Consider the following 144179-nt stretch of genomic DNA (forward strand, 5'->3'; position numbering starts at 1 on the left):
TAACTTGATGAGTATAGCAAAGGGGGTTGGGTAAGGTGGCTGAGTACAAGCAAAGGTGGCAACATAACAGGATAAAAGCTACATGCAATGCAACACGTGGGTTCTAATATTGATAAAAAATTGCATGCCATTATTGTTGGTGACTTTGTTATTCAAATGGTTCTTTCTTCCTGTTTCACAATGAGACTAGCTAAATAATGCAGAGTTGAGTTGAGTTGGGTGTGTCTTACAATAATAATGATGATCCAAGCCCACTAGAGCAACTACAAATCATGTGATATGGGCAACTTCAAGATATGGAAAAAGATGCTAGGAGGAATATTGGTTACTGGCAATTGGATTTATAAAAATTATGTTTAATGGAAACATCAGTTTAGCACGCATCGACTATATTATCAAATAAATTTTATATTTAATTAATTTGGGGTGATCGAGTAGTCAGTTCACTCATTTGCTTAAGTAAATGTTAGGGGTTAGAATTTTATCTTGTGCATACAGCAAATTATTGGTTGTCTAGTGGCAAACCCTTAAATCCCTTAAATGGAGTTCAAATCTGCGAATTAGTTCTTAACCTGTTGAATAGGGAAATACCGTAGACAAAAAAAATAAAATTTATCTTTGACATATCATCCAATCAATTTTTTATTTGCATTAAGTAACGAGAATATTTGTTATTTTGTCGTTTATTAAATTATTTATTTATTTATTTATTTTAGGTGTTAAACAGCATATGTTTGAACTTTCTTTTCATTGAGGTCAAGAATTATATTAACCATAGAAAAAAATTCTGTTGTCACACTACTAGCTAGCGATCCATTATATTATCATATTAAAAAGTAATATAACAAGAAATATATGCGTTTGCTTCGGTACATTGAAAAAAAAATATCAGTATAATAAACATATATTTTATTACAAAATTGACACGTGAATTTATGTTAACAAATATTTTTATTTTTATTTTCTAAAAATAGATTATATGTTTTCTAATATTAATATATTCTATAAATTAATTATAAAGACTATAATCTTTTTATAATTAATTTTCAAAAGGATCAAAGACTTTTTTAATAATCTAAAGAAAACAGTATTTATTAGGATGAATATTAAAAAAAAAGCTAAAATGCCCGTTTATGTTTAAAGTTATTAATCAAATTATAATAAAATTTTGAATTTGATTTTAAAAAGGAAAAAATATCCATAGTGTTCATTTAAAAAAATTAAAATATTTTTAATATTAATTTTAAAAAGACTAAAATATCCTTCAAATAATAATTTTAAAAGTAAAACATTCTTATAGGATTAGTTGAGATTGTTTGATAGTATTAGTAATTTGCAATTTAACTTAATATCAAAAAGACCAAAATATTCTATAGCTAATTTTTAAAACATCAAAATAATTTTTTAAGATTAATCTCAAAAGACTAAAATAACCTTTTAGAATAAATGCTGATTAATTGTATTAAAAATGGCAAATTTAAACTTTTAAAACAACTAAAATTAAAATATTCTTATAATCAATTTTCAAAAGAACATAATAACATTTTAAGATTAATTTTAAAAAATCCTATTATAGAATTAATTCATATTGTTGTTTGATTGTATTAGAAATTAAAAATGTAAATTTGATTAAAAAAGGATAAAATACATTTTAGTTCGTTTTGAATGATTAAAATGCTCTTTTTATAGCTAATTTTTTTTCTATAATTAATTTAAAAAAAAAACTAAAATATCCTTTAAGTTTAAAATTTGATCATAAAACGAATAAAATTTTTGTAGAGTTCATTTTAAGAGACTAAATCACCTTTTAATATTAATTTTATAAGGATAAAAATATTCTTGTAGTTCATATTTTAAAGTATTAAAATACTCTTTAAGTATTAATTTTAAAAAGACTGACGATTTACCCTTATAAGATTAATTAAGTATTTGATTGTATTATAAATTTAAAGTTCTATTATTTAATATTAAAAAAATAAAATAATCTGATTTCTAATTTTTAAAAGATTAAAATAACCTTTTAAGATTGATCTAAAAATTAAAATATTTTTTTGAGTAAAATTATTTTATTATGACTAAAATACTCTTGTAATTAATTTTTATAAGAACAAAACTACTTTTAAAAATTTATTTAAAAAAACTAAAATATCATTATAAGACTAATTCATATAAAACTAAAATTAAAAATCTTATCATATATATTAAAAAAATACTTAAAAATCAGTCAAATTTATTATTTTTTATTAATATTTTTAATTATTAATTTAATTTTTTAATAAAATAATTTAATAATATATTTTTAACTCATATTTTTAAATATTAATAACTAACTATCAACGAAAAGTAATAAATTCTACCACCTTTTTATATCGACATCCTTCTATATTATTATCTCTTAACGGCAAAGGCGGAGGAAAGGGGGAACTTGTCCAAAACGTCAAAACTTCAATATATCTTAAAATAATATGTAAATAATGTTGGAGCAATGTTAGGAGTCAGTAATTTTTGTGATTGTTAGCCTTCAATTAGCTATCAATGATGATTTGATGATGTAAAATTGGTGTAAAATTTTATCTAATAGCTCACATTTCTCTACTGATTACATACTGACCAAAATTCAATAAAACTGCTGTTACCTAAACTTTTTCAACACTGTTGTATAAACAAATTAGTATAGTGGATTAGTGGTTTAGCAAATAGCTTTCAAAAACATTTAACAGGTAGCAATTGCATACCACAAACCTAGATTCAAATCCCACTATTGAGTTTGGAGTGATTATATGTGGGCCCAGAGTTCAGTATTATTTTAAAATTTATTTATTTTCGCAGGATATTAAAATTATTAAGTAAATTTATTAATATAAATATAGGTTACATATCTTAATCACTAATATATTTTAAATACATAAAAAATTATTAATTATATATATATGTATTATTTTGTGTGTATTTTTTATAATAATAAAAGATAAAAAAACAGTTTTATGCAAAAAAAACTCTAATATAAAATAACTTTTAATTAGCAATGCTTTTAAAATATAAAATTAATATTTTCTACTGGAATTTTTTATTTTTGATAAGATGATTGTTGATATTTTTTTGAAAAAAAAAACACTGATCATAATTACATAAATTATCAATAATCTATGATATAATATTTAATTATATAACTTTTTAGAAATTTAACTTAATAGTCTTTAAAACTAATTCTCCCCAAAAGTTAATTAATTATAAAAAAATATTTAAAAAATCAAAATTTATTATTTGTTATCAATACAATTTTAGTCATCAATTTAATTTTTTTATTTTAATAATCTAATAATATATTTTCAACTTTCACTTTAAATATTAACAGTTAACTATTGATAGTGTATATAAACTACGCTAGGGTCATCATAATTAGTAAGAGACTAAGAGATTAGACAGAGTTTTAGATTTAATTATACTACCACAAGGGAGGAAATAATAATTATCTTTTTAATATACTGCTTATTATTCTGCATCCGCAAACAGACACATTAAAAATCTATTAATATATAATAAGTATGTAGTGGGTAGTTGGTTGTTTGACACGTGTAGCTTCATATATTCGACAAGTGGTAGCTTCCGCTGCTTGACAGTTGGCTTTGTTCTAACTGAATTGGATTTGTTAATAAAGAAGGACTAGCCAACCGCGGTTAAATCTGCTTTCCTTGTGTTCAAAATTTTAAAGTTCCCTATATAAAGGTGCCATAGTCAGTACATGATAAACTGCTTGAACAAACAATTTTACACAGCATATACAAAAAAACTGCTTGAACAAATATTTCGTATAAGAATGGCAGAGGTATTTGATATGTTAATGGATGTGAATGCAAGAAAACTTGAATGGAACTTTCAAGTTTATGTTGTTCATCTTTGGGAAGTTCCAAATAGATTCAATGAAAAAGAGATCAATGGCATAGAGATAGTTCTTCAAGATGTTCAGGCAAGTTTGTTAAACTTTCATATATTTCTATTAGTTTGTAGAATTTTTTTTCTGAACTTTTTTGACATTATGCCTGTATGATCTTTAGGGTGGAAGGATCCAAGCCTCAATCCCTAAACCTCTACTCAAAAAATGGAGAGGTAAGATTGTTGAGTTCAAGATGTATATCATGACCCATTTCATTGTGGTCGACAAGAAGGAAAAAACCAAGACAACCAACAATAGATGGTCCTTAAGTTTTTCACATAGGACCACGGTTCAGCCAGTTTCTAAACCAAGCTATCCTCTTGAAGCATTTAGCTTTAAGCCCATTCCGGAGTTGCTTGATGCTGACAAGCTGGAAGATTCAGTTCTAATCGGTAAGAGTTTACCTTATCAGTTATATTCAAATAAATTGTAAAATAAAACCAAGTTGTGTTAGTATTTAGTTTCATATCAACTTCAAATGCGATGTAGATGTCATAGGGGAAGTGGTTGGCAAAGAGGATCCAAGAGAACTCATAACTAGCAAAGGAAGAGAGACTAAAAGATTGGCTGTCATTCTTGAGGACCTTGAGTAAGACAATGTGATTCCAGGTTCATATATTATTAAACATAAATTATTATATCACTAAGGAACCTTCTTATATTTGTGAATATTGTTCAGAAACAATAGTATTGGTTGTGTGTTGTTTGGAGACATGGTTGATCAGATACTTCCATATCTTGAAGAAGGGAGGGTTGAGCCATTGATAGTTATAGCACAGTTTTTTAAACCCAGCAGGTGGAACGGTATATTTCTATATCATTATGTGCTTTTTATGGTTTGAAATTATTTTCATCAAAATGATATGTTCATATGAATCACTGTAAACTGAATTTGTTGCAGGAAAAACGTCAGTGCAGAGTCATTTTGATGTCTCAAAGTTACGTATTAACCCTGATTTGGATGAGGTCAAAGATTTTCGTAACAGGTTAGTTTGATATGCAGTTCGTTTGTATGCAACAAAACCTTAAAGAATAAGATTATTAAGTCTGAATCTTGAGAATATGTAGGAGGCTTTCTGAAAAGCCGTCTAACTCGACCAGGATAAGTCAAGTTACATCGCATGGTCCACGATCTGGTGCAGACGAAATAAAAAATGGAGACGTCGTGGTCAAGACAATAGAAGAAGCCCTGAGCTCTTCACAGGTGAAGATAATATATAACAGAACCTATCTTATTAAAAAATAAATCTGGCTAATAAGTTATTTTTTGGTTAATTTGTTTTCAGGAAGGACCTATATGGATTGCTGGTACTATTGTTTCAATTAATGCTGGAAAGGATGATTGGTTCTATAAATCGTGTCGAAAGTGTCCGAAGAAAGTAGAAACTCCAATTGGCAACAGATATGAGTGTGGCAAGTGTGGCCACACTCATGCAAGTGCATCACTTAGGTGTGTTATTTAAACTAAGTACAGCAGGTGCATGTTTTGTTTTTTAGTATGGACTGAGTTTAAGTTAGCATCTGTTTCAGGTTTAAGGTTGAGGTATTAGTATATGATGGAACTGGGAGCATCATGTTGCTGATGTGGGATAGGGAGACGGCGCAGCTGTGTGGGAGGCAAGCTGAGCAGATCAAGGATGAGGAAGTAAGTCAAATATGCATTATAGTTCAGAGCTCTCTTACGTGTATTGCCATCTTAACTTATGTTGGATTTTCTTGGATCTGAATAGAGTAGTGATGGAGAAGGTTATCCTCCTACATTGGATAGCATGATGGATAGGCGGTTACTCTTCAAAATAAATGTCAAAGCATCGAACATGAAGCAATATGACCATGTTTACACAGTGATGAAAATATGTGATGATGAAGATATTGTGGAGATGAATCACCCCAAACCAGTACAAAACAATGCTTCTGCTAATCTAATTGTATGTATTTTGTTTAAGTTTTAATTTACAATCCGATTAGTTTGTATTCAGTGAAGTTCATGTATTATAATTTATAAGTAGCACCCCCCTATGCATCAATGTAGGAGACCGGGTGCAGTGACTCGATTGGTATATCAGCAGTGGTGGTTAATATGCATAATGATACTGAATCTATGGTTTCTTTGGTGAGTTATTATACTAACTTTTTATAAATTTGGTTCACCTATTTTTTAAGAAAGAATTGAGTTTAATAATTATCAGAGTTTGTGTTATCAGGATGGTGTCGAAGACAGTGTCACAAGCCTGAAGTCCAAAACACCTGCAAAAAGAGCTCCCATGGGGCTGAAGCAGTCCGTGCATGTTAATATTGACACTGAAGATGAGTTTGGTTTTTCAACAAACAAATTTAGCCGAAAAACAGGAAAGAGGCAGAGGATTCAAATAAATGAGAGTGATAACTGACCGTGACGATCTTAAAAGTATATGTTTGGATACCATTAGGTGTTTTGGTTTTGGAATGAGTATCCAGATTAGCATTAATGGACTCAGTTTGATCAATGCTTTGGAATGTTGTTTTCTTTTGTGTTTCCTTATTTTGTAGGACAGTTTCAGTAATAGAGCTAATATGAAATGCTCAGCTAATGATTATAGTAGGTTGATCTTATATATGGCCATATATAAGAAAACTAAATTTGCTTTGTAATGCATTATTTATTTCTATCTATGAGTTGTGTTTTATTTTACATATTTGCTGGCATTGAGTTTAACTTTCGTATTGAGTAGTGTTGGTATTCCATATAAAATCCTAAATTATTTTAGTTCTTTAACACATATTCTCAATCTAGGATATTAATCCATGTTTCAATAGAATGGTACATTTAAAAACAGTAGGGATATCACTATGTTAAATATAATAATAAGCTCGCTTCATTTATGTATAGGATAAATAGAAAAGATAAGTTAGCACATAGAAGAATTACCTCAAAGCAGGGGAAAATATATCACACATGCATATGAATAAAGTTGTATAGTCAATATATATACCTGGTGAAATTTCAAGATATATTAAACAATTAGGTATATAATAAGGTCATTAGAAGTGCACAAATATAAATTTACTCCTCATACACAAGCATCCAATTTGTATAAGGAAATTGAATTTTGGATCAGTAAATATAATGGTGTTCAATCAAGCTTGCTTTCCAGAATGTTATCAACCCATCATATAATTTAGAGAGAAACAATAGCCATAGAAAAATTGTGCAAAAAGCTAAAGAAGCCTAATCTTTGCTATGCAATGTGTTAGCACATAAACACAGTATCAGATTAAATAAAGAATAGTTAAGTAGCTTCGATTCTACACAGGATAAATAGGAGAGATTAGTTAGCACATAGATAAATTAATGGGGAATATAGGTAATTTTATCATATGGTGAAACTTCAATAATTTACATAAATTAGATATATAATAAGGTGAGTTGTTAAGCTTTTTAAGAAAAGACAGATATAAAGTAAACCTCTTGATATTAGTTTTTATTAAACCTTTTTATTTTAGTTTAACCTCATTTTTATTTACTTATGTTAATTTTTCTTAAACTTTTTTTTATACTTTAATGTTATTTTTATTTTATTCTCCAAAATTTGGTCTTTAATTTGGGATGAATTCTTACATCTCATGGCTAACTCATATTAAAAGGGCTTTTCTTTTACATAAAAGCTGAACTAATATATTTGTATCACAACATATCACCATTTTACATCACCCTGAACAAATCCCTTAATTTACGGAGCAATAGTGATACCAGCTAAAAATTAATAATAGAAATCACATGGAAAGAATACATGCAGCCATAGGGATAAGAGTGTGAGTACTGTTGCTATCCATCGGGATAAGTGTTTGAGTACCATTGATAGATTGACTTAGACTAAAAAGAGGTTCAAGCATTTTATGAATAAAGAAGGGTAACTTTTTATCTAATAGCTGTAGAGACAAATATGGATAACAAAGATGACAGGTAGTAGTATTAGATTTTAAACACAATCAAAAAAGAATATATATAGCAAGTCTACCCATATCTCAAAATGGTTAGGCGTGTTTACAAGCAAAGGCTAGATCCAAAGGAAATATGACCCAAAACTTCAATTATAATTGCATAAAAGCTTGATATTATTACAAAGATGAGGGAAAAACTGCACAGTTTGACCACTTGTACAGGGAAAAATGTGATTTCTCAAAGATTGAGGGAAGCCTTTTATATAAATATAATGTATTATCTAATTACTATCATAAAGTGGCATGATAGAGTTTATGTGTGTCCAAAGACCCAAGAAAGATGGTTGAAACTGTTTATTTTGAAAATATAATACAAGAGATTAACTTACTGAAGTGAAAAAATTGTCCATGCTTGTATATGATGTCTGATATGAGACTAATATAAACAAAAACTCACCTTTTACTATTATTTATTACTAAAGTGATGATCAGATTAATAGCCGTGGTCATAAACATGTATTAGATAAATAAAAGCTATTAGCAAATTATTATCATAATATTCAACAAGCAAAACATGTGGTCTATCTTGACTCATAGACACAAAAAGTTAAATCCCATACATGTCTAGGATTGCTTAAAAGGAGAGATTAACCAAATGGGTGTTTGTCAATATGGAGAAGCTTGATATGCGTTTACGTAATAAAGATAAGCTAAAGAAATGCCATAGGTTGCTAATTAGTCAAATAAGGCAACCATAACTCAGTTTTAGAATATTCCATCATATAATTTTTATGTTTTAGTAGACTGGTGATATGAAGTGATCTGAGGAAGTAGTTTATGTCCAAAGCCCCAAGTAAAATAGGTCTTTGTAGACTGGTGATATCAAGTGATTTGACCAAGTTGTTTATGTCCAAACCCCCAAGTTTAATAGTTCCTGACTCATATTTTTTTAATAAAAAACACGACCACCATAATCAGAAGCATGAAGATTATTTGCACACTTATACAAAATAGGTTTTTCTTTTTGAATGACTGATTGGAGTACAAAATCTAATGCTTAACAAGGTAGATCAAGTAAAGATTGCTTTGGCAGAAATATGACAAGGACATTTTCCTAATATGGTAAGACTTGCTGGTCTTACCAATCAGAATTTGAAATAAGTGCAACTTTTTAGAGACACATAGGATAATATCCTATGGTTATAGTATAATAACCTAAGTCTTATGTAACAGTTTTCTTGAAACTATATCTGTGTCATCATATTATACACTAAACCTGTGCAAACTATGAAAATATAAATACAATAGCCTTTTGGTTAAAAGCTAAAAGTCTTCATCAAAGTATATACTAATATAAAACAGTCTTTCAATGGTAATTGATATGAAATATCAGCCTTTGTGGTCCAAAAGTCAAAATATACATATACGATTATAATATTATGTAGATAAAATTATTTATAAAAAATTTGAATAAAATGATGGTAGATTTGTTTTAATTTCTTTGAATTACATTAAGAAAGAAGCAAGTGACATTTCACAGCTTTAAAATGGATGCAATGTTTTAAAGACATAGGATAATATCCTTTGGATAAATTCTAATAATTTTAAGGCTTATTTTATAGGTTTCTAAAAAGTAAAAATTATGGCTTTGTCATAATATAATAGACTAAACCGTACAAATTATTAAAAATGTAAATATTATAACCTTTTGGTCAAAAACTAAAAAATATTCATCAAAACTTATACTAATAGCAGCCTTTAAATGGTTATTGATATGAAATAGCAGGTCTCGTGGTCCAAGATGTAAAAAACTATATAAACATAGTTACCTTAATAAGTGTTATCACACAGCAAAGCAGATCACAATGAGACATACCCATATTACTATTCTTTTCACCGATGAATCGATTAATAGATTTGCTAATAATTTAGATTTCTTATTTCTTTAAAAAAATATAATTTTGAGAGGAAATTTAAAATAAGTTTAAAGCATTTGAAACTACCTTATTTTATAATTACTTTTTTACTTTGTGATATTAAATTCATACTAGAATATATAGAATAAGTGTGCTATAATAATATATAATTATAATATTTTTACATATAACTATACACAATAAAATTAAATAAAATGATGACAGTTGTTTTGATTTCTTTCAATTATATTAAGAAAATGTCAAATTATAATGAATAGGTAATATGTATATAGTTATTGGTGACTAGCTACCTATCAAAAAATACAAAAGGCATCGACCCTAAAAACACCGATAACACCGAAAGAAAGAAAAAGAAGTGCCATTTTGTTATAATGAGCTTCACAATTGGGGGAAAAGAAGAGTGTATACATAGTTACATACTTTATGTGGGAGCTAATTTTATTGGGGGAGAACAATAGATGTTACTATAATGTTACACATTAATTTGATCATCAAGGTTAGCAAAATTATGTGAGCGATGAGATCGAAGCGATTATATTTTAGATACTCATGCACACAATACTCTATGTGACAATGACTGGTATGTCATTAGTATGACCTAATAAATGGTTTTGGAGGAAACCAATAAATAGATTGCCCTATACATCCTTTAAGGAATCACATTGTATTGCTACTATATAATTTGAAGCACATCTATAGGAAGGTCTAAGAAAATCATCTTCACAATGGCTTATATAAACAATGCTAAGAAGAGATCGGTGAATACCAAACGAAAATATTTCTCTCTCTCTCTAACGACTATTTCTCAAAACTTCTGCTATTGCATATCAACAATGAGTGACTTTCTTCCCATGAAGACTCATCTTCCCCATCTTGGTGAGGATCTTTTATGGAGAATATTTGTGAGGGCAGACCCCAAGACAGTGGGTAAGTGCAGGAGTCTAAGCAAAGCTTGGAACTTTAGACTATGCACACCAAACTTTGTGAAGGAAAACTACAAAGAAAATAAAGAACGAAATAGGAGTGTTATCATAGGGATAGGATTCCCTCCCAGCGATCAAAACTCATTATGGTTCGTTAGAGCCTTTGTCAATGACGGAAGTCAGGTGCAATTCAACGTACCCACAGAGAACCAACAATTTGGATTTTATGCTGTCATCGGCTCTGACCATGGCAATATATGCTTGAGGATCTCAATGGGTGGCCTTAATTCCAGGTTACTCATATGGAATCCTCTCACGGGCAAGAAGCGATATGCATCCGATGAATCTATCAAGCACCTTGCGCATGCTGTTTCGATCTATGCATTTGGTTTTCTTGAAGACACGATCGAGTATAGGATTCTCTACGCCTGGAAGAAGAATTTCTCACAGAGAACGCTATCATGGTCTTTGTACACATCTTTTGAAAAGGATTGGACTCAATCCGGGACATTTGAAACAAACATGCAGAAAATTGGACCCAAGTATGTTGTCAATGATGGCATTTTTTATTGGATAGGGTGGGAAGGTGCTAACCTCACCGAGGCATCATCAATAATTACTTTCAATCTCCTCCAGAGGATGTTTCACGAGGCTATGATACCAATGAAAGTCAAATCTGATTACCACGCACTAACTCAGTTCAATGACGGAGTCGGTTTTGTTACATATCGCAATGTCGGCTTCACAAGACAGGTCATGGTTTGGCAGTTGAGGAGGAATTGGGACCATGATCTGGAGTGGGAGAAGATGTTGAAGGTGTCCGGATTTGGTCTTCCATACACTCCAACATTGTTCGTTGGCAAGGACATTATATCTGTCATGGAGGCTAGAAGTGGTCATAAGGGTTTTAATGACACCGAAGGTACGGATGTTTTAATTTCAAGACTCAAGTATATGGAAGGAAGAAGGGAGAATTTGGTGCACCGCACTTGGCAGGAGCATGTGAATGTGAAAACAATCACATTGCACTCTGAAGGACTCTTTATGGTTTAGTTTATAGCTAAAATTATCACTTAATCCCTAAAATAGAAATGTATGCTATAGGATTTCACAGTTGTTGATGGTTCTCAGATTTAGTTTATGTAGTTAGTATCTAAGTCTGTTAGGAGTTTATGTTTCTTTTGATACCATGAATGTTTTAAGGTAAGTCCCATGCTTTTCGAATGAAAGTAGTTCATGTTGTTAGCGTCTAACTATGTAAACAAGTTGTTTATCTTTATATTATGAAATATTGTAAGGTAAGCATCATCCTTGTGAAATAGAAGTAGTAGGTTAAACCCTATTAGGAATCGGATAAATTATGAATATCACATATATATAATGCAAATTTATTTGTTGTTCTCCATAATTATTATTTTTAAGGGAAAATTTGATAATTTCATTATATAGTCCTTTAAAAATATTTATATTAGAAAATACATAATTTAATGCAACAAGAATAGGGTTTAACCTGGCTTTAGTTAAAGAAATCATTAAAAGTAGATAACTGGCATAAAGTAATTTTAAAATTCTTACGAATGCACCCACTAGCAATATAATCTGGAACCCATAAATCTATTGTGTTAACCATATTGCATAAGCTATAACGGTCACAAAACCTGCAGTGTGTGATGGAACGAAGAAATTTACAGGTGAGAAGCACATACACATTATCTTATCAAGCATCACAACCATGTTCATATAATATTTCGAGTTGTTTTTGTATGCCAGGACATATATTTTTGTGATTCGAAGACTCTCCTGTTTGGCAAAAGTGTTGAGATAGTTGTAGTATGGATATTTTTAAAATATCAGTATTTAACAGGTTTTGTGCATATATAAATATTTTCAGTGATATCATGAATAGTATATATACGTATTTCATGCATAATGAAGTGCTACAGAATTTTTGACACATAGTGGAATAGAATCAATGAGCATGAAGCCGATACCCCTTTACCAGAGTAATATAATTGCAATTAGGATACATAACCAAGTAGGTGATACACAAACAGGATATGTGAACAAGAATTATTCTAACAAATCCTAGACAAGTCTAGGTATAAATGTCAACCACACTAAAAAGATAGGCATGAATAAACGAGGGACAAACCCTTATTCATTGTTTGCTGTTCTACAATTGTCACAAATCAATTACCAAAAAATAGAATAATCAACTTCAAACGTGAAGTAGAAAAGCTATTTACTAATGCATGCCAGGCTTTATATCTATTTCACGGCAGAAATGGTTAAATAAGCCTAAAATAAATCACAGCACTATTGAATCAATCAAAATTCTCATCTTTTCAGTCCTTTTAGAGTTGGCTCTTATAGGTAGTACACATAGTTGATACAAAGACAATCAATTACCACAATGAAAACATTAAATCCATAGTTGAGATTCCTGGAAAATAATTTAGGCTAACTAAAATTAAAAGAAGCATTGAACTGTTCTACCTAAGACTCTAATTGCTAAATTCAAAGGGATTGGTACAAAAATTAAGCTTGAAATAGTTACATCTTCAACTAAACACCATTTGAAAATATATGAAATTGGATAAAAGAAGGAAACGCGTTAGTTACCTACCAACGACCTAATCCAATTGGACCATTTGTTTGCACTGAATGCAAACATAGAAAGAGTTGGAATTTGAACCAAAATCCATCCATATAAATTAGGAAATTCCTATTCATATATGAGAATAAAAAACAACTGGCAGCTACAAAAGTTTAAATATTCCAGCCTGTTTATGTAAGAAACCAAGGGAATTTTACAGAAAACCCCGTAACATATGACTATTTTATAAAGCTCCAAAAAAAATTTAAAAAACAAGAATCCAGGTTTTACGGGATTGATGAAGCGTTTAGCACATGAAGCTGAAATTCAGCTAGACCAAAAGACCTTTGAATTTTGAGCTGAAATTCAGCTGCACCAAAATGCTCAACTTCTAAATTGAAACAGTCTCTTTTCTTCAAGAAAATTCAACCGAGTTGAACTCAGAAAAGAAGAAAGACAAAGAGGAACCCGCAACAAATATTGGATCTTGGCTACAAGACATAAGGAAAGTCATAAGCGAGGAGATCTCATGATAATTTCAGCCAAAATCTCCTCTGTTCTCACCTGCATTGCTTTTCCCTTAATCTCACCATCACCAGAATTATGAGCCATAGAAAGCTCTATTCAGGCATCGAAAGGTAACTTCATAGTTTGGAGAAACTTAAAATACAGCAGAAGATAATTTAGTTATAACTTTTCAATGTTGATAGGATGGATGGTGCAACAAAGCTGGACGAGAAGGAGAACCATGTCCTGTCCTCAAAAGAAAAGGCTCCAGTTTCGAACTCACTAAGGTCCCCACTTTCAGAGGTCCATTCCAATACAAGAAGTAATATTCCAGGTAAATTTACAAACAACTTATTGAAACCAGATAGCTTGCTATTCAGTTTTCACACTTATTTTGATTGCTCCCTAAGCGAGTCTTCTGTATATGTACTGGGTAATTACAATAAAAGGACAAAGATTTTATGGCTTTGGTTTACAATTGGAATGAAAAGGGATCTTCACGTTGTCAAAACGGTTTATACTATCCACTCTTAACTTCCACTTATTAATTACGCAGCTGATGAAAGGTGTTGTAGCTTCAACAATAAGAGGAAGGTGAATGAACTATGTAGCAATGAATGGTTAAGCTTCACGAACAGAACAGGTTGTAGTTTTTTAGCTAATGAAATAACTCAACAGAAAAAAGCAAGTGACATTCCAGGCTTAGGTAAGAACCTGTAAATTCATATAAGTGTAGAAATAATTCATATCAACCAAATAAATCTTTTCATCATAGAAGATTTCAACAACATTTTTTATATTAGCAAGTTGTTGGGGTTGATGGTTTTTGGCTAATATAGGTCTAATTATAGCCATTTATTACAAAAAATACAGGATCGGTACCAGCTATTCAAAGAATTGCTGAAGAGCAACCACGTAGAATTTTAGATAACAGCTTCAGCATTGGTTTTAGAACAACTAATGTTGCAGAAACTATAGACGTAAATGAAAAATCCAGCATTCAGACAACAGAGGACTCGCCGTTCTTGGGGTTTACTGTGCTGTCACAGGCGAATTTATCAAGAGGTAATTATCATAAACAAAGACTTTGAACCAGAAGAGTTATGTGATTATGTATGTTAGACTGTGAAGTGTTATTTTGATATTAGATGACTCAAAGCATGCTAGGATGGAAAGAGCAACCAAAATAGCTAAGAAAAGGAAGTGTGTGGACATCCATTCCCAACAAGGTAAACATACCATACTCTATAGTACAATATCCAAACAAATAGCCTTCTTTCCAAGTAGGAGCTTATTGATATATTGAATTGAATAGTAACATAACTTCGATTATAGGAGAGGTTAGTTAGCACATAGTAAAATTAGTGGAGAATACAAGTGATTATATCACATGGTGAAATTTTAAAAAATACAGAGAAATTAGGTATATAATGAGGTGAGTTGTTATGCTATTTAGAAAAGCACAAATATAAATTAAATACTCATACACTGGTAAACAATTGGTTTAAGAAAATGAAACTTCTGATCATTAAATATAATGGTATTTTTTCTAATCTTAGCTTGGAGCAATATTGTAATGTAAAGAAATAATGATAAAAATTTAGAAGGTGAAGCTAAGTTTTAAAAGAACAAAGACACAATGATGTGATAGATTGCATGCTGAATGATTGTTGATGCTATAAAAAATCAGTAAAATTGTATAGTCAATACATGATGAAATTTTATATATATATATATATATATATATATATATATATAAATACGGTATAGAATTTCAAAAACCAATTTTTAGAAACTAAGACATATTAGATTTACAAACTCATTAGTATCTTATGATTATATGAGTAATTAAATAAGGTGTTATCATATGATCTAATTAATAATCACTCAACTTATTCTTATAGTTGTGGACATGAACCATCATGTTTAAAATCAAAATTAAACATGAATTGATACACTCGAGTGATTATGAATCCACACAATATGATGAAAATATCAGCAAAAGAACCTAGGCATACATAAACCCAAGAGGTAGTTTTTGTTTCCCTTTAAAAAGTGCACATGTTTGGTTGTTGAAGCTAAGGTTAATACTTTAGGAGTTATATAAACAACTTTCAATGTAGAGGACAAGGAAAATCTAATGGAGTATGCAGTTGAAGGATGTAATAAAGATCAAGGTCAATGTGATGGAAGAATTGAAAACCTGATTAAGAAAAATGTTTCTATACCAAATTCATCAGTAAGCCAATGGCCACTAAGTCCACCATCAAAAGGTAAACAAGCAATAACAAAGCTAATGTAGATTGAGGTAAACAGCTAGACATATATATTGATATAAATACAAAATGATCTCTACAGGGGCAGCACAGCACGCGAGGATTGAGAGAGCATTCATATTAGCTAAAAGAAAGCAAACCATAGTCACACGCACCCAAGAAGGTAACAATCAACAATAATAAAACAACTACCACAAAGCCATGTTCATACAATACTTTAGATCATATTGTCTACTATACGGGTATAGTGAAACTGTCTAAATTTTTACATGGCCCTAATTTTTTGCCAGGAACTAAGTCTGCAAGCACATTCACCACACAAACCATGGAAGTGACTTCGATGAAAGGTATCACAATCTTTTTGAATTATTATATAATTATTTGAAAGATCTCAGTTATATGTTATATGCACAGTGATTGAAAAAAGTTGCATCATGATCCCTGTACTTAGGATTCACAATGAGACATATCCATATCAATAATTAATTCACAGGTGAAGCAATTAATGGAGTTGCTAATACTCTAGAATATTTAATTTTTTATTGAAAAAATATTTGATAGAAAATATATTATTAGTTTGCAGTAGTTTAAAATTATTTTAGTTTATATTAAACCTTTTTATTTTTACTTTCAAAATTCTTGCTTCACTAATTAGATAATTTTAGCTATAACCATTATATAATATTCAAAGTTATACATAATACACATATAAATATTAAAGCAAAATAAAATAATGTTATTTTCTTGCTTTCTTAGCATTACATTAGAAAAATGTCAAATTGTAATAGATAAAAACTATGTATACAGTGATTAGTGAGTAGTTATTTAGCAAAAAATTTAAAAATGCATCAACCTACCAACCATTATAACCCCAAACGGAAAGAAAAAAATATTAATTATATATAACGTGCTTCATAATTGGGGGAAATAGTGTATACATAGTTACCTACTTTAATTTTTTGGTGTATAAATTATTAAAATTTGTTTAATAGAGAATAAAAGTAAATCTTAGGGAAGTAATTTAAACTATTAATAAGAAAGTATAAAAAAACAAGTGTTGTTTTGTAGGATATATTAGTTAGTGATTTTGTGATAAAACGTAAACTCTTTTTCTCCTTCCCTCTCAATAATTTAACTATAAAATTACCTCATTAATTTTAATAGATAAAACTCAGTCAATGTAATTAGATCATCAAAAAAGTGAAATATGTCATATTCAATATTTTTTTTAAATAAGTAATAATATATCTTTTTTTAATTAAAAATAAAGAATTTCTTTTTATTTTATACCAATATTTTAAATTAAAAATAGGTTTAATTACTCTGTTGGTCTTATAACTTCGCAAAATTTTTAATTAGGTCCCTATATTTTTTTTCATTGGGTCCCTGCACCAATTTTTTTTTCAATTAGGTCCCTCTTAATAGTTATTAGTTTAACTATATAGGGACCCGATTAAAAAAAAAAAATTGGTGTAGAGACCCAAATAAACGGAAAAAAAAGTATAACGACTCAATTAAAAATAAAATTTAGTACAAAGACTCATAATTTGAGACTTATAGAAACTTATTACTTACTTTTTTTGGCTATTTAAGTACGTTTATTTATTTATTTCGTATCTCTTAATTATTGATGAAATAAATCTACAATTTTGATCTACTTCAAGCGATTAATGTAGTTGCTAATACTATGACAACAACCATATTCAACTTGATAATTGTATTATATTGCACTTGATGATTCTTCATAAAATCAAATGTAAAGATGGTTTCTTTTAATTTAAGTATGGTGTATGTGTACTTATCAATTACCTTTGGAATAGATCAAACAACATATGCTAGAAGGTATAGAAGGCAACTAATGGACGCAAAAAGGAGTCCTGTTATCTCCAAACACATGCAAGGTATGCTGAACTCTTTGTATGTAGTGCAGTATTTTTAGTTTAAGGCATCATTAAGAATTTATATTCACCCTCGCGTCCATTATATTAAGAATTTAAGATTATTCAGCTAAGATATCTGACAACTGAGTTAAGTTAGGAAGTAAAAAAATTATTTAAGAAAAGTTTGGCCTACTTTATTGTTTACCACTAATTGTACAATGGTTGGAAAAAAAATAAAGTGGTTGCCAAAGGTGGAGTAACATGGGCTACAAAAAAATTATAAGAGAGTTTCAATAATTTTTATTCTTAGGGATTACTACTTAAAGTGGGGTTCTTAATTACAGAATCAAATCAAAATATATGAATTTATTAAAAACTCACGTTGGGTACTTTGTATGTTAGGCTCGGTAAGGACTCCAAGACAAAGACCTATGGAAGCCGACAGAGACTATTGCAAGCAAAATAGTGGTATGTTATGAGTTGGTTGAGGGGAGCATTATTGGGAGTTGCGGTTTTATAACTCTAACAGATATGCTAAATAAACTGCATAATTTTTTATTTCTACTATTCGAACATTAGGTTCTTACCATTCAGTTTCTTAGTTTTAAGTCAATCAATTTACAAATAATTAGGTTACTTTTTGCACCGTTGATTATCAAGAGTTAACTTCACAATGCAGGCAATAAGGCGTCACACAGATCTAACACACACATTAAATCTACTGAACGGTCAAATAAGGGTATGAGCTTACTTAATTGAATTCAACATAGAGTCATATTAAATGAAAGTTTTAGGTAGAAAAAAATATCTCAATCCTATTTTTTATTTTGTTGATCAATATGCAGAGTATGTGAATATCGGATATGCAATGTATGAATGTGAACATTGCAATGCTCTTTATTGGTATGCTGAGAGGTCAAACAAAAGTTATAACACAACAGATCCGAAATTCACATTATGCTGTAAAGGAGGAAAGGTTCAACTTCCACAACTACAACAGGCCCCAAGAGTGTTGTATGATTTGTTGTTCAACAATACCCCTAAGAGCAAGCATTTTCGGGATAACATCAGAGCTTATAATAGCATGTTTCAGTTTACATCAATGGGTGCAAAGATAGACCGTGGCATAAGTCAAGCAAGAGGGCCACCAACATTTATCCTTTGTGGAGAGAATTATCATCTAATGGGTAGTCTGATCCCTCCAAAGGGGAACATTGCAAAATTTTCTCAACTGTATGTATTTGATACTCAGAATGAGATTGAAAATCGCATGGCAGCTATTCGGTAAGTTTCTAAGGTTATTTATGTATGTAATAGATTTAGGATTTGAAGTAACAGTTGGGAGTTTTTCAATAACAATGATCCCATTATAAACTGGTTATACAAATTCTTTTGTTGTAAATAGGGGTGAACATCACAAAGAGATACATGAAGATATTGTTAGAGAATTGAAACAGATGCTTGATGATAACAATGTACTGGTGAAGGCATTTCGCATGGTTAGAGACTCACTCGCAAGAGAGCCTAATAATACAATAAAGCTCAGGCTTTTGGGTAAAAGGGGGAAGGATGGTAGGCGATACAACCTGCCCAACACGGATGAGGTAGCTGCATTGATTGTGGGTGATTTTGACATAGATAAAACTGATAGGGACATTGTGGTAGAGACACAAAGTGGAAGGTTACAAAGGATTAATCAACTCAATCTTGCTTATTTGGGATTACAATATCCATTGTTATTTCCATTTGGAGAGGATGGTTACAAGGAAGACATACCTTTCAACAAGGGTAGTCAAAGTGGTAGCAAAGGGCGACAAGAGGTTTCATTAAGAGAATTCTTTGCATTCAGGATACAAGAAAGGTTAGCTGATGGATCTCCTTTGTTATATTCTAGACGACTATTCCAGCAATTCTTGGTTGATGGGTTCTCCATGATCGAATCATCTCGCTTAAATTATATACGACTTGATCAGGAAAAACTCAGATGTGAGATGTACAAGGGTATAAAGGAAGCAGTTTTGTCCGGGGAAACAACACCGTCATCGCGTGGCAAACGTATTATATTACCATCATCATTCACAGGTGGCCCAAGATATATGATTCAGAATTACCAGGATGCAATGGCAATATGTAAGGTTGTCGGTTATCCAGACCTATTCATTACATTCACATGCAACCCTAAGTGGCCCGAGGTAGAAGACTTTCTTAAGAATAGGGAATTAAATGCAGAAGATAGACCTGACATAATATGCAGGACATTCAAGGCAAAGCTGGATTTGATGATTAAAGATATTAGAGCAAACAAAATTTTTGGCAGGGTTTGTGCAGGTATGTCTAGAGATGAAATTAAAATACATTCGATTAATTATTATTTTAAATATTGTGTTTAAAAATCCAATGTCTATGCGTTTAAATATTATCTCGGATTCAGCTTATATATGTCTTTTTGTTGACACAGTTGTATACACAATCGAATTTCAAAAACGGGGACTACCACACGCACATATACTATTGTTCTTACATAAGGATGACAAGTTTCCGACAGCTGAAGACATTGACAAGATCATATCTGCTGAGATTCCAGATAAGGAACTAGACCCTGAATACTTTGAAGCAGTGGAAAAGCACATGATGCATGGTCCATGTGGTTTAGCGAGGAAAGATTCACCTTGTATGGATAATGGAAAATGTGTACGTCATTTTCCTAAGCGTTTTGTCGATTGCACAACTATTGATGATGATGGGTATCCAGTATATAGGCGTAGGGAAGATGGAAGAACTATCAACAAGTATGGGGTTGCCCTTGATAACCGTTATGTGGTTCCGCACAACAGACTACTACTTATGAGATATGGTGCACATATAAATGTGGAGTGGTGCAATCAATCAAGATCAATAAAGTATTTGTTCAAATATGTGAACAAAGGTCATGATCGTGTAACTGCTTCCTTCTATAGAAGTGTCACAGCGGATGCTGAGTTAGATGAATACGATGAGGTGAGTATGTATTACGATTGTAGATACATATCACCATGTGAAGCAGCATGGAGGATTTTTGGTTTTAACATCCATTACAGAGATCCATCTGTTGTGAGATTGGGTTTTCACTTACCCGATGAACAGAATGTTATATTCAAAGACCACGAAAATCTGGAGGATGTTGTTAGAAAAGCATCAGTAAAGGAATCTATGTTTTTAGGATGGTTTCAAGCAAACAAGGATTATGCAAAAGCAAGGGCACTGACATATGCTGAACTTCCAACTAAATTCGTATGGAAGCCACATGAGAGGGTTTGGTTGCCTAGAAAATCACACTCTGTTATCGGTAGGATTTTCTATGTACCTCCAGGATCTGGTGAAAGTTATTACATGCGGCTATTGCTCAATTTTGTAAGAGGCCCAACTTCTTATGAGGACATTCGTACTATAGATGGTGTTTTATATTCTACTTTTAAAGATGCATGTTACGCACGTGGCCTCTTAGATGATGACAAGGAATATATAGATGCAATAGTGGAAGCAAGCCACTGGGGATCGGGTACATACTTGAGGAAGCTGTTTGCCACGCTGTTGTTTTCAAATTCAATGGATACACCAGAACAGGTATGGCAGAAGACATGGCATCTATTATCTGATGACATACTTCATAGGCAGAGGAGGCTTCTTGATAATCCAGGTAATTTATTGTCGCAGTATAAGGTTTTGTATTTTTCAACTAAATGGAAGGTCAATATTAGTAATATATTGATATTTATGTTAAATCGAAATTCATCGTTAACAGTGCCATATGTGTTTGTAGGATTTTTCGAGAAATTTTGTTAGTCTATGTAAGAATATTGTGTATAATAAAAAATTTAAAAAACGAGAAATTTTTAGTAGCAATGCTAATCATAATTGAACTTAGGTGTATTATAGGATATAATTAGCAGTTCAATGAATAGAACCAAGATTCCATAATGGACATGCAATCTTATCTTATAAGAGGGATATTTATTAGTGTATTCAATAAGTTGGCTTTATCTAAGCAAATAGGATAAAATTGAATATTATTTGTTCATATTTTTATTTTTGGTTACATAACTGAAGTTATTCTTCAAGATTCATTCATACAAATTTGGTCTTTCTATTGACAGATTTATTCCTTTCCGATGATGAACTGAAGGAGTTGACGTTGATAGAAATTGAGAAAACACTTAACTCATATAATAAGAGTCTGCAGGATTTCTCTTCGATGCCAGTCCCAGATATAAGCCAACTGAATAGTCAACTATATGCTAATGGAATGAACAGGTTAAAATACATAACTACAAAATTCTATTTAAATAATATTTAATTAATTTTATCTTTTTCTGAAAATATCATTCTACAAATGAAGATACAAAAGTAGTTACTTATTTGAATTATATAATAAATATAAATTGCAAATCTCTAATATTATTTTTTTCTAATGAAGAACTTATTATCATGGTTTTCAAAACTAATTATATAAAATACATATACATTAACTTCATAAGTAAATTTGTCAATATAACTTCTATTATAACAAAATTACAATTTTCGATGAATTTTTACACGGTCATCTCATAATTTATGAACAATCCATTAAAGATAATAACATTACCTTTCAAATAGTTAGTTTAGTCTAAATATTTTTTCCTCTTCATTTGCAATAGTTAGAAAATAGAGTATAATTTCTGATAGCAGATTTTTGCAAAACACATATTCGAATTGAAATGTTTTATATAGTCAAATACATGCTGATGGAATGACAGGTTAATTTCCGATGAGCTCCGCTATGATAAAAGACAGCTAGCTCTAGACCATACCACCTATTTGCAACAACTAACCGACGAGCAATATTTTGTTTATAAGACAGTCATGGATGCTGCCCAAAATGGGAAGGGTGGAGTCTTCTTTTTGTATGGGTATGGTGGGACTAGCAAAACATTTGTTTGGAAGACTTTAGCAGCTGCATTGAGATCTAAATCACAAGTTGTTCTTACTGTTGCATCAAGTGGTATTGCATCTCTTTTATTACCTGGGGGTAGGACAGCACATTCACGTTTTTCAATCCCACTCAATCTAGATGAATTCTCAACATGCAATATAAGACAAGGAAGTGCATTGGCCGAGTTGTTGATAAAGACAAAGCTTATCATTTGGGATGAGGCTCCTATGGTAAATAGATTCTGTATTGAAGCTCTTGATAGGACAATGCGTGACATCTTAAGATTCAAGAATCCAAACAGTCTTCACCAGCCATTCGGTGGGAAGACAGTTGTTTTTGGAGGTGATTTTCGACAGATATTGCCGGTGATCCCTAAAGGGACTCGGCAAGAGATTGTTAATGCCACTATAAACTCATCTTACATCTGGAATGATTGCAAGCTCTTGAAATTGACAAAGAATATGAGATTGAGATCAGGTGATTCCAACACAAGGTCGTCTGAGTTAAAAGAATTTGCCGATTGGATTCTTGGTATTGGTGATGGTAGTCACGGAACTCCAACAGAACAATGTCAGAAGATTCTAATCCCAGATGACATACTGGTTAAAGATTGGGATGATCCAATTGAGGCAATTTGCAAGGTTACTTATCCAAAACTGTTTGATGGCACCATTGCTGATGAACACATTGAAGACCGAGCAATACTTGCACCAACATTGCAAATAGTTGATGAGATAAACCAATTCATGATGAGCTTAAACCCTACTGAAGCACAGACATACTATAGCTCAGACAAGGCATGCCCAACCGAGTCTAACAACGACTTATTGGCGTCCATTCACACACCTGAATTCCTGAATACAATTAGATGCTCAGGAGTGCCCAATCATGAGCTGACATTAAAGGTTGGAACTCCTATCATGCTTTTAAGGAACATTGACCACTCAGCAGGATTGTGCAATGGAACACGTTTGGTTGTCACCAAGCTTGGAAAACACATTATAGAAGCACGTGGTAGTGCCGGAAAGAACAAAGGTCAGAAAGTCTTTATTCCAACGAAGACAATTTCCTATAATGGTATCATACGCGATGACTATAAACAAGAGCCAAGGGCAATCATTATCAAATGTTGGATTAATTCTGAAAAAACCTGTTTTCACCCACGGTCAGCTTTATGTTGCAGCATCTAGGGTGACACACAGGGGAGGTCTTAAGATACTTTTATGTCATGATGAAAATAACTGTGCAGAGACCGATAATGTTGTTTTTAAAGAAGTTTTTAGAAATGTGGCTTAAACAGGTGTACTTCAGCCTAATAGAAGTCTAACATGCAGCATATATAGGAGACCTTGGATGCAAAAAGATTAGCTTCATTCAGGTATGGCTATTGGCATAAATTTGACAATTTCATTATATAGTCCTTTATGCATATTTAAATTTGAAAATACACAATTTAATGCAACAAGAATTGGTCATTCAAGCACCTTTAGTGATAAGAAAAGCAGTCAAAGCAGTTAATTGGCAAAAAGTAATATATAAATTCTTACCAATGCACCCACTAGCAATATAATCTGGAACCCATAAATCTACTGCCATAACCATATTGCGTAAGCTATGATGGTGACGAAACCTGCAGTGCGTGATGGAACAAAGAAATTATAAGGTGAGAAGCACATACATGTTATCTTTTCAAGCATCACAACCATGTTCATATAATATTTCGAGTTGTTAGTGTATGCCAGGAAATATATTTTTCCGATTAGAAGACTGTCCTGTTTGACAAAAGTGTTGAGAGTTGTAGTGTAGATTTTTTTAAAACATCTGTATTTAATAGGATGCATACATATATAAATTTATTTAGTGATATCATTAATAGTATATATACATATTTTATGCATAATGAAGTGATACAAAATTTTTGAGACATAGTGGATCAGTATCCATGAGCGTGAACCCGATATCCCTTTACCAGAGTAATATAATTAAAAAATAGGATAGATAACTAAGTAGGTGATACACACAGAGGATATGTGAACATGAATCATTCTAATAATACCAGCCAAGTCTTGGTTTATAAAAATCTTTACAAACGAAAAAGGTAGGCATGAATATGCGAGGGACAAACCCTTATTCATTGTTTGTTGTACTACAATTGTCACAAATCGATTACCAAAAAAACCAAATTAAAATTACTATTTACTAATTCATACCAGGCTCCATATACTTCACAGAAGAAATGGTTAACTAATCCTAATATAAATCACAGCACTGTTGAATCAATCAAAATTCTCATTTTTTCAGTCCTTTTGAGAATTGTTTATCTGGTTCTTTGACAGTAAAGTGTACAAGTGAAATTTGAAAAGTTTGTTAGAGTTGGCTCTTATAGGTAGTACACATAGTTGATACCAAGATCATCAGTTACCACAATAAAAACATCAACAAATCCATAGTTGAGATGCCTGGAAAACAATTGAGGCTTACTAGAATACACACAAGCGTTGAACTGTTCTACCTAAGACTCTAATTGCTAAAATCAAAAGGAATGGTACAAAAAATAAGCTATAAATAGTTACATCTACAATTAAACACCACTTGAAAATAGATGAAATTAGATAAAAGAAAAAAAACCCATTACTAACCTACCAACGACCTAATCCAATAGAACCTTTCATTTGCTCTGATTCAAAAATAAAAAGAGTTGGAAATTGAACCAAAAACCATCCATATAAATTAGAAAATTCCTCTTCATATGAGAATAAAAAACAACTGGCAGCTTCCAAAGTTTAAATATTCCAGCCTGTATATGTAAGAAACCAAGGGAATTGTACAGGAAATCCCGTTACATATGAATAGATTAAGCTCCCAAAAAGAATTAAAAAAAACAATAATCCAGGTTTTGCGAGATTGATGAAGTGTTTTGCACATTAAGCTGAAATTCAGCTACACCAAAAGACTTTTGAATTCTGAGTTGAATTCAGGAAGATAATACGCTAATTAAACCCAAAAAGACTGGCATAACATTAACATGAGATATAAAATGCTCACCTTCTAAATTCAAACAGTCTCTTTTCTTTCAGACAATTCAACCAAGGTTAACTCGAAACTAAGAAAGCCAAAGAGGAACTCGCAACGAAAATTGATAATCTATGAAAACTTCATGAAATTATTCTAATGCATGTAACTGACCACTAGCAGCTCAGCATCCATAAGAAGAAATCTGAAAACTCACCTTGTGACGATTGAAGAACCAAAACAACCTGCATCATCCCATTGTTTAGAGGAAGCTGCAATGGAACAGGACAAAGCTTCCCATTCAAAGGACTCCAACTGCACACAATTTCATTATATAGTCCTTTATGCATATTCAGAATGACTAGGAGGAGGAGGTAGAGGAACATAATAAACATGAATCGCCAACACATTAATAACATCCCATAAGACCCAAACCTGAGTGGAAGTCCGATGCGGAGTATCATGTGTATCGGAGTTCCTCCATGGCGGCAAGGCACCCTTGGCCCCCAAGAAGTCAACAAATCAATAACACCATTAGTTGTGGTTTATAAAAGCTAACACCACATCTCAAATTCATATCAAAATCATAACCATTTTCCTTTTCTATAAACCAGCCCATGACATCTATATCAAGAGTGAAAAAGTAACACTTCAATGGTTTCGAAATAAACCTTTTTCCCAACTTTAAATAGAAAAGAAGGATCATCAAGCATTTGGTTTCTCAGAATAGAACTGTGCTTCATCATAAACGATAGTGGCCGACCGGGACCCTGCAACACAACACCAACATCGAACTTAGCAACTGAAACAACTATTTCATTTCCCTAACTAAAAATTCAAACTTTGAAAGAAACCTACCTGTAAATCCAAGCAACTTTGGAGGGGCATTTCTCGAACGCTGTTTTACTTTGCTGCATCTACCATATCCGGCGGGAGCTTCAAAACCATGACCTTGCGCTTCCTTCATAACCGATTCGAAATTCCACAAATCCATCACAACTCATATGCAAAGTCGGGCATAAGCAGATTAGTTGATTACCCGTTATTAGTTGTACGTAGAGAGGCACATTGCTGATTCTCATATAGCAGCTTCCATACCAAATAGATTCTTCTGCCCAGTCCCTTAAAGAGTACACATTGCAGGTTTTATCATGGAAAACTTAACTCCAAAGGTTGAACATGTCCCTATTGTCAGATCCAAGTCGATGCACATACTAACAAAATGAGATAATTAGATTATAACAAAAGGCAGAATATCAATAGATGAATTCATATATTTTGATTCACCTGTTTTGATTTGATCTTGCTTTGTGGATTTGTGACGGCGAATATAGCCTGTGCTTACTACCCAGGAAACTGTTTTTGCTATTGTGGGAGAAGAGTATACCAGAGAAAAACTTGTGTTTATGCTGAGTTTGTCTCCTAATGCCATTTTTTAAAGTTGAAGTTGGATTCACCTTATATGTTTGGGGATCTATTTGTGTAGCAGATGCAAGGCGTGCTGAGAAGCTAGATAGCCCAACAAATCTGTTGATTGTGAACTCAATCCGATTTAATGAAAAATATAGTAGTTGGTGATGTATTAATATGAAGTAGTAACTGCCCGGATGGAAATACCAATGATTCTTGCCTTCATTATTACAGTTGGTAATATATTAATGATACCAACGGTTCAAGGTTTGAAATTTGAATGAGACATCAAATCTAAAATAAAGAGCCAAACACAATTGGCACAATTTGAATAGACTGAAGGCTCAATTTTTTTTGTGGGACCCTTTATAACAGGATTAGTCAGATTGAGTTTGGAATATAAAATGATGGTTAGTAATTAGTTTTCGGTTTGGATTTATTTCTTTTGGGAAAAAATTATTATTAATTTAGAGTTAAATAATTTGGCTTTTGCTTAATATTAGGTAACGCAAGTTTGAGAATTTTAAGTGAGACTAAACAACCCGCATGAAATTTTATACTTTTTCCTGTTTAAATAAAAAATTGTTTAAACGAATTCATAAAAATTTTACATGTATTTATTATTATTTTTACCAAATCAGGAATTTATAACGGTGGTAAAATCCATTAGTAGCCAAATATTGATTTTTTTGTTATATGAAATTATATCTTCTTTTTGTACGTGCACAGTTTTTTTTTTTAATTACTTATATTTATATTTATTCAAATTCCAAAATATAGATAAACAAATTGTTTTCCAGTTACATGAATATTATATGTCAATATAATGGAACCGTTAGATTAATAAACTATAAAACTTATAAAAAATATATATATAACTACTATAATTTAAACAAATAGATACAATTAACAACTAAAAATAATCACCTTTTTTATAATAGATAGATACCAGGAAATTCTAACAATAAAAAAGATATTAATAATATACACTTTAATTACTTAATGTTACTATACATAAAACAGTCTGTCTTTTCAATTTATATCTAAATTTGTATAGTCATTTAAAAATATGATTTTTGGAATGAGCCAAGAATTTCTTTTTCTTTTGTTTTATTTTATTTATTATTATTATTTTTTTTTTGCTCTCTATTCTTTATAATCTATTTTTGCTTTTTATTATATTTCTTTGCTTATGTTTTGAGGTGATCACTTAATTTTTTTCAAACCAAATTGAACGTCAACATAACTAAATTGACTGATCACTTAATTCATTTCTATACAATATTAATGTTTTTTTAAACAAACTATATCTAAATATAATGAAGTGGTTTAAGTATAGGACTTGGACATAACGTGATTACAATGTAAACAACTTTTTTAGTAGTTTTCATTTTATTAATAATATAATTAAATACTATTTTTTTGCTATTCATACATTGTAAGATTACAATATAAACTATTTCTCTTACCATTTGAATATTGTTTTTGTTATCTGACAATAACAAAAAATAATACCATTTATTTAAATATATAAACATAATAACTGCTGCACTTAAATATAATCTACTAATATAAAAAAATACAATAAAATTATTTTAATTTCTAAAAACTAGAAAAACATAATAAGATTTTTTTTCCTTTAAAAGTATTTGATATTATAGTCTTATGGACAGTAAATATAAGTTTTATACACAAAAAATTTTTGAAAATAAAAATAATTTAATATTAATTGATAATCACCAACATCTTATTACAACGTAATAATATTTGTCCCGGGCAAAGCCCGGGTTTTACACTAGTTACATCAATACATGCAAAGCAACTGCCAATACGTAGAGGGGGCAGTGCCTAAGTACAGCTCAGATGTATGTCTAATACAACATTATTATACTAATTAATAACACATGAGAATAACTAAGAAATGCAATAAACAATAATCAAGCACTTATGACGAGATCTACGTTGACAGAAGATTCTTGTATTCTCGGTCCCCTTCATGACATTATTCTTTGTTTTTCCACACTTTGCGCGTATAGATCCTACAAACATTCGCATTACATTAATTGATTTGTAGTAGTCCCATATTTTATCTCTGAAAGTAAATCTAAAAAGATAGATTAAATGAAAACTTGATTTTACATTGATTACTTACAAAACAAAGTATTAATCCAAAAAAAAAAAAACATGTTTCATAATATATAACATGAATTTTGGTTTTAACTTTCTAATTAGGAATACGGAAATATTTTATAACTAAAAAAAATTCATCAAAAACAACTAAAAATTAATCTTATTTAATAATAATAATAATTAATAAAATCTAAATAAAATAATTTTTCATTATTTTTTTTGTCTTTCTAGTAATATCGTATTAATATAGATTTATTATTTGATGGTTAAGATGGACTATGAAAATTTAACTATATTTAAAAAATATAATTAAAATTAAGTTTATATTTTTAATATTTAAAAATATTTTTATTTTATATTTTTTTTAAATTAAAAAATATTACTAAATAATAAAAAATATGATAATAATTTTAACTACAGTTAATTTTAAGAGTGTGATAGTCATAACCATTATAGAATGCACTATATATATGAAAGATTGATTAGTTACCATGTGCAGGGTTGATGGATGCATGCAAAGTAGTAGTATATATTATCTAGTAATGATAAGGTGGAGGAGGTGATTTATAGTAGTAATGAACTGGAGGAGGAGGAGACGGGTACTTATAAGGCTTCTTGTGTGGTGGCGGAGGAACGTAGTGGTGGACTGGTGGTGGTGGAGAGTGGTACACCGGGTGATGAGGGTGGTGGTGTGGGTACTTGTGTACCGGTGGTGGCGGAGACGGGTACTTGTAGTGCTTCTTGTGTGGTGGTGGAGAGTGGTGGACTGGGTGGGGGTAAGGGTGGGGCTTGTGAACTGGTGGTGGAGGAGAGTGGTAGATTGGGTGAGGGTGAGGGTGTGGGTGTGGATGAGGATATTTGTGAACCGGTGGTGGTGGAGATGGGTACTTATATGGCTTTTTTGGCGGTGGAGGTGGAGAAGGATAGTGGTATGGTGCCTTTGGAGGAGGTGGTGAGTGGACTGGTGGCGGTGGAGATGGATACTTGTAGGGCTTCTTTGGTGGTGGTGGTGGTGGAGATGGATAGTGATAAGGGGGTGGCGGCGGCGAGTGAACTGGTGGTGGTGGAGAAGGGTAGTGGTAAGGCTTCTTGGGTGGTGGAGGGGAGGAGTATGAGTATTTGTTGGCTGAGATTTCAGTTGGCAAACTCAAAAGGATTATTGCCAATGAAATAGTGAGACAGGAGGCTCCTAGGGACCCCATTTTTCCTCCCTATGTTCTCTTCAAAATGGATCTTGGGTATGCTCATACACAGCTAATTTACTCCCTTTTTATAGCTTCTTTCCACCCCCAACAACCAACTTTGTTTATTACTTTTTTTCATAACACATCTAGCTAGCTAGCAAGCTTGTCATCACTTTCTTAGAACGTAACCATGTTATATATTCCATCTCATAATTAATATTCTTATTTTATATAGATAAAGTACGAGGAGTTAATGGATTATCTGTACAATACACACAATAGAGGTTTAGAGAGTATTAGAGATATAACTATTAGTGTTATCCCTTTCTATTAGCGTAAACCTATGAAATGAGTGGTATCATGACATGGTATTAAAATTCTAGATCTGAAAGGTTAAAAGTATAAAAATTATCTAATAAACCATATGGTTAATCATGTACTATATGTGTATAAAGGCCCAGGATTTATTCATAAAGTACCATAATAATACATTTTTAATTTTGTCACTCTAACACATTATATTCTAACTATTTTTAATTCAAGTGAAAGTTTTAAAAGTGAAGACTTATTTAGAAATAAATTAGTATTTATGTTAATATATTACAAACAGGACAATAATTATAAGGTAGGAATGTTAATTTGGCAGATTATTTTTGTACAAATATCTTATTTCCAAAAGTACATACTCTTATCGACATAAAAAAAATTTATTATTAAATCAGTTTCTATAAATTTGTTATATAAATATATATTATTTTATATATTCTCATACATGTATATTTTATACGAATAGTAAATTAATAATTAATTTTGGTATACATATAAAATAATTAATTTTAATATATAATCATTTAATTATATATTTATATCTAATTTAAATTAGGTATTTACTTTGGTACAATAATAAATTCATACGTACCGATACGATAAAAATATAGACAAATAATAAAATGACACATGGATTATATTATTCACATTAGTATTTAATTTTTTAAAAAAATTATTATATCAATATCTTTAATAAAATATTCTTATAATTTAATAAAAAATATATTTTTATTTAATTTTATAAAAAAAATCCAAAAATCATTTTTTTTAAATAACAGATAAAATTTATCCATTAAAATTAATCAAATTTTAAAATTTAACTAACTTTAATTTTATAATTTTAAATAATATAAAGAATAAAACAAAAATACATTTAGTTATTCATTTATCACATTTATATTGGATATTGGATTACATTATTGGTCATTGTTAATTTGTCATTAACCTTTTTGGACCACGCTGGACGCAAAGCTTTTTATGGAAGAAAAATGATGTTGATATATTTTTCATATAACTCTTTTTATATTTTTTTAACATATAAAAAATCAAGAGGTTGTAAGAACTGGTCAATGAAATGGTAGAGTGACTAGTTCAATAATTTAAAAATTCAATTGGAATTTAATTAAATATATGATAAAATTATAAAAAAATTTAATATACCATCTTAGATATTTAAATTTAATAATTTTTCAGCTGATAAATTTTAAAATTGTATAATTTTTAATAATTTATGATTAAAAATTCACAAATAATCAATAAAATATAAAAAAATAACATAAACATATAATACGTTAGAATCAAATCATAAATATCTCAAAATAAAAAAAAATTCAATAATCCAGCACAATTCAATGAAGCCAATAATGAATTTCACAGCGAACAAGAAGGAATTGAAGAGCAACAACAACAACACTAGCTCTCTGATACTATGTGAAGATGGTTCAGGCTAAAAAAAATTAACAGAAGCAGTGACAGAATATACTACAGAAGAGAAGAAAAATTGCAGCCTTATAAACAAAAAGGAAAAAAAAAAAACTAAAACTCTTTGATTTTAGAATCCTTTATTGCAAAGTATTGTACAATGTATATATTGTGATATCTCTTTTCATATATGACTAATGACTCTTATTTATGGACCCAAGAGATGATACTTATTTATAGGTCTAAAATATTTCACTTGTATCACTATTTTTCATAGATGTTAAATTAAATGACAAAAAAGTCATACTTTACAAAATAATTAAAAAAAATAAGAAGATCTATCCCGAAAAAAATTAATCTAAAAATGTTGATTTTCGAAAAAAAAAAAAAGACAACCATGGTATTATAAAAGTTAATATAACGAATATGGATAGGAATATTATTATATATGTAGTTCAATAAAAATTCTGCTATATATATATATTGGCATATCCTTTAAATAATATCAAATTTCTGAATCCTATGTTGTTTAGACAAGTGATGATTTATCATACCGTGAGTTTGTTAAATAGTTTTATATGATAATAGTTAACACTTGTTTGAATTAATACCTTCACTAGCTCAATTGATTTAAAGCCTTAGGAAAATAACATAAAATAATATCATAGAAATAATGCAGAAGTATTATTACCCCAGGATATCTCAAAGTCGCTTAGATTTAGGCTTAATTTAGATAATTAACTTAATTAAACTCTTTTTGATAAAATAATTTAAATAATAAATAACTCTATTAAAAATAATTTATAAATAAATTATTTTATATTTAAATTTTTAAATTTAAAAATACTTATTTTATAAAAATGTGATGAAAAATAAAAGTATTATGAAAAAATTATTTTTTTAATTTTTCTATATACTTTTAAATAATTTTTTAAAAAATTATAATTTAACTTTAAAAATTATACCAAATATTAATACTATTATTTTTTATAAATAAAAAATAAAAAAAATTAATTCTAAAGTTTTCAAACGGACCTTAGACGCTGCCAATAATAACATCTCAACTTTCTATATCTTTCTCTTACAATTAAATATATTTGATACTTCTGAGAAACTATCTTGTCACATGCATGTCTAAGTTGTTAAATCAAGAAATTGTTTATAAATTAAGGAAGCAATAATGCAGAAAAAAGAACTCTCAAATTGTAACATTCACATGTGGTTGACGTGATTATTTTGTAATTAAGAATAATATAACTTGAAAATGTTACAATAATTAAACATTTTTAATTTCTGTTAAAATGTTAATAAAATTGAATATTTAATTTATGTATTTGACAAAAAATATTATATAAAATATTATTTATTTTCCAAATAAAAGGAAAGAGTTGAAATAATAATATATATTTATAATTTTATATTATAGATAAGTAAAATAAATTCTAAAACATGTTAAATAGAAAATAAATATATACCTTTTTTTAGGGCTGTCAAACGGGCTAGCCCGGCCCATTTAGACCCAGCCCATTAAGCCCATGGGTTAAACGGGCTGGCCCATTTAAGCCCGTTTTATTCGCGGGCCAAAATTTTTTAGTCCGGACCGTTTATAGTCAGCCCGATGGGTTAAACGGGCCAGCCCGTTTATCATTTTATTTTATTTTTTGAAAAATATTTTGACAAAAAATACCACTTTTAGGTCAAAAACCATTTAAAAAAATTTTTTTTTAGTTGATGGGTCAGATTTTCGGGTCGGATCGGGAAAATATTAGCTAAAAGTGTTACTTTTTTTTAAAAAAATGAAAAAAAAATTAAACGGGCCACCCGTTTAGCCCGCGGGCTAGCCCGTTTAACCCGTCAATTTTTTCGGGTTAATCGGGCTCAGCCCGTTTAGCCCGAAATTTAAACGGGCTTAATTTTAGGGGCAAAGCCCGCCCATTTAAACGGGTAAACGGGCTGACCCGATTGGTTTAGCCCATTTTGACGGCCCTACCTTTTTTTTTATCGGAGACTCGAATCCGGAACCTCTTAATTGAGTATTAGGAGATTATGCCATTTGAGTTATAATTCATTGACAAAAATAAATATACACCTAAAGCTAGAATATTCTTTAAATATACATTAAATATATTATAAAAATGTATAATAAATATAAGTATTTCCCCCAGATATGAATTTTCTCCTGGTACGTACATGTTCCATCATGTCATAAACTCATAAAGTGTTAGGAACCCTGTCTTGCACTCTTCTTGCTGCTGCTTTACGAAAAGTGGAAAAATTAAAAATTAGTTTCATTAAAATGGGGAAAAAATTTAGAAAAGGGTATTTGCGACAATGAGCTAAAATGGAGATTTATAAAATGAAAAAAGTTAACTGGTTATCAAAATTTATTGATTTTGATTACTAGTTAGATATTAATATTTAATAAATTATAATGATCTTTTAATATTTTTTTTTTTAATTTTTACGAAAATTGAGACGTCGGCAGAGATATTAGCTCTATAAAGATTAACAAATTTTTTGCTAGGATGTTAAATTATTAAATATTCTTTCATGAATTAATACTCAATTTGGTCTATAAAATTTGAGGTTGGATTTAAATTTATCTCCAAAATTGTAATTGACTTAATTTGGACTCTAAAATTTACAATAATAATTTGCGTTAATCTTTAAATTAATTTTCAAGAACAACGTGTTGCTTTTGCACGTTAACTTTTTAAAATTTGAATTTTTCACCTAGATTTTATGTGATTGAGATCTATTAGACCTCCCATAAGTTTGACTCGCTCCCCAACATCTTCACGAACGACAATAACAAGTTCAATTTAAAAATTTTGGGGTTCTAGAAGTAGCAGTCAAGCTTTTAAAAAATTTAATAGGTCTCGATTACATGAAACTTGACCAAAAAACTTAAATTACAACAAATTAATGTACCAAATTAACATGTTGTTAAAAATTTTAGAGGTTGTGTAGAAGGAATTTCAAAATGGAGTGCTTCCTATACTTGGCATGTAAAACGCCAATAAAAGGAGCCCTAGACGTGTGTATTGTTGGCATATGGAGCACCAGCCTTGACGTACGAAACGCCAACTCTCAAATGCCCCCGAGAGGTCTTTTCCTCTAGCGCGTAGAGTGCCAGTCTTGGCGTGCGAAACGCCAAATCCAAATGTCCTTGGGAGGTTCTGACGTGTTGCACGTCAGGTATGGATGTGTGGAATACCCAAATTTGATGGCCCCTGGAGGTTCTAGTGTGTTGCACACCAGATATGACCATGTAGAATGTTTGGTTTTGCGTTATTTTTGGAGCTAAAAAATAAGGGTCGTTTGCGATCCAAATTGAACATCTATTATAAACTATTATATATCGTTGGAAAACTCTAGATGCTAACTTTCTAATGTTATTAGAACCATTCTATTTTGACTCCTATGACTTAAATTATTCTTGTTAGAGTATGAAAAAGTCAAGATCTCTAGACTTATTTTTTGCTTGACGTGTTGCATGTCCACTTGTGCTTTCTTAGACCTTGAGTGCTTATTCTTCCTTATTCTTTGTTCTTTTCTTTAGTTTTCGACCTTTTTCTTTAAGTTTTTAACACTTTTTTAAATAAATCGAAGTTTAAAGCAACTTCAATAAATTAATTAAAAGTAATATGAGAATCTTAATAAAAAGAAAAAAATTATTAATTTTATTCAAAAAAATAATTAAAAACAATTAAAAGTATTCATGCATTAATAAATTAACATGCTTTTATCATTAAAAATTATGAGCGCTTACAAAACTAATTATAACTTAATCTCCATAAAAAATAAAATTTATTTGATAGCACTTACAAAATATTAATTATATATATATATTTTTTAAATCATTAATGCTCCTTTTTTTTTCTTTTTCTTTTCTCTTTACTTTTTTTCTGGTGGTGATAGTAATAATAGATGAAGGTAGAAAAATTTACAGAAGAAAGAAAAAGATGAAATGGGAGAGACATTAATAATATGTTTTTAACAAAATTGACTTGTAATAATGTTTTGTTAGTTTTATCAAAAGAATTTTATCTTTTATTGATATTAAATTAATTTCAATGTTGTAGTTAGTTTTAATATAAATTAACCGTGTGTAAATTAAAAGTAATTTTTATTAACTATGATGAAAATTTATTTGAATATGAGTTTCTTAAGAGAATTTAAAGAATTGTACTATTTCATGTAAAAGAATTTAAAAAAATGTAAAATCCATAAATAATATAAAATTAATAAATTAAAATGAACTCAATTAATTAATTTAAAACATCTGTTTGATTATATTAAACTTTTATATTAAAATTTTAGTTATGTCGCGCAAACAGAACCATATGTATCAGTAAATGGCAATTGAATTAGGAATGAAATAGCTAAATTCACGATTTGTAAATTCAAAGACCAATTAAGTTATTTGTAAATGCCAAACTATATTTTGATGCTAAAAATTTTAAGGATTAAATGAAAAATTATTTTGTTTTAAAAATACCATTTAATTTTAGAAAGTGGCAAAGATGCGTCCCTTAAGATGCACAACACTGCACCTGCATGCTGATGGTGCATGGAATGCACGCCTCCATTAATTCAGAGTCTTTTTGTTTCGGTGTGATCGGAGCGCACCTCAATGTGGAGTTTCAGAGACATAGAATGATGGGTTCTTTTCTTGGTGGTGGATGAACAATAATAATGTGAGTAGGGGTATATCGGTAAAAAGTCAGCAAGTGCATGAAGGGAAGTGTGGCACCAAACGGTGCTCAAATTAAAGCTCGGTATGTAAAGTATTGTAGCAAAAAGCATATTGACTTCGGGAGCCAAAATTCCGTTATTCTCCCCCATTAAGAGATTAAGAGAATATCAAGTTTAATTTGAGGGTTTTTTATTTACTTATTTATTTATTTTCAAATGAAAAAGAAAGAGTTAATACTATTATCTAATCACATTCATTGCTCTATATTTTTTCAACGTTTGAGGTAAATTTTAAAAGTGTGTTTAATGTTTAAATCATTCTATTTAAATCTTAATATTTGAAAATTGATTTAATATTGTCCTGTCATTAGGGATTTGTTAATAGAACTGACGACAGAACAAAATTGTTGAGACGATTTTAAAATGTTAGAAACTTAAATAGGACAAAAACGTTGGAACAAAAACGATACATAGAAATAAATTTTAATTTTATCTTTTAATAATATCAATTTTTTACGGTACATAATTATTCAATTATTTTTTAATCACATCTAAGTAATTACACTTTATCACATTACTTTTATTCTAAATAAATTTATTTTTTTATAATTTTACATTTAAAGATTTTTATTCATCATAAAATGTTTGTAGAATGACTAGTACATAAATTTTTGAGGAAAAATAACACATATAAAATAAAGTAATGCGATTCTAGTCATTCTACAAATATTTCATGATGAATAAAAAGTTTTAAGAATAAAATTATAAAAAAATAAATTTATTTTGGATGAAAGTAATGTGATTAAATAGAATTTATTTAGTTATGATAGAAAAATAATTGAATAATTATGTACCGTAAAAGATTGATATTATTAAAGGATAAAATTAAAATTTATTTCTATGTATCATTTTTGTCTCTAACGTTTTTGTCCTATTTAAATTCATAACATTTTAAAATCATTTCAATTTTACTCCAATGTCAATTCTGTTAATAAATCTCTAACGGCAGGACAACATTGAGTCAATTTTAAAATATTAAGGACTTAAATAAAACAATTTAAAAATTATGGACAACTTTAAAACTTACCTTAAATCTTAAAAACAAAAATAATACTTTATTCTTAAATAAATAATACTATTTACAAAAAACTAATGAATAAGTGAGGTGAAGTCACTTAATGTATTAAACTCTTTCATAAGGAATGAATATATTATATCTTAGAAAAAAAGTGAGTTGAGCATTTTTAACTAAAAGTTATTAAAAAAATAATGTTAATTAGTTGCAATTATATATATAAATTTGTGCCTAAATTCTTATTATAATTATTGAGTTCATGCATCATTTAAAGAACAAGAAATATGATAATTATGAGATAATTCTTAAACTAGATATGAGTAAGATATGTGATAGAGTAGAGTAAAGTTTTGTCTAAACGATAATGAAGAGTATGAATTTTTATAAAAGGTGAATGGATTGGTTGAAAGAGAGTGTGACGACTGTTTTGTACTATATTATTGTAGAAGGTCAACTTCATAGTTTTTTCAAGTCAGGTAGAGAATTTCGATAAACAGACTTTTTTTTTCTATTTTTTTTATGCGCAGAAGAGTTATCTCATCTGTTCCACAAAGAAGAACAAAAACATGAAATTGAAAGTTTGAAATTTAACCAAAAATGTCCTAAGATTAATCATCTATTCTTTGCAGATGACTATATACTGTTTAGTAGAGTTTCGCGAGAGGACTGTCTGAACTTACTTAATACTCTTAATATTTATTGTCAAATTAGTAGATAAGTGGTCAATTTAGATAAATCATCTATGTTTTTTAACGATAATACTTCCGAAAGAATGAAAAATCAATTAGCAACTTTATTATTACAAATTTCACATGAGGACAATCAAGACAAATATTTAGGTCTCTCTTCTGTAGTTTATAAATATTAAAAAGTTACTTTTAATTATGTAATTAAAAGATAAGATGACTAAGAAATTACAGCAATAGAGAAAGGTCCTTATTATCGGTTAGTGGCAGAAAAATTCTTATTAAGACATCAGCATCAGCTATCCCTATCTCCACTCTTAGCTACTTTACATTATCAAAAACTTTACTTGATGTAATTTATAAAATGATTATGTAGTTTTGATAGGGACAATAAGAATCAGAAAGAAAATTACATTGAGCGAAATGGAGTATTGTTTGTCGACCTATAAATCAGGGAGGTTCAAGTTTAAAGATCTAAAAGTTTTTAACTTAGCAATATTGGGTAAATAGGAATGGAAATTATTGTCAAGGACAAATTCTCTAATGTTTAAGGTCTATAGAAGTAAATATTTCATATTCTTAAATTTGTTGAAGGCTGAGATGGATGCAAATTCGTCTTGGAAATGAAAATGCAAATTCTCTAAAGTTTTTTTTTTCTTTTTGGTTGTTTATAATTTGGTTACGATGGGATTTTTCATTCTTCCACTGTCTTAAGGTGATTTTGGGTCAATTTTATTCGATGAATAAAAAAAAAATTATCTATCTTTAACAAAATAAAAAAAATTTAATTACTGTTCGAATAGTTTCGCAAAATTTTTATTAGGTTTTTATATTTTTTTTAATTGAATTTTTGTACTAATTTTTTTTAAATTAGGTCCCTCCTGATAATAATTGACTTAATTGTATAGAGACTTAATTACTTTTAGTTCTCTTATTTTAAATTCAATAATGAGTAATATTTAAAATTATTGAGCAACTTATTAATTAAATAACTTACTGAATAATATTAAGTTAAAAATTAATTATTTCAAAATTTACTTCAAATACGATTATTGATCATTTTAATTTTATACAGTATTTTCGAATACATATTAAACTATTAAAATCTTAAAAGTATATTTTTAATTTTTAATTTATATAAAATTAAATTTAAATAATAACTTAAAAAATAACTCTTGAATTATATTTTGTTTTTACTTTTTATTCAATATATCTCTTCCTATGAAATTTCGCAACTGCTACCCAATATGCCTAAAAGAAAATTTGAAAACTTTATTCTGGGAACGAACGTACTTATATGCTGGTGCTCTCATTATAATTTTGGTGAACGAGCACAGGTCTGATAACACTGATTTAATTTAATTTAATTTAATAAATAATCAACTTGCAGTGTTGTATATATAGATATCGATATCGATAACTTTGGACTACTATATATAACTTTTTTAATCAACTTCGAGTTATGTGCTGTAATACTATTTGTCTACAACTTTTTTACATGCAGTCTAGGGTATTGAAACGCGTGATAACGATAATAATGTTATTATGTTAATAACATCGAGATTTTATCCATCACACTTGCGTTACTATAAAAAATTTTATGATTATTTAAATACGAAAACCTTACAGATGGAATACAATATAAGTGACGAAACTTATTCCCGCCACGAAAGAGGGAATAGTTATTAGAAACAGAAGTATTGAGGGGTGCAGTGCCTTACAACTGTCTAATACAAACAAGTAGATCACAATAAATTAAAATTTAAAACGCGCTTCTCAACAAAATATAATAGTCAAATAACACTTTAATTAACGAAATTATGAGACAATGCAAAAGTAATAGTTTCTCTCTTATTCTTCTCTATGCATTGGAAAAGTGCTCCGCCACCTACTTTCACCTCCTTCTTTCTTTCACACTCTTTCCGCATATTATTAGATCCTGCAAAAAAAAATATACAAAGATGTGGATTTTTGAGTGCATGTTCGATCATGATAGTAGTCATAGTACTATCTTTGGTTGTTAAAATAACATGTTTCTATATATATAGAGTTTATGGTGTTTAAAATTATAGTAACGATTATATTGACTATTTAATTTTAATAATATTAAAAAATATTATTAAAATTAAAATTATATTTTTTTATATTTTAACGATATTTTTATTTTTTTAAATTAAAAATATTCTTAAATAATAAAAAATATTATTTAATAATATCTTTCAAAAATTGCTAAAAATTAAATAGTTACCGTAACTACGTATGATGATATAGTCGTTGATGTACCGAGAAATTTTGTAGTCAATATAAGAAAACCAACTAATTAAGTATATTTTCTTTCTTTTGTCAAAAGAGAAAAATAAAAAAAATACGGTGACTCAAGTGAAATCGATTTTACGTCTAATTTTTAAGTATTAACTTTATGTGAAGTCAATTTTACTTAAATTTTCACAAAATATATATATATATATATATATATATATATATATATATATATATATATAGTTATTGATGACAGGTTGACTAAATGTTAATCATGAAAAATAAAAAACTTTATAATAAATTTAGGGTGAAAAGCAGGTGCAGTTAATTTTATGTGAAGTTGATATCTGAGAGCCATTAGATGATTTAACTGATTTGATTAAATTTTTATCTAACGACTCTTAGATATCAACTTCATGTAAGACTTCACCTGAGTTTTCATCTAAATTTAGGTGGTGCATGAAAAACTTTATTATTACCATTTAATGAGCACTGTATCTAGTAGTGGTGAGGTGGAGGGGGAGATTTGTAGTAGTAGGTAGGTGGAGGTGGAGAATGAACTGGAGGAGGAGGAGACGGGTACTTGTAAGGCTTCTTGTGTGGTGGCGGAGGAGAGTGGTAAACTGGGTGGGGAACGTAGTGGTGGACTGGTGGTGGTGGAGAGTGGTACACCGGGTGATGAGGGTGGTGGTGAGGGTACTTGTGCACCGGTGGTGGCGGAGACGGGTACTTGTAGTGCTTCTTGTGTGGTGGTGGAGAGTGGTGCACTGGGTAAGGGTGAGGGTAGGGCTTGTGAACTGGTGGTGGTGGAGGAGAGTGGTAAACTGGGTGGGGGTGAGGGTAGGGTTTGTGAACTGGTGGTGGTGGAGATGAGTAATGGTAAGGAGGCGGTGGTGAGTGTGGTGGTGGTGGAGATGGGTAGTGGTAAGGTGCATGTTTGGGTGGTGGTGGTGAGAGATATGGGTATTTATAAGCTGAGATTTCACATGGTAAAGTGAAAAGGATTATGGCTATTGCTAGAGTAAGAGAAGACACTACAAGAGAAGCCATTTTTTCTTTTCCTTCTGGGTTATGCTCTTACAATGCTACTCCCTCCCTCATTTTATAGCCTTCTTTCTCTACCATTTTCACTATAACTAATAATCTATGATAAATGACACTGACACACACCGGACACGATACGATATGGGACACGTTGATACGCAAATTTTAAAATCTTATATGATATAGGAACATGCATATATATAAAATAAAAAGTATTTTTTAAATAAATTGTAATGATATTTTAATATTTTATTGATATTAAAATATAAATTAAAATTTTAAATTATTTTTAATGTCTTATTTTAATTATATAAAATATTTAAAATATTTTTTATCTTAGCAATTAATAATATATTATATCTAAATTTATTTTTAAAATATATGGTAAGAATAAGACTGGACACACTGACACGTGATAGTATTTAAGTGTATTCAGGCGTGTTCAAAAAAAATTTATTTTTTATTAAAACAGAATTGAACACGATAGATACACGTATCAGACGAGTATCAATAAATGTCGTGTCCAAAATATATCCGATATGTAAATACAGCAACTCAACGAAATGTCCGTAGTTTATTGCTAATAATCAACTTGGTAATATTAACTTTTAATTGCTTTTACTTCTAGAACAATAATGCAATGCAACCCGTAAGTGTTTTCCAAGGTTAATTATTGATTTAGAATTCGGTAGCTATAGATAGCTAGCTAGAAATGCGTGCAAACACCACCTTTTATTTTTATTTATTCACTAAAGAAAGGACAATAATATGATTCATAATTGTTTTTATTAATTCCAATAATATTAAAATTAAACACTGCAGTCCGGAAATTGCTGGATATATTGTGCGTCATGAACAGGAGACTGCTGAGTCGATTTTTCTAGTCTCTCTGTCTCCTATCAAACTAGCAAATAACATACATAATTTCCTTATCAAGTGTCACCTCCCCACCCCGGGGATCTCCTCTACATAGAAATATATGTGTCGAAGGAGATAAATAAAATACAATATTATAGTTAATACAGAAGATGCATATATACATAAACAATCTCAAAAAAATACATTTAATCAATCTATATTATTGATATTTTCGTCTCTACTAATATCAGAATTCGTAAAAATTAATAGATCTCAAGCAAATAATATGTTGGTTTATGGTATGAATTAAGGATCTACCAATTAGTTCGAATCGATTGGTCACACCAGTCAAATCGAGAACAAATAAAAGGATAAATTGGTCAAAAATTATAACCGTTGAATTAAAAAATTGTAATTGAACTATCAAATCAATCAAAAATTAGTTAATCAAACCGAACTGATACTTAATTGGTTTTTAAATTTTGGCTCTAAATTGCGCTGTTTGTTCAAAGAATCTTAGCTATTTGTCTTTCTCTCTCACTTACTCACACTTTTCTTTCTCTTTCCTCTCACTTCTACCTCTCATCTCGAGCTCCTCCCTCACTTCCGTTAAGCTACTGTCTTATTACTGTCGCCGTCGCAACTGCTAGAAGCTACCTTTTGTACTACGGTCATTTTCGCTACCGTTTGAACTTCGAATCTATCGTCGCCATTGCAATAAGTTTCGCCTAATTCCTCCATCGCATAGCCACTATCCCGCCGCGACGGTTCTATTCTACCGCACTCAAGTCCTTTAGCTGCGTCAGCCCTTCCGTCTTACTCTTTGTCCCCTTCTGTGCTTTATCTGCTACTCTGCTCTCTCTCTAGAATTTTTTTTAATTATAATTAACTAATTATTGTTTTAATTGGTTAGTCAATCTGTGATTTTTCACTTTTTTTTTTCAATTATTGTTATCACTAGCTAGTTATTATTGTGGTTTAGAATTGTGGCTAATCTTAAATATTGATTCTAATGTGCTCTGGTTCTATTAGTTGATTGATTTGATTATGATATTTTTAATTCGAATTTTGTTGTTGTTAATATTGCTCTATCATTATATCTATGTTGACTGTATTATGAGATGATTGGTTGTTGTACGTCTATAATACTGTTATTGGCTTGTTCATGTTTGTTCTTAGTTAATTAATTATGTTATTGGTTTACTGCTTGATGATAATTTGATACTGACTTATGCTCATTTTTATTTGTTTTTGGTTGATTAATTCTGTTTCTTGATAAAGAATCAAGTTATTTGATTTTGAGTTTGTACTATTAATTTTGGTTTTCAAAATTTTGTTAATTTTAGCTAAAAAAAAAATTGTGCTAAAAGTATGAAATCTTGATGATCTTTGTTAATCTTTAAAAAAATTTGTTGCTGTTATATAATTTTTTTATTGTATTATTGTGATTTAATTGTTGGTGTTATTACTGTATAACTTTAATTTTAATTGTTCTTGGTGGTGTTGTTTATTTAATTGTTCATTGTGTTAATCCTTGTGGTACAAATTCTCCTCTAATTTAAAAAAGGCCTTTTTTTTTGTTTTGGATAAGCCATTTAGCTTAGATGAAATTTTTTATGGTACTGTTTTTAGATACGAAGAATATATAATACAGTGTGGTCATTCTTCTTTTTATTCTTGTCCTTTTAATTATTGGGTGTTTGTGTTTTTTTTAAATTGTTAACTAATTTTTGTTGTTGATAAATAATGGCCGCTTTAAATTTTGTTTGATTATTATTATTATTTATAATTTTTTTTAATTTTAGATGATAGTATTAATGAAGAAGTACTTAGAAGTAATAATGTATTTTTGTAGAGAATAATTTGACGAGTTACGTATCAAAATGGTCTCTGAGATTGGCATCGCATAAAAATCGTCTCTGAGATTTTAATTGCACCAATTATGTTTCTAAGATTGACAAAAATGCACCATGTTAGTCCCTAACTCATTTTTTATTAACGACATAATGACATGGCTTGATGACGTGGGTTGTTAGTGACACGTGTTACTCCATGATTTGGCCACATATAATGTTATGATGATGTGTTGAATAGTGACACGTGGCATGCTGATATAGATGGTTGTGCCACATGTCACAATGTTATTTGGCTACGTGTCTGTTTGTGCCACGTGTCGCAATAGTATTCTTCTATGTGTCATCCATTATGTCATCATTGTAGATGTACCAAATTAGTCATTCACTTTGCATTAATTAAATGACTCATTTTACTCATTGAAATTGAATGTCATGCACCAAACTAGTTCCTTCCTCAGTTTTTTCTCATTTTTTTAAAATTTTAAATTTTTCAATATCTTAGATGCACTGATTTCAATTCTACTTTTTCACGTATCGTTTAAATACAAGTGTTTTTATAAAATATTTTAAAATTTTAGTTTTAATTATATAATATTTTTCTATGATAATTTTACATTAGTAAATTTTGTAATATATAAATATGTTATTATAAAAAAATTATATGATTGAGTAAACACATTTTTCATCAAAAAACATGTATTTTTAACAAGAAATCAAAAATTAAAATACACATTTTTTTGGGTTCTTATAAAATACACGTTTCCGTTGTGTGTAAATAGACTAGACTGAAGGCACTTCAAGCACTCTCACTACTATCTCTGACCTCTTTAGTCTAGACGAAAGAGATCGAAGATGGTAGTGGGGTGCTTGAAACGTCTTCACGTCAACTCCAAGACGACGGTTAGGGATGCCCGCAAGAAAAAAATTATTTTATAAAAACACTTATATTTAAATAACATGTGAAAAAATAGAATTGAAATTAATGGATTCAAAGATATTGAAAATTTTGAATTTATAGAAAAAAAGGAGAAAAAACTGGTGAAGAGACTAGTTTGATGCACGACATTCAATTTCAGGGACTAAGATGAGTCACTTCATGCAAAGTGAGGGACTAATTTGGTGTATTTATAATGGGTGCTTGACACGTGGTACAAATAACATTGTGACATATGGCTGTTGATCGAAAAATATTTTCGATAAAGGTAAATTGGTTCGAAGTAATAAAGAGGTCAAAGACATAGGCAGTTTTCGAAAAGATACACATGCAAGCATGGGCTGGAGATAATCGACGCGGATTCAATTACATTTACTTTATTAAATCGAATAGGCCTAATCAAACAAGATATTCAAGACAGGTAATCGAATAAGATATTCGAATAAGTGGATCGAGCAGTTATGGTAGTGGAGAAGTTAAAGGCTTTCATCATGCGAGGAAATCATGGGTAACGTTTATAGTCAAAAGGCGGGAATGGTTACCAAGGAGTATGCATTCAAGACTGTGATTTTGTAATTAATTGTAATTAATTGTCAGTTACTAAAAGTAGATTATAAATACTATGAAGTTTTAGAGAATAAGGGTTGAAACTTTAACTCAGAAAACACTCAAGCACAATCACATTCCTAGAGAATTCCTGAGTCTACGATCGAGTTATTTTTCTGTATGGTTCCTTTCATGATTTTACTCTTTCAATTTATCTTCTTGTAAATTTTATTTTTCAAGCAAGTTTAAGTATTCTTTACTTTCAATATTTAATTTACATTTCTGTACTTTTAATATTTATGCCAAAGCCATTTTGACTCAATCGAAGGCAATTTATTGCTTTCTTTTAATTTCAACGCATCACTTTTCAATTTCAGCATATTTTCTTTCTTCAAAACTCTATTTCTTCGTTTCTTCTATCTATTTACAAATTTTAATTTATTTTTTATCCCAATATCCGTTTAATCAAAGACACTTTGATATACTTTTAGAAAATTGGTACCTGCAAAGAGGAGTAGCTTTCACTCTCAGACTACTAGATATCGAATCACCATCGATTTGCTAAAAATCGACAAAACAAATTGGCACGCCCGATGGGACAGTTTCTAAAAATTGAAGTGTGTCAAATTACTCTTTTCGTGTCGTTTGGTGTATGCGATTCCAAAGTGAAAAAATCATTCACATGGCTGATAAAATGTCAAATTAAACCAGTAATTGTGCAACAAGTGGACGTGACTTCACGTTCGAAAGGTGCAATTGCGAGTGAAAGCATAGCAGTTACAACTATTCAAACTGAAAATGTTGGACGTAATACTCGTCCACGTGGCACTTTGCTACCATTCCAGCCTCCATTAATCACCGGTTGGCCTCCTTATGGTCTTCCTCCTAGTTATACCCCACCAGTGAGTTGTTTTGTTCCTCCTATTCGATTTGAAAGTGTAAATGGAGAGAATAATTCTCAAAACACACAACAACATTCCGAATATTCTGGTGACTATATTGTGGGCTCTACTTCGAATGCTGCTAATTCAGTGAGAGTATATCGACAACAAGTAGAGGAAAGTCATCATGAATTAGTCAATTTATTGACTCAACAAATGACCACAATACTAAATCTGATGATGGTTGATCACTAATCAAAATTCGAACATTTTGGTAGACAAGTCGAACGTATTGCTCGAATTGTAGATTATGAGGAAGGTGAAAGACATAATGCCAAGAAAAATAATGAAGGATTGGAAAATATATTTCAAAACGAAAACAATGTTTTTAATAGAGAAAATTCTCATATAGTTCCCCATGGTCAAAAATGCTGATGAATTTCTAGCCAGATTATGTCCTAATCATGGTGGTGAACATTATCAAGTCACTAGAATTGTGGAAAAAGTTCTTAATCGAGTCGGTCTGAATGTTGGTTTTATGAATCGACCCCACTTTGTGTCTGCATTCTCCCAAGTTGTTAAAATGACTAAAGTGCCAAGAGGGATAAAAAATCCAAAGATAATCAAAAAATTTGCTGGAAAAGTTGGAGAATCGACTACTGAATATGTCGCTTGATACTTGGTTGAGATTTAAAACTTAGCCAATGATGAAAATTTGAAAATGAAGTTTTTTCCTTCTTCGTTAACGAAAAATGCATTTACTTGGTTTTCAAATCTTAGACCAAATTCGATGATGATATATGGAATCAGTTAGAAATTGTTTTCACGCTCAGTTTTATCGAAGAAAATCTTGCTTGCCGTGATGCATTTCAGTTATGGTCTTCATCGCTCCTCCTTTTGTCATATATCGTATAAATGCAAATATGTACACAATTTTATTTTTCATCTTTCGAGTCAGATAGATGTCATTGATTCGTCTTGTCCAATAGAATAAGTGAAATAATTCCTTCTTTAAAATATCATTCGACAGATTATTGACAAAAACAGAAAAAGAAACGTTTTCTACTCATTGGTACTCTTCTCAATTTTAAATCCTAGGATCTATTTTCTGAAAATTTCTAGTTCTACCCCATTTAGTGTCCCCCTCCCTCACCCCTCTCTCTCACACCATCTCTCTCACTTCCTCCAAAGATAGGAAATAAAAGGGAGAGTCCAGTGACAAATAAACACACGAAAAAACTCTTTACTATCTCATATATTATTGACTTTAGTATTGAAAAAAAAATTAAAGACTATTTTTTATTCCAAATTTTTAAAATTAAAATAGTACTTGTCCCTAAATATTATTATACACGTTGTGGATTCAAATTGCCATTGCATTATATAATGATCTACAAAAGATTTCTAATTTTTTTTAATAAGAATTATTGTTTAGTATTATAATTTAAATAAAAAATTAATATATTATCAATATAATATTATTTACACTCACATTTATATGATATATATCAAAATTTCTGTTAAATTAAATACTAAAAATTAAAAAATGTGTTATTACCTTTGGTAATAAAAAATTCTAATTTTATATTATAAAATTATTTATTCCAAACAATTAAATTGTTAGATAAACTACATCTAACACATTATTAAATTATTGTACCTATATCTAGATCTATTATAATAAGTGATTATACATCATTATTTATTTTGTTTTATGCCTTGATTTTGACCCAAAAATAATACTAACAACCATTTGAATGTTGACTGAAAACCCGGAGCAATACATCAACTTGGGCACGTTGTCGCCTCCATGATCCCTAATCTTTCTTTTCTCTACTTATGTGCAATTAACAATTTTTTAATAAATATATCTCCAATAATTTTTTTTTTTTATTACTTCATCAATCAATCTGCTTCATAATATTTGTCTGATTTACATTTTTTAACATTTAAAATATTTATCCTGTTTATAATATTTAATTGTAAATTCATTTTTTATTTAAATTTAATTTTTAAAAATGATGCATGTAATTTTAAAATAGAAAATATATAATATGTTAATTTTATATCACTTGAATTTTAACTTTTTATATAAAAATAATTCTATCTATCTATATAAATTTCTCTATTCTTACGGTTTTTTTTTCTTTTTTGATGATCTATACGTTTTTTGTTTATCGATCAATAATATTAGACATATATAGAAGCTATTTATATAAACAGCTCCTATATATATCTAATAAGTAATATTTTGAAACAAGAATTTCTATCCTTTTATCTAATATTAATTAAGAATAATGATTTTCGTTTCATAATATATAAGTATAATTTTATAATTTTACGTAAATAATTAATTAATATAAGTATAATTTTATAATTCAATATATATATATATATATATATATATATATATATATATATATATATATATATATATATATATATATATAGACGTACATAAATAATTGATTAATTATAAGTATAGTTTTTTATAATTCACCGTCACGATTTAAAGGCAATCATCACAAAAAAGTCTACAATTCGATCTACAGTGATGTCTTATATGTCTAAATGTAGATTCGATATATTTCACATTCAAATCTCACCTTCTTTCCTAAAATATCTCCCTAAGGCCTAAGCACATTCCTTATGTTGTATTTTGATTTTGCTACAATTTTTTTTTTTTTATTTTTTAATACACTGTTTTAAGCTGACATAGGATTATTTTTCATATTTACTGCCATTCTGGCAACATAAAAATATTTTATTTAGTTAATTAGTTAATACTTATAGTTATTTATATGATTTCTATTTCATGAGATGATGATTGTACTGAATCAATAAAAATAAGTTGAAAATTCAATTGCAGTCGATTTTACGTGAAGTTGATATATAGTTGAGAGTCGTTAGATGAAAATTTAGTCAAATTAGTCAAATCATTTGACAACTCTTAATTATCAACTTCACGTAAAATCAACTGTACCTGAGTTTTCACCTAAAAATAATGAATGGATGGTTGTATATTTTTTTACCAGATGTTTTGATATAAGTTAAAAAAGAAAAATAAAAGCAATTCCTTATTAGATTATCCTTATCATTTTTATGGAATTTTCGTTGAATATGAACGAACGGATCAGTTAAGTTCGTGTTAATTTCATATAAATATCATTGGTTCAATTGAAAAACGAAGAAATGTTATGGGAAATGAATATTGTCTGGTAATATTTTTTTTCACGAATTTAAACTGATAAATAAATACATATAAATATTTATATTTCTAATATATTTTTTTATACAAAATTTTTTTGTTTTTATTTATGTAAATTTTTTATATAAATTTTTTATTTATTTTATACTTTTTTTTTACAATAACAAATATCGAACTTTAAAATTTTTTATCATAAAAACTTTAATATTATATTATAAAATTACTTTTTTAATTTTAAACTAATAAAAGAAATATATAAACAGTTTGATTAATTTATAATCTTAAGTGGGAAAGCATCTCTTAGAATAATTAATTAATTAAAGGAGGGTTGAGCTTTCGGAGCCAGCTCAAAGGATGTGTCGTCAGTGTTGAAGTTGAACTGTAATATAATCACATTTTAGTTTATACTCTTATAGTAGTTTAAGTTTATAATATATAGGCTAAAATATATTTTTTTATCTTTAAAATTTATTGAAAATTTTTAAAAATATTTTAAATTTTATTTTGTTTTAATTTTATCTTAATCTTTTTATTTTGTCTCAAAAATTTTATAATTCGATAATAATACATAATAATTATGTTTTATTTACTTGTATTAAATTTTATAAATTATCGAATTATAAAATTTTTATAAAATTATTACTGAATTAATTTTAAAATTAAAAAAATTATCACTAAAAATATATTTAATGTAAATTATAAAATTTTAGTACGAAAATAAAATAAAATAAATTTAAAAAATATTTTTAAAATTTTTTAACAAATTTAAAGAATAAAAAATATACTTTCGTTAATATATAGGTGAATGCTATGATGTTCAAAAAGTAGTGTCTATTTACTAAAAAATGTTAAAAATTAATATTTAATTTAAAAGATATAAAAATAAATTATTTTTAAAAATTCAAAACTTACCACAAAAGATAAGTTAAACAAAAGTTAGGCAAAAATTGATAGTCACCGTAGAATTCTCCTAATATATAATATATTATAACAGACGCTTGTGCATGTAGAGAAATCTTTCACGTGGCACAGTCAATATTTTGCCTATAATATACTGGAGTAGGTGATGACTAATCTATGATTCACTCTCCCTCAATTTTTGTTTTTCAAAGAAAAATGTCTTTTAAGCAAGGATAACTATAAAGTTGAAAATTATTGTTTTTAATGACACCATTTTCGTCTTCGATCCTTAAGAAGAAAATGAAAAATAAAGGCGCATAGATAATTATATTGCAATATATATGCATGAACCTTGATTTAGTTGATTAGTCCGTTTGATCACAGGAATAAGAAGAGAAATGTGTTTACATTCCAAATTCAGCAAAAGCCGCGTATCATATTGAATATTGTGAACTATTCTTTTGCATTGTTCTAGATAATTTTTTTTCCAGAATGATATTTGTACAAATAGAACTCATCAACTAAGTGAATAACTAATAACCCTTGGGGAAAAAATGTTAAAAAAAATCCCAAACCCTCGACTTATGTCTTATTATTAGATGAGGGTGTTTTTAACTTTTTTCATAAATATTGTTGGTTGTTTGATGAGTTCTAGTTGTATAAATGAACGGTAATAAGAATAACTATTTGAAAAAGTATAGGGAGTCAATGGTCTAAACGTACAATGTGTACAATAGAGGTTTAAAAAGTATTAGAGATATGACCATTAGTGTGACATTGTCCTGTTAAATTATGTTTTTGGGATGAGTGGATTCATGATATTAGAGTTCTAGATTCAAAAGGTCAAAAGTTTAATTCTTGGTAAATCCTAAAATTAACTTAAACTTAACAGTACTCTAACTATTTATATATATGTCTCTTTTATTAATTAAGTTTTTAGATAAATAATTTTATAATATAATATTCAAATTTTTTATGACTAAAAGATTTATAATTTGATTCTTGTAATAATGTTACTATAAGACAAATAAAAAAAAATATTTTCATAAAATTCACGTAAAAAAAAACAAAAAATATATTAAATATAATAATTCATATGTTTTTATTTATATTTTAAATTTTTTAAATGCATATTTTTATAATAGATTAGATTTTTTTGAGCTTGTTTTATGTTATAATGTGTTTTTAATTTATTTTAAAAATAAATTAAACAAAAGTCAACGTTTAAGTTGTTATTAGGTAGGAGGAATATCGTACAGACTGCCGACAATAGAAGATGAAATTTTCAATGGTAAATTATATTATATTCCTGAAATTGGCTACTCTAAATATACATCAACTTGTGAAACGAAAAAAAAAATTATATGCAGCAACTTGTATTGAAATCTCGAGTATCAGTAAATTATAGATGAATTAGATCTACCAAAAGTCACCCAAAAAAAAAAAAAAAGAATTAGATCTACCATGTGAATTCAAGAATATTTTAAAATCACGATTGGCTTACTTTAATTTAGAAAGACCTCATTGATTCTCGCTTCGACGATTCTTTGTTCATATATTCGATCCGGTGCCGTGCAGACACAAGTCTTATTCAAACATACATTGCTAGCTAGAGATAACAATTAACTATATTGAGTTAATAATTATTGGGTCAATCAATTAATTTTTTATACATTGGGTATGGTTTACTTGGTTTAGCATGTGCATTTGCCCAATCATAATCCTTGTGTCTGCAACAAGGGTGTAGCTAGAGTATAAAATCATAATAATTATAAGGCCACACATTTACCATTTGTCTTTTACATCTAAAACCAAAGGAAAAAAACTTAAAAAATAAAAACTAGCATCAATTGATTGTTGTATATATAAGGTAAGAGTCGAATTTCCAACACTAATTTAGAAAGACTAGCAAGATAATTACTAGACAAACCCAACTTAGTTAAATTAGAGTATACATTGATATTGTTGCTTAAGAAAAGGACCAAGCCCAAATTGAATTAAGCCCATGATATAAGAGACATATAGGCCTATAGGCTGAAGCCCAAGAAAGGAAATTATAGTTTGGTCCTTTATCGACACAAAAAAAACAAAATATTGGATCCTTTGGGAAAAAAGGTCGGTACCCATAAAATGGTGATTTTTAATCTTTGGATTCACGACAAAAAAAAAAAAATATTTGGATTTATTTCTTATGTAAATCTAATGGCTAGCTGAAAAAGAAAAGGCTTATCTATTTTTTTCTTCTGCTTGGAGGAAATTGTCACTAAACATATATCATGTCCATCGTTAGTTTGTGTGGATCCTTATGAATTTTCACATTTTAAAGTAGGAAATGTCTTTAAAAAAAAGAATAAATTATTATTTTCATTTATAAATTTTAGAATATTGACAAATTTATTTATGAATTCACACCATTAATTTAGTATAGTTTTTATATAACAAAATTATCTAAATATAATTTGTCATCTTTTTAAATTATTAGAGATGACAATAGAATAAGATGTGACTGATATTTTAATATTTACACTTATCTTTAAATATTAACTATTTGTCTCATTATCTGCTCCATCATTCGCAAGTATTTATTTACCGTCCTATATCTATTCTTTCGGACATCTTACAGATAACAAATCTATATCCTTTTATAGTATAAAATATAATTTATAATTTATAACTTATCAAAATAAAATACAAAACGCTAAAAAGATTATATAAATTTTAAATATAATTAAAGGCATCACATTACAGATTCTAAAAATTTTAAAAAAAATAGAAATTTATCAAACTAATTTTATTAAATCTAATAATTTATCTCAAACCTTTATTTCTCTGAATGTTTGGAACGGGTATAAGATAAGTATTGGACACGTCAACCGATACCTATATTCGCTCTATACCTAAACAATTATCATTAGATATTATTCGTACACACACCCTAAACTCAAATTAGCGGTTGAAAAACCTACTATATTGTGGGTGAGACAGATGGGATTGGCTCAAATTGCCATTCCTAATCTTCATTGGAAATTGTGTTGCTGCCCTTCATTCTCTTAATTAGCTTTATTGACAGTCTTGATTAGTAATCAATGATTTATTGACCCAAAAAAGAGAGGAAGAAATTAGATTATAGGAAGAGGGGGCGGATTTATAATTGTGTGTGTACTAGATGAGTACATGATTGTTGAATCATGAAAATTAAAGGATGTTTGGTTTTTATTAGTAAAACAAAATTGGAGACTTAGACACACTATTATTTATCACTAATTTAAAATTATATAATGATAATAAGAGGATGTTTTTATTTGTAGTTTCTTGAAAATACATTTAATATAAAAGGTGAATCTATTATATACACTGACACACTGTATATGTTAAAATAATAAAAAAAACTAATTTGATGTAACTTCAAGTCAAGCAACAACTAACAATTATCTTTTAAGAAAAAAAAAATTAAATTGCTCTCATAGTTAAATTTTAAGAGATAACAATGAAGATAATTCTGATTAATTTTCCCCCCTGATAATAAATACATACATTATCTAATGTATCCATGTGATGATGTGAATAAGTTAGCTAACTGGAATGCATTTCTCATTTAATTAGGATGGAATGTACCTAAATGAGTATTTGCGGGATTTAGGGGAGATGAACATGATTACAAGATTGTTGAATTATGAGGTTAATGTATGATATGTATCTTAGGTTTCTATATAGATTCACCGCATAAGTGAAATTTTACGTATAATTGTTTTCATGTAAAATTAATATTTAAAATGGTAGAATTCAGTTGCAGTTAACTTTACGTGAAGTTAATAACCGAGAGTCGATAGATGAAAATTTAGTCAAATTATTTAACGACTCTCAAATATCAACTTCACGTAAAATTGACAGCACCTGAGTTTTTACCATTTAAAAATTATTAAATAATTTAATAAATTTGTCTAAATTTTCATTTAACAATTTTCAACTATCAACTTTACACTAAAATAATTGTAATATAAACTTTTTACCGCATCTAAATTAAATTGGATTTGTCACATATAAGGTAATTCATATCTCCTATTTCTGCACTCTCGCAAGTATATTCGTGGCTACATTTTCTGGCTATATATTATCTTTTTAGAAATTTTGCATTATTTTAATAATTGTGCTATTTTTTTCGCATGAGAACGAAAAAGCACGGCACATTCAGAAAACAAAAAGAAAAAAAAATAAAAATAAAAAATGGCTTCTTAATAATTACTTTGGCCCAACTTGTCATACAGGGTTCACTTTCCTTGGATGTTTACACTTAACATTAGTCCACCCAAAGTCTTATTTTGGAAGCTTGCACATCATAGATTTTAGTAAAAAAGTTTGTTTCTTTTGCTTCTCTCATTTCATTCACGGTCATTAAAATAAAATAACAATGAATATACATTTTTATTCATTTGTTTTACTAACTGAATAAATAGCCTTTTATTTAAAAAAAAGGTTAACATTATTATTTTTTTTCTTTTCAATAATTATAATAAAGGTGACGGTAACTTTTGTCGATCCTTTTTAATACTATATGATTTTACTATGTGCTTTTAACTTCGTTATTTACATAACTACTATGTGTGGAAATTTAAAGTTTTTATTCCTTTGGAAAAACAGTGACAACATCCAAAATAGAAAATCAAATTGAAGAGTTTGATGATCTGTATTAAATTAAATTTGACAACTTATTAACACCGCACAATAATATTTGAATGAAAACATTTACTTAAAAAAAAAAAAAGATAAGATGCACTCTGCATGCCTCTGGCTCATGTCATGTGGCATTACTAAACAAGTACAGAAAACTTTGTTGTTCAAGTTAGATTCTATCATTCATAAATGGTTATTAAGTTCACCAAAACGCGTAGTAAAAACTAAGTTTAATTATTCGTTAATCTTTATAGTTTTACCGAATTTTTAATTAAATTTTTACACTTTTTTTAATTAAATTTCTATACCATATTAGATTTTGTAATTAATTAAGTTTTTACTGTAATAAAAACGTTGAAATTAATCGAATATTTTGTGGCGATTTTTAGATTTGCAAGGGGAAAAATGAATACTCTCTCATGCATGTGAAAAATATTTTCTTTCCAACCTTTGTCGGATTGTTTTTTATTTTTAATTTAATTTCCAAAATGGACAAAATCGCAAACCCATGTAAATGTAGAGTGTTTGATCTTGTTAGTTCACGTGTGGAAAGAGGACTTATCCAAATCTTCACCATTTTCTTAACTAAATGAATGAATACGTAAATCAATTTAGGATGGCCGAGTGGTCAGCTCACTCATTTGTTTAAGCAAGTGTTGATGGTTCAAATTTTGCCTTGTACATGAAACAATCTATTGGATAACTCCAAAAGATTGAAACAAATAATAGACTAAAAGCTTTTAATTAGTTTTTTGGGTTAATAATCAAATTAATTTTAAAAGACGATTCATTTTTTAAATTTATTTTTAAAAATTTTTATTAATCAAATTGGACTTTTAAAAATTATGAATTAATTTTTTAGGGACTAATATAATTTAATTAATAATATTTTTTAGAAACAAATTTGGAGAATGATATAGCTAACCCTAATTTTTTAGTCCAGTTTTATTCTCAGATTTAGTATTAGTTTTATGACCTAGCTAGTCTTAGATTTTAATAGAGTCAAATTTTAAAAGAGAAATTAAAAAAAAAGAAAAAAATTGATATTATTTCACAATTCATGTGACTAGCTAGTATTAACATACTGACTCATTATTTAACATAAAAAAATTACGTGAATATATGATTTTATTAATGATTTCAGGCTGTGTTTCTCTTTACTGTTTTAGAACAATGAAAGCTCAGACACAAAAACATACATGCACACAAATGAATATATATATAATAAAAAGACATAAACACATTTGTCATTAAAAACTAATTTTATCTCTAATAGAAAAAAAAGTTGCTAGTGATTAAAGTGATAAGAGTAAAAAGTAAAATTTTAAAAATTTTAAACAAACAAAGTTATAATAAAAATCTATCTCCTGCCTAATATATATATATATATATATATATATATATATATATATATATATATATATATAATTTTCTAGCAAGATATTAAATTGTGTATAGTTGTGTATTAGTGTATTTTTTTAAAATTTGTATATTACTAATAAATAAACAATAAATATGTGTTATTGTTGTCAAAAAATCACACATTTAAAAAATTTAAATAAATAAAAAAAAATAATATAAATAATTATATCTCTAACAACAAATAAACCAAAGAACCTAGCTTGTTTTCCTAATTAAGAAGGGAGAAATTAAAATGGAAAAAGGAATAATAGAAATTGAAGTAGCTAAAGGCGAAAATGATATTTTGGTGGTGGATTTGAATTTTTCTTTTTCTCTTAGGTCACGGACTTTTGATTCCAATATGAATAGGAAGGTAAGTGACATGAATTGCGACAAAAGTGTCACAGAAAGTTTGCTAATAATTGCAATAACGAACATTGCAGAGTGCAGAGAGAGTGAGTTCTCTGACCACTCTATGTGTGGTCATCACTCATTAATATAATTATTAACTCCATATCCAAATTCAATTACACCCAAATTAAATCAAATCATAACTACGTCACACCCTAAACCCTAACCACCCACTATATCTATTAGTCTTGCATGTTATTATTTTGTTATCATGCAATGCTATCTATGTCTATATAGTCAACTCAACGTGCACATATACATATATATACACCATGCTTGAAGAATATTTGAAAAGTGAAAAACCACCTGAAATTCTGCATATTATTATTATTATTATTATTATTATTATTGGTCGTGGAGACGTGGAGTTAGTGACCAAAATTGTCAGAGGTTTTAGAATTTAATAATATAAGATTTGTGTGATGAGGATTGAGGGTTTAATACACATTTTATTAGCTTGTATATTTTGAATTGACCAATACTTTTTTTTCTTTAATTTTGGAATTATAAAGAACGGTAAAATTTATCACATGATATATAGGACTTTCATTTTTATCCTAAATTAGATATATATTCGTATTATATATCTTGTTAATCTACAAAATAATAATGAATACAAATAATACATGTATAGCTATTACATCATAAAATGGTATGAGTAATGTTAGAGAATTAATACTATGACAATCAATTTTAATTAACATTACAATAGATAATTAAGCAAACTCCATATAGAACCTATTAAAATTGAGCTTTTTTGTTAACTTTAAATTTTAATTTTTTTAAAATTTAGTTTCAAATGTTCAGTTTTTAAAAATTTTGAATATTCTTTTTTAGGTGAAAACTCAGGTGCAGTTAATGAAATGAAGTTGATAGTTAAAAGTTATTAGATGATAATTTAATCAAATTCGTCAAATTATTTAACGACTCTTAACTATTAATTTTATATGAAATTAACTGCAACTGAGCTATTTCTTTTTTTAATAGTAAATGTTAACTATATAATATTAACGTTATAATATTAACTCTCAAAATTTTCTCAAATACTATATGCATAATTGCATGCATCTCGTGGTACGTTGATGATATAATATATTACATTTTTTGTTTAATTATAATAAATTATTTTATACATACAATAATTATGAAAAAAAACTTCGTCGTGTCACTTTAATACTACTGTTTGAATAATGCTTTTCCTAAAAGCAAGGTAGTAGGTAGCGAGTACAAAAATTCTTAGCATTATTAATTTTTGAGGAGTTGTAAGGTTTGGTCAGTAATGGTATAATATATTTAATTGTGATGATTTACAATTAGAAATTATTAATGATGAAACTGAACGGAAATTTGGTTTCGTCTTATCCATTGGAATGTAGCAAACATGTGAAGATATTCTCAAAAACAAATTCAAAAAAAAAAAAACTAATTAAGCAGCCAGCTCCATCGATAACAATAACATATCACGTTCATTCTCTGTGTATGTGTGTGTGAGAGAGAGAAAGAAAGAGCATCCAACACAACCTGGCTTTACCAATTACAACATGCAATGCTTTTTTTTTTACTGTCTCTTTAAAATTTGTTTTATTTACTTATTGGTATTAGTTTTCTGTCACCGTCAAAGAGCTTTGAGGGTTCGAATCCCGCCTTGTGCATGCAACAACCCATTGGCCAGCGACAAACCTTTAAATAGAGCTCAGTACTGTTAGGATTAGTCATTGGCCTGTCGGGTTAGGAGATACTATCGAAACAAAAGAGAGTAGATAATAATAATAATAATAATAATAATAATAATAATAATAATAATAATAATAATAATAATAATATGTGAACGAGGTTTGTTCAAGAAAGATACTACTACAAGGATTGCGGTTTTTGGAATTGAAACCCTAATGTCATAATGTGCCAATTAGAGAAAGAGAAAAAAAAATAATAAAGAACAATTGTTTTTGAACAAGTTCATACGTAAAACAACTAACATTGTCTGTTTTTAATTTAATTTGATTATTTTCCTTGATCATTGCAGAGATGAAGAACTAACTTCAAAAACGGTGGCTTGGTGTGGCTGATTGTGCTGATTTCAGGTCCGAATCCAAAGAACTCAAGGTATTCATCATTCCTTGTTGTTGTTGCTCTCTATGTGTTTGTGAAAATGCATGTGTTGTTGCACCAGTGTTGATGTTTCTTACCATTCCTCCAACTCCAAGAAAATCCAATGTCAACTTATCAGACCCTCCAAAACTGACCCCAAGATGATTCTGAGGAAGCTTATTGGTATTACTAGAATCCTGTAGGCTCTGATGAAACTGATGATGATGATGATGATGATGATGATGATGACTGAGGTTGTTGTTGTTATCATCATTCCCTTGATGCACATTGTCAAATATGGAACTAGTAGTAGTGTTTCCTACATTACTGGCAATGGAGTTCATCAACCCATGAAGGTGTTGCTGGTGGTGATGATCATTTTCCATGCTTGATCTTCTTTGATCACTTCCAAATGCAACATGATCAGAGACAACAAGTTCCCTTTCGGATTTGTTTGAGGAACTACTACACATTCCCCTAAGGATAGAAGAACCATTATTATTGTTGGTGGTGGTAGTTGGACCCATTTGTGCAGCTTTCTGAAGCAATGCAGTGGCTGACATATGAGGGGACACGTTCTCATGTTGCAATGAAGATGAATTTCCAAAGAGTGAAGACAAACCTGAACCAACTTGGTCACCGTAGAGTGTTGATGTTGTTGTTCCTTGTTGGTTACTATTGAATTGGTCAGGGATGATGGTTCCACTGCTATTGTTGTTGTTTGGGAAGAAGCTAAGGTTGAAAAGATTGGAAGAATTATTAGAGTTGGTGTTGGTGGTGTTTCCTTGAAGATCAGGAAGTTGCATTAGACCATGTAATTGCTTGCTTGAGAATAATGAACCTTGTTGATGAGTTTGGTTGTTGTCTTCAAATGCTTGATTTGGGTCATTGATGAAGAAAGGTGAGGGATTAGTGAGTGATGATTGGGGTGAGTGTCCAAATGATGAAGACTGATGGCTTAAAGGCGGGATTAAGTGCTCGAATTTGGCTGCCCCGGCGCTTCCGAGACGGAGGATGCCGCCGCCGCCGCTGCCGTGAGTGGCGCCACTTTGGTGATTCTGGAATTGGGAGATTTGGGTGCCTAATTGGGAGAGGCCTAAGGTCATGTGGTTTGTGTTTGTGGCATACAAATGTGTCCCTCCCAAAGGGTTCATGGTGCCATTTGGGTGCCTTGCACTTTCTTGAGCTAGGGCATCACAGAAGGCCCTATGAGTGATGAAACTGTCACGTCTGAAATAATAATCAAATAATATTATTAGCAACGATAACATACACCTTAATCAACATGATACAACAAATTATTATTAGGTCACTACTAACTACTAAGTCATAGAACTTAACACTGGCGATTTTGCAAGAGAAGCTTCGGATAGAAGAAGAATTACTTAAGAGGAAATAAAGATAGATTCAAAAAGAAGGAGGAATTTAATTCACAATTTCATTATATTTATATTTATATTATTTTCACTCATGACTAAGGTTCATTTTACTAATTGAATGAACTAGACTCATTATACATGCTACACTGAATTTATCCGACTATCAATCAAGACCTAGCTAGGTTGTTGTAACTGTAAATGATGGAATGGTTAAATAAATAAGATTATATTGAATTTAGACTCGAGATAAAAAGTAAGGAAAAACTTATGGGAGTTTTACAAGATTACCATTTATCAATGTCTTCAAAAATTGTTATGAAAGGCACCTACTGTACCAAAATTCAAATCGATAAAAAATAATTACATCTTTAACATCCCATTCACAATAGGAATTTCTCTTTTACATGATTGTGCATAATTTTTTTTTTATAATAAGAATTTTAAATTTTAGATTTTTAATATAAAAATTTTGATAGAAAATATAAATAAATAATTTATTTTTGTAACACACAGATAACAGATCTCAAGTGATCATAATAATCAAAATCGTATTAATGGTTATTTATTAATCATTTCTAAAAGTCAACCACTTTGCAACCATATCAACACCAAATATTCTCAAATTAAAGAAGGACATTGCTTTATTTTTCTGATGAACATGATAACATGCTAATCATGCAACCAAATATATATAAACGATGAATTCCAAAGGAAAATTCTATGTTAAAAAAATGAAGTAAAAAAGGAAAGAAAGAAAAAGAGGTAGTAATGATGATAAAATTGGAATATACAGTATTTGGGTGAAATGATCTACAAAATTGAAATTAGTAGAAAACTGAAACAGAAGGAGAGGGCCGCGGGATTATGCCAAAACGTGATACAAACCAAGAACTCCAAATCGAACTACCACTTTGAGTTCTCTCTTTGATCAATGAAAGAGAGAATTATTTGCAACTTTGATGAAAGTCAATTAATCATGCATCCAATATGGGGCCAGCCTCAATAAATGCAAACTACCTCAAGACTTGTCTATTTTCTACTACAAGAATTCATTACAACACAAACGTACCATGAGAGAATTGCTAAATTCTCGGGAAAATCCTTTGAGAATATATCTATTATAGATCCAACAATTAATGCTTATAGAGAATCTTTGTTTTACTAAATCACTCTCTATTATTCTTTTTTCTAAAGGCAATAATAATTAATTCTTGCATATTTCTTAAACATATTTAACTGTGTTTAAAAAATACTTATTTTTCTATAAATATAATTAAGAATTTTAAAGTAGACATTAATTAAATAGGTTTGTACATCTTAGAAGTACAGAAACATTTTTTTTTTTTTTGATAAAGAGTTGGGCAGTGATGACAATTAATATAAGCACATTGGACCCATTGCAAGAAAGTACCTGGATATTATTAATTATTACATTGAACTACACAATATATTTGATATTTGAAGCATAGTACATGCAAGTAGCCAAGACGAAAGAGAACAAAACCCAGCATCTCCAACTCATGTGAGAACAAAATGAGTATCACTGTGTCCCTTACAATGTTTTTACTTAACTACACGTGAATGGGGGGAATAAGGATATGAGAGGTGGTGGCACTGTTCCCTAGTTAAGACTAGGACCATAGTTGAAGTAATTACCTATTAGCATTCTTTGTTTTTTTCTTCCAAAAAAACACATCTCTATTTTCTTGTACCCAATTTTTAACAGTGTATCTACTCACGTGTCAGCAGTCTCTCTGCCTGCCATACCACCTCCACTAACACCCACACTCACACAAAACTAACTGAGCCAGAAAGAGAGCAAAATCTCTTTCTTCACATCCAACTTTTCTTACATCTTTAAATTAACTTAATCTCTTATTCTAGGAATTTATTAGTAGTGCAAAATGGTAATAAATGATGTAGGAGTTGTAATTATATCATGCATGATGATGAATAGTGGTAGTTGACTGTAACTAAAAAAGAATAAATAGAATTTGTCAGAGAAATAATCATTCATGTATTTTTTTATCAGTTTAAATTAAAAAAAATCTCATGATATAGTATTAAAAAATTTACGATTAAAAATAAAGAAATTTTGACTTAATAAAAGGTAATAAAATACAACTGTTAGAATATAATTAGGATCAATTAGTTTTATTTAGTATATTTAAATATTTATTATAAGAGATTAGCATCTATAAATATTCTTTTATATTATATCATTTTAGACAACTTGAACACACTCAATAATATATAAATCATTTTTTCTGTTTAGTCTCTTATTTTTAACGATAACTATTTATGAACTTGTTTAAATTATTGAAAAAATTGATTTGTAGTTAATTATATAAGAATAATTTACGTTTAGATAGGATGGAATGATATAGATATGCAGAATACCTAGAGAAGAGAGTGCCACAATCGCATCTATACTCTCTGGTTCCGCAAGTTTTAGAATGAGCCTTCCAATCGGATTGAACAGCATATTTCTTAGAACACTTGTCACACTTCCACTTCTTCTCGCCATGCTTGCGAGAGTAATGCTTCTTGATCCCAGTGAGGTCTCCCAAGGCCCTGGAAGGGTCGTGGTGGACACACGTGGGTTCGGGGCACAGATAAACCTTTCTCTTTGGCTCTTTGTTCGTCTTCTGCTTCAGCTTCCATGGTAGGTTGTGTCCTCTTCTGTGTAGCTGTAGGTTTTGCTCCCTTTGGAACCCTTTGTTGCATACCTCGCATATGAACCTGTTTGTTGCCATTAGTGTCTTTGGCGATAGTGCTATCACTTCTGCATCTGGATCTGTATTAACAATTATTAGAAATTTCTATGCTTCTCGCTAATTACTAATCACTTTCTTTTTTTATTATTATTCTTGTTCTAGACAACTACGTACACGTATTTTAATATTATTAATAAAATAGAAATTATCGTCGTCAAAGAATATTATATATAAATTAATTAACCACAAGGTCTTAGCTTATTAAGAACTACCATCAATCAGAGAGAGAGAGAGAGAGAGATTGCCCTAAATAAGTTATTATAAATCGAGATTTAGGGTTTGGTGGTGCTGGTTTATGAGAAGAAAGAAACCAAAGAAGAAACTTCATTCTTTATAGTGTGTGAGAGTATTCATATATGTGTGTGTGTATATATATATGTTGACTTTAAGTGTGTGTATATATAAAATATATAATAATATAATAATTTAAATAATAGGAATTGGAATTAATATATAAGGGACTTGCTTGGTGTTCCAGGCTGATTCCTTCGTTTCTTCTGAGGAACAGCGGGAGGAGTAGAAGCTGAGGAGGCAGCTATGGAGGATTGATGTGCAATCTGGCTTTGACTTTCTTCTCTGACTCCCAAGAATGGTGTTGATGAAGCAGCAGCCATAGTAATAACTGCTTTAATGCAAATAAATCTGCAGCAATTAATTAATTAATTCAATTCATCATCAGCTGATGAAAGAGAGAGGAAAATTCAATTGCATGTATGCTGTTTCCTTCAGCTGTATGTCTCTTGATGGAAAACATGATTATTTTTATTAAAAAAGAAAGAAAAGAGAAGCAGCAGATAAGAAAAGGTGAAAGAGAAGAAGGACCTGATGATTTGATTTTGTTGGTGTATGATGGAAAAAAGGATTGAGAGATGAAAGAGTAAGAGAAGGAGTATCTCAAGAGACAGCAGCAAAGAGGAGACGAAGAGAAGAAAACAATTCAGCTCAGTATACCTACTTTATCTTCTCCCTATTGTTTTCTTATGCCATACAATTTTTTATTTATTATTATTTTGGATACTTTTCCCTCTTTTTTATTCCACAATCATTTGGCGTCACCAAGATAAATTATAATACCACTTGACATGCCTACTGTCCACCCATAGCTATATCTACGTATTAGCTACCTAATTAATTATTATTATCAATAATATGTTTTTTATACATAAAAAAAAACTTAATTTAATAAGAGAAGAGATATAAATCACTATATTTCTAATATTTTTTTTATACAAGAGCTTTGTATTTATTATTTTTATGCTAATTTTTCTTTTAATTAGATTAATAAGGATTGAATTCTAAATTTTTTAATCGTAAAATTTCTTATGTCATATTATAAAATTATTATTTTTAAAAATATTAAGTTGATAAAAAAAATACATAAATAAATATAAAAATATTTTTATGTAAAAATATATATTAGATATATAACTAGAGGAAATATAGAGAGTCAATATATGTTTTGTACAATGTATATAATGAGGTTAATTTTAAACTAAAATTAAAGTATCAGATGTTAATTTAAAATTGTTCATATATACTTATTTTAGAATAATAAAAGTGTATTTGTGCAAACAGTTTCAAATATCAGATGTTTATTATCCATGGTATTAGGATGATTATTTTGAATAATATAAATGTATTGTGTTTAATAAATTAATAGTATTTTATCCTGAATGTTTGAACCTATACGATAGTAGCAGATGGTTATTTCTTTTTATTGAACAAAAAAATCAGCCTATTATACATATTATATACTTATTCCATTGGCTCCCTAACGAAATTCAACTAACTATTTATATATCTTTCCTTTTGTAATTTAAATTTTTTGGTAAATAGGTTTTATGATAACATATTATCCTAAAATATTTTTTTTCATAAAACAATAAAAAATGGCATAAAATTTATTATTATGTATATGATTGATGATAAGCTTTGTTAGTTAATTAAATGAAAATGAAAAGTCTAGGGGCCAGCAGTTTTATTGAATTTTGGCCAGCATATAACCAGCAGAGGAAGGTGAGCCATTGGATGAAATCTCATACCAATCTCACACCATCAAATCATCATTGATGGCTAGTTGATGGCTAACAATCACAAAAATTACTGGACCCTAGCATTGCTCAAATGAAAATGGAGGGTAGAGGTAACTAATGTCACTATTATATGTGGGAGCATAGTTGCAGAGGGGGGACTAGTATGTTAGTGTATGTGTGTGTCGTTCTTAGCAGAATATGATGGGTTTGTTTGGGGCCACACCGACCCCCTTAGCCCCCTCACACTCACACTCTCCTTATCTCTCCTTCTCTTATTTCGTATCTTATTCCTCACAACAAGACAACCCCTCTTTCGTCATTTCCCTCCCCCACACCCCCCTTTTCTTTTCATTTCATTTCTTCTTACTACTCCAATTTCACCTCCTTAATTGCCTTACTTATTAATTAATTTTTATTCAGTTTCTATTCTGCCCCTGTCTCTAGTAGCCCTAGCTAGATACATATATAGCAAACAAAACAAACTATAGTTATAATCTTAAATAGTTTCACAACCACGCATACAAGGTTGCTAACATCTAGGAGCAAAACAAGACGCCATAAAATTTCAAAGGGAACCCCGGCCCTTTAATTTGCCATAACTAGCCCACCAATATGCACAGCCACAACCACGTTCTGCAAAAACCATCAATCTCTGCAACCACGCTGACATACACAAACAAATCACAAGTAAACAACACCCAAAACCATGCCATATGTATGCATACATATATATATATAAATATTCACATTCAAATAAAAAGGAATAATATTGATCCATCTCAATGTAGTCATGGCCCTAAGTCTTACATTATTATCAATTTTAGGGAATTAATTGGTCATATTATGGCCTACTAGAGTAGTAGGTAGTTATCCACCATGATGTGACAATTCTTTAAGATTATATTATAGGGCAGCGCGATGTTATTAGTTTATACAACTATTATTGGATAGGAATAACATACCTGAAAAAAATTATTTTATTAAGATCTTATTTGTATATATTTTGTTGGGTCCGAATTATTCAAATGCGGACAAAAATGCACCTAAATATTAGATAATTTTGTAAAAAAACTAAAATTAAATATATATTTCTGAAAAAATACATTAAAGATTGAATTTTGATATAATTTTTTGCAAACATGATTAGAAAAATGAGATATTATTATTTTTAAAATTTGGTAATTTTTTATAAGTATATATTGTTTTGTGAATTTTTAAAAGTATTATTGGTTGTTAACAAAAAAATTATAAAAATATATATACTTAACGAAAAATCACTAAATTTTAAGTATAAAAATATCTTATTTTTATAATCATGCTCGTAAAAAATTGCATCAAAATTCAATCTTTAAAATATTTTTTGAAAATATATATTTATTGTTGGGTATTTTTGTTGTGTTTTTAAATTATTTAAAAACATTTTTATCGACAACAAAATTTGAATGTATTTTTGTCGGCATTTAAATAATTCAATAGTATTTTTAGTGGTTAACCCTATTTTGTTATGCCAATTTATATATATAGCACCTTATAAATTATTGTTTTTACCCTTTTAAGAAATCCTCATCAAATTTTGTAGATTCTTCTTTTACTCGTTATTCGAATGTCCAAAAATTCTCGAGTCTCAATCTTTTTGAAAATTCAGATCCTATTTACTAATAACCATGTGTGAAGGGAAAAGTGTCACAACATAAACTTGCTTCCATTAGTGGATGACATTCCGAGCTGGGAAATCGACTATGAGAGTATATATAGAGCTAGCTAGAAGCAGAAACGGAAACTCGTGAAGGAAGTGAGGTTTTTTTAAAGTTGATAATTTTAAATGAGTGTATTTTTTAACAATACATAAAAAAAATAGTCACTCATTTATAATATATATGAAAATATAAAATACAACAACAACAAAATTTTGTCCCACTAGATAGAGTCGATTACATGAATCAAACGATGTCATTGTGCTCTATCATATATCATGTCTACAGAGAAATCGTTTACCTATAGATCTCGTTTGACCACCTCATGGATGGTTTTCTTAGGTCTTCCTCTGCTTTTTGTCATTTGTCAATCTTCCATCTCATCCACCCTTCTGACTGGGTATTCTATCGGTCTTCTCCTTATATGTCCAAACTACCTGAGACGTGATTCAACCATTTTTTTCACAATGGGTGCTACTCCAACTCTCTCCCTTATATCTTCGTTCCTTATTTTATCCAATCGCGTATGACCACTCATCCATCTCAACATCTTTATCTCTGTCACACTCAGCTTATATTCGTGCTCCCCTTTGGCCGTCCAACACTCCGTACCATAAAGCATTGCCGGTCTTATAGCGGTGCAATAGAATTTACTTTTAAGTTTTAAAGACACTTTTTTGTCGCATATAAAACCAGATGTATTCTGCCATTTTGACCAACCTGCTTGGATCCTATGATTTACATCCTGTTCAATCTCTCCATTATCCTATATGATACACCCAAGATACTTAAAACTTTTAACTTCTCGTAAGATGTTTTCTCCAATCTTCACCTCTATATTAGGGTTTTCCCTTCTCAGACTAAACTTACATTCCATATATTCCGTCTTGCTACGGCTTATGCGCAGACCATATCATTCTAGAGCTTCTCTCCATAAGTCCAACTTCTTATTTAGGTCTTTCCTTGACTCTCTCATAAGGACGATATCATCGGCAAAAAGCATGCATCATGACACAGCCTTTTGAATGTGCTCTGTGAGTACTTCCAAGACTAATGTGAAAAGGTATGGACTTAAATATATTTCCTGGTATAATCCTATACCAATAAAAAATTTCTCTATCATATCACCGTAAGTTTTCACACTAGTTGTGACCCCATCAAATTTTAAAGATATATATTAAAATATAAAATATATCTTCAAAATTTGTAAAATAATGTGATGGTTTCAGTGGCTAAGAGAAGGGGGGTTGAATCTTAGCCCCCTTTTTAAATGCAAACACTTGCTGACCTTCAGAGAAGACTTTTCTGTTTTTGCTCGTCACTGGATACGAGCAACTTTGTTTTGTCTCGTCCCTTGCCACGAGACTTTTCTTTTTGTCTCGTCACTTGGCACGAGACAATTTTAGTCTTTACTCCTTTACAGTAGAAACAGAAATGTAGAAGAGAAGAGTTGAAGATTACACCCAGATATATCCTGGTTCAGCTGCTAAGTGCAGTGCAGCCTACATCCAGTCTCCATCACAAACATGATGGAATTTCACTATAATCAATCTGATTACAACATGTAAAGTGCTAACCCAACTTACAAGGGGATTCCCACAGAATCATGAAACACAACATAGATGAACAAAGGAACTCTAAGACATCTATGGCTTTTTCTTTTAATTTTGCACTCTCTGCCTTTTTCCGCTCTATGGCTTTTTCACAACAAACTTCACTGTTTGCCTTTTTCCATGAGACTCAAGACATGACAAAATTAAACAAAAAAATACTAAACAGAAAACATTGAAGGAGAAGAAGAACTGCTAGCTTAGGTAGCTCTGAGAACTCTGTGCCTTGCACTCTCAAATCTTACTCCTTGCTCCAAACAGTGGCTGTTCTCCCTTTTTAAAGAAGAGAGAAGCCTCCACACTTGAAGCCAACACCCAAACCGACTTCTTCCTCCTTCAAGAAACAGAACCGGTTCGGCCACATAGAGAGAGAAGAGATAACCATGCAAAACCCAACATGCAATTACCTCAAGTCCTTTCTTGATCATCAACCTTCATCAATCCGAGCTCTCCATTCTTGGCTTCCTCTCCAAGATGGATTTCTGGCCCTTGATGCTTCATGATGATGATGACTTCATCTGCTTCAATCTCTGCCTTCAACCATCACTTCGCCACTCTAGCTACTCCCTGTGGTGGTTGAGCAGAATCAAAGACAAGCCATGCTTCAAGAATCTCACCTCTTTGCCGAATCTTCATCCTTCTTTTTGAGTATGAAGGATCCGAGATTACCTCACCAAATCTTACCAGATTAGGTGATAATCTCAGCCACATCATACTTTTCTTTTTCTTTTTCGTGCCATCAACTCGATGGTCTTTAGCCTTGCTTTTCTTTCCTTTTGGTAGCTCCAAGTAGCTTGCATGGCTTCCTGTGTAATAACCGAAGAAAGAAGAGGAAAGGGATGAGAGAGAAGAGAGAAAATATTCAATGGATTTGAACAATAATCAATGAACAAAGAGAGAGTATAAAAGTGAATTAAGTTTCCCACTTCCCTTTGTTGAGTAGCGTGTAGTGTCATAATAGTCATCAAATCAATCTTCTCTTTCTTTCTTATGTTTCCAATGCATTAATTAAATTTGAAATCCTTCACAATAATGAAGTGGAATCCGTTGGAAGCATTTAGGCATTTCATTTGCTTCATGGATTCGAATAAGGCATGGAAGCATTCATCAACATTGGGCTTGGTACCAATAAATTTCATTTTGGCCCAACTAGTAACAATTTCTTTCCTGATGGATTTTGAATCAAACATAGGAAGCTTTCTTTGGGCTTGGAGTAACAATATTAATCTAGCCCAATAAATCATTACAATAATTCAGCCATATATCATTGAATATTTTTGAATCAATGCTGAATTGGAAAGCAAATTCACACTTGGGCTGCAGCATTTTATTTTATTTTCGGCCCAAATTAAAACTGCATCACAAAATTATTAATTAACATATGTTAAAGGAAAATCAAATTAATAATTTTGTAATTAATATAATTAATAATGTTTAGTCATCACAAATATTAATTTAGAGTTTTCCAAACTCATCAATCTCCCCCTTGATGACAAACATTATTAAAATTTAAATGAAAAGAAATTTAGAGATTGAGTAAAGAATACTCTCTTTGAATTTGAATTTCTCCCCCTTTCTAAATGTCACATAGCTCCCCCTTGATGTATGCTTATTTAATCATGGGAAGCACTATCCTGTAACATTAAAATCAAGCTTCAAGAGACAATGTTATTTAGCATATTTTATAATACTAAATGCTTGATTTATGAGCAGTTTTAATTGATAATCAAAACTCATTTGATATCATAAACTGATTTACTGCTCAAACTATCAAAAAGAACTGTCCAAGTATTTTTCAAACATTTCCTGTTCGGATATCAGAGCAAAACAAAATGATGGAAAATTATTTGAAGTACATATTATCAAAACAAGGCAATTTTTATACTTTGCACAATTTTAAAGGAACTGCCAAAAATAAAGTCAAAACAGTAATCATTATATCAAGGTACAACAAATGCTTCATAATTACAACCAACAATCAACCAAGCATTTTACCAAGATAAACATTACACAATCAGCAGCAATAATGATAAAACAAGTGCATTATCAAGCAAGCATAAACAAGAGTGATCATGAACTCTTAAAAGAGTTTCATCCCCTATTTTCCATTTTCAATTTTCAGCTATTTTCTCCCCCTTTTGGCATCAAGGGGCACTGCAAAATAAATGAAAACAACATACCAAACAGCAGAATATTTGTTTTTCACCAAAACACAATGGTCCAGAGTATCCAAGTACAATACCTAAAACAAGACAACAAAAACTGTGTACAAACTCTAAATGATTCCTAAAAGATGAAGATTTCAAGGATTTGGATCCTTTAAGACTGAATCATATTTTCATAAGAAAATGTTTTTCAAACACCTTAATAAAATTCCATATCACACATGCATTTGAGCAAATAAATTTATCAATGATAATCAAAGCTCAAGTCAAAATTAATCCATAAAGTGCTCAAAACAGAGCCAGATCAGAGCATAAAACAGAGCGAAGCAGGTCTGCAAAATAGTGCAACAAATCAATGAAACATAACAGTTTCAATTCAGCCTTTTTTCTCTTCTCCTCCCCCTTTTGTCATCAAGGAGGGACCATGCAAAGCAATGCAATCCATAATAATTCAAGCATAAAACAAAACAGCATCGAGTTAAGTTTGGTACAGTCATGAAAATAGTTTCCTTGAGTCAAATACACATAGAGAAAATTAACAGAGCATTCAGCAGCAGCAACAGGTAACCAAAACTCAACATGTTCAAAAAATATTTCCTGCCAAACAATTCAATCAAGCAAAAATATCAAGCAACATAAAGTTCAACCAACATATCAGATCAAATAAAATTGGCAGGCAATAAACATCAAAAAATTCAGAGTATCATTAGATCAGTCACTCCCTATTTCTACTATCCTCCCCTCTTAAGATATGATGTGATAAGACCACAAAAAGATTTTGATTTTCAAAAAAATGATGAACTAACAAAACGGTCAGAGTGGGATCAAAGAGATTCAGTGGGGCCCATAGGAATTAAATTCTGCGTTGCCTCCCCCTTAATCATAGCTCTTCCAACATGCCATTATTTTTTTTATCTCGTCCAAACCTACGAGCAAAAACTGAACAGAGTCACATATTCACAAATTTTCAATGAAGCTTAAATCAAACATTCCCAAACTCTTTCTTAAGGTGCAGAATCTGTCTTCACAGAGAGGTTTTGTGAAAATATCAGCAATTTGGTCCTCAGATTTTACAAATTGAATATCAATAGTACCCTTTTGCACATGTTCCCTAATGAAATGATATTTTATCTCAATGTGCTTTGTTCTTGAGTGCAAAACAGGATTCTTTGAAATGTTTATGGCACTCATATTGTCACAAAATAAAGGGATACTATTGATTTTTAATTTGTAATCTTCCAACTGTGTTTTTAACCAAATTAATTGTGAGCAACATGCAGATGCGGAAACATATTCAGCTTCAGCTGTGGATAGAGCCACTGTGGCTTGTTTCTTGCTTGACCACATGTTGAGTGAGCTTCCAAGGAAGCAACACATGCCGGAGGTGCTCCTCCTATCCACTCTATCTCCCGTATAATCTGCATCACAAAACCCTACTGCACAAAAATTATCAGATTTAGAATACCATAATCCATAATTACAAGTTCCCTTAATGTATCTAATGATGCGCTTAACAGTCGTGAGGTGGGATTCTTTTGGATGAGATTGAAACCTTGAACATACACCCACACTTTGGACTATATCCGGTCTAGAGGAAGTAAGGTACATAAGTGAACCTATCATTCCTCTATACCTTGTTTCATCCACATCTTGGCCATCATCATCCTTTTCAAGTTTAGTATTGGGATGCATAGGAGTGCCCATTGATTTGGAATTTTCTAGGCCAAACTTTTTGATAAGTTCTTTTGCATACTTTTCTTGGTGAATAAAAGTTCCACTAGGAGTTTGTTTAATTTGGAGGCCAAGAAAGAAAGTAAGCTCTCCCATTAAACTCATCTCAAACTCACTAGTCATGAGTTTTCCAAACTCTTCACACAAGGAGACATTGGCCGAACCAAATACAATGTCATCAACATAAACTTGAACAAGAAGGATATCATCATTAGATGCTTTAATAAATAAAGTAGTGTCGGTGGTACCCCTTTGAAAATGATTTTTCAACAAGAAGGTACTAAGCCTTTCATACCAAGCTCTTGGAGCTTGTCTAAGACCATAAAGAGCCTTAGTTAATTTAAAAACATGATTTGGAAACTCTTTATGTTCAAAACCGGGGGGTTGAGCCACATACACTTCCCTATCAATAAAGCCATTAAGGAAAGCACATTTAACATCCATTTGAAACATTTTGAAACCTTTATGGGTGGCATAGGCAAGAAGCAATCTAATTGCTTCCATTCTTGCTACCAGAGCAAAAGACTCATCAAAATCAATACCCTCTTCTTGATCGTAACCTTGGGCCACTAATCTAGCCTTGTTACGAACAACTTGTCCATCCTCACCAAGTTTATTTTTAAAAACCCATTTAGTACCCGTTACTTTCTTACCATCCGGATGGGGTACTAGTGTCCAAACCTCATTCTTGTCAAATTGAGCAAGCTCCTCTTGCATTGCTTTAACCCATGATGGGTCTTCAAGAGCTTGTTTGACATTGTTGGGCTCCATTTGTGACAAGAGAGCAAGATTGCTAGGTTCGGTTTGCCTTTTGGTGGAGGATCTTGTGGTTACTCCTTGAGAGGGATCGCCAATGATGAAGTCATGAGGATAACCCCTCATGGACTTCCATTCTCTAGGCTTTCGAACAGGTGTTGAGCTTTGATGAACTTCTGGTGGTCTCACTGTTTCAGTTTCTCGTGTCTGCTCAGGAGATAAAATGGAAGTTTCTCCTTCAATCTGACGAGACAAAACCGGGCTGACAGATTCTTCATTTAGCACAGATTTGGGATTTTCTTTACTTGTTCCGGCCTCTTCACAATCTGAATCATTATCCTTCACAATACTGGGAATCAAGTTAGAATCACAAAAAGTAACGTGTATGGATTCCTCTATTGTCCTATGCTCCTTGAGATAAACTCTATATGCCTTGCTTGTGGTGGAATATCCAACAAACATTCCTTCATAGGATTTGGGATCAAACTTTCCAAGATTTTCTTTATTATTTAGCACAAAACATTTGCATCCAAAAACATGAAAATACTTAAGATTTGGAGGGGTCCCTTTCCATAGTTCATAAGGGGTTTTCTTTAACCCTTTTCTAATGATTGTTCGGTTCAAAATATAACATGCTGTGTTCACAGCTTCAGCCCACAAGAATTTAGGAATTTCATTCTCACATAGCATGGCCCTAGTCATTTCTTGAAGGCTTCTATTCCTTCTTTCAACCACCCCATTTTGTTGGGGAGTTCTAGGACATGAAAAGTTGTGAGAAATTCCCAAATCATCACAAAATTTTTCATTGATTTTCAAATTCTCTTCCATGATCACTTCTCAAATGAGCAATTTTCAAATACTTTTCATTTTGAATTTTCTTGCAAAGAGTTGAAAAAGCATGAAAGGCATCATTCTTATGAGCAAGGAAAAGTACCCAACCAAATCTAGAGTAATCATCTACCACCACAAGACCATAGTGTTTACCTCCTAAACTTTGAGTTCTAGTAGGACCAAAAAGATCAATATGCAACATTTCTAATGGCCTTTTGGTTGAGATTCCATCTTTTATTTTAAAAGAGGATTTTACTTGTTTACCCAATTGGCAAGCATCGCAAGTAAGATCCTTGTCAAACTTGATGTTTGGAATACCTCTAACCAAATTCTTTTTAACTAGCTTAGAAATTTGGTACATGCTAGCATGTCCCAACTTTCTATGCCAAAGCCATTTTTCAGATTCAAAAGATGTAAAACATGTTACATTTTGTTCCTTTAAATCCTCAAGAGTTAATCCATACACATTGTTGCATCTCTTGGCTTCAAATAAAATACCCCCAGTTTTTTCATCAACAACTAAACAAACAAATTTCTTAAAAATAACATCAAAACCTAAATCACACAATTGACTAACACTAAGCAAATTATGTTTCAAGCCATTTACAAGAAGAACATCATTTATACAAGATGAGAAATTTTTACCCACTTTTCCAACAGCAACTATTTTTCCTTTTGCATCATCACCGAAAGTGACAAGTCCTCCATCATATTTATCAAGCTTTATGAAGAAGGTTGTCTTTCCGGTCATATGCCTAGAGCATCCGCTGTCCATATACCACATATTCTCCTTCCTCTTGGATGCTAGGCACACCTACAAAACAAGCTCAAGTGACCTTAGGTATCCAAATCTTTTTGGATCCTTTTACGTTAAACCATCTTCTATGTCCTAGGCCATTATAATCAAAAACAATTTTATAAACCTTGTCACCAATCATTCTTTCACCAAAAAAGCATTGAATTGGAAAGTGTCCACTTCGGTTGCACCACCTACAAAATCTTGGAGTTGCTTGTTTTGTTAAAGTAGGTTGGGTCTTGATGCTTTGTATCATTTGAAGTTGAAGCAATATTTTCAAAATTATAATTTTCAGATTTATAAAAACCCAACCCAGCTTTATCATAAAGAGGTTTTTGGCAAGCCAAGATTTGATTCAGATTTTCAGAACTTTGGGTGAACTTGGCTAGATCTTCTTTAAGCCTTTTAACCTCTTTAAGCAACTCTTCATTTTGCTTAAAACAATCTACATATGCAAGCACCGAATGGTCACTTTTACAGCTCTTAATTTGGGCTCTTAATTGCTTATTTTCTTCAACAAGATCACAAGCAGTTTCGGCCTCTCTCACTTTCTCTTTAAGAAAACTGTTTTCAGCTTTAAGAATGGTGATTTGTTGTTCAAGATCTTGGTTATCAAGCAGAAAACATCTTATTTTTTCAGAAAGGTGGTCTATCATAAGATGAAGATCTTCAGTATTAGGGTTATGAAAGACTACCTGATCTATGTGATCTGCCATGAGACATGGTTGGGACTTGGTCTCGGTTTCCTCATCATCATCCTCTGAGTCATTTTCCAAATCTTCCCAAGAAGTCATCAGTCCCTTCTTCTTTCCTCTTTTCGGCTTCTCCTCCTCCTTCTTCAACTTGGGACAATCAGATTTGAAGTGCCCCATTTCCTTGCAATTGTAACAAGTTACTTTGCTAAGGTCTTTCTTCATCCTCCTTGAGCTGCTGCTTTTGCCTTTGAGGTTTGCCATTTTCCTGAATTTTTTTGCAAACAACACAAACTCATTTTCAGAAGAGTTATCACTGGATTCATCATCCAGAGGGTTAGTCAAGGATGAAAAAGCAATTCCTTTCTTTTTTGAGTCTTTTTTCAAATAGGTGTTTTCAAAAGCTAGAAGGTTTCCTCTCAAATCATCAAGTGTCATGGAATCTAAACTACTGCTCTCAGAAATAATTAAAGCTTTTGTTTCCCATTCTTTTGTGAGACATCTCAACACTCTGCTCACTAGCACAGATTCAGAATGTGTAATTCCCAGAGCATCTAAGCTAACAATGATGGAATTGAACTGTTCGAACAGCTCATCAATGGATTCTCCTTCCTTCATTGTAAACATTTCATATTCTCTGTTCAACATATCTGTCCGAGTCTTCTTTACAATAGTGGTTCCTTCATGAGTGATTTGTAGCTTGTCCCAGATTTTCTTTGCCGTTGTGCATCGTGATACCCGTCGGTACTCCTCAAAGCTGATAGCACAGTTGAGCAGGTTTACTGCCTTGGCATTTAATTCTACCTTCTTCCTATCTTCCTCGGTCCATCTTGCTTCTGGTTTAAGAGAGACTACCCCTTCAGCACTTGTGGTAGTTGGAAATTGAGGCCCTTCAAGAATAATCTTCCAAAGTCTGTAATCTACAGCTTGTACAAATATCTTCATCCTCTCCTTCCAATAGGTATAATTTTTCCATTGAAAAGAGGTGGTCTGTTGCTTGACTGCCCTTCTGTGAGATTATAGGACACCACATTTGCACCACTGTTTTCTGCCATAAGGATCTTTACTCCAAGCTGCAAAGCTTGATCTCTTTGAGACCAAGCTCTGATATCAATTGATGGTTTCAGTGGCTAAGAGAAGGGGGGGTTGAATCTTAGCCCCCTTTTTAAATGCAAACACTTGCTGACCTTCAGAGAAGACTTTTCTGTTTTTGCTCGTCACTGGACACGAGCAACTTTGTTTTGTCTCGTCCCTTGCCACGAGACTTTTCTTTTTGTCTCGTCACTTGGCACGAGACAATTTTAGTCTTTACTCCTTTACAGTAGAAACAAAAATGTAGAAGAGAAGAGTTGAAGATTACACCCAGATATATCCTGGTTCAGCTGCTAAGTGCAGTGCAGCCTACATCCAGTCTCCATCACAAACATGATGAAATTTTACTATAATCAATCTGATTACAACATGTAAAGTGCTAACCCAACTTACAAGGGGATTCCCACAGAATCATGAAACACAACATAGATGAACAAAGGAACTCTAAGACATCTATGGCTTTTTCTTTTAATTTTGCACTCTCTGCCTTTTTCCGCTCTATGGCTTTTTCATTACAAACCTCACTGTTTGCCTTTTTCCATGAGACTCAAGACATGACAAAATTAAACAGAAAAATACTAAACAAAAAACATTGAAGGAGAAGAAGAACTGCTAGCTTAGGTAGCTCTGAGAACTCTGTGCCTTGCACTCTCAAATCTTACTCCTTGCTCCAAACAGTGGCTGTTCTCCCTTTTTAAAGAAGAGAGAAGCCTCCACACTTGAAGCCAACACCCAAACCGACTTCTTCCTCCTTCAAGAAACAGAACCGGTTTGGCCACATAGAGAGAGAAGAGATAACCATGCAAAACCCAACATGCAATTACCTCAAGTCCTTTCTTGATCATCAACCTTCATCAATCCGAGCTCTCCATTCTTGGCTTCCTCTCCAAGATGGATTTTTGGCCCTTGATGCTTCATGATGATGATGACTTCATCTGCTTCAATCTCTGCCTTCAACCATCACTTCGCCACTCTAGCTACTCCCTGTGGTGGTTGAGCAGAATCAAAGACAAGCCATGCTTCAAGAATCTCACCTCTTTGCCGAATCTTCATCCTTCTTTTTGAGTATGAAGGATCCGAGATTACCTCACCAAATCTTACCAGATTAGGTGATAATCTCAGCCACATCATACTTTTCTTTTTCTTTTTCGTGCCATCAACTCGATGGTCTTTAGCCTTGCTTTTCTTTCCTTTTGGTAGCTCCAAGTAGCTTGCATGGCTTCCTGTGTAATAACCGAAGAAAGAAGAGGAAAGGGATGAGAGAGAAGAGAGAAAATATTCAATGGATTTGAACAATAATCAATGAACAAAGAGAGAGTATAAAAGTGAATTAAGTTTCCCACTTCCCTTTGTTGAGTAGCGTGTAGTGTCATAATAGTCATCAAATCAATCTTCTCTTTCTTTCTTATGTTTCCAATGCATTAATTAAATTTGAAATCCTTCACAATAATGAAGTGGAATCCGTTGGAAGCATTTAGGCATTTCATTTGCTTCATGGATTCGAATAAGGCATGGAAGCATTCATCAACATTGGGCTTGGTACCAATAAATTTCATTTTGGCCCAACTAGTAACAATTTCTTTCCTGATGGATTTTGAATCAAACATAGGAAGCTTTCTTTGGGCTTGGAGTAACAATATTAATCTAGCCCAATAAATCATTACAATAATTCAGCCATATATCATTGAATATTTTTGAATCAATGCTGAATTGGAAAGCAAATTCACACTTGGGCTGCAGCATTTTATTTTATTTTCGGCCCAAATTAAAACTGCATCACAAAATTATTAATTAACATATGTTAAAGGAAAATCAAATTAATAATTTTGTAATTAATATAATTAATAATGTTTAGTCATCACAAATATTAATTTAGAGTTTTCCAAACTCATCATAATGTACTAAATTTTAGTATTCTTAGAATCGAATCAAATCAATTAATTTAACCAAATTAACTAAAAATCATTCATAACACTTATTTGGATCAAGTAAAAAATCAGCTAATAACAAACCGGCCCAAGAATTGAATCTGTGTAGTTTTTTACCAATTAACTATGTTAAAATAATAAAACCAAAAAGATTATCCTTTTTATAATATATATTATACATAAATATATTATTTTATTGTATCTAATTCAATTCCACTCCAGTTAAACTTCAAATGAACCTTTAAATTTTCAAATTTATAACTATGTTGATTATTCAATAACCGATTCAATTTTTAAAAATAAATATGCACAAATACATTATTACTTATTTAGCGATTACAAGCATAATGCCGAAATACCATGTTAAAGGGTAGCACAAGAGGCTTGCCCATCCCAAACATTGCAAGACTCTCCTCATCAAGCTTATGGAATTAGACCGTTAGAAGAACTAACTTTCAAGGTGAAAAATAATGTTGAAGATGCCATGATGACGTGTTTACAACGCAAGGAAAGAAACTATATATTTATATGAGCACATAATTTTATAAAAGCGTGCTCTGATCACAACACTAGATAGAACGAAGAAGATGAAACATATAAATGGAGACTATGAGTTTATAAATGAATTCATATAATTATTAATAAGTGAATATTATATTACCCTACTATTGATGAATTCAAAACATATATATAAGAATCATATATACAGGAGATTAGAAACAGCACAATAAACCAACAAAAAATTCTTATAATAATAATAATAATAATAAGGGAGCTACTCAAATGAAGATGCAAAAAACATCTTTTTATGAAGATGCTTTGTATAAAAGTGTGATTTATTGATTTGGCCACACTTTAAATAAAAACAACACTTTTATAACATATCAAAATCTAACCCTACACTCCATCATCTAAGGGTCAAAAAGAAAAATCATCACATGAAGATAATTATAATATCTTCATGGGAGTACCCACCTAATAATAATAATAATAATAATAAGTCCGTTACATTTGGTTTGTCAGTGTCTTTGAGAAACATACACAAATACATAAAGATACATAAATTTTATAATGTGTTTAGTAATAATGTATAAGACACATATATAAATCAAATGTTAATTTTACTCTCCCTATCTTATGTATTGGTAATTTTAAAAAGAACTAAAGATAAAAATGTTAAATTTTAGGTCTTATGCATTATGTCTCTGTGTCTCAGCTTTAAAGAGAAATACTAAATATATGTATTTTGTATGTATTTATGTATCACTGAGTCCATCCAAATTTATGTCTCAACAAACAAATAGTAAACATATACCGGATCTAATAATTAGTGTTCATATCTCAACAAATAAATACAGTTCTAGAGAAATAACTAAGAATAAAGTCAATTCCAGCCAACTAATTAAAAAATAAGTGTTAAAAAAGAAAAATCCACTACCCTAATTTTTTGAATTTCAAAATCAAAAATAAAAAGAAATTTGTTTAGTTGGCTTATATTATAATTGGCTCTCTAAATTTTTTCTAAATCATAATAATATTGATTAAACAATGAAAATACATTTTGATTTGAAGGTGTATATATATAATTGAAGAAAATGAAGAGAAATAATTTAAGTACATGGCATATGTATGTCCAATAGGGATTGCAACGAAAAGAAGGAACATACACATGATGCAAACATGTGAATTGACATTGGAAGGACACATGAAGTTGGGGGGTCATCACCATATACAAGTGGACCCCTAGACATGTGTGGCCTCCTTTTGGATAGAAGCTTAAAATTGAGACACATTTTGGGAGGATAAGTACCCCAGAGGAAGAGAAATTACATATATATAAACAACAACAAAAACAATAATAATTAAAGCCTTCAGGGAATTTGGCATTGTCTCAATTTCTGATATTCAAATGGCGGGTATATATGTGTTTCTCCATTGCTTTAATTCTAAGGTATTCTTTTACATTATGTTGGAAATCAGATTTTATACGGACAGGTGGGCCGGGGCATACAAAAAAGTGGGACATTATTAATAAGTTTTCATGGAGAAATTAGGAATAATTACTCAATCTGAAGAAGAACTTGTTTCAGTTATGTTACTTCAAATTGAATATAAGTACCGGATATGGTAGAGCATACAACAAGAAAATGTATGTTGCCTTTGCTAACTCCAATATTTGTGACTTCCCCCAATAACTCCAATATTGGTTTGGAGGGAAATTTTGTTGGTCCCTTCAAGTAGTGCACCCAAAGCCAAATTCTCATCTTTTCATTGGCAATAAAAGTGTTGTATGTGGGGAGTGTGTAGTATGATATTGTAATGTTTAAAATCAGAAATTGTCCAACTCATCTTATCCAAAAAAAAAAAAATTGAATGAATAATTTTCTTTTTGTTTCCCACGGTATCCCCCAACTCGACAGGTCAAGGACTAATCCGTCACGGTACTGAGCTCCATTTAAGGGTTTGCCGCTGGCCAATTTGTTTGGTCATTGACAAAAGAACTAAACTGGTTTGTAAAGCCCACCGTTATGACTCCAATACCAATATCGGAATATGGACGATACTCACATGGGGTATTATGAGTTGGGTTGGGCTTCAGTAATAACCAATACTCTCGTCCCTTAATCCCTGGAATGTTCCTTTTATTAGCTTAGTTTTTCTGTCGTTTGGGCCTCTGGCCCATATGTTAACCAAAAATAATAGAATAAACAAAAAAGCTTTTCCCAAAAGAATGAAAGAAAAAGTTAATAAGCTCTCTTCCTTTTAAAGTTACTATTTATTTTTTTGAAAAAATATTAAAATGGTCCAAGTGTTCTTGGGACGTTTTTAAAATATTAATTTATTCATATTTTATAATTTATTTTTTCTATATACATTCATATTAATATCTATATATATACACATATCCTTTTTTTGATGCAAGAATTTTTATTAGTAGGGGTGTGCATGGTCCGATCCAACCTGAAGATCCAATCCGGTCCTAAATACTTTAGGGACTATTTTGGTGTGATTTTATCGAATTTAGGACCGGGTAAATATGGGTGTGCATGGACCGGGTGAAATCGAGTTTGATGTAACTCAGACCCGTCCCGAAATATATAGCGGGCCTATTTATTAGACCCGAATCCGACCCTAGACCTGATGAAACATATACACTTTCGGATCACGATTATACCGAGTAAAAATCGGGTGAAAATCGGGCCGTTAACATTACATTACCTTGATACCTTCTTATAAGGTAACATGTGAAAATATCCAAATTTCCAATACTCCAACCATTATTTGACATGGTAAAATTCACTTAGAAAAATATAACAAGAACCAACTCTTCTCTACAATTAAAGCATAACCATAATCAATACTAATATTGTCTAATAACACCAAATATTTAAATCAATACAAATAACACAATATTATGCATTAATTAGTCTAAAATCTTATGCATTTTAAACATAAAACATTAACTTATAGTCCTATAATAACTAATAACACAAAATATTAAAGTTTACAATACTTAAATTCCACATAAAAATAGCCATCATCCGTCACTAATAACACAAAATATTAATTGTGTATGATAATCAGGCCACCGGACCAATTTCGGGTGACCCGAGACATGGACTGAACCCGACCCGAAATAATGACCGGGTCTATTTTTGAGACCCTTACCCGACCCTATACCTGATAAAATCACACCAAATTAGTCCCTAAAGTATTTGGGGCCGGGTCGGGCCATGCACACCCCTATGGGTAAGGGTCTCAAAAATAGACCCAGTCATTATTTCGGATCAGGTTCGGACCATGGCTCGGGTCACCCGAACTCGGTCTGGTGGCTCGGTCATCATATATAATTAATATTTTGTGTTATTAGTGATGGATGATGGCTATTCTTATGTGGAATTTAAGTATTGTAAACCTTAATATTTTGTTATGAGTTATTATAAGACTATAAGTTAATGTTTTATGTTTAAAATGAATAAAATTTTAGACTAATACATAATATTATATTATTTGTATTGATTTAAATATTTGATGTTATTACACAATATTAATATTAATTATGGTATGTATAACTATAAGTCTATAAGCATGACTGCGACATCTTTTCTGAATTCTGATCCGCTACTTTTTTTTTTAACCGAAAAAGATTTTTTAAAATGAAAAATTTTAATTTATTACTATTAGATTAATAATTTTTATTATGTGTGCGGCTCATAATTTTAATTTAAGAGTGATTAGATTTCCATTTTTCTACTTTATTAACTTGTTTACTTTAAAATAATTTGATCCGATTTTAATTAATCTTAGCAATTTTTTTTAAAAAATAATTCGAATTTAATTTGTCGAATCCTCATTACGTCCCCATATACCTCTCTCCACCTCCCAATTGAAACAAGTTGAACATAATTTCTGGGAAGGAAATTAAAGATTTGTGTAAAATTACTTTTGGTCAACGCCATTAATATTAACATTAAGAGGTGGGGGATGTGTTCCAATTAACTTCCAAGTTCTCATTATATAAAGCATGACCGAATAGAGGTACCTCTTAGACTGAGTGCATCACCAACCATGGCTTTTGCCGATTTATGCTCAACTTGCATTGCTTCCGGTATTTATTGTAATTGTAATTAATATATATATATATATATATATATATATGTTTCTATGTGGAAAGTTTGATGTTCGACCTTCTACTAAGGTCTTTTTTTATTTTTTTGTGTTGACCAAATTCGGATTATCGAAAAAAAAAAAAATTTTGGTTTTTCTTTCGTATTGTTTAGGGTAGGAAGATTTTTTTCCATTTTTGATGAATCATTCCACGACTTTAAGAACTATTTCTTTAAAATCCGAGCTGTAGAGAGTGCTCGGCCTTTCTATTTAGATGAAAATGATGAACCTTCTTTTCCGTTGTACTAGAAGAAAAAACCGGTGATAGCTAAATACAACGTAGATGCATTAGATGAGATTGAAAAATATTTTGTGGACGTGTTAGAAAAGTGCTGGGTCCGGACTCCTCACTTAAACACAAAAAATTTTTTAGGGGACCCTAGTTAACTTCAGTCCGAGCTAGGTAATTTTTCGACCCTTAGCTTTTATGACTCCTTAGTTGTAATTCGTTTGACTAATGTTCCTTTTATTCTTGTTTTGCAAAGATCATGGCTCCCAAGACTACCGCGATTAAACAACTACGCCAAACTCAGAAGACTGTCATGGCTCGTGGACCTTTAGGATGAAGAGGCCGAGAGTGCTTCTTCCCGTCCTTCTCCGAAGAAGTCGGATTCAGACTCTTCAGCTCAAAAGAAAATCATTTCCACTTCAACAAGTCGGCTAATCTCTCTTGACCTTCCTCCAGAGAGTTCTATTATTTCTCTTTCTCCCTTATCTTCCGAGCCTCCCCCAAAGAGACAAAAATACTGTTGAAAAAGGGAGTATTTATTATAAGAATTTTGATGGGCTTGCCTAAAGTGAGATAAATATTCTTCTTTACAGTCGCATCAGTATGGATGATGTGGCTATCCAGAATCACCTTCGGCTTATGGCACAAAATGGTATTCGGGTTGCGCGAATATGCACATCCTTGACCAAGGAGTTGAGAAAGACTCTCCTTAGTGTCACTCAAAGCTCTCTTGATACTGTTCGAGCTGAGATGGAGAGGCTAAAGGAATTGAAAAAAGATTTGGAGGAGGAGAAGACCGGGTTGAGGTCCGACCTAAAAAAAGCTTGGGCCCAGGTAAATACGGCGGAGGCTACCGCAACTATGGCAAAGGGGGTGAAAATGAGGGCGGATGGGTTTATGGGAAAAAGCTTGACCTTCAGGAAGAGTTGGAAAAAGTTAAGGAGAGGTATGCCACCCTTGAAGAGTACATGGTCGAGGGGATGGATGAGATGTTCAACAACCTCAAATCTCAAGTTCAAGTCCTTGTCCTTAGGGTCGATCTCTCTCTATTTAGTCAGGACAATATTGTTATTGATAGGAAGATCGTACCGGCCCCTAAAGACGAGGAAGAGGAGCCGTTGCCCGACCCGAAGTCTTTGGGACCACAAGGTGGTCAAGCTTTTCAATTTCCCGAGGTCCAGCCTGAGGTCGTTAATGTGGATCTTCCTCCTTCGTCTCCTGGGGCTATTCCTGCTGCGCCGGTCTTGGTCCATCCTCCAACCCCTCATGTTTAGGGTAAAGACGCTGATATTGGAGAAGACCTTAACCCATTGCTTGGCACTACTTAATAGTTTTTTAGGGCTTTCTTTTGGCTATTCCTTGATGGCTCGACTTGTAGGTCTTTAAACCATTTATTTTTGTAATAGCTAGTAGCTTTTTTGAACACTTTATTTTATAATATTTATAGTTTTAAGATCTTTTTGAAGTTGTATTCAAATCACTTTGGAACTTTAAAGAGCCTTTGTGCTCCTTGAATAATGAAGCGAGGCCTTTTTTGGAAGCTAGGATTAGTTTTTGGGCAGTTTCTTGGTTTGGTAGTATACCTTAGCAACTTTTTCGATGCTGTTTCTTTGTTGAATTTAAGTAGTGAGTTCATTTGTATGGATTTCCTTTTCAAGTTTCAACTTCGTGTAATCAAACTTTGCTACTACACTTCATTTTTTATTCCACCTTATAATTGAGGTCGGTTTTCACTAATTGTTTACATAACTTCTTACATTAATTTGTACCTCGTTGCTTCATCTTGTTAACCATTTTAGGTTGGACAATGATTTTTGCGGTTTGTCGAGTTTCAATTAATGCGTTTTAATAGGGAACATTTGAATGAAAACAGGAATTTTATTGATAAATTAGCAATTCCTTTACATAAACCTACTTTACTTAGGGCTTGAGTACCCTTAGCACTTGCATTGGTGCCTAGTTAAAATTCTCTTTAGGAGAAATTATTTTTTTAGGGAAAAACTTTTAAGGTTGGAAAAAATAGTACATCAGGGAACAAGGCTTACTTCCTAACTGTAGTACTTCTTTAGGTTTCACGTGTTCCAAGACCTCAGGAGCTCCCGTCCTTGCAGGTCGGACACCTTGTAGTAACATTTTTCTAAGACTTCAACAATTTTGTAGGGTTCTTTTTAATTTGCTGCTAGCTTCCCTTCGCCTGCCTTCTGAACTTCGATGTTATTTCGAATCAACATGAAGTCGTTTGTGGTGAAACTTCTTTTGATTATATCTTAGGGCCATCCTTTGTTTTAGTGCTTCCTTTCTAATCTGAGCTCGTTCTCGAATTTTTGGGAGGAGGTCAAACTCCTCCTTTTGTGCTCGAGTATTGGCCTCTTCATTGTAGAATATGACTCGAGGTGATTATTCAGCAATTTCTATAGGGATCATGTCTTCCGTTTCGTAGACAAGTCGGAAAGAAAACTCCCCTGTTGTGGAATGAGGAGTTGTCCGATATGCCCATAAGACTTGGGGAAGGTCGTCTGCCCATTTTTCCTTTGCTTCTTGCAATCAGCGCTTTAACCCGACTAATATGACTTTGTTGGCCGCCTCAACTTGTCCATTGGCCTAAGGGTGTTCCACTAATATGAATTGGTACTTTATTTTTAAGTTGGCCACCAAATTTCTAAAGGTTGAGTCAGTAAACCGAGTTTGATTATCTATGGTGATGAAGTGAGGAACTCCAAACCTTATGATAATTTTTTTGTAAAGGAGAACTTTCGACTTCTTTGGACAGTGATAATTGCCAGCGGTTCCGCCTTGATCCATTTAATAAAGTAGTCAATCCCTACTATATATAAGGTACTTGCCTTGCCAGAGGGTTACCTGAAAGTTTATGTGGGCCTGGACGTGAGGTCCCGACTCCTTGTAAAGCAACGTCCGACTTACTCTTGTGCTGAATTACCGTCGTCCGAGTTCTTCGTGAGAAGGTGGGGGTGATACCTGTAAGAGATTCCAATACTTAAGTTAGCAAGGACTTTAGACAGGTTTTTAGTAGATTAGAACGTGAATATACCTTAAGAATGTCAGTATATTTATGGTTGAGTCGTTAACCACCTTTGTTGGAGTAGTTCCACATTTGTTGGTGGATAACTGTTCCTTTATCTTGGAAATTGTTGAGATTTATATCTTTCAGAAAAAATAAAAATAATTGGATAAATTCGCGGAGGCAGTTACTTGCTTGGGCAAGTTGAGCTGAGCTCGTTTTGTGGCGTCCGACCTCTTCAAAGAAGTCGGATATACGATGGAGATCACATTTTTTTATTGAACCTTTTATCTTTATTGGATCTGACTTTATTTATTGGGTTAGAGTATGAACAATAGTCATAAATTTTAATTCTTTAAAGTACCAAATTTGATTTTGTCTAGAATCATATTTAACTACTATTTTCATTATTTTCATGTTTTTATTATTAAAAAAAATAATGAAACTATTTGCAGTATTTATATACTTAATAAAAGATATATCAAAAGTATTGTAGCATAAAACCTATATATATATGAATTACATTAAGACAAAAAGTTATTTATATTAGAATATCACCATGGGTACATATGTTTTATTTAACAGAGCTTTGTAAAATGTTTCCCAAGAGCAAACCAAACAAAAGTACTATATTAACATTTATATTAGCCATGCATAATGACATTTCAATTTTCACCTATACAAACATCCTCTGTATGCTGGTGTCCAATAATCTGGTCCACTGTTCTCTCTGTAAATAAGAGGAGTACATGAAGTTGGAACTAAACAAAGTCCTCTAGTCCTAAGGTCTAATTTTGCATCCTCCTTGTGGTGATCTTTTCTATCCAAGCTTCCCCATGGATCCTATATTATTAAGTAACACCAAGAGAAAAATCAACAATAATGCCATTAATTTAACAATGAAGAGTGAAAATTTGATAGATGTGAAAGAATATTGTTCCTCCCATTTTCAAATAAGTTGTTTAATTTTAAAATTTTTATTTTTCAAAAAAATAAGTATCCCCTTAATAAATCAATGTCAAATTACTTTTTTTTTGTTCAGTCATTCTCTCGAAATAATAATAGAGAGAATAAATTAGTAAAAAAGCAAAATAATTAAAGACAATCATTATTGTTATTAAAGACAATTTTAAAACATATTTTTTATTTTTATAACTCTAATACATTTTAATCACTCTCTTAATTCAAATAAAAAATTAAAAGTGGACATTATTATTTGAGAAAAGAGAGAATACATAAGAGAAATTTCTTAATTACCTTGTGGGAATTAGACTTCAAGTAAGGGTTGCTTAGTAGCTGCAGCAAGCACATGCAAGAATAATTATTATTGTGAATGTAAACTATCCCAATATATATTAAGGGAATAATTAAAGCAACATAGCTCTTAATTATGATTATTTTTCATAGTACAAGATAATTGTTTGCGTTATATATATATTGGTTCACAAGAAGATTAATTAAGTATATCTTTCACTCTTATTCTTTACATAATGTGTTGTCATAAATAACTTTGTAATTTCTTACTCCCAAAAGAAAAAAAGTTCGTAATAATTCTTATTTTTTGGATAATTTATTGGTTGTGAGTTCACGTGACAGGTGTGGTGTGCTTGGTTATATGTCTATAATAAATTTTGGTCTATTCTAAGAATTATTAAGCAACACTTTGAGAGTTGAACAGGAGTTCCTATAAAAAAAGACGAACGTAACAGGTAGCTATTACTAAGTCGATTAGGAACTAAAAGAGTGAGTTGACTTTGTTCCGTCTAGTTGTTGATGACAATGTCAGAAATAACTACGATTTTTTTATTAGTATTTGTATTATAATTCTGAACTTTCTAAATGCTCCACTTTACTTTGTTAAACTTTTTATTTCAAAAAAAAAAATTAATTTCCGTGTTTATGGTACAAATAAAAGTGTACGTTGCTATAATTGTGCATGTTGTTCATGGGATAGAGGGAAAATGTGTTCTTCTTCAGTGTAACATTAAAAAAATGGGGAGAAAAAAGAAGAAGAAGAAAAAGAAAATTAAAAGAAAGCAACAATAATTGGTGTATTATTATATAATTATATTTAGTTGCATTAGCATAATGATTCAATGATAAAGGAAACTTTTTTCAAAGTGATACGTACCTGGACTTGTTCTTGAAGAAACTTTATGTACCCAATTGCTTCAAACAGCACCGAAGCTGTGTCTGTCTGAAATTCAAGAAAGAAAATTGGATCACTATGAAGTAGTAGGTAGTGAGAAAAGTAGAAAGCACTGTTAATTATTTATTTAAATATATACAAAGTTGAGAAGGAAAAAAAAAGTTAACAAATAAAGAAATAAAAAGGAAGAAATTAGTGCAATCCGTAGTAACAACCTTTCCAAATGGAGACACAATTTGTTGAAGGGCTGTGATCTTGTCCCCCAGCTTGACTTTGGGTGCTTGCACCTTTTAAACAAAATAAAAATGAATAGAAGCTTCTTATTAATTTTAAATAAACAAGTTTCTTTTTCTTCATTTTCTTTAATTTAATTAATATAACTCCCGTTATTAAAAACTAAAATCAACTATTATGTATTTTTGTACAAATATATATGCAGTTCAATTTATTTTTAATATGTATATTTTGATGTGTATTATCTATTAATAATTAATTTTAGAATAAATTATTATTTATATCTGTAAAAGATACAGATAATAATGTACCCATAGAAGAATAAAACGACAATTATAACCACAGAAGATGGTTTTCGTGTGCTAAGAGTACTCGGACGTTGGTTACACGATTGGTCCATTAAGATATTCTTAGCACACAAAAACTATTTTCCGTAAGTACAATTGTCGTTTTATTCTTATATAGATACATTTGTCTTGTATCTTTTATAGATATAAATGGTAATTTATTCGTTAATTTTAAGAGGTGATTTTAATATATACCTATGGTAGTTTTTCATTATATATATTGTTATGTATACCTTTGTAGAAGAAGCTGTGGATGTATCTTGCTTAGGCTTCTTCAAAATTGCTTCTGAAGATTCTTCAGATCTTTTCTTCTTTATTTCACGAGCTGTTGTCCCCTCTACTCTTCCATTATTACTTCTATTTATCTGCATATTTTACAAAACAAACTTAATTAGTAAACTTTTTCTTTTTTTATTTTTTTAATAAAGATAATGTAAGGAAATTAAATGAGAATGAGAATTGATATGAACACTTGACTTCAGATTTAAATAAGATGTAAGAGTCTTAATTAACTACTAAATTTTGAGTTTAACTGTAAAAAATTAACTAACCTATAGCAATTATTGTCAAGGTTACAAAATTGGTAAATAAAAAGATGATTTTTGTTTTTTACTTTAATATACCAATTTTGTTAATTCAACCATGCATTATTATTATTGGAAGGAAAGAGTATAATCTCACCGGGGATGTTGTTTGAAGACCTTGGTGCTTCTTTGATTCAGATAAATTATTGATGTATTTGATATTAGGCTTTTGTGCATGGATTCCAAGAACTGGCCTCCCAAGCCTACTATTAAAGGAAATAACATCTGAGATGTTTCTTGTGCATGAAGAAAGGTTTGGCAAACCATGGTAAAATTTATTACCACTATCATCTCCTCCTCCCATCACTGAAGAAAGACCATTAATTAATCCATTTTGAAATCCACTATTTGTTTGATGATGATGATGAAATTCTTCCTTCACCTTTGTGGGATGATCATAGCTACTGATTGGAGGGTATGATGTGGAATCTCCAATAAAAACTTGTTGCTTGAAATTACAATTAGGGTCATGATGATGATGATTATTAATATTTGTTGGTGGATGATCAAAGTGGCTACTACTAACTTCAGGGTCAGGTGGGGCAATAGACCAAGTGCTAACAAGATTAGATAACTTAGTCAACCTTTCATTATTCTCAATCAATGCATCATCACTGAACCCATTATTATTATTATTATTATTCAAGTGCTTCTCAAAACTGTTGTTGAATGATGAAGAAGTTGATCCACCACTATATTCCCAACTAGTAGTGGTGTCAAGTTTCTTCAAGTAGTCACATGCCGGTTCTTCAAACATAGAGCTTGTCATGTTCTTAGATGATAATGCATCCAGAAACTTCATTTCTCCCATTTCTTCATTGTTGTGTAACTCCCCGTTTGATCCAACAGCTCTAAAAAAAAAATTACCAAATTAACCTTAATATATTTAATCTATGTGGGTGCATATCAAATCCAATTTTGATTTTTTTGGATTCAAATATACAATAAAACAAAATAAATATTAAAGATATATTAAGGATTTTGTTGGTTTGAATGAAATCAGAAAAAATCTTAGTTTCATAGTATGAAAGCATTGACTAATTTGTGGATTGGATTAGCAAAATCTATAGAAGACAGAAAAAAAAATAGTACCTTAACCCTATTTAATAGGCTCCTATATAAATAAAACCTTATAGCACCCTATATTATTCCACCTAAATAAAAGTTATTATTCCCTTTTCTCTAATTCTCTCTCTATATATACATATATAAACACTTGAATAACAATAAAGAAAGTGGTTTAGAAACTATATCTGTATAAAAATCATAGAAATTTGAAGGTAGGTATAGTAGTACTCACGAAAGAACATGATTCCAAAGATGATTATCGTCAGCATGTTCGGGCAAGAAGTGGTTGTTGTTGGAGGAAGGATGAAGAAGCCTTCGGGAAGAATCAACAGTGAGGGTTGAATGGTTGGAGGCATTAGTGAAAGATGTTGAAACAGATATATCCTCCTCACAAGAACATGATGAAGAATTATTATTATTATTATTATATGCGTTAGTATTAGTAGCATGATTTGCATGGAGGTACCACCAATTGAATGAAGCAGGAGAAGTGGTTGCAACTGAGTTTCCACCACATCCTTCAGCCATAGATAGATAGGTAGCTAGCTAGGGTTATTGTGTGTATGAGTTTCTTTCTTTTTCTTTGTGTTGGGGTTTGTGGGAGTGGGAATTTATGGAGGGGAATGGTTCATAAGGAGTGACGTATAATAAGTTTGTAGAGCTAGGTTATGTGAATTATAGGGGAGACAATAAAATATGCAACGTGAGTTTTCTCCACTAACGTTCGTGGGTAATTATTATAATAGCCTCATGGGACCATACCATATATAAGTTTCGCCTTAAACTTCTCTACTATATGCTCTATAAGGCTGTTAACTATAGCTAGGGTTAGCCGATTTGGGTTGGTGGAGTAGTCAGTTTATTCGTCCGCTTAAATAAGTGTCGAAGGTTTGAATTCCGCTTTGTACATGTAGCAATTCATTGGCCAGCGGCAGACCCTTAAATAGAATTCAGATTCGTGACGAATTAGTCCTTAACCTGTGGGATTGAGGGATACAGTAGGTAACCAACTATGGCTAGGGTTTCTAGTTTTGTTTTGCTACCTACAATGTGCACTTTCTTCCAATTTCCTGTCCCTCATCAATAGTATTACCCTTCATTCAATTTCCATGTGTGTTAATTCAACACACGTTTTTATATAAAAATAATAATTAGTTATAAAATGTAAATGTTTATTATATTAAATTATGAAGAGGTAATTCAGTTAGTTTTTTTATTTTGAAAAAAATTGATAGAGTTTGACAAAAGGTTTAGTAATTTTAATTATATTAAGTGTATACTAAAATCCGTTATTAAAATTAATTATTAGAATAAAATATATATTAAAAATAAATTAAATTATATATATATTTATATAAATATATAATAACTAATTTTTGTGACTTATTTTAATGTGAAAATAAAATAGTAGTGAATTTATGTGAAACAAAAAGATAAAATTTATAATACACAGAAAACACGAAACGATAAAAAAGACGACAAGTTTTATTGGTAGCCTTAGTTCCAAAGCCTAAATTTATCACAGCAACCTCAATGGTTGAGACTCCTCTCTCATAGGTAGGTAAAACGTAAGTTATGGAAGCTGTTCTCTTTTTTTTTTTTTCAATTTCAAAAGATGAGTTAGATCATCCCTAATCTTAAACATTATAACATTATAATATTGGTTTATACTATACACTCACACACATAACACTAAAAGTTATTATTTACTACTGTCGTAAGCCAAATCTCGAAGATTATTACCACTAAACTTAGGACTTGTGTACTGAAAGCTCGTTAAATCGGATATAAATTGAATTATAAATGAGACTTAGAAAGAACAAAATTTGTTTTTTTTTTTTTTTAATTCGACCCAACTCAATCCACATTCCATACATAGGTTAAGCCCACGGGTGATGGGTTCGAATTTCATTACAAAAATAAATTTTTACTTGTTGAAAGTATGAAAAATATATTTAAATACACAAAAAATATTTGAAAATATTAAACGCTTTAAAAAGTAATAATTAATTTGAAAGAAAGATATATACCCTAAAAAAGCAAATATTGTGTTATCTAATTGAAATAATCTGTTGTATCACATATCATATATATGAATTGAAAATAGTTGTTAACTTTATTTATTTTTAATTTTCTTTTACAAAGATATATATTATTATTGAAAAAGATTTATTAGGTATTTTCATTGGAATAACCAATAATAAATAGTTGATAACGATATGAGTTGAATTGAATTGTATGTATAAAAGAGATATAATCATTTATATTGTTTTTTTTTATATATTAATTTAGGTCTTTAAGAGAAGTAATTTTATAATATGATATTAGAACATTTATAATCGAAAAATTTAGAGTTTGATCCTTTTTGAATTTTTACTTGAGAGAACAAAAATTTAAAGGTATAATGATTTATGTTATCGTTTTTTATTAACTTAAACTTTTAAAAGGAGTGGTTTGATAATGGGATGTTTAATTATTTTTTTATGATGTTCAAAATTTAAAATAAAAACAAGGTAAGAACAGAGTAACCCTTTTGAGTTCATTTTGAACGACTTTAGAATAAAATGAGCTAGTAGGACCCACCCTCTATAAGAACCTTAATTAGGGTCATTGTACGGAGTTAAGAAGACATGCATTAGAAGACAGGTTACAATGAACTCATTGAATATATATACCCTCAGGTCTTGTTCTTAATATATAAGACAAGAAGTGCTAGAGATATTGAATTGAATGTGAGTGAACGATATTAGTATATACTTAAATGATCACAGTTTAATCATTACATAACTTTTCTTCGTGGAGAATTGTCCTAGGAAGAAGTCTATATGATGAAGCCCCCCTTTGGGGTTCCAAGTGATTGGGCTGAGATTGTGAGAATCAAGAGATTTCTTAATGTCTATTTTATCTAATATTCTAATTTGCATCATTATCGGGTAAAAAATGATATTACTGATGTGTATAGTAGGTTATGAGAGTTAGTTAGAATATTCCATTTGTAAAAGTTGTTATATTCTACAACTCACTCTCATTTTCTCAGCATCAATTCTCAATTAATCTTCCTCACTCTCTCTTTCACTTTCAACATCATCCTTGTGTCTGCTACCTTTTAGAGTGGAAATGTCTCCACCAATAATTTTTACTATTTTCTTTTAAATACTCATATTTTATTCCAAAAAATTAGTTTGAATAATATTATTTATCGTCTCCTATAATGAGAAAAAAAATAACTGTTAGGCGGTAGTTGAGAAATAGTACGTGGCTCCATCACAAGAATTTTATACGATAAATTATGCACAATATTAATTAATTAATTAATCCATGAATATTTTTATTTTTATTTTAGAAAAAATGACAAATTGGTCCTTGACCTTTTGATCTGCAGACATTTAAGTCCTTGAGAATTTGAAAATACATTTAAATCCTGACTTTTTCAAAATCTAAACATATTGACCCCTCATATTCACTTGGATCTGTCGGACTCAACGAAAAAATCAAACGTAACTCCCGTTGTACTGACTTGATTGATACGGATACACACATAAGTAAATTTTTAAAATTGAATAAATTAAATTCAAGGATCGATATGTCCAAATTTTGAAGAGGTCAAAAACTTAAATGTATTTTTAAATTTTCAGGAATTTAAATGTCCGCAAACCAAAAAGTCAGGATCGATTTCTCCTTTTTTCTTTATTTTATGCTGACCTGCCACCCCAAATCCATATATATATATAAGTACCGTAGACTAAGAAGCATGGCATGCTAGTAGAACCTACAAAATTTTTCTCTACCTCTTTAAAAAAAATAATAATAAACAAATATTTAAAATTGAATTGTTTTGTTTGAAGTATTATTGGCTGGAGCACAAAGAAAACTTTTGGGTTCGTGCACTAGCCGCCACTACAATCAAACAGATGTTCCTGAGCCACATAATCAACTCACTTTACAGCGAAATTAATTAATTAAGATCGAAAGTGAGCCATAATAATAACCAAATAATTACCAATACGTATTCTTTAGTATTAGTTAGTATCATTAATTTGAAAGATAGAAAGTTTTGATACATGAACACTATAAGTTGATAGGTCAGGTGGCTTTATTTTAAACAAGAGTCGTTTTATGTTAGTACACAGATCAATTATAAAACAATTGATACCCACGAGAGGGATAGTTAGTTTTATTGTTTAGTATTAATATCTTTTTAACGTGTAACTTTAGAAATTTAATTAACTTGTGACAAAAGGAATGAAGAAAGCAACAGTTGCATGTATAGAGAGGACGAATGAAAGCGTTGCCAATTTCCTTTAGCTTCTTGTGTTTGACACAAATTCATCTATGACTATTATTATTGCATTCAAAGTTTTATCGTCAAATATACATACCTTTTTGTCGGATAATTAAATCATCAAGAAGATCAGATTAGTTTTGATTTGAATTTTGAAACATACTATTATTACTGATAATTATTAACCGGTTCAAATAAATGGCATGTGATTGTGAAATTTAATTTGTCTATTGTTTAATTTGAAATTATAATATATATGAAGAGAATTTTTTTCTTTTTTTCTTAAAAAAAAAAAACAGGAATAATAATGCTATATGTTTAATAAATATTATTATTTTTTATCAGTATTTGACTAGTAATAATTGTACCTATATTTATAGAATTTTATATACAAAAGACATATAATTTATATTTATATTTATTAGAATTTATAAGCATAAAATAATATAGTTTGTACCTACATCTTTTAAAATTTATATATATAAATTAATAAAAAATTTATATTTATGTTAGTCAAATAATAATAAAAATACTGTCCAAAAATTTTTCAAGAATAATATTTTTCAATGAGATAAAAGGAGAAATTCTCACCTTTGTGTTTGGCATCTTTTGTTTGGATACCGAGTAGGTATCACTTTTTTCGTTTTTTTCCTTTTTTTTTTAAATAAGTAAACTTCTAGTGAGTAGTTAGTTACACAATCTTTTTATAGGCATTATCATCTACTTATTTATTTAATTAAGGTGTAACTTTGAAATAATACAAAAGGAAATTTAGACTTTAGAAAAAACATTCACAAGTTTAGAACGTAACCAACTTAAATGGATGAGATTACAACTCTCAAAACATAGGTTTTTCCGAACATTTAGGGAGAATGGAATGTTGAATGAAGTTGACCTCAATGTAGATGTTATGGTGAAATTGTCAAATTGAGGACCTACTTTGATGCTTACTTTCCGCCTTCAATTAAATTCGACATATCAGGTTTTCAAGCAGTTTATTATAGTATATCACTAATTTATTATAAAAGGTTCTAATTTTCTCATACCGTTTGAAAACAAAAACAATTTAGATTCACCGAGATAATATTTGTAATGTGATAAAATAAAAAAGGTTAATTATCTTTAAATGATTTGATGTGATATACTTATAAACTTTAATAGGACACTTACTCTAACTCTCAACTCTTATATTATTATTATTATTATTATTATTATTATTATTATTATTATTATTATGTCTCTTTAAACTTTGTTTTCCTCATTTTTCTTCTGCCTCTTGCTATATGGGCGTTCAATTATGTTTTTCAATAATCCATCCACTAGTATTGAGCCAAGTATTACTCAGATTACTAGTCATACCTGCTAGTTAGATATATTTTTTTAGTTGTCAACGCTATTTTTAATTTGACAGACTAAAAACTAATTTACTCCAGATTTGAGTGACGAAATTTAAACTATTGACACTTACTTAAACGGATGAATGAGTTATTTTTTCGGCTAATTTACATTAATTATACTAGCGAGGTATATCATTCTTGCTAAAACATAAATATTTTATAAGATGAAAACTCAGGTGTAGTCGATTTCATATAAAGTTGATAATTGAAAATAATTAAATGATTTGACTGATTTGACTAAATTTTCATCTAACAGTTCTTAATTATCGATTCCACGTAAAATCAATTACACTTGAGTTTCCACCGTTTCATAAACAATCAACTTCATTCACATTGAATAAGAAATAAATAAATTATAAGGTGAATAAAGATGAGGCTCTTTTATTTTGAGTGGCTAAAATAAACTAAATTAGATAAGACCCTCCAATGAAACAAGAAATAGTGGCACGTTTGTCCTACCTTAACATGCTTTATAATCTTCGTTTTTCAATTACTAAGACACTCTTTACACCTGTGATTAGAGAGCACGAGTACTCTACTTTTCAATTAAAAACACATATTTTGGATGGGACAAGTTCCGATTGTGACCATTGCACGCGACCCTTTTTTTTAATTAATCATAGAAAAAATTGAATGAAGAAAGTCCAAACCAAAAAGGAATTGTTTAACTAGAATAATTTGTGGTCTAGTGCTGCTTTGCTTGTCTACATTATACAATCACGATTTAAAATAAAAAGCATGTTGACCTATTTTCTCTTTGTGGAGTTATCTTACATATTCATAGGGTTTTATTTTTCTTTTGCTTCGTTATTTTTTTATTTTTTTATTTTATATTGTGATGTGTTTTCTACTTTCATGTGGGATTCCTCTTACTTTTGTTCCAAGTCCATATTCCACTAGAGGAGTTTGGTGTTGGTGGAGAATAGCCAACAAATTAAAGAATAATTAAAAAAAAATTTGGTAACCGAATAACGAGAGTTTGGTTATTAGCAAATGTGAGTTGAGATAGATATCTGGAGGAATTTTAATTTACTTACAAAGTTGAAAATAGAGTTTAATTAGGGAATTAATATTTTTAGCTAGTATTAGCTAATTTTTTAAATTATATTTTTTATTTTAAATTCTAGATTCTAAATCCTAAATCTTAAATTCTCCAAAATATAAAAATTTAAAAATAATTTTATAATAAAAAGTTATCTAATATTGAATAATTAAAAATTAATTTCTTATACACTTATTATTCTCTTTATTAATGATAATAATATAAGAGGGGCGGGGCTATCGGCTTCTCTCATAAAAGAGAAATTATTAAACCCCACATTGTACGAAATAGATAAATAAATAAATAAAATCCCCATTGGATTGCCACTGTATATATTAACTACACTAACTTCATGGAAGTGCATGTTTGCTGATCAAGAAGAAAATTTGCATGCTTATAAATATATCATTTATGTGACGTGATGAGAAGGTAAAGTTGTAAAGCTTTTTAAGCTGAGTGGGTTGCAATTTTTAATTTTCATATATATTTTATATATTTATAAATTTACATGACACACAGATAACTCGCTCTTTTTATGCAAAAGTTTAAAATCTCAAACGCAGTTTTTTTTTTTTTTTAGTGATCATTGAAATGCTGGAATGTTTTTAAGTATATCTCTCTTATGATTAAACAAATGTTAGTGGTATTTTGTTTGCCAACAAAAAAAAGAAGTTAGTTTAATTTTCAAAGACACCTGACCTAAATGGATATTAATTTTTATAAGGCTTTTCAGCGGAGTTTTTTTTATTGGTTGTTTGATTACGTGCTTTAAATATTCATCATACGAAGAGTTTAAGTATGATTTAGTAGTTATTAATTTATATTTTTAAATATTAAAATATTTATTTTAATTTTATATATTTTGATTTTGTTTATTTAGTTATTAAATTAAATTTTATTTTATATTAGTATGCTTAATTTTTTTTAATCAAATAAGATGTTATAAATAATAGAGAGATTAAAAAAATCTCAAAACACTAGTTAGTTTCATAATGAGATCATTGTGTACACAAATGAGATAAAAGATTGAGTGATTTTTTTTCGATTCAATTTCTAAATCTACAGTGTAGACAAATTAGATTGAGTGACTTTCTTTTTTGTTATATCAAGAAATTGAATAAAATATAGAGTGATTATTTTATTCAATTTTAACTTATCTTTCTGTACTCTATTTCAAAAAACTCGATTAATTGTATTCTATTTAAATTTATATTTCAAGAAATTAAATTAATTATATTCTATTTCAATTATAAATTATATCTTTCATTTAATTTCAATCATTGTCTTTTTATTTATCTTTCATTTTGTATTATTTAATATCATATTTCAGATATTAAATTAATCCTTATTAGTATATGTTTCTTCTTCTTGTATCCTAGAAAAAAATTTTAATATCTCTTAGCGTCTTTCTTTATGTTTTTGTTGTTCTTGTCTTCTTTGTTTGTGTTTCATTCTTGTTGATTTTATTATTTAAAATAAAAAAAAAAACATACAATGTAAAAGAAATATATATATATTTCTTGTATTTGTTCTTTTTATATACTATTTTTTTAACTATAAGATTTGATGATGAATCTTTTTTTTTAAAAAAATAATAATTCGTGTTTTAAATATTTGTGATACGAAGAGTTGAACTATTATTTAATAGTTATTAGTTTATATTTTTAAATATTACAATGTTCAATTTAATTTTATGTATTTTAATTTTATTTATTTAGTTATTAGATTAGCTTTTATGTTAGGAGATTTAGAATTTTCTTTATTTTGACCTAACAAAAAGTTATAAATACCTCATAAATTATTGTCTCTGTTATAAAGAGATCAAAGAAGTGTCAAAGTACTTTTTTATTTTGTGATAAAATTATAGTATGGACAAATGAGATTGAGTGAGTCTCTCTCCTGTTATATTAAAAAATTAGATAAAAAATTAAGTAACTCTCTTCGATTTAATTCTTAAACTATAGTGTAGACAAATTAGGTTGAATGAGTCTCTTATTACATCAAAAAATTAGATAAAAAAATAAAATAATTATCTTTATATTCAAATTCAACTTATTTTTATATTTTATATTTTAATTTTAAATTATCTTTTTTTATTCAATTTCAATACTTGTCTTTTCATTTATCTTTTCTTTCATATCATTGTTGGAGAAGTCATCATAAAATTGTGCTCCATTATTGTGTATAGTTCAAATTAGTTTTTGATGGTTTCTGCTATTGCAACCAATTTCAGTTAATATTATAGCACGTTATCAAATAAATTTAGTATGAAGCACATTAAAAATAAGTTTTTGTTGAGTTTAAATTTTAAATATTTTTTATATAAAAAAATTCAAATATTTCTTTTAATTGAGATTCAAATGTTCTTATTGAAAAAAATTTAAATATTTTTTTCCTTATGTTAAGTATTAGCTGCAATATTAATAGTACAATATTGGTTACCAAAACTTTTTCATTAATATTTTCTTTCAATAATTAAACTGTCATATAACATAAAGTAATTAGTGGCAATATAATCCTCCACAATAATGATCGATATATATTCACTTGGTGCGATATATATAAGTTACTCTTAAACTAATACTGCTACTCTTAGGTTGCCAAATCTTTCATGATTTCTTTGCTTGTTCTTCATGGATTAGATTTCCTTAAAAAATCACATTCTCTCTCTCTCTCTCTCTCTCTCTCTCTCTCTCTCTCTCTCTCTCTCTCTCTCTCTCTCTATATATATATATATATATATATATATATATATATATATATATATATATATATGGCTTGCATCTCAACATTATGGGACCCAATAAGCTTTTTACCTAGCTCCATAAATTTCAAGTTCAATACATTAAAAAGGACTCATCAAACTCTTCCCTTTATTCTTTTCCTCTTTTTGATATTCACCAAGTATAAATACTAATTAATGATTTACAAATGATGTTAATCATAAAATCTCTTCAAATTTTTTGCAACTATGATTTGCACTGTTTCAATTAGCTAGACCTGGGTCAAAATGCAATGGTTTAATTATTATTAGATATTTTGATGACACATTTTTTCACTTTACACTAATAAATGACAGTTGTGGTTACATGAATTTGAGTTTAATTAGTTTGTCCAGATATGTATAGAGGTAGAGGTCTTTTATCAAATTTAAATGGAAATTCAAATCAAAGTTTTTAATCAACCACCAAACCAATAAGATCGATTGAAGGGTCAATTTCAACTTTCAACAATGCAAACCCAACCTACTTAGTTAAAAATACTACTAATAAATGTTTAAGAGGAGTCGTTAACTAATCTAATAATAATATATAGAATTATGTTAAGTAATTAACAGAAGTCCTATCAACTCCTATTATTAAATAGTCAGTTAGGATTGTTACTCATTTGTTTTGTCTTAAATCCAGATACTTATGAATAAGTAATAAGTATAAGAACTAATTAATTGTTAAATAGCTAACAGTAGTAAAAAAAATTTGTTAGTATAAAACATCTAATACTAAACATTAGATCACAAACTCCCACATCCACCCACCCATATGCAGAACTATATGGGTTTTTATATTTCACACTACATAAGTTTTTTTTTTTTATATTTCACACTACGTAAGTTAAACTCATGTTCCCGAGTGATCTTGCATAAAAGCCAACGAATCTACTATTTGCGCCAAGTCTCCTGTGGAGGCTTTGTTGTTGTTGAAGAATTATTATCTGTTTTCTTGTTGGTGAATTCAATCCAAGTTTTGTCACGCTCCATTTTTGGGGAGCCCATTTATCTACTATTGGGCCCAACTACTGAGGACTAGTCTGGGCACGAGGAGAAAATAATACCCCATTCGGGTCCCGAGCACAAAGCTATTACACTATTGACCCAAAAAGAAAAAAGCTATTACACTGATGTTCCCCAATGGAAAAGACATTACCCTTTGCAGCTCTTTTTCAAAAGCTTTATATACTTTTATTTTCAATATAATTACAATGCTCTGAATTATTATAGCTTGTTGCTGAATTCTTAAGCAAATGGAACCTAAGCATCAATCAAGTAAATGACACAGCTTTTTTTTTTTATGAGGGAAATGACGCAAAGCTTCTCACCAAAATTGGGCATCAATTGAAACATAGAAGATACATGAATTGCATAATAAGGCAAAGCAAAATGATTTTGTAATTTCATTCGGGTCACTAACGAGTAATCAAGAGTAATCCCAAATAAAAAAAAAAAAAATTAAAAACCCCCTAAACCCAAACCTTACAAGAAACTGCAAAACCTTCCCACACCCTATCCTCACTTACAAAATAGGGGGAAAATAATAGGTAAAAAGAAAGGAAGATAATAGAAAAGAAAATTGATATAAGTGAGGTAAGGAAAGGAGATTGCATAATCCCTTTTGTTAACAACTACACATGCAATGGCAAAAACAACATCAAGGCTCAAAACACTTGATTGATGAACCCCCCCAGGTAAAATCCGCTATGTTCATCGTCCCTGTAGAAAAGATTTGACCATATCGAAACCGGTTAATCAGCGTGAATATGAGACATCATTATGCTCCTCATCTATCAATCAGCCTTCAGATCTTCTGTTTAAGAGTGACATCAAGTATCCCAATAGAGACTTTAGGTTTGTAATGTTCATCTGTATCCACTTCTTCAATTTCCTGGCACAGAGTAATGTAACATTGAATATGAAGCTTAATAAAGAAATCCATGGTTGATTTTGCACAGGTTGCCGGCATTAAATCATTATTTCTCAGAAATAAGAAAGATTATAAGTGAAATAACTAATATTGAAATTGCTTTGATGGTATTTCATTCCAAAACACAAATCAAGTTAGAATATTAACTTATCTATACAGATGGTGAAATAAAATTTTAACAAATATCTGCAGTGAAAAACACAATTTGAAGTTGATTATTTGTTTAAATTTGGCGATAAAAAGGATAATCATTAACTTCTCAGATATGATAATATGTGTAGAAAACCTTAACTAAATGGGAAAAGATAAGGATCAACAAAAAGGGCATAGACATAACAATGAGAAGCAAATTAAGTCACCTGAACAACATCCTCTCCCTTGACGACTCGCCCAAACACAATAAGCTTCTCATTCAGATCTGGTATCGGTGCAGTGGTAATGAAAAGATCAAATCCTTTGTTGGTGTGCTTGCCCTTGGAAGTTCCAAGCATGAATGCTTCATGTTTCACACTACATAATTATTATAATATCTATTAATTAGAAAAACTATGCCATTGGTTATCGAAAACTTTAAATAGCTAAAGCAAAACGCCAAAAGAATAAGAAAAACCTTGTGGGTTGCTTTCCCCTCAAGTTCCAATCTTCAGTAGCTCCTGCTCCTTGGTTATCCCCGGCCTGAATCACATAGTGCTTAATTACTCGGTGAAACAGCATCCCTTTGAAATGCCCCTTTTGACTGCAAAGTAGTAGATAAAATATTAATCCTTGTTGGAAGCAAAAAACAAGGTCCACTTAAGGAAAATTTGCCCAGTTCATGCTTTGCATAGATCTGTTTAGACTTCCATTGATAAATAATAAGCAGTGTTATTTCCACAGAAACTAATGTTTTTAAACAAGGCGACAAATGCTGTAATCCACTTACGACTGAAAATTAATAACAAGAAAAATTGAGCCTTGTTCAACTACTAGATGGGATTGACTACACAATCCCATAAACACCGTAACATCCTATCATAAATCACGTTTACAGTCAAACCATTAAAATCTAAATCTTTTTTAAATGATTTTACTTATAGTCTTTTTCCTATTTATCTTCTACCTCTAACTGTTAAGGTATCGTCTCTCAATTTCTGATATACTCTTAATTGGGGCCTTCTACAGGCTCCCTCTACTCATGCCCAAACCACTATAAGGTGAAATTATACTATAGATATTAGATGCTATACCAATTTTCTTCACTCCACCAAGGGGAATGACAGGAAAAGAAAAGTTTGCAAAAGTCAAACCCCAAACCATTCAACAGCCTTCAAATTATGAATTTCGTAGGAAAAACAAGTACTCACCAGAAGTCAATGAATTCATCAACAGCCTCAGGAGAATTATCCTTGTTCAGTTCTACTATTATTGAGCCTTTAGAGGTATCTAAAACCTATAATCACAAAGAAAATGGAGGCCAAGTTATGAGATAACAGTTTCATATGGGAATTTCAATTAACTAAAAAATAGTTCCAAAAAAAAAAACAAATAAAAGGAATTACTGCAGCTAGGTGAACAAAACTTACAGCATATCCAGGTATCTCGGATTTCTTCGAGTCTGCATAAGAAGTTTCATGCTGCCAACAGGTAGTTTAAATTAGAAACAATGATTCTATCCATAAAAGCAAAAGGTATTAACATTCTCAATGGGAAAACCCAAAGACAATAATGTATGCATTCAAATGAAATGAACATACAGTTGGCAAGATTATCAGGTAACAAGCAAATATAAAAGGAATGAAATTCTGAAAATGCTTCCCAATGATGCATTTAAGGATGTACCTCTGATACTGCCAATTGATTCTGTGATCGAAATCTTGACCTGAATGACAATAATATTGAATTGTTAGGTAAAAGATGTTGCTCATCGAAAGACTAAAGTTTTTCCCTGAGAAATGACTTATCTAAAATCTTATTACCAAAGCTTATTCCATTTAAACTCGTCTTCTTAAGAAAGAAAATCACTTCAAAATGTTTGATGGAAAGTGTAAAGCACCTATTAAACTTCAAAACTGCCTGAGACAGCATAGACTAGAGTGACATCAGAATTAAGCTAAAGGTTCAATCAGACAATCACCAAAAGATATGTAGAGGGTTCAATCACGATATTGGTGAAATGAATCCTCTAGCAACAAAGTAAGATTTTCAGACATCCCACTATCTCATAACAGAAGCATTTAAACATCATCAGTCACAAGACTGATGCAAAACTAGATCTCAACTTTGCTATGTATCAACTTTTAACAAACACATATGACATAGCAGTTCCCACACCACCCTATGAACCTGTCTTCAGAGATAGAAACAGAAATTCTTCTACTAACCTGTTAGACCAATATCTATACGTAGCGAAGAGGAAAAACCCAATCAAGGCAAGAATCAACATGTAAAATACAATAGTGGTGGCACTTATGCGAGAAGGCCCCTTCTTCCTTTTGCTTTGTTGCAGAAGAGCCTGAGGCTTGATCCTTGCCATTTTTAACTTACTCTTCAGTTTTCCAAAGGTGCCTTGAATTTCCAGTTAAGACAATAAAATTAAGGATCAGAAACACAAAATCCAATCAAAATAAATCGAAAACCAGGATGAATATGATTACAACAACAAAGAATCGAAGTCAACTCATTCAACATCTACAGTTAACTTGAACAACAGAACTAAACAGCAATCAAACCAAACTCCATGAGTTAAAGTTTGAATATTTTCAACATCTATGAAGTCCTCGAGGCTTAACCTCTTTGCATAACAATAATTTTCCTCTAAATCGAATAGAGATTAAGATCCAACATGCTAATAGACTAACGCAGAGACAGTTGCAACCACTATGATTTGAGCAAAATAAATAAATAAATTATTGAAAAAAGGGAGAAAATACAAAGAAAATAAGCATGAATCTGTTAATTATTAGACCCTAAATATTCCATATCATGGATTTTGGAAAATTACAAGCTTAATTACGAAAAAAATAAGAAATGAAGTAAAATAAATAAAAAAGGAGGAACCTGAGAGAGTGAGGAATAGGGTCAGGCACTGAGGGGATCGAAGAGAAGGAAGGAAAGAAACGACGTCGGATTGAACGTGAGTCTCTGTGTGTGAGTTGGTTGTGCTTCGATTCAAAGATGAAAACGCGAACGGAGAGAGGAAAACTTTGCTAAGAGACTTCGAAGATTTTCGAGCGTTGTCGTGTTCTTTTTTTATTTTCTTTTAAATCTATTATATATTACTATTTTTATAACCAAAACGTGCTATATATTTCTCTCATTAATCATTATAATTGAAATCATTTTTTTTTAATATTAAAAATTTTTCTCTTTTTTTCTCTTATTTTTTCTATTTCTTTCATTCATTCATTCACTTTATTTTTTTACATATTGTTATCAATAATTAATTAAAAATTTAAAAATCAAAATATACATAATATAATTTAAATAAAAAATATTATTATCTACATATTTTTTTACTTAATTTAAAATTTTTATTATTTATCTTTTTTATTTATATTTTTATTTTTTTAAATATTTATTACATATAATTTAAAAAAATATTAATATTGTGATTAAAAATTAAAAATAAGATTTAATTATTTTAAAAAAATAAATTTAAGTTAGTTTTATAACTATTAATATAAAAAATTTTTATGCTAATATATAATTATATTTTTATATATAAAAAAATTATTATTTTTAAATAGCAAACATAAAAATTAATTATTTTTATTTGTACAACATATTTAATATCTAATCAAGTATAAAAATATACATGTTAAATTTTTTAAAATTTTAAATAACAAATTTTAAAATTAATTATTCGTAAAAAATTAAACTCTTTTGTATAAAAATAATAATTAAAAATTTTATTATTTAACTTCTTTTTATCTACTGAAATTCTGATTTGTTTAGTCGACGAAAATTTTTGTTCCATACAATATTTTTATAAAAATAATTAAATACTATAAATTTTTTGTGTCATAATCTATAATATCAATATCGATATAATTTTTAAAGATTTATATTTTTGTAATATTATTATGAATAAAAATATTAGTATAATAATAAAGACATGAGAATTCTAAAGATTAATTTTATTGTACGGTAACACGTACTTTCAAAAATCTGTTAAGGTCAAATTGTTTACCTAATTTTTTTAATTATTCTTGGAAAAAATGTAATGTATTCGTTCTTCCAATTTAGTTATTTTATCTCTAGTAAATTCTTCTTTAGCTTAAAAGAACATAATTTTTTTAATATGATGATAAGATTGACGTAATACCGATAAATAGTGATAAAATTGTGTAATATACTAATGCACATATACGAGAACTAGTTTTATATTAATAGAAATTGTTAATTGTGTTTTGTTCCTTTTTATACTGCATGAAATTGTTAAAATTTCTCTGTAAATTCATATTACACTAACGATTTACTTTTTGAAAAAAAATTATATTTTTGTCCTCTGTAAATTCGTGAGTCATAATTTTTTTTGCAAGACCGATTTTAGTTTCACTTAACTACCCTTGTATTAACGTATTTAATCAAAATAACCCAGTATTAACGTAAATTATACTTCTTTATCCAATATTAAAAAAATTAGTCAATCTTTTTTTTGTCTATATTATCTTAAAAAAATAATAATAAAAGTTTGAGTACAATTTTTTTTAATATTCTTTATCGTATATAATTTATAAAAAAATATTATGTTAATTCTAAAAGTCGAATTTATAACTTTTTATTTTAGTAAAACACATTTTTTTATTTGAGATGTTATCTTAGAGAGTAAAGATGATTGGCTTAGAATCAAACTACTTGAAACTCTTAAATAATGCACAAAAAAAAAATGGTTAGGAGCAGTTAAAATAGACTCCGAGATAAAAGTCATCAGGTGTATGAATAAAGTGTATGTAATTTAAATTGAAAAATATTATCAGAAAGGATTTTTTATAAGTAAAATAGAGTTGTCCTCCCGTAAATACAGAGTTATTTAAAGGTGTTTACAGATCAAGTTAGTTCGAATTTAAAAAAACATGATAATCGAACTGATCAAATTTTAATTAGTTCGGATTTATGACTTTTAGTAAATGGATCCGGACTAATCTGAACCGATTAAATCTGGATTAGATCGGTTTAAGGGATTGGGTATCCGATTGAAAATAAAATTCAAAAAATCTTTAAAAAATATTAAAAAAATCATCTAAATATTATAAATATGTAATTGATCCCATTACTTATAAATCTAACTCGAACCTACTTATAAACAGGAACTATAATAAACGAACATAACAAACCACATGAAATCTGAGTAAAACACATAGTTAAATCCTCCTAATGGAGTTAATCTACACAGTCAACTATCATTCAGAAACAGTTACCACATCATTAGGATAACATTCTTATAACACTTTTGAGAATATCAAAAACCGTTCTCAACACAAATAGCTATGTATACACAAACTCTTGAGAAGAAAAAGGTACATTATTCACTCTAAATATCATATATACCATCTCTAACTTGAGTGTTGGAATCTCGTTGCAGGTACCCCTAGAAGAGCCGACGTATTTTATCCAGCTTGAGGAGCAAGACGAGTTATACCTTAGAGTCGGTTACTCACACAGAAATATTTGGCGTCCACAGTAGGGCCCAAGTTTTAAAACTAACCCCACTCTCATCTCTCCTACCCTATTGTCACCATCTTTTTGCAGGTCACAACATATAGCGGATGAGTCAAGCAACCCCCCTCCTCTTCCCACTCAAGCTGAACTATTGGCCATCAACGAATCCCTACGAGTAGAAAATCAAAGGATGGTCGATTTATTACGTCAGAAGCAAAACAGCCAGAGTAAAGGCATCATGAACTTCCAAATGCCTAAAAACTTCACCTTACCAACAACACTGAAACCTTATGAAGGAATTGACGATCCCAACATACATGTCACCAAGTTTTACACAATGATGTTTATGAACGGTGCATCCGATCTAATACTCTGTCGTATATTTTCTACCTTTTTAGATGGTGCTGCCTTGATCTGGTTTTTCAATTTGCCTGCAGGTTCTATATCAAGTTTTGATAAGCTGGCCAACCTCTTTGTTAACAACTTTGCTGCATCAAAAATTTATGTGCACGACTCAAATTACCTCAGCACCATAAAGCAAGGACAACATGAGAGTCTCAAAGACTACATGACGAGGTTCGCCAAGGCAACTATGTTGATACCTAACCTCAGCCCAGAAGTTCACTTGCATGCCCTGAAAAGTGGACTCTGCCCTGAAAAATTCTAGGAGACTATAGTTGTCATGAAGTCGAAGACATTGGCCGAATTCCATAAAAAGGCGACAAGCCAGATTGAAATAGAGGAGCTCTGATAAATCTGGAAGACAGAGAGGCTTAACCCTAACAGAGAAGAGGAAAAGCAAAACAAGTACCCGAGTAATAAGACTGATAAAAAAATTTTCAAACTAACACCAAAATTTGATACAAACACTCCTTTCAACACTAAGATAGAGGACATTATCAAGGACATCCTACACTCAAAGTTGATCAAACCACCAAACAAAACAGGGACATACTAAGACCAACGATATGTGGACAAGTTCAAATATTGCACCTTTCATCAAAAGTATGGCCACACCACAGATGACTGCGTTATAGCAAAAGTTCTTTTCGAAAAGCTAGCCCACCAGGGCTTACTAGACAAATACATTGACAGTCGAGGACAAAGACGACAAATAGAAGACCTCAGCCAACAAACTAAACCAAGCAACAATCACAGAGACAAAGGAAATAAGGTAGACGAAAATTGTAACCCACCTCGCATAATTATTAACTGTATTTCTGGTGGTTTCGCAGGTGGAGGATGTACCAACTCAGTTAGAAAAAGATCCTATAGAACCATGATGTCAATCACTAGCTCTGAACCGTCCCATACCACCAACGTGGCTCTCTCAGACGTCACATTCAACTCTTCGGATTGCAAAGTAATGGAAAAAAACTTGGACGATCTTGTAGTTATATCAATACAATTTAACAAGCCATTGGTGAAAAAAGTCCTTATGGACCTAGGCAGCAGCACCGACATACTGTTTTATTCCACATACCAAAAAATAAAGCTGAATGACAAAGCTCTCCAACCATCCACATGGGAACTGGTAGGTTTATTAGGTGAGCATGTTCTGTAACACCCTTACTTTTAATATCTCATGATTGTACTAAAAGTTCAGACGTTACTTACCTCTAATCCTTTAATTTGATACTATATTTATTTAATATTGAGCTTTCGCGAATATGAACCGAATCTTTTATTATAAAAGCGAAAAGTTTTTACTTTAAAATCACATAGTCACATATCATATTCACATAATAGTAAATATATTAGACTTATCCAAAACTTCTTAATATACAAGTTCTACCCCTCTAAAATCTCAAAATTTCAAATGACGAGGGGTAAAATAAAGTTTAACACTAATTCAAATACAAAAAAATGAAAACATATATATACGTAAAGCTCCATGGTTCAATCGCGGCTTCGTGCCAAAACTTCCTGAACCTATCACTGAAAAATTTTTTTGTAGGGGAGTAAGAACATCGTCCTCAAAAGGGTTCTTAGTAGAGAGTTTAAGAATTGTTATAAGACGATATTTAATAGAAAACTGTTTTTCGATTGTAGTGATTATCGCTCGTCTTATAAATCTTTTTAAAAACCGACTGTTAATCATCCAAAACTTTTTCAAAGAAACAATATTTAATTTTTCAGAAATCCAAAACCCTTCTTTCTTATAAGAAAAATCTCAATCAGTTTCCTAGACTGTATGAATGACCAACCTGTTCCAAGCATAGGTTCATTAAGTCTATGCTGAACCAGCTTGATTTTTTATACTTTACTAATAACTCAATCAGAAACCAATCACAACTTTCAGCCCATCACATAATCAATCAACACAGTCATCATCTCATCACCAATAATCTCAAAAGTACCACATCAGAACAAACACAGACAAAACATATAAGGAAAGTACAGGTATAGATAGCAGTTATAGCAAATAGCTCAGATAGCAGTTAATAACAGTTTAGCAATTAGGTAAACCAAAAGAAATTCAAACTCAAGCAAAGCATACAAATGCATATGATGCATGCCTGTCCTTTGACTAATGAGCTCATCTATCAGTTATACAGTCAACCCGACATGTCCTGGTATCTAACCATTAGACAGTCCCTCTGTACGCGTATCTCCAATCTCAAAAATAATATCCATGGAGTCAAACTCCAAGCTCAATAATAATCCATAGAGTCAAACTCTAAACTCAATAATTTAATATTCTATGGAAAAATTCCAAGCTCAATTCATATATATATATACCCATGGAAAAATACAGGGAGTTAAAGTTTCTAGTCACATCTTACGTACAGAAGGTCAACAATGTCTCAAATATTCCAAATACATATGCCATATGAATATCTCAATCATCATTCATCAATATCATTCAATTTATTTAAAAACCATACTTTAAAATCAATCCTCATTATCCTTCATTCAAATTCAATCACCATCATTCCTCCCATTGCATCCATCAGTAATTTCAAACTCAAAACGTAATTATTTTCTTAATAACTCAAAATCAAGTCTTACAACCCTTAAATCCAAATTTTTTTAAATAACCATCCAAATAAAATCTCTAATTTTTATAAAATTTCGGCAACATCTCCTCTAAAACTTGGACTCTACCACCTTTTTCGGGTCTCATCTAAACATTCCTCAAACTTCTTTAAATCATTTCCAAAATCAAACCAATTTCTATATCTCAAATTATTCTCAATTCACCAAAAATCATTTTCGATAAATCAACAATCCAAATTCAATGTCTCAAATTCTTTTCAATAACTCAAACTCATTTTCAATATAAAAATATTTCCAAATCTCAAGAAAACCAATTCGTCAACCACCAATTTAACAAAAATCATTCAATAACCCAAATTATTCAATTTTCTTAAATGATCAATAATTCAACCACAAACAATTACAATCGTCCAGAACATCTCAAACGCCAAACACCAATCATTCACAACCAAACCAAGCAATTACACACATCAGAGGTAAGCTGACCCTTCAATAAGTGAGGGTTAGACATCTTCGGCCCTTTTTCACAAGTACCAGGTCAGGTTAAATTCTTAATTGTTGCTTTACCTTCTATGTTAAGAGGATAATCCTCAATAAATAGTACATTATTTTTAACTTTATCATTCTTTATTTTTATTCATGTCTTTACTTTGGCTACTATTTTTCCTACACAGTTCACATATTACGACAAACCAATATTAAAGTTGGCATAGAAAAACAAACTGACAGTTATAAGTCGGTATCAATCTAACAAACTGGCAACTATAAGTCGGATCAATCCAAACAAACCGACATCTATAAGTTGGAATCACTTTAAACAAATCGATAATTATAAATCAGAATCAGTCAAAGCAAACCGACACCTATAAGTCGGCGTCAGTCCAACAAACAATCACCTACAAACTCGTTCAAAAATATACTTATATACGCAACACCTTTTCCAATGACAAGTTTGCCCAATTTTATTTTTAAGATTATTAAGTTGATCTTGGGGGCTAATCCTCATACCTTTGAATTATAATACAACCACATCTTTTCTATATCCTGCCGAGTTATAACTCGATTTTCATAAAAGCTCAACCTGTTTCTCTTAAAAATAAATAGGTCAAGCTTGGAGGTTGTGATATGGTTACTATAACTCAGCGACTACAAGCTATAATTCAAAAATTAGGTCAACAGAACGTTAAGATTTTCATGGCTCATAAATTACTAACACATAACTTAGTCGCTATATCTTTAACTCAGCCGTTACAATCTAGTCCATTATGTATTACTCGATAATTGCCACTCATTATTCGGGGAACAAGTCTTGATCCATTATTTATACTCCACCAATAAAACTTATATCTTAGCCCAAAGAAGTTATAACTCGACTCATAACTTAAAAATATGATAACACTCAGCACAACGATATGATGACTTCATCACACGTCATCACCAACAACTCAATAAAATAGTCAAAACAGATGCTGAAAATATCACGATAACTACATTTTGATTCTCACTACAGTCATAGCTTATGATTTGTTAACCGAGTATATTCAAAAGACTTATTCTCTATTTAGTCTATATAAAGTAACATTAGGTCAAAGTAGAGGACATCTGAAAATCTAATACTCACTTAAGTCATTTTTATTCTCTTTTCTGAATTATTACTGATTTAAGCGTTGGAGCACCTTTTGTAGGTATCCATCTTTTCTGGTGTTCTTTGGAGTCCAACATATAACTTATCCGTAGATAAGACAGGACGATATCTCTCTTTTTACGACGAGCTATACCTCAGTCAAATCTTTTAACAACAAGAACAATATTATTAAATTTTATTTATTTTTAATTAATATTAAAATAATCGACTAATCGAATTGGTTCGAATTCTAATGATTTTATAGTTAATATCCGCACCAATTAAGATTAAATCTGATCTAATTACTCATTACATTCAAAACTAATATAATCAAGTCTAATCGACTTTAGACGGATAATCAAATTACTAATATTCGTAAACACCTTTGAGTTAACCAACATTCTCCCAAAATTGAATTAGGTATGCATCATTCACTCAAAAATGGCAGCCGATTCAGATAGTAAGGCTTCTCCTAACTTTTGTGCTTAGGTTGGATTTCTTTGGACCCTGATTGAAAGTTTTTCCACTGTGATCTTTTCACTGGACAATATTGACATCGAGTAGGAGCGCTAATCTTGAGCCTCTCTCATCATGACCCCAATAAGAACACTTACCATCTTAACTCTTTTCAAATTTGAAGTAAAAAAAAAAAAAAAAAAACTCTTTTCAACTTTGTTATTATTACCTATTTTTAATTTATAGAAAAATATATTAATAAGTGTTAGGCAACGTGCCTATTAATAGGTTAGCCTTCTTCTTCGAAGTTGGTTTACCATTTATTATGTATAATTTATACAAGAATATTTTTATCAACTCTAAGATTTGAACCTATAATATTTTAGTTTTAGTATAATATATTTACCATCTTACTTAATCTCAAATTTATTCTTCTTATTTATAAATAAAAAGATAGACTAATACATTAGATATACATGATGTTATTTACAAAACTCCTAATTGATTTATCAAGGTGAAATAATTAAGATGCTAGATTTTTTTTTTTTATCTTTAGAAAGATTCTATCTATTCCATAAATTTCAGTTGCATTAAATTCAAAAAATAAAAAATAATTTTTTTTATCATTTTTAAAATTCTTTAAAATAATTTCAAATACTTTTAATTTAATTTTTTTTAACATTTAAAATTTTCAATTCAACTTTTACAGTTAATTTTTTTATAATATTAGAGAAATAAAAATAATAAATTTAAATTTGTCTTATTTAATATTTATTTATTATTAAATATATTAAATAAAACTAAAAATAATAAATATTGACCATTTTTAATTAATAGTTTTTTGTTCCTAACTATTTTCAATTTTTTATAATAAAAATAAGTGATTTTTTATTTTAGATTTAGATCTTTTAAATTTTAAATTTTATCTTAAAAGATAAAATATAATTCCTCCCCATCTATTTATAAATAGAACAAAAAAATATAAAAAATAAAGTATTCAAAAAAATAAGGGATCAAAGTAAAATATCCAAATTCTTTTATTTTGGTGAAAACTCAGGTGGAGTCGACTTCACGTTAAGTTGATACTTGAGAGTCGTTAGACAATTTGACTGATTTAACTAAATTTTCATACTCTCAGTTATCAACTTTACGTGAAGTCGACTTCATGTAAGTTTTCACCTTTTATTTTACCTCAAAACCCTGTTCTTCCTGTAACCCTCATTTTCTGTCTTCCAAAGTAACAACTCCAACTAACAGCGTCCTCTTCTCCCCCTCCCAATGTTGCTACCACCATCATTGTCACCATTATACCGTTGCCTCATCTCCCCCCTTCATACGTCACCATCACTATCGCTTGCTTACTTTTTATTTCTGCTACTACATTTTTTCAAATGGTGACGACAGATCTGCTTCTATTTTTGTCGCACCCTTCTTTCTTCACCGTCGTCTTTCTCTTCCTTCTCCCTTTTTGCATCGCCTTTCTTGTCTCAGCCGCCACCTCTTTTTCGTGTCTTGCATCCTTCCATTATTCGCCCTTCCCTTTTGCCTTAACAATCCGATCCGTTCTTTCAAGTTGTGTGTTTAGAGGTGTCTTTTTTTTATGTATTTGACTAATTCTGTTGTTGTTGCTCATGTTAGTGTTGGTAGTGATGGTATGGTGAATTTAGATCACAGTAACATTTAGAGGTGGAGGCCAATGATGGGTCATGGTTGATGGCAATTTCGGCAGTTGGGGTTAAGGACGATGGCAGTGACTGTGAACAGTTGTGATTGTTGGAATAAAATTAAAAGTTAGAATTACAATTACTCACTTTCAGTCCAATTCATGTGAAATTTAGTCAAATTGTTTAATAATTTTCAACGATAACATAATGTGAGATAAAAAAAGGTGAAAACTCAGGTGCAGTCGACTTCACCGTGAAGTTGATATATGAGAGTCGTTAGATGATTTGACTAATTTGACTAAATTTTCATCTAACGACTCTCAAATATCTTGATTTTTTTTGTTAGTAAAATTTGTCAACAAATTTTAAAATATTTTTAAATTTTATTTTAATTTAATTTTATCCTAAAAGTTTTTTTATTTGTATTAAATATATCCTCAAAACTAAATTTTTAAAAAAAATTAAAAATAATTCAATAATAATGTACCACAACTATCTTTAGTGTGTTCGTATTTATAGTTATTCTTGTAAAATTATTGTTAAATTAGTCTTAAATTTTTTAAAAAAATAATAATAAAAAATATATTTGATACAAATAAAATTTTTTAGAATAAAATTAAAATAAAATCACATTTAAAAATAATTTTTAATAAATTTTAAAGACAGAATATATTTTACTCAAAAAAACCAACTAACTGGAAAAATTAACAAATAAAAATAAAACAAAAATTTTTTCAAGCGGTAAAAAAATAAAATTTAATAAATTAAATAATTTAAAATATTTGAAACAAAAGTTTTATACTACGTTAAATAATCATTTTCTGACGATAGAATTGGATGGCTACAGTTTAGTTTGAGAAAAAAAAATATTTGGTTTTTTAAAATTACTTTTGGTTAAGACTTAAGTGACAGATAACTATATGAATCCAGAGCAGAGAACAAATAGGAGGATGACAAAAGGTGCATGTGGACAGTGGATTAACTATTACCGGGCCAACGTAAACTCAAAGTCATATGGGCCAACCTGCACCCAACCCAATCCACCTTTATTAGCATGCATCTACCTTTTTAGTTTTTGATGTGATGTGATTCAAATACATTCATTTATAGTTGCATACATTATCAAATCCATATCAAATTAACTAACTTCGAAAGCAACACTACTTTCCAAGTTTTTCTCTCATCCGGAGGGACGATGCTCTCAACAGGAGAGGAACCATAGAACCTTGGGTTCTGTTTCACTTGAAACTCAATTTATAAGAGGTTGAAACCTTCCCTTTTCATTCACGAAATCATCATATACACCTCCTTCCGCCCCATTCATCGAGGTTAGCAACGTTTCTTACATTACCTGAAACAAACATAGACAAACACAAGATCATCTCTGTTCAACATATCCAGCATAATGCGTATCAACTCATATAAGGTCAGAGAGTTACCAAAATACTAAATAGTTTGTCCACAACCCTCTTTCTCTACCTCTCTAAGTCTCCTGTTCTTTTGGACCTGCCGTCCAATAGTAAACCTTCATCTTCTTCACCTTTCTCTCTAAACCATCAACCACTGTCCCTATTATCAACATAATAGTCTCTCCTCTCATCTCCTTCCAATTCTCAAACATGACCAGACCAAACATGGGTACAGATCCTATAGAAGGAACTACCATCACCCTCAATTCTCATCCAAGCCCAGGCTTCAAAGCAAACAGTTTCAACTTAATTGGAAAAATCATCACAGACAGAGAGCTGAAGTATAAGGCCATAAAGAACTCGATCCTAGGAATGTGGGGCAATCCAAAGGATGTTACCATCTCAGAAGTTGGAAGGAACAAGATTCTCATAAGCTTCAAAGACAGTCGCACAGGAAATAGATTCCTGAGGAATGGTCCGTGGAATGTCAAGGGACATCTGATGAACCTTCAAAGGTGGTTGTATGGGGAGTCTATCCTGGACGTCAGCCACGACTTTATGGAATTCTGGATACAGGTGCATGGGCTTCCTGTAGAAAGATTAAATGCTGAAACTGCCAAAATCATTGGAGATATGATAGGAATAGTGGGAGAAGTGGAAGACCCCATAAAAGAAGGCACCCTACAAAGGAACTTCCTAAGACTTAGGGTAGCCATCAACATTACACAACCTCTTCAGACAGGATTCTGGTTGAACAGAGGTAACAAGCCCAAATCTTGGATAAGCTTCCAGTACGAAAGATTACAGGACAACTACTGCTTCAAGTGTGGAATCATTGGCCACGAGAAGAGAAACTGTGACAAGCCTCAAGCCATGGCATGCTGGGACCCTACCAAACCAAAGTATGGCGTAGAGCTGGGAACAGAAAGGGCAAGGCCACTGCACTCACCAAGGGAGGAAGAAGCATTGGAGCAACAAATCAGGGAGAACGAAGCAGCGCGTGGAGATCAGACGCTGGAGGATGAAGGTGTCAATAGCAAAAGCACTGAAAACGACCCTAAGAACCAATGGGTAAAAGAAGTAGAAGAAATAGAGGTCACTTCTGGAGAGATTAAAATAAAAGAGACAGATGGAAGAGGCGGCGAAAAGATGGAGGAGCAGAGAGGAGATATCCCACTGCCACAAGGAAGATGGCCAGAAGATAGAGACATACGCCTCCTGAACATCCTCGGAACAGCAGCTCACAACTTACGAGGAATAAAAGGAAGAAGTGTGATGGGAGGAAAGGAAGTTTCAAGAAAAGAGAAGTGGACAGGGCCGGAAGGCATATCTCAGGAGAAAACTAGGATCCAGGATGGGCCATCAAACTGGATGAGGCCCAACTCACCACAAGTCCAAGATAACAGAAGCAAAGAAATGATAGAAGGAAAATCAAATGATAAGGGCCTAAGTAAACCTCAATACCCAATAAATTTAATTCACCCAGGGCAGGATACCATAAGGGCCCAACGAGGAGGAGATTGCCAATATGATCATCCAGCCAACCCTCTCTCGGGCCCGTCGAAACAGGAAATGGAAAAAGAAGGTAGGCAGAATGAAGAGGGCCAAGAAGGGGACAAGAACAACGTCAACCTTAGATGGGCTACAAGAGAAGAAGCCGGAAAATGGGAGAAAAAAATGAGCCAGGAGAAAAAGCAAGCATACAAAAACCAAGATGGAGTCACCTACTATGTTGAATTGGCTCCGGAAGATGAGTTTGCAGAATCTGAAGCAAGTAACAAGGTTAACAAGGACATGAAGATATGGGAAGAAATACTCAGCATAGGTATGCAATACAATTTGAAGATCAAGAGGAAAAGAGAGCACTCAGAAATCAAAGCACTTACCAACTCCAACTGGGATGATGACCAAGAGTCAAGGAACAGCAAACGAAACAAAGCAGTGGCACAGAAAGGAAACAACATGGATTTGGACGAGCAAGAACCAACTTATAAGGCTGAGGAGGCGGGCCCACACATGCCCCCACCCCAACCATGATTATCCTAAGTTGGAACTGTCGCGGTATGGCGGCGACTGCGACAGTGTCCGAATTAAAAAATATGTGCAAGAAGCACAAGCCGGCCATAGTCTACTTAATGGAAACTAGATGTAAGGAAAAGAATGTAAAGAAGTTTGCTAGGAAGCTTCAGTTTAAGAATAGTTTTTGTGTAGAACTCCGGGGCTTGTCCGGGGGTCTGTGTCTTTTATGGAATGAAAAAATTAGTATTTCAGTTTATTCTTGGTGTCAAAATTATATCATTGCAGACATAAAGAGCAATAACAATCCAAACTGGAAGTGTTGCTTTACATATGGCAATCCAATTTTCAAACAGAGAAGGAGAACTTGGCAAGCAATTAGTGAGTCCAAGGACCTGATGGATGAACCAAGTTGCTTCATAGGTGATTTCAATGACATCCTTCATCAAGAAGAGAAGATCGGCAAGCACCCCAAACCACGCATACAAATAGAAGAGTTCAGGAATCTAGTGCACAAGAAGAACCTCATGGACCTGGAACTCAAAGGCAGTAAATTCACTTGGTTCAGTAACCCAAGAGAAGGCCTTGTGACAAGAGAAAGAATAGACAGAGCTCTAGTAAACTGGAAGTGGAGACAGATCTTCAACCATGCCAAACTGATAGCTCTACCTGCAATATCTTCAGACCATTGCCCATTATTACTCAACATAGAACCGAATCAGAGGGTTCCAAGGCAGTTCAGATACGAGGCCTACTGGGACGATAAGGAGGAGTGCAAGGAAGTCATAAGAAAGGGGTGGACATCCAAGGCACAAGGTGGAGACTGGAACAATTTCATGGAAAAAACCAGCAACTGCATCAAAAATCTCCAAGAGTGGAACCGCAAGAGCTTCAAAAGAGCCGACGAGGAGATTACTAGATTGCAACGTAAAATCCAGAATCTCCAAAACTCCCATCACAACCCAAGACAGCAGCACCAAATTGAGAATGCTAAACAAAGAATTAGAGAACTATGGAGACAAGAAGAAAAATATTGGGCTCAAAGAGCTAGAGTGAAATGGCTCAAATGGGGAGACCGTAACACAGCATTCTTTCACGCTTCAACCATTCAAAGGAGAGATAGGAACCGCATCGATAGGTTGAGGGATGCAGAAGGGAGATGGGTACAAGAACAGGAGGAAATCTTACGACTCATAGAAGACTACTACTCCAAGCTTTTCACTTCCAGCGGGCAACCTAATTTAGAGGAATGTATAAAAGAGGTTCCCAAAAGAGTCACTGAAGAAATGAATACAGATCTCCTGAAAGAAGTCACAGAGGACGAGATCAAACAGGCAGCGTTTAGTATGGATGGTTCTAGAGCTCCAGGGCCAGATGGATTAAATGGTCTTTTTTATCAGAACCATTGGAGCACCATAAGCAACGATGTATGTGCTGTGGTTAAAAATTTCTTTCAAGGAGGCTCCATACCAAAACAAATCAATGAAACACAGGTGGTGCTCATTCCAAAGATTAAGCAAGCAGAAACCTTGAACCAGTTGAGACCCATAAGCTGCTGCAACTACATTTACAAAATAATATCTAAGGTGTTAGTGGCTAGATTACGGGGAATCATAGATAAGATCGTTTCACCAACCCAAAATGCATTTGTTAGTGGAAGACTCATTCAAGATAACATAGTCATAGTCCAAGAAGCAATCCACAGAATAACAAGTAAAGGGAAAGAAGCCACCAAGGACTTAGCCATCAAGCTCGATATGAATAAAGCTTACGATAGGATGGAGTGGAAGTTCATAGAAGAAGCGCTAAAGGCCTTCGGGTTCCATCAAGAATGGGTGAAGCTCATAATGGAGTGCATCAGAAGTGTGACATATAAGTTCAAGATCAATGGAGCTCTAACCAAGGAAATCATTCCACAAAGGGGACTAAGACAGGGAGACCCCCTTTCCCCTTATCTCTTTATCTTAGCTTCTGAAATTTTTACCATTTTAATGGACAATGCCCTAAACAAAAAGATTATCTCAGGCGTTAAGCTAGCACCTAAAGCACCAATTATCACTCACTTACTGTTCGCTGATGATTGTATCATATTTTCAGGGGCAGAAGAGGAGGAAATCTATCAACTAGTACAGATCCTGAACCAATATACCTCGGCCTCGGGACAAGTGATCAATTTAGAAAAATCAGGAATAATCTTTGGTAACCAGATTCCGATCCAAACCAGAGTCAACATAGAAGACATTCTCAACATTCCAACTTGGGACAGCCCAGGGAGATACTTGGGACTCCCGGCTCAATGGGGAAGGGCGAAAGGCAAGGCTCTAGAGTGGATCATGGAAAAAGTGGAAGGAAAAATAGAAGGATGGAAAGAAAGCCTGTTAAATCAAGCTGGTAAGGAGGTCCTTATAAAAGCAGTCATTCAAGCAATTCCAACATACGCCATGAGCATTCTAAGGTTCCCCAAATCCTTTTGCAATAAATTAAATGCCAAAATCGCTAAGTTTTGGTGGAGAAGTCAAGGAAGAGAAAGAGGGATCCATTGGAAGGCTTGGCCAAAGCTATGCAAGAGTAAGAAGGAAGGAGGACTCGGTTTTAAGGAGTTTCACCACCAGAATACGGCGCATCTAGCCAAACAGGCTTGGAGAGTGATCAGGAACCCGGAAGCAAAATGGGTACAAGTGCTCAAGGCTCTATATTTTCCAGATTGCGATTTTTGGGAAGCGTCAAAGCATCGGAAGGGCACATGGATATGGAACAGCTTACTGCAAGGGAGGGAGCTTATAAAGAGTAAAGGAAAATGGAGCATAGGCAAAGGAAGTGGAGTGAAGGTATGGGGTGATAACTGGATTCATGGATTCAACGAGCCACTCAAAAGAGGAGGAAGTGACAATCAAAGAGTAGAAGAACTACTAACACCTTCTAGAGTATGGGATAGAGCGAAAATCCAAAGGAGTTTCCCCCCAGTTGTAGCACATAAAATACTCCAAACTCCAGTAAGCAGGATCTCTAAGGAGGACAGATTATTGTGGCCCTTCAGGAAGGATGGAGAATTCACAACCAAAACAGGGTACTATGCGGCAAAAAAAGAAGAAGACGAAAGAAGTCACTACTATAGCCCATCATCAAGCTCAGTGTTCGAAGAACTATGGGAAGGGATTTGGAACATAAAGGCACCCCAAAAAATCAAAATGTTCCTGTGGAAGGTCGCACACAACATCATACCGGTAAGGGCAAATTTAAAAGAAAAGAGATTATTGACAAATAGTGTTTGTCCGATCTGTGCGCAAGAGGAAGAGACCAGTGAACATACTCTCCTGCTCTGCGATTGGACCAGAGCAGTGTGGTTTGGCTCACAGTCACAATGCACGCCAACAAACCAAAACGTCAGATCAGTGGGACAATGGCTACAACAAATGTACATAAAGTGTAAAGAAGCCAACAGAACGGAAGTGGACCAGAATTGGAGTAGAATTGGCATCACTATGTGGACAATTTGGAAGGCTAGAAACAACTACGAGTACAACAACATAGAGCCTAACCCAGAGTCTACCATCAATCATGCAAGAATAATAGAGAAAGAATACAACAGCCTAATAAAAGAAAACATCTCCAAAGTCAGAGAAGACAACAAAGGGAGATCATTACCTGTCATTTGGAGACCTCCTCCTCAGAGCTGGCTCAAGGTAAATTCTGATGCTGCTTTTTCCATTGGAACTAAGACAGGGGCAACAGCTTCAGTGATCAGAGACCATACAGGAAAAATCCTGGGGGGATCTGCAACAGTGATTCAAGCAAACTCAAGCCTATCAGCAGAGGCACAAGCATTAAGGGAAGCTGTAATTCTAGTGGAAAATTTAAATATTCAAAGAACCATCATTGAAACAGATAGTCTGCAGATTGTTCAGACTCTCAAGTCAGGGGATACAATTTGGGAAATAGACCCAATCATTCAAGACATAATTTCTATTCAAAAAAGACTCTCAAACTGTGGTTTCACCTGGACCCCTCGAGAAGGAAACAGACTGGCTCATTCACTAGCAGCTCTGAAACTCAAAAATCTACTTCCTGCTAGTTGGCCAATAACTCCCCCGCCTCAAACTGCAGACATCATCAGAAGAGAAAGAATTGGACTGCTTCTCCAAAATTCTCATCAGCAAACCTGAATGCATAATTAGAGCTGTCAATAGAGCTCACTTTGCAAGCATGGCCAGATCTATGTTATATATATATAAATAACTATATACTCTCATATATATATATATATATATATATATATATATATATATATATATATATATATTATCTTTAAAAAAAAAAAAAACTAAAGATAAGATATTCCTTTCGAGAATTGGATCTTAGTCAAAAAAAAAAAAAAACTAATAGTATAATATATATATATATATATATATATATATATATATATATATTATTATACAAAATAATATTTATTTTGAGGAAAAGATGAGGAATGGTTAATTGGCAGGTTAAGGGGATTGAGGATTGGAGCAATTGGGAAGGGAAGGCACCTTTACCGCATAGAGCATCAAACCAACCAAGCTTGTAGGGATCCCATCAGACTTTTCCTATGCCAAAGTGCCGCTTATCTAGGTATCATTTCTATCGGAGCTTGTTTCTTCGCAAGCGGCTTCCAGCAGCCTAGCTTCTGTGAGTCGGAGTAGCGCTCCTCAAAAACTATCCGCCTAAAAGGGAATGAACAGGGGAGCAACTCCGTCCTTCTTCTTCTCCGGAGAGCCGGATCGAACTGGGTCTCCGCCTTTGGCCAACCTGATTCAGGGTCATCCTCTTTTTCTCGAGTCGTTAGTTCTGGAATTTGCCTCTTCTGGTTTAGTGCGTTAAGTGAGAGTGGTTGGTTGAGAGAGAGAGGTAATCTGTTGTTTGAATTAGGATAGTTAGGCGGGCGGGTGTGGGGCTCGGTTCTGTTAGGGTGTGGGCCGGGTGTCCGGCCTACACCAGGTCCAAAAAAAAAAAAAAAAAAAAAGCAACACTACAAAATCATGTTAACTTGCTCTATGCTTCATTTGATCTTTTCCTTGCTTACGGTTACCCATGTGATTTATAAATTTAATTTTGATACGCTCACAGTTAAAATATTTTACAAGTTATATAATTATATCTATTTTATTAAATAATTATTTATATGATTAATATAAAATATAATTATTTTTATTATATAATATTATATAATTAGATATATGTATAAAATTATTTTATATTAATTGTACATTAAAATTAAATTAGTAATTTATATCACCTCAAATTATCATTTTAGATTTAATAACAACAACACTCTAATAACAGACATTAATTAGATACATAATTTAGTTATAGTGAATGAAAAATGGAATAAAGAATTAATTAAAACAATTTTTTTTTTCAGAGATCAATTCGTGAATTTTTTTCATTGAATGACGATGATGAGGACAAACTTAAATGGATAAATGGATTTGGAACACGAGGAAGCAGTACAATGTGACTTCGAAATAGTGGGCGACTTGTGATTTTTTCATGTGCCAGCCGAGCATCTTTTTAACATTCTGGAAATCAATTTGGGGTAAAAATTACCATCCAAAATAAAAAATTATCTGTAAAAAATAATCCATAAAAAATTATCTGTACTCAATTTGATTAACTAGAGATTCTCAAATATTTTAATAATGTGCCCAAGATGCAGAAATGACAACGAAACAGTCCTTCATAATTTGGTGTAATGCGATTTGGTCTTTCTCTTCTTTTGTAAATGTTATAGTACAAAATGTGGATTTTATGGCAAATAATAAGTAGAAGTATTAGAAGAGAACAATCTTCTATAACCCTCTTTCTATTTTTGTATTGAGCGTTGTGAAAAATGAGAAATTTTGGAATTCTTTAAAGGTGAGAAGATGTAAAAACAGTAATTGTATGTAGAAATAACAAAAAAACTCTACCAAAAAATAACTTAAGTTATAGAGTATCATTTTTTTTGTAAATTCTTATTTTTTTATGTTCATTTTTCTTTTGTTAATATTTGGTGTTTACTAAAATAAAAAATCTTTTTTTTTGTTTCTATAATGGATAACGGTTTTTTTTAACAAAATAATATAATTACATATCTTTTAGAGAAAAAAAATTACCCTTTGTTTTTGTTGTTCTTTTGAATTTAAGGCCTCCATAGATAGACTGATAATGATAGTGCATAATACATGAGAAGGGACACAAGTAAATCTTAAACATTAAATAATATATGGACAGAGATGATATTAAAATTAAAAATTATTTTTAATTTATGTGACCGCTGGAAGTTATACGTAGTCTAAAGAAATAAAATAATTAAAATAGTTAAAGTTCCCTTGTGAATTAAGTTATAGAATGAAACGAGAAACTATAAGTACTGTACTTGGGTATTATTATTATTTTTCAAAAGACAACGGCGGCGTAGGCCCAAAGTGAATACTGTATTTGTTTTTATTTTATTTTTCTCTTGAAGTCCTAATAATATTATTTATTAACACATAAATAAGGTGGCATATAAAAATCTATGTAAGGACTCGCACACATTGTAGCAAAATTATTAGATTGAACATAGGTCCCGTCTTCTGAAAAGCTACCAAATCTTCAAACTAAATTTCATGTCATCCAAACTGGACCAAATCTATAAGATAGCACTTATTTCCCGAGATTAGGGTTGCAGTTGAAAGATTGAGATTTAATATTGTGATTAATAATAAAAAATTAAATTAAAATTTTAATTATAGAATATAAAATTTTAATTTTTTTAATATTTATAAAAAATAAAAATATAAAAGATTAAAATTTTTAAAATTACTAAAATGTTAATAATATTTTTTTAATAACTAAAAATATTTTTATTTTATATCTATATTTATGTTAAACTGAATAAGATAGTAAAATATAATTGAATTTTATATATTTTATATTAAATATAATACAAAAATTTAATTAATTTTAATATCTCAGTCGCTATTTCTCTGTCTCAATTTTTTTACGAAGCACAATCTAAAATTATTAGTCTAACAAAGTCCAAATATTGCAAAATTGTAATTTTATCAATTTCTTTTATAGCACCCCATTCCTTCTATCTCCTGTTACTGTACCTCCAACAAGAAGCACACCTCCATTCCAATGCCTATCAGTTTCAGGAACCTTCAAAATTGAAATGAACTACTAATATAAACATTAGGATTAATTATTGGGCTAAAGAAAAAAGAAAAAAAAAACTATTATGGGAGAAGCAAGTGATCAAAGAATAAGTTCCATCCAGGCTCTTAATATCATTTTCATTAATTTAATTATTCTTTAAAAGTAATATTTTAAATAAATTCTTAATAAATTTTAATTATCAAATTAGGTTATATATTTTTATTTCAGAAATAAATCAATATTGTTCTTCTATGTAGAGTGATTGATTATTTAATTTTTTTTTACAGATTTTAATGTTTTATTTGTCTAATAAAATATTAGAAACTAATTTAGTAATTTAATAATCAAAATTTATTAAAAACTAAAATAATATATTAAAAGTTTATTCAAAAAATAATTTAGAGTATTGTTCATTTTTCAAATTAGCAACATTTAATTGGTTTAAACCATACATCATATTCAAGGAACATTGATTTCATGAGGTGCATTATAAATACAATGGGATACTTACATCTAACAGTGTATTTGCTTCATTTTCTGTCACTTTTTAAATTTTAACTTTTAACCAATAACTGTTAACTTGCACAGCTCCTATTCATAAAAAAGGTGAAAGTATTAAATATTTATACATAATTAATAATAGATTCCGTTATTAATAACACTGAAATTACCAAAGAAAAGAAGAAAAAATAGATCCCATCATTAATAACACTGAAATCACCAAACGAGGTGAGTGTTTAAATTTTATGGACATTTGCTAACATGTATTCTAATGACATATTTAAAGAATATTATAAAAAAAAATTCATTAAATAATATTAAAAGAATCATTTTTATATTTTTATTTATTAAATATTTAAAAACTAAAAAAATTCTATTATTATTTTCTTAAAATATACCCTAATACAAGACAGCCAAATCGAAACTTAAAACCAAACCTTATATAGCACAAGGCAAAAAAAAAAAAAAAAACACTTAAGCACAAGAATTTATAATATATTGAGTTTAGCTAGTATATATTTTATTAGGATACATTTTAAAATTACTATCAATAAAAATTTATTTTATTAAATATACAGTAAATATAATAAAAATAAAAAAATTATATTTTTTATATAAAACACTTTTTTAATTAGTAATTTTAAAGAACTTTTTAATAGTTCTAGGAATGAGCGTCCTAACATACATTAATGCAGAACTTTTTATTTAGAAAAATAGATTCTTGAAAGTTAAAAATAAAATAAAATCATGTCCAATTTTGTAAAAAGATGCTAGCATAGTAAAAACTAAAAAGTCGTCAAAATGTGTCATCAACTAGTGAGTTGACTTAGTTTACGGTTAAAAATGGGTGAATCGAGATATAAAAATATTACTTGTTTATAAGTTAATTTTTTTTTTTGGCTTGGTTCAGATAATTCATAATTTAAACGAATTTGAGCCGAACGGACATATATTGGTTCACTTTTTTTTGACTTTTTATTTTTCTTATTGTAATATTATTTTATTAACTAAATTTTTGAATTTTAATTTATTTAATATAAAAATATATAAATGTACAATCAAATTTCTTAACTTACATGAATATTAACTATCAAAAATAAAACTTATCTAAATATTAACTAAAAAGCAATTTTTTTAAAAATAATTATGTAGTATTTTTTAATATAAAATATAGTATTTTTTTTAATTCGTCAGCTAGAATAAATAGAAGGGAATGAAATCAACATTTTTCTAATGCATAAAAAAAAATAACCTTTCTCATTTTACTTTTAATTTTAAAGAAAAAATAAAGTATGCTTAGTGGAAGTGAGGGTTGATCCCTTTGAGAGGAGTAGAGAAAGAGTGTAATTAAATTGGTGTGTCGGTGATAAAGTAGCAGGATTGGCGAGTTAAAGATGCCTGGAAAGGCAGTCTGTAGCCCTGTACTAAGCAGGGGAGGGGAGAGAGATGGGACGGGGAGGGGCATTTTGGGAATATCAGATGAATCATTGAGGAGACTCTATCATGGTTTTGGCGTTTTATGAAGTGAGGGTACAACAAGGGAAGGGGGCAAAAGTGGTGGGGTCAGTGTCCTATGTGGTCAAAAGAAAAATTGACTCCCCCCCTTCCCCCCTTTGACTGCCTCTTGTGACTCAGAATGGGATGAGCACTTCTCTGCCCCCCCTTCCCTTCCCTCCCCCTCTCTTCTGCCTCACTTGTCAGCATTCTCTCTCTCTCTCTTCACTACTCCGTGGTACCCCCTAAAAAGCATGTTGTCATTCCCAAAATACCCATCTATCAATATACTCCTTTCTTTTTAAGTACAAATTATTTTTTTTTTCTCATTAGCTCTGTTTTCTCATTTACTTCCAATACCCCCTTTGCCTATTTATGTCTCAAGAATCCCCATCACCACACTCACTTCGCTATCTTTATTCTATTCTATTCTATTCCACTGAAAATCCATATACACCCTTCCATGCATCTTTTTAGATGGAATATACAATTTCATTAGTTAATGTTCACTTTAATATCTATAGGTGTCTATACGTATATATACACAAGTTAGAATTTTTAATTTTATAAATCAAAATAGTTTCATAAAATCTCTCAATTTTTTCTTTCAATAAACTAAATCTGATATCAACAAGCTAATTTAATTCGCATTTACACAGAATTACTTTAGCTAATCGAAACCTGTGGAATTCACACATGAAATAAACATTAAGTCAAATTTTAATTTTACATGGAATGAGGTTAATAAAGAAACTTATATTTATCATTAATATTAGAAATAAAAAGAAAAATATTTAAAAAATCATCAAAATTTATTGTATTTAGTCATCAATGTTTAAATAGATTACTAAATCAAATGAATTAAGTTCATGAATAAGTGATAACCAAAAACAATAAATTCTAATTGACTCCTAACATTCCTCAAATAAAAATGCATACACTACAATGATGAATTTTTATAAATAATTTTTAATAATATTTTTTATACATCTTTTACATTTAATATTAAAAGTATACTTCATAAAAAAAAGAAATAATTATCTTTTATTAAAGAAAAATTCCACAAAAGATATGCATAATAATTTTTCCTACAATTTTAAGAGGGAGAGAGGCAGTCCAAGCAAAGTGTACTCTTGGAGATTAAAAAAATATCACTAGCTAAGAAAATAAGTCTAGCTATAAGCTATTCTATTAGAGATAGAAATACCCATGAGAAAAACAAAAAAGAAAAAGGGAAAATGTATGAATGCAAAAAACAAAAATAAATCAAGTAACACATCTCTTTATTTCCCCTTTGAATGAATTTGACATTATTATCCCATACAAGTTTTACACAACTGCAATATATAGTGGCCATCATCCTTCTTAAAGGCAAAAACACATTTTTTTCACTTATATAAACCAAACACCACAAAGTGGATATCCCATATTCAATATCCAATACCCTATTTCATAATATGTAAGAGATAAACAAACAAATCATGTAAGACCGTTGATTAAATAAAAATTATATACATAACAATCACAAGATCAACCTTAGCTTGTCCCAGTGAATTGATCAAAGAATGGAACATATACCACAGGATGCAACATCACTCTCCAGCTGACATATAAATCATGTGAAAATCAATAATCAATCCATATAGAGGATACTGAATTCTAATAAGATAGATAGCTGGTTGCAAAAGAATAATGGCCAATGAATATTATATATAATTCTTTTTTTTTTCTTGAATCACATAATAATCAAGAGAAAATTGAAGCAATAATTAATTAATTAATAATAATATGTCATGGGATGCACATTATCTTTGGCCATGGCGTTCAGGATTATTATTGATGAGTGATTGAATGGCACCGGAGAGGTTGGTGACGGCGGCGACGATGGTGGCGATGCCTTGCCGTTGAACCTCGTTTCGAGCCTCTTCCATTTGTATCCGCCTTTGCTCAAGTTCCATCATCTCACGGTGGCGCTTCTCCTTCTTCTCCTCACAACTCCTTAATGCCCTTGCTAGCACTGAAGCACTATGCATTATGCTTGAACCAAGGTTCTTCACTTTCCTACGCTTACTTTCGGATCCATCATCATCATTATCACTATCTTCTTCTGTTCCTGATGATGATTCTGACCTCCCTATCCAACAAATAATAATTGTAACATATTACATTGCATGAAATCATGAAACAATAAACAATAAAGCATATGCTATGTAATATGTAACAATCAATTAAACTAGCATGAAAATGTGAATTGATGAATTAATTAATTTGCATGAGTAAGATTATGTGATGGTATTGGGCATTGGGTCATTGGCATTGACTACGTGGAAAACTGACAAAGCAAGATTTTTATAATTATGGAGTAAGATTTGAGATTTTGTTATTATTAAGGATTAAGGATTATGTTAATGATTACACCCAGAGGGATTAAGCAACTTAGAATCTATTTTCTTGGACAGCCCACAAAATCCATGACAATCATGAGGTGGTACCTCTCACACACTGGTCTGCATGATTGTACTGTATAACCCTTTATTTTCAATTTTTTTTATTTTATTTTAATTATTGGAAACTAAAAATTAAATTAAAATTTTAAAATATAGAAAAGCATAACACTTTTAATTTCCTGAATATATATATTTTTTAATGAGAAGCAGAATCTTTGTGCAGTGAAGCAACGTGGTGTGAGAAAGCACCAATGGCACGAAAACAGTCCTCGCCCACCGTGTGATGCAATCCACGGATTGATCCAACGGTCAGAGATCACGAAGAGGGTTTCGGGTGTATTTTAAGTATTGTGGAACCGGTTGTACGGTATTAGAAAAAAAAGAAAAGATGAAGAGTTAGAAAAATGGGACCCATTAAATGTGGCAGGGTTTTCAGACCCTGCAAGTTTGACCGATAACCCACTCACAACACAACATCCAAAAATAATAATAAATTTTAAACAAAAAATATTATGTTCTTGACAAAAAAAAAAGGAAAAAAGAAGAAGAAAGAAAGCTTTGTGAGTAATGAGTGATACTGAGTTAGCAAGTTAGCACATTGTGCATTACCTGAAACCACCGGAGTGGTGGAGCTGGTAGGAGCCTGAGGTGGCGCCGGTGGTGGAGGAGGAGGAGGAGGGGGTAGTGGTGGTGGCGGCGGCGGTGGCGGTGCAGGTGGAGGCGGAGGTGGAAGAAGAGGCGGTGGTTGTGGTGAAGTTACTATTGTGATAGGTTGAGGTTGAGTTTGTTGTTGTGGGGTGGTTATTGTTGTTATTGGTGTTGTTGGAGTTGCGGCGGTTATTCTTTGAGGTTGAGTTTGAGTTTGTTTCCTTTGAAGAACTTCGCAAATGGCTTGGTAAACTTCGAAGACCATGTTAGAAGGGAGGTTGTGTTCTTTCCTCTGTTGCTTGTTGAGGGTCCAATAAGAAGGTAATAAGTCTTTGTTGTCGTCGTAGTTTGATTGTTGTGATTGTGATTTGGATTCATAGTCGCGAACCTTCTTGTAATCACGGAGCAAGTTGTCCCATTTGTCATTGCATTGATTCTGAGACCTCAAACACCCATGGCTCCAGCAATAGTTCTCAACCCACTTCCACCTTAACTCGCCGCTGCTTCTACTTGTTGGGGTGGTGGAGCATGCAGGAGAGGCGGATGACGACGACGACGATGATGATGCGGTTTTGAGTCTGCGCTCGTCGTCGAGTTTCTTGGCTGTGATGAGGATGAGGGTTTCTTGGATGGTCCAGTTTCCTTTGCGGTATTCTCTGGCTAAGGAGGTGGAGGAGGAGGGAGATGGAGAAGGGGGTGGTGGAGTGGCGGTGGAGTGGTGGATGAGGGGGAGGTGAGGAGGAGGATGGTGGTGGTGGTGGTGGTGGTGAGGATGGTGGGGTTGGGAAGGTATGATTGGAGGTGGTGGCAATGGGGTGGTGGGAGGGTCAGACATGGTTTGGATTTAGCATGAAGAATGAAGTGAGTGTTGGATTAGTGGTTTTGGTGATGGCCTTCTGAATCTTCTTGTTATTGCTTTTGGGGCAACTGTTAAGTGGGTGGGACTCAGATTTGTTTTTGTGGAAACTTGGACTTCTTTTGCTTCTTATTTTATTTTATTTCTTTTTTCTTTCCCCCTTTCCTCTCATCACTATCTATATCCCCTAAAGATACTCTCAAGATTCAGGATTTTTATTCACACAAATTGTATTCTTTCATTCTTTGTATATGCTAAACAACTATATGCTGTTTTAGGTTAACTAAGTTGAGTTATTTATTTCTATATATATATATATTATCAACAAAATGCACAAGTTAAGGATGTTTTGCAAACGGCATCATTAATGCATTAGAATAAACTATCACTTGTTCCTGTAAAAATTTTAGACACCAACACAACTACTTATGAAAGAATTGAATTTATGTTATAAGTTATAACCATGAGAAATGGATTTCAACAAAAATATGCTCATTCAAAATATAATATTTTAACAAGATAGATTTAATTCTTTTTATATGTAATTATGTTAGTGTTTAAAACTTTTGCAAGTACAAATGCTAGTATATTCTTTGTGCCATTTATAACACTAATTAGACTCAGATTATTTGGCCTACCGTATTAACTTTGTTTGGCCAAGTCATATTATTATTGGTGATCTTCAAGTAGTACAAATTATTTTTCATTTGGTGGTCTATATTAATTTCACAAAATATGCATATATATACATCATTATTTAAAGGAATATGTTAAGAAACCCGCACTATTTATTAATATTAATCAACATTTTATTTTTATATTATTAAAATTTAATATTTAAATTTTAGAATTTATAATTTAAAATATAAAATTTAATTATCCAATATGATATTATTTGAATATTATATATAAAAATATATTTATTGATCTAAAATAATAAATTTTATTAGTCATAATATTATTTTTATTTAAAAACTAATATTTTTCAGTCAATAATTTTTTATTTTCAATTTTTTCTTTCTCACTGTAATAACAATACAAACTTTTAATAATTGATTATTTGTTATTTTATTGGCTGATTGTTACTTAAAAAACAATTTCTTAGAAAACAATTAAATAAAGCATTAGACATTTTTAAAATGTTAAAATGGAGATAATATTAAATCAGAATTCAGTTATAATAAAAAGATAATAAATATACGCCAATAAAAAATACTTTCAAAAATCTAAAAATTCCCCTCCTCCATATGTTGAATAGTTATCGATTTATTTCATAGTTATCCTGTTAAATTTTAATACTGATAAAATAAATATCATAAAAAACAATGAAAACTTGCTAAAAGTGTGAACGTAGCATGAATGCATGATGTACACATAATATGAAATTTTGGTCTTTCAGATTAACAAATTGTACTGGTTTAATTTTTAATTTTTTAATTATTATAATTTAATTTTTAAGATTTAAAAAAATATATTAATATAATTTTTTGTGTAAATTTTATTATTGAGTTTAACGGCGTTAGTGAGTAACTCAAATCTTATCACATTAGACATATTAAAACGACGTTACGTATTTTAGGCCGAAGGCATTAAATGATGTCGTGGGAGAATTAATTGTTCAAAAAAAAATGTTTTAGTATTTATCAAATCCTCAAATATCATTGTTAAGTGTTTTTTTTAATGTCAAAATACATATAATATTATTTTAATATATTTAACGTGAAAAAACTTGAACCATATCATTAACAATGTGGAGTTCGAAGTGATAAAAAAGTACATTAAAAGACTATAGTAATATACTTTTTTAAATTTAAAAAACTAAATTACAATAATTAAAAAATAAAAAATTAAAATAATATAATTCGTCAATTTCATAGACAAAAATAAAATTTTACTCCATAATATAATTATATTTGTTAATACAACCAATAGACCTTGAAACTTTTAATATCAATGTCTGCTCATATTTAAATCCAATCAATAATAATAATAATAATAATAATAATAATAATAATAATAATAATAATAATAATGAATTTTTAATTACTTTTTGCATGGATATATAAATTTTAACTAAAATTCCTAAACTAACATACCTGTAACCATTCTTTTATTAAAATACATACATGAGTTTCTTTATTAATCAATAAAATTTATGTGTCTGATTTTTTATTAATAAAAAACTATAAACATCTGATTTTTTTTTAAAAATTTATGTATCTATACTTATCGTAAAAGAAACTGAAATTCAAAAACTATACATAAACATCGAAAAATTAGAAAACTTAAATCTCTTTATTAATTAATCAATAGAAAAACCTATACATATATAATTTTAGTTAATTTAGATATCTTCAAAATTTTCAAAATGCAAAAAATTTAAGAGACAACACTTTCAATGTATATTGATAAGTACTTTTAATATGCAACTATTTTAATTTACACCTCTAAACCCACTAATTAGGACACGTGCGATACACTATCATAAACTTCTAATATTTCAAAAGTTAATATTTTTTTTCTTAAATAAATAAGTTTAGTTTTTTTTTTATTTTGTTTCAATATCACTTGAAGTTTTTTTTTTGTCTTAATCCTGCCTTTAGTTTTTTGTCATTATAAAATATACATTTCATAGTTTTGGTTCGATAATCTCTTTCTTAATTTTAATCTTGTAAAATTTAAAAACCATTACTTTTAATTCTTACTTAATTCTTGCTATTAATTTATGTTACGGCCTGGCCCAATAACCGCACGGGTCGGCCCGACCCGATCTCCACCCGACCCGGTCACGTGCCCTCCAACCGACCCGGGCACGCGTCCTGTACGGCTCGCACGTGGCTGCAGGACAACGTCCTCGAAAATATGGGCCTGTCCTCGTCTTGGGGCCCACTACTGACATGTATATAAGGGGAAGATTGGCTCTTCCCCCGAGGTATGTCACTTTCCCACATCATTCCCCCTGCTCGTACGATTTCTGACTTAGGCGTCGGAGTGTCTTTGCAGGTGGCACCCCCCCTCGTCCATTCACCAACCCAAGTGCTCGTCAGCTCGATTAGCCCGCTACCAGTGTGACCCTAGTCAAGGCGTCCCCACCTATCCACCCTCTCACTTGTACTCCCGACCTGTCTGGAACCCGATTACCGAACATTGGCGCCGTCTGTGGGGACCCTCTTTGCCTGAATGGAAGTCGCGCCGGGCCCCTGCGACCGAGCTCGAGTAGCCGGAGCGGAGGGGGCAGCCTCCGTCGCCTCACAACGAGGAGGCCGGAGATCCCCCCAACAACACGCGAGAACCCGACCGTTCGGGGGAACGGGCGGCGATAGCGCCATAATAATGCAGGAGCTACGCCACAGAGTCCAGAACCTTGAACGACAGCTAGCCGACCGGGAGAGGGATGGATGGTCTACCGATCCAAGCTACACCCCCGTCTCCCGGGGGCGAGGAGGAAGAGAGCTCTCACCGAAGCCACTCACGGCGTATATCTGCATCCCGGACGGAAACAGAGGAATCACCTATTCCAAGAAGACGGAACGACACGGTCATCTACTCTCGCGGCAGACAAACTCGCCGAACGACAAGAGGTCGTGAGGACGGAGAAGGGAAAACCGAGAGAACACGACAACCTGTGATAATGGGTGCCACGCCGTTCCACCGATCTATCCTCGAGGTCCGGTTGCCGAAACACTTCGACAAACCGACGGACATGAGGTATGACGGAACCCAAGACCCTCTAGAACATCTCACGGCCTTTGAGGCTAGAATGAACCTAGAGGGAGTAGGCGACGAGGTAAGGTGCCGCGCCTTCCCGGTAACCTTAGCAGGACCAGCGATCAGATGGTTTAATGGCCTCCCTCAAGGCTCCATTTACAGTTTCCCGGACATCAGCCGCGCCTTCCTGGCCCAATTCACAACACGAATAGCAAAAGCCAAGCATCCTATCAACCTTCTCGGGGTAACCCAGAGACAGGGAGAGCCGACCAGAAGGTACTTGGATCGGTTCAACGACGAATGCTTGGAAATCGACGGCTTAACCGACTCGGTGGCCAGTCTCTGCCTGACGAATGGCCTCCTCAACGAGAACTTTCGAAAACACCTTACCACGAAGCCGGTTTGGACAATGCATGAAATCCAGACGGTGGCGAAGGAGTACATCAACGACGAGGAGGTCAGCCGAGTAGTGGCAGCCAATAAGCGGCAGCCCGGTTACGGCCAGGCTCGGCAGTCCGGAGGAGACGGTGAAAGAACAAAGGAAAAGGCTAGAGAGGAGGCATCGAACAAGGCACCTAGGCCGTTCCCTCGAGTTGGGAAATTTACTAACTACACTCCACTCGCCCTTCCCATAGTGGAAGTTTACCAACAAATAGCTGATAAGGGAATTCTTCCGAAACCCCGACCACTCAAGGACCGCACGGGTGGAAACAAGAACCTTTATTGTGATTACCATAAGGGATACGGCCATCAAACACAGGACTGTTTCGACCTGAAGGATGCATTAGAACAGGCGATAAGGGAAGGAAAACTAGCAGCGTTCTCCCACCTCATCAGGGAGCCGAGAAGGCGTTATCGCGACCAGGACGAGGAAGGCAAGACACGCTCGGCCAAGCGGCGACAGGAGCCCGAAGATAGAGACCATGGCCTCACTGTGATAAACGTGGTAACGGCAAAAAACGCCGCACCAAAGTCCCGGTCGGCACACAAGAAGGACGCCAAGATTCTGGCGATCTCATCTCAACCAGTGCAAAACACCAAAAAACCCCCATCCATTTCTTTCGGCTCAGAAGACCAATGGTTCAGCGACGCCCCGGAAAACCCACCCATGGTCATAACGGCCAGGGTGGGAATCGGCCTCGTCAAACGGATCCTTGTCGACACTGGAGCTGATTCAAACATCATGTTCCGCAACGTGTTCGACGCACTGGGGTTAAAGGATGCCGACTTAACGACCCACCAGCACGGGGTCATCGGGTTAGGCGACCACTTCATCAAACCAGACGGAGTTATTTCCCTACCGATCTCGGTAGGACAAATACGAGGCCGAAGATCGGCGATGGCCGAATTCGTAATCCTTCGAGACTCCACAGCCTACAACATCATCTTGGGAAGAAAAACAATCAACGATTTTGAAGCCATAATCAACACCAGGTTGTTAGTTATGAAGTTTGTCACCGATGATGGATCCATAGGGACCATAAGAGGAGACCTCGAGACGGCGGTCGCTTGTGACAACGCCAGCCTTTCCCTTAGAAAGAAGTCCAAGGAAGCATCTGGCGTATTTCTATCCGACCTTGATGCCAGAGTAGAGGACAAGCCGAGGCCGGAACCAGAAGGGGACCTGGAGAAATTTAGCATCGGGGACGAAGGGGAGAGGTTCACATTCGTAAACAAGAACCTCCCACATGAGCTGAAGGAGCCTTTAATTGAAATGATAAGGGCAAACAGAGACCTGTTCGCATGGACGCCAGCTGACATGCCAGGCATAGATCCACAAATCATCTCACATCACCTAGCCGTCAAGCCGGAAGCACGCCCAGTGGCTCAACGGAGAAGAAAGATGTCGGCAGAAAGAGCAGAGGAGGTAGCCAAGCAAACGGCCGGCCTCCTAGAGGCAGGTTTCATACGGGAAGTAGACTACTCGACGTGGCTCTCAAATGTGGTGTTAGTGAAAAAACACAATGGCAGGTGGAGAATGTGCGTGGACTACTCTGACCTTAACAAAGCATGCCCCAAAGATTGCTTCCCACTCCCCAACATAGATGCACTCGTTAACGCTGCGGCGGGGTACCGGTATCTGAGTTTCATGGATGCCTACTCTGGTTACAATCAGATACCGATGCACCGACCAGACGAGGACAAAACGGCGTTCATAACTCCAGGAGGAACGTTCTGCTATAAGGTAATGCCATTTGGCTTGAAAAATGCAGGGGCAACGTATCAAAGGCTGATGAACAGGATATTCCACAACCTCATAGGAAAAACGGTCGAAGTTTACGTGGACGACATCCTGGCAAAGACAACACGACCTGATGACCTCCTAAACGACCTGGCAAGCGTATTTGCGTCCCTCCGTCAACATGGTATGAGGCTGAACCCCCTCAAATGCGCCTTTGCCATGGAAGCCGGCAAGTTCCTGGGATTCATGATAACTCAAAGAGGGGTAGAGGCTAACCCGGAGAAGTGCCAGGCAATACTTCAGATGAAGAGCCCGGGATGTATCAAGGACGTCCAGAGGTTGGCAGGAAGGTTGACATCACTCTCTCGGTTCCTCGGAGCCTCAGCGGCAAAGGCCCTGCCGTTTTTTAACCTCATGAAGAAAGGGATGGCGTTCGAATGGACACCAGCGTGCGAAGAAGCCTTTCGACACTTCAAGGAAATCTTGGCGGCACCCCCCGTTCTCGGAAAGCCAAGAGACGGGGAACCACTATACCTGTATCTCGCCATAACAAGCGAAGCCCTGGCCGCAGTGCTAGTACGGGAGGACGGGAAAACCCAACAGCCAGTCTACTTCATAAGCAAGGCTCTGCAAGGAGCAGAATTAAGATACAGCAAGTTGGAAAAGCTAGCCCTAGCGCTCCTAACTTCCTCGAGAAGGTTGAAGCAATACTTCCAGAGTCACCAAGTGGTCGTCAAGACAGACCAAGGGATTAGGCAAGTTCTCCAAAAACCCGACCTGGCGGGAAGAATGATGACTTGGTCCATCGAACTCTCCCAATATGACATACGATACGAGCCCCGGCAAGCCATCAAGGCGCAGGCCATGGCGGATTTTTTGGTGGAAGTAGCAGGAGATCCAGGCGAAGACATAGGCACACGGTGGAAGCTCCATGTGGACGGAGCCTCCAACCAGACCTACGGAGGAGCCGGGATCATCCTAGAAAGTCCAAACGGGGTCGTATACGAACAGTCGGTCAGATTCGAGTTTCCCATCTCGAACAATCAAGCAGAATACGAAGCCCTTATTGGAGGCTTAACCCTAGCAACAGAGGTCGGCGCAAAAAGGCTGGAAGTATGCAGCGATTCCCAAATAATCACTTCCCAAGTGAACGGCAGCTACCAAGCCAAGGACCCCCTGTTGCAGAAGTACTTGGAAAAGGTCAAAAGCTTGAGCCAAAAGTTCGACGAGGTCACGATCCAGCATGTACCCAGGGAAAGGAACACACGAGCAGACCTTCTATCAAAATTAGCCAGCACCAAGCCAGGGGAGGGAAACCGATCTCTCATCCAAGGCATGACAAGGGAACCCGCGATCACACTACACATAGCGACCCTAAGTCCTTCATGGCTAGACCCCATCACCAACTACCTAGAACACGGCCAAGTCCCTGGTGACGAAAAGGATGCGTTGAAATTAAGGAGGGAAGCGGCCAAGTACGCTGTCATCCAAGGACAGCTGTTCAGAAAGGGACTCAGCCAACCCTTACTGAAGTGCCTACACCCCGACCAAACGGACTACGTCCTCAAGGAAGTCCACGAGGGCTGCTGTGGGCACCATATCGGAGGAAAAGCCCTAGCAAGGAAGTTGATCTGAGCTGGATACTACTGGCCGACGATGATGGCAGATTCCAAAGAGTTTATCAAAAAATGCATAAAGTGCCAACAGAACGCCAATTTTGCCAAAGCACCGGCAAACGAGTTAAGCTTGCTGACGACTTCTCGGCCGTTCGCTCAATGGGGAGTCGACCTCTTAGGGCCCTTCCCTGTCGGCCCTGGGCAGGTCAAATATCTCATAGTGGCAATTGATTACTATACCAAGTGGATAGAAGCCGAACCATTGGCTAGCATATCCTCAGCCCATTGCAGAAAATTCATGTGGAGGCAGGTGATAACACGATTCGGCATACCAGAAGTCGTCATCTCGGACAACGGCACACAATTTACTGACAAAAAGTTCACGGGATTTCTCAACGGCCTAGGAATAAGGCAAAAGTTCTCTTCGGTAGAACACCCTCGGACGAATGGACAAGTGGAGTCCGCCAACAAGGTTATCCTTTCAGGGCTAAAGAGGAGGTTGGACAACAAAAAGGGTGCTTGGGCCGACGAACTGGCATCAGTCCTCTGGTCTTACCGAACAACCGAGCAGTCCTCCACCAAGGAAACCCCTTTTCGGCTAACATACGGGGTGGACGCGGTAATACCCGTAGAAATCGGAGAACCAAGCCCACGGCTCCTTTTGAAGGGGGTAGAGGAAGCCGTAGAAAAGGACCTGATAGAAGAAGCCCGAGAAATGGCCCACTTGACAGAAACGGCGCTAAAACAAAGAGTGGCGCTCCGCTACAACACCAAAGTACTCAAGAGGGAATTCGAGCCAAACGACCTCGTCCTGAGGCGAAATGATATCGGCCTGCCGACCCCCGGAGAAGGCAAGCTGGCGGCTAACTGGGAAGGCCCATTTAGAGTCAAGAAAGTGATGGGAAAAGGAGCATACAAACTAGAAAGACTCGACGGCAAGGAAGTCCCGAGAACTTGGAATGCGGACAACCTTAGAAGATTCTACTCCTAGAAGACGGAGCGACCTGCCGACTAATCTAGCTAAGTAGTTAATTCGTCATTTGAACTTCATAGTAACTTTCAAGTCTTTTATGTGGATACCGAATAAGATACACTTGTGCGAATTCTCCGTTCTATCTTACCTCCGTTTTTCAGATAAATCATCTTGTCATGACTAGCAACGACACCCAACCCGGGACTGATCACCCCGGGAGGTATTCAACTACCGTTGTAACAAGCAACTACACAAGAGCCCACGGGCCGCCGATATAAACAACTATAAACCAAAAACGGTTACTAAAAACGACGACAAAATCGGACAAGTAAGAAAAACTTCATTAGACAACACGAGCAAACGACCAAAGAGTCATTGTTCACAAGCCAATATTAAAACGGCAAAGATTAAACTGTTCGTAAGCCAAAACGGCTAAAAACAACTGTCTACAAGCCAAAACAAAACGGCTAAACAAAAACAATGGAACAAAGAGTTCATTTCTTCGGAACATCAACAACCTGGCCATCCTTAATAATCTTAAAAACGCCAATTGCCGACGTGTCGAACTCGGGGGCAACAATTTTGATTTGGGCCTTCAGGGCTTCCTCGGTGCCCAAAATCGCGCCTTTACCCTGTTTAACGACGTCTTTGTACTTGGCCTTCCATGTTGCCAGTTCGGCCTCCACGGCCCGCTTCCCCTCCTCGACTTCGGCCGTACGCTTCTGCGCCTCGCCGACCTGTTTCTCCAGAGCCATCTCACGCTCGACCAGACGTTCAATCGTTGCGTCCGACTCTTTCTGTTTCTTCTCGGCAGCTGTTAACTTTTGTTCGGCAGAGGCAGCTTTCTGCTCAGCGGCGGTAGCCTTCTTCTCGGCGGCGTCCAACTTCTCCGAAGATTGAGTCAACTGCTGCCGGAGAGTTTCCACTTCACTTTTCAATTCATTGTTGGCCTTCCCAGCGGAGGCCAACTTCCGACGAAGAGACTCCATCCCGGACAACTCGAACTCGGCCTTCCGAGCAATAACCGCACCGCGCAGAAGAGTGAGGTACATCCACCTCGCCTGCCCGGCAAGGGATGACTCATGGAAATATTCCTCCGTACCAGGGATCAGCTGGGTGTCTATAAATTTTGAGGCGTCGAAATTCCTTTCCATAACGGTAAGGACACCCTCGGGACTGGACGACGCCGTGGATGTCTTTTTTCTCTTTCTCTTCAGGTTAGAGACCTCCACCACCTCCTCCTCGTCATCTGATTTAGGCACCGAACCCCCAATCCCGGCAACCTCACGGATAGGGGAAACACGGACCGCCTTGCCACCTTCAACCGAGGCGCCCTGAGCCGAGGTCTCGACCTCGTCGGTTGCGGCCCCCTGTTCGGGAACATCCTGGCCCTCCGGGGGAGCATTAGGCCCCTCGGAGACAGGCTGCTCGTCACCTTCCTCGTCGTCGCCGCCGGCAAGAAAGGTTTGAAACAGATCGGCAAGGCCCGTCACCGACGCAGACATATCTACTGCAAGAAACCAAAGAAGGTCGGTTAGTCGTCACACAATATCAATAAAGGGAAAAAGATAAAGCATAAAGTAAAGAGCTTCTCACAAATATAATTACGAGCGGAGTCCCGATCACCCATGAGGAGGTGGGGATTTACTGGGTTCTTCCCAAAAACCGCGTTTAGCACCTCGGCAATCTGCTGATCTTCTGCCGACATGTTTTTGTAAACTACCTTAATAAAACTATTGGCTCCTGCCCCGAAGCTCCAATAAGTCGGGATGAGCCGTACCCCCTCCAGAGACAACCAAAAGGGGTGGCGACCTTTGGCCGGACGGACTTTAAAATACTTATCCTTAAACCCATGGTAAGAATCTTCGAACAAGCCGAAGATCTTCCGACCCTGAGCAGCCCGGAAGGACATGAACCCTTTCCTATGTTTCCCCTGCTTGGAAGGGTTCGTGAGGGTGAAGAAGAAGAGGAAGACATCTACGGACACCGGCAGGTCGAGATATTCACAAACCATCTCGAAACAGCGGATCAAAGCCCAACTGTTCGGATGCAACTGCGACGGTGACACGGAAATTCGGTTTAAGAGCGCCATTTGAAAGGCGGAGAACGGAATGCAAACTCCGACTTGAGTGAACATGGCCTTGTAGAACCAAATCCAGTCGGCAACCCGGCTGGGTTGGAAGTTGATTTCATACAACCGCTCGTGAGCAGCCGGGACGAAGGCGTCATAATTGGCCTCCTCGTCAGTCCCGCCACACAAATACCCGGCTTGTCGGAACTCGGTGAGCTCCTCCTCGCTCATTTGGTTGGGTGAATCCCTCACATCTGAGACGACCCAAGCATACTGGTCGTAAGCCGCAGGGTTAACGGATGCTCGGGAGACCGTGCGGGCCATACCTACATGGGGGTACCATCCAGTTAGTCTAAGAGATCGGTCGCTCAGGCCGAAAACAAACACCACCCCCCACGATTTCCCGACTAAAGGCAAACAAGACTAAGTCTAAAGGAACGAGAAAAAGCCTACCCTAGAATGGTACTTTCCCCCCTAACACGTCTACTCGCAACTAAGGCTACGCAGTAATATCAAAAGAACCAAGCAACAAACATACCAAAAATAATACCTAAAAGGAGGAATGATTCGAAAATTACCTAAGTTGATGATTGCGAGTCTGGAAAAGTGCAAGGAACACGAACGGAGGCACCACAGCAACGCCTTGGAATCTTGTAGCAAGGAGGAAGAAAGGAAGAATAGGGAATGTGAGAAAAGTGTAGAAATGTCAAAACCGATCGTTTAAAAACTACCTCCAGAGCGCCAAACACCTGGGGGCAGAATGGGCTTTTCAAAAGGGGTTTTTCACCCCATTATGAGCATTTAATGCTCGGTGCGGGAAACGAAGCGATGAAAACGGTTGCTTTGAGCAACCAAGAGACGCGCGTGGAGACACAACCTCCCAGCGATCAGCCGACCAAACGAAACGCGAAGACGACACGCCATTGGTAGCTCCTACGACTACCATTGGCGCGTGGGGGCTCTGTTACGGCCTGGCCCAATAACCGCACGGGTCGGTCCGACCCGATCTCCACCCGACCCGGTCACGTGCCCTCCAACCGACCCGGGCACGCGTCCTGTACGGCTCGCACGTGGCTGCAGGACAACGTCCTCAGAAATATGGGCCTGTCCTCGTCTTGGGGCCCACTACTGACATGTATATAAGGGGAAGATTGGCTCTTCCCCCGAGGTATGTCACTTTCCCACATCATTCCCCCTGCTCGTACGATTTCTGACTTAGGCGTCGGAGTGTCTTTGCAGGTGGCACCCCCCCCTCGTCCATTCACCAACCCAAGTGCTCGTCAGCTCGATTAGCCCGCTACCAGTGTGACCCTAGTCAAGGCGTCCCCACCTATCCACCCTCTCACTTGTACTCCCGACCTGTCTGGAACCCGATTACCGAACAATTTATTATATAAAATTTTGATATAATAGAACAAAAACCAATACAATAAATATATTTATTAATATTTTACTTATTAGGTAAGTATTTAGCTTATCACATCAAAATTTAACAAACCGCAAAATAAACTAATAACCATATAAATTAAAACTAGAATTTAAACTAACCAAAAATTAAAAATAGAAACTTATAAATAATGAATAAAAAAATAT

At 32.0% G+C, this 144179-nt stretch overlaps 10 protein-coding genes and 1 long non-coding RNA gene across 18 annotated transcripts; 3 read left to right on the forward strand and 8 right to left on the reverse strand.

The window, feature by feature from the left end:
* Positions 1–3418: 3418 nt before the first annotated feature.
* Positions 3419–27591, reverse strand: LOC112712681 (uncharacterized). Of its 6 annotated transcripts, none has more exons than XM_072203731.1 (9): positions 27222–27555; positions 26974–27119; positions 26793–26895; positions 26606–26704; positions 26370–26432; positions 26152–26249; positions 24470–24552; positions 6843–6906; positions 3419–3716 (listed from the first exon to the last, which is right to left on the reverse strand). In XM_072203731.1, the coding sequence occupies exons 3-9, from the start codon at positions 26820–26822 to the stop codon at positions 3707–3709; spliced, it is 447 nt and encodes a 148-aa protein (XP_072059832.1). In that variant the 5' UTR covers positions 26823–26895; positions 26974–27119; positions 27222–27555; the 3' UTR covers positions 3419–3706. The 6 variants fall into 6 exon arrangements, with proteins under 6 accessions (XP_072059832.1, XP_072059830.1, XP_072059831.1 ...); XM_072203729.1 differs by having other exon boundaries at positions 26974–27148; XM_072203730.1 differs by having other exon boundaries at positions 26793–27148; positions 27222–27591.
* LOC112712679 (replication protein A 70 kDa DNA-binding subunit A) lies at positions 3726–6504 on the forward strand. 2 transcript variants are annotated; one of them, XM_072203728.1, is made up of 11 exons: positions 3726–3967; positions 4056–4326; positions 4424–4523; positions 4614–4738; positions 4836–4920; positions 5003–5138; positions 5221–5384; positions 5465–5579; positions 5665–5862; positions 5944–6047; positions 6139–6504. In XM_072203728.1, exons 1-11 carry the CDS (start codon positions 3743–3745, stop codon positions 6167–6169), a joined length of 1554 nt encoding a protein of 517 aa, XP_072059829.1. In that variant the 5' UTR covers positions 3726–3742; the 3' UTR covers positions 6170–6504. The 2 variants fall into 2 exon arrangements, with proteins under 2 accessions (XP_072059829.1, XP_072059828.1); XM_072203727.1 differs by having other exon boundaries at positions 5967–6047.
* On the forward strand, positions 13814–24218 carry LOC112709653 (uncharacterized). The gene is made up of 17 exons (XM_025761533.3): positions 13814–13949; positions 14022–14152; positions 14375–14524; positions 14692–14883; positions 14967–15047; positions 15942–16091; positions 16177–16257; positions 16385–16441; positions 17915–17995; positions 18377–18442; positions 18654–18713; positions 18820–19258; positions 19380–20302; positions 20433–21650; positions 22108–22264; positions 22747–23957; positions 24172–24218. The coding sequence occupies exons 1-17, from the start codon at positions 13915–13917 to the stop codon at positions 24216–24218; spliced, it is 5079 nt and encodes a 1692-aa protein (XP_025617318.2). The 5' UTR covers positions 13814–13914.
* Positions 27592–29043: 1452 nt separating the features above from the next.
* On the reverse strand, positions 29044–30733 carry LOC112712683 (uncharacterized). Its single transcript, XM_025765618.3, has 2 exons — positions 29965–30733; positions 29044–29383 (listed from the first exon to the last, which is right to left on the reverse strand). The coding sequence occupies exon 1, from the start codon at positions 30674–30676 to the stop codon at positions 30011–30013; it is 666 nt and encodes a 221-aa protein (XP_025621403.1). The 5' UTR covers positions 30677–30733; the 3' UTR covers positions 29044–29383; positions 29965–30010.
* A 9716-nt stretch (positions 30734–40449) lies between these two features.
* Positions 40450–42210, reverse strand: LOC112712684 (uncharacterized). Its single transcript, XM_025765619.2, has 2 exons — positions 41605–42210; positions 40450–40805 (listed from the first exon to the last, which is right to left on the reverse strand). The coding sequence occupies exon 1, from the start codon at positions 42173–42175 to the stop codon at positions 41624–41626; it is 552 nt and encodes a 183-aa protein (XP_025621404.1). The 5' UTR covers positions 42176–42210; the 3' UTR covers positions 40450–40805; positions 41605–41623.
* A 17419-nt stretch (positions 42211–59629) lies between these two features.
* LOC112712685 (protein indeterminate-domain 4, chloroplastic) lies at positions 59630–65151 on the reverse strand. 2 transcript variants are annotated; one of them, XM_025765620.3, is made up of 4 exons: positions 64902–65151; positions 64546–64721; positions 63703–64099; positions 59630–61153 (listed from the first exon to the last, which is right to left on the reverse strand). In XM_025765620.3, the coding sequence occupies exons 2-4, from the start codon at positions 64691–64693 to the stop codon at positions 59875–59877; spliced, it is 1824 nt and encodes a 607-aa protein (XP_025621405.1). In that variant the 5' UTR covers positions 64694–64721; positions 64902–65151; the 3' UTR covers positions 59630–59874. The 2 variants fall into 2 exon arrangements, with proteins under 2 accessions (XP_025621405.1, XP_025621406.1); XM_025765621.3 differs by having other exon boundaries at positions 64546–64701; positions 64902–65119.
* Positions 65152–87847: 22696 nt separating this feature from the next.
* Positions 87848–92332, reverse strand: LOC112712686 (transcription factor bHLH111). Its single transcript, XM_025765622.3, has 7 exons — positions 91938–92332; positions 90735–91488; positions 90287–90418; positions 89688–89759; positions 89455–89520; positions 88581–88619; positions 87848–88166 (listed from the first exon to the last, which is right to left on the reverse strand). The coding sequence occupies exons 1-7, from the start codon at positions 92231–92233 to the stop codon at positions 87996–87998; spliced, it is 1530 nt and encodes a 509-aa protein (XP_025621407.1). The 5' UTR covers positions 92234–92332; the 3' UTR covers positions 87848–87995.
* A 10228-nt stretch (positions 92333–102560) lies between these two features.
* LOC112712687 (peptidyl-prolyl cis-trans isomerase CYP21-4) lies at positions 102561–106381 on the reverse strand. The gene is made up of 8 exons (XM_025765623.3): positions 106160–106381; positions 105484–105667; positions 104942–104981; positions 104686–104736; positions 104467–104552; positions 103734–103859; positions 103483–103633; positions 102561–103084 (listed from the first exon to the last, which is right to left on the reverse strand). Exons 2-8 carry the CDS (start codon positions 105633–105635, stop codon positions 102998–103000), a joined length of 693 nt encoding a protein of 230 aa, XP_025621408.1. The 5' UTR covers positions 105636–105667; positions 106160–106381; the 3' UTR covers positions 102561–102997.
* Positions 106382–116673: 10292 nt separating this feature from the next.
* Positions 116674–123085, reverse strand: LOC140175011 (uncharacterized). Its single transcript, XR_011865186.1, has 3 exons — positions 122930–123085; positions 122578–122706; positions 116674–116858 (listed from the first exon to the last, which is right to left on the reverse strand). It is a non-coding gene; the product is annotated as an uncharacterized lncRNA (long non-coding RNA).
* Positions 123086–129390: 6305 nt separating this feature from the next.
* LOC112712688 (uncharacterized) lies at positions 129391–132147 on the reverse strand. Its single transcript, XM_025765624.3, has 2 exons — positions 131142–132147; positions 129391–130219 (listed from the first exon to the last, which is right to left on the reverse strand). The coding sequence occupies exons 1-2, from the start codon at positions 132013–132015 to the stop codon at positions 129891–129893; spliced, it is 1203 nt and encodes a 400-aa protein (XP_025621409.1). The 5' UTR covers positions 132016–132147; the 3' UTR covers positions 129391–129890.
* A 3520-nt stretch (positions 132148–135667) lies between these two features.
* LOC140175252 (uncharacterized) lies at positions 135668–139561 on the forward strand. The gene is made up of 3 exons (XM_072202216.1): positions 135668–136020; positions 136084–137645; positions 138006–139561. Exons 1-3 carry the CDS (start codon positions 135668–135670, stop codon positions 139559–139561), a joined length of 3471 nt encoding a protein of 1156 aa, XP_072058317.1.
* Positions 139562–144179: the final 4618 nt, after the last annotated feature.

The sequence above is a fragment of the Arachis hypogaea genome, chromosome 9, assembly GCF_003086295.3.
Source record: "Arachis hypogaea cultivar Tifrunner chromosome 9, arahy.Tifrunner.gnm2.J5K5, whole genome shotgun sequence".
In the NCBI taxonomy this organism is placed as follows: Eukaryota; Viridiplantae; Streptophyta; class Magnoliopsida; order Fabales; family Fabaceae; genus Arachis; species Arachis hypogaea.

Bases quoted from the DNA above. Each gene is read 5' to 3' on its own strand.
- LOC112712679 (XM_072203727.1), top strand. From the start codon at position 3,743: ATGATAAACTGCTTGAACAAACAATTTTACACAGCATATACAAAAAAA. The intron at 4,327-4,423 runs GTAAGAGTTTAC...AATGCGATGTAG, and splicing joins GGAAGATTCAGTTCTAATCG to ATGTCATAGGGGAAGTGGTT. The intron at 4,921-5,002 runs GTTAGTTTGATA...GAGAATATGTAG, and splicing joins GTCAAAGATTTTCGTAACAG to GAGGCTTTCTGAAAAGCCGT.
- LOC112709653 (XM_025761533.3), top strand. From the start codon at position 13,915: ATGAGCCATAGAAAGCTCTATTCAGGCATCGAAAG. The intron at 18,714-18,819 runs GTATGAGCTTAC...ATCAATATGCAG, and splicing joins TACTGAACGGTCAAATAAGG to AGTATGTGAATATCGGATAT. The intron at 21,651-22,107 runs GTAATTTATTGT...TTCTATTGACAG, and splicing joins GAGGCTTCTTGATAATCCAG to ATTTATTCCTTTCCGATGAT.
- LOC112712681 (XM_072203730.1), bottom strand. From the start codon at position 26,822: ATGCCCCTCCAAAGTTGCTTGGATTTACAG. The intron at 26,433-26,605 runs GTTTATTTCGAA...TTGGGGGCCAAG, and splicing joins TATTTAAAGTTGGGAAAAAG to GGTGCCTTGCCGCCATGGAG. The intron at 6,907-24,469 runs GTAAGAATTTAT...AAATTTCACCAG, and splicing joins TATTGCTAGTGGGTGCATTG to GTATATATATTGACTATACA.
- LOC112712683 (XM_025765618.3), bottom strand. From the start codon at position 30,676: ATGGGGTCCCTAGGAGCCTCCTGTCTCACTATTTCATTGGCAATAATC.
- LOC112712684 (XM_025765619.2), bottom strand. From the start codon at position 42,175: ATGGCTTCTCTTGTAGTGTCTTCTCTTACTCTAGCAATAGCCATAATC.
- LOC112712685 (XM_025765620.3), bottom strand. From the start codon at position 64,693: ATGGCTGCTGCTTCATCAACACCATTCTTGGGAGTCAGAGAAGAAAGT. The intron at 64,100-64,545 runs GCAAGTCCCTTA...TTGTTAATACAG, and splicing joins GAATCAGCCTGGAACACCAA to ATCCAGATGCAGAAGTGATA. The intron at 61,154-63,702 runs GTATTCTGCATA...TTATTATTTCAG, and splicing joins TGTGGCACTCTCTTCTCTAG to ACGTGACAGTTTCATCACTC.
- LOC112712686 (XM_025765622.3), bottom strand. From the start codon at position 92,233: ATGGCTGAAGGATGTGGTGGAAACTCAGTTGCAACCACTTCTCCTGCT. The intron at 91,489-91,937 runs GTGAGTACTACT...TTTTTTTTTTAG, and splicing joins CTTTGGAATCATGTTCTTTC to AGCTGTTGGATCAAACGGGG. The intron at 88,620-89,454 runs GTACGTATCACT...TGCTTGCTGCAG, and splicing joins TTCTTCAAGAACAAGTCCAG to CTACTAAGCAACCCTTACTT.
- LOC112712687 (XM_025765623.3), bottom strand. From the start codon at position 105,635: ATGGCAAGGATCAAGCCTCAGGCTCTTCTGCAACAAAGCAAAAGGAAG. The intron at 103,860-104,466 runs GTGAGTACTTGT...ACTACTTTGCAG, and splicing joins GATGAATTCATTGACTTCTG to TCAAAAGGGGCATTTCAAAG. The intron at 103,634-103,733 runs GTTTTTCTTATT...ATAATTATGTAG, and splicing joins AGGGGAAAGCAACCCACAAG to TGTGAAACATGAAGCATTCA.
- LOC112712688 (XM_025765624.3), bottom strand. From the start codon at position 132,015: ATGTCTGACCCTCCCACCACCCCATTGCCACCACCTCCAATCATACCT. The intron at 130,220-131,141 runs GTAATGCACAAT...TTTGTTGGATAG, and splicing joins CACCACTCCGGTGGTTTCAG to GGAGGTCAGAATCATCATCA.
- LOC140175252 (XM_072202216.1), top strand. From the start codon at position 135,668: ATGGGTGCCACGCCGTTCCACCGATCTATCCTCGAGGTCCGGTTGCCG. The intron at 136,021-136,083 runs GTACTTGGATCG...CTCGGTGGCCAG, and splicing joins CAGGGAGAGCCGACCAGAAG to TCTCTGCCTGACGAATGGCC. The intron at 137,646-138,005 runs GTTTCATACGGG...ACAACCTCATAG, and splicing joins GGCCGGCCTCCTAGAGGCAG to GAAAAACGGTCGAAGTTTAC.